Source organism: Phodopus roborovskii, unplaced genomic scaffold (assembly GCF_943737965.1).
Source record: "Phodopus roborovskii unplaced genomic scaffold, PHOROB, whole genome shotgun sequence".
Lineage (NCBI taxonomy): Eukaryota > Metazoa > Chordata > Mammalia > Rodentia > Cricetidae > Phodopus > Phodopus roborovskii.
This window is the reverse complement of record NW_026126448.1, coordinates 17,938,210-18,080,916: the sequence shown is the minus strand read 5'-3', so window position 1 is coordinate 18,080,916 and position 142,707 is coordinate 17,938,210. Positions and strand designations below refer to the sequence as shown.

Here is a 142,707-nt window from a genome sequence, read left to right as displayed (position 1 = left end):
GTAATCCAGGCTATCCTTGAACTCACAGAGATCCTCATTGCCTCGGCTTACAGAGTGCAGGGACTAAAGGTGTGCTCCACCATATCCAACCAGGCCCAGGTCTTTTCAACCCTCCTGCCTCAGCCACCTGAGTAGTTGAGCATAGCAGGCCTGGTTCAAATCTACTTTTTATCTCTAGTTCTATTTGCACATCTGTTAGATGAGATGACAGCATCTGTCTGGTGTGGCTTTGTTAAAGGAAACTCATTAACATCTGTGGGAATTCTCAGCCGTGGTCTGGCACTTAGCAGGGGAGATACTTGCTGCTTGCTGCTATTTTCATTATTGGGAGCCTTAGTGAGGACAGGGTGAGCAGGGGGTGGGGGTGGGTAGTAAGTGATGGGGAGGTTTGCTTTCTATCCAAAGTCTAAAGAACAAAAACAATTGAGGTTGGGTGAACAATGGACTCTTCAGAGGAGGAAGAGGCTGATCTGTCTCTCCATGGAGGTAGCAAACACATTTCTCAGCACTAAGTCAGGGGACCATGGAAAAATGGCTTGAGGGGGGTCTGTGAGCAGCACAGTGGATGCTGGATTTAGGAAGGAAGCAACTAAAAAGTCTCAACCTGCGAGGATGGGCTTCCCTCTAGGGTAGGTGGTATAGCTGTAGACCTGTGACCCCATCTTACCCAGTCAGAGCTATGACAGCCCTGGGATTCCCTACTTCCATTCCTGGAGGTGCTGAGTCAGTGGAAACCCTAAGTATGCTGCTGCTACGCCATGCCACGGAGGCGCCCATTGTGGTCCCTACACTGAGCCTGGGCCCAGATGTGTGGTGGCAGTGGTGTGGCCTGGGAAGCGCTGAGCTCAGCAGGCAGGAAGTGCAGGGGGTGGGGCCTTCAGAAGCTCTGTCAGAAGGGGTGGGCAGGCATAGTCAGATTGCTAATGGAGTCCTGCCCAGCTCTGGGGAAAGCAGGAAAAGGAAGGAACACTGTAGGTCAGGCTCTACCACAAGAACTCTACCTGTGCTAAATCCTGCAGTCTTTACAGCAACAAAGGGGGCAGTGTTCTACACCTAACTTCATCTTGCTGAAAGGAAACCCAGAGTACAAGAGCAATGAGTTGTCCAGCATCACATAATCCATTCATTGGTGGCAGAGTGGAGAGCAAGCCTAAACAGCAGAAGTGATCCCACTCTGTGCCATTCTGACCATACCCACGGTTCACTCACTAATGCCTCATCCCAGAGTCTCAGAGTTGAAGATGCAGCCCTGAGAAAGTGATGCCCAGAGACCATCCTATAGCACCCCAGGGGTGTTCATAAGAACAACCAAACCTAGGGAACACCCTCTGCCTGGACCCATCATCACAGTCGAAAGATTCATTCATGTCCCTGCTTTACCCTGACATGTGTGTTCACGGCCCCTGTGTGGGCTCAATCCACATGCACCTATAGGCATTTGTGTTCATACAGACAGGAGCACACCTCTTTGTAGAACGGATGTGACCCCCCCATAGAATTAAATTACTGGATATATCCAAAGAGAATACTTGTGGCATCAAGTGGGGTAGTATACACATGTGACCCCAGCTACCAAGGAGTGTGAGGCAGAAAGATTGCAAATGCAAGGTCAGGCCTGGTCTGGTCTCAAAGAGAAGTTTTTAAAGGGGATGTTGGGTCAGGGGAGGAGCAGGTTCATACACAAGACTAGACCCAGTCCCCTGTACTGACAACAACAAATTCTGTATAGATGAGTGTGCACACACAGGCATATGTATGTATATAGACATGTGTACATGTGTGCACACAGACAAACACATGAAAACGCAGATGTGTCCACTCTGCAAGCAGAGATACCTGCAGAATCTCGGCACACACAGATATGCACAGACTACCACATTTACACTCAGACGAGTGTGCCGCTATGCTCCCACATTTATATGCATGCAGCCCCAGGAAGCCCCACACATCAGCAAGTAGGGTATCCCAAGGGACTGGGCTCAGTGCCCTCGCCCCAGATGGCATCACCACAAGGTAATCAATGCTGCTAATCGCCACCAGATGCCCCGGAGCCTGCTTGCCGCTGCCGGGTGGGGCTACCAAAGCCTCCTGGGCCTGGGGTAATGTGCACAGATGTTGGCAAAGCTCAAGGGCCTTTCCATTACCCCAGCTTGCCACTGTGCCTCCCCATCTGGTAGGGGCAACCCTTGGGGCTGAAAGAGGCTTAAGAGCCAAGATGAGCCCTGGGAGGGTGGACCTGGGAGCCCCTTCATATCCAAGCAGAAGCGACCCAGATGTCGTAGGTTTGCTCTGGGATTCTGAACCACACACCTAGGTTTTGGCATAGATGAACTCAGATGTATACGCACCCTGAGACATATCACACCTGATGGATTGCTCATCAGTGATCGGCTTCTGCTTCTTCCTCCCAGTAAATGCCACCATAATTCATTCTGGTGCTCAGCCTGAAGATGACACTTGCCTCCTGCCTTCCATCCCCAGCCTCATGCCTGTCACCTCTACCCCCACAGTACAGGCCACATCCATCCACTTCCACGTTCCCCACCTTTGCCCAGGCCACCAGCACCTTTGACCAGAACCATTGTAAGAAGCTTTTGAGTGTGCTGCCTGCTGCTCACAGCCCACTAACCTCAGCCTGGACCCTAGTCCAGCAGGCAGGAAGCTGCTTCCCAACTTGTCAGCTGCTGTTCAGCTCTCGGTAGACCTAGAGTAAAACCCCAGTCTCGAGGGCTGGAGAGATGGCTCGGCAGTTGAAAGCACTGGCTGCCCTCCCAGAGGACCTGGGTTTAATTCCTGGCACCCACACAGTGGCTTGCAACAGTCAGTAATTATAATTCCAGGGGATCAAATGTCCTTTTCATGCCTCCATGAGAACCGGGCACACAGACATACAGACAGGCAAAACACTCTTACACATAAAATAATAAATAGTTTTAAAAATTAAAACCCCAATTTTTGTCCCTCAACCATACCAAGTCCTTCACAATCTAATGTCTACAGCTGGCCCTCACCTTATCCCACGAGCTTCTCTCCACCTCCTTTCTAAACCATGAACCACCACATTGGCTTGGCACAGGGACTTTGTACCTATTCCTTTCTCTTCCAGGAGGGTCTGCCCCTAGTCTTTGCAGGCTGGCATGTCTCTGCTGAGTGCTTTCCTGACTTCCCCGTGTGGAAGAGTCCCAGTGGGTCTTTGTCACATGGAAGTGGGAAGCTCTGCAAGGCTTTCATGTGTGTTTACATGTTATCTTTCTGGCAGGTCAGGTCCTGTCAGTCATTCCTAGGGTCCTGTGGCTGGACCTGACGTCTTGCCGGTATTCACTAGTGATTGAGTGAGTTATACTTGTATCCTGTCCAACCTTTACCCAGATAGACTGCAATTGCACTCTCAGAAGGCATCACACGCGCCCACACGCATGCATGCACGCACAGAGGGAGGGAGGGAGGGAGGGAGGGAGGGAGGGAGGGAGGGAGACCGTGTGTAGACACATGCACACATAGCTCCTGAATCTGGGAAAAGGCACTGTGAACCAGACAGGTTCCATGTCTGGTAGCTCATCTTGTGTCATCGTGTCTAATTGTCTCTTTCCTTCTTCTCTGTGACTTTGTCCCTGTCTCCCTTTCACTGTCACCTCTGTTTCAAACCCTCCCATGTCTCTCTGCCTTGAGATTTGTGTTTCTAAATCTGCTTTTCCGCCTTAGATCTCTAGTTTTGTCTCTGTCTTTTTCTCACGTTCCCTCCTCCTGTCCCAGTCACTTTCAGGCTAGTGTTTCTCTGCCTCTTGGTCTCTCTCTTCCTCCTGTCTCTGTCACTATGCATCTCTCTCTCTAGCTCCAATATGTCTGCCTACAGTGTTCTCCTCACCCCCACCCTCACCAAGGTCTTACTCTGTAGCCAAGGCTATCCTTGAACTTATGATCCTCCTGCCTCAATCAGCACCACCACGTGCAGCCATTGCTCTGTTTCTAAGTCTGGCTGTCTATCTTTGACTGTTCCTGTCTTTCATTCTCCACGCTCCTCCCTGTCCTGAGTCAGCAACAGCACACATCCCCACAGCTGCCTGAGTTGCTGTAGCAGGGAGACCTATCTTTTACTACTGGCTGTCAGATTTATGGCCCTGTTGGGAGGACCAGTGCTCCACTCTGCTAATGCCCACCTGTCCTGCAGAGCCACAGCAGACTAAAAATTAGCGATGGTCACCTGCCACCTAGGCTAGGCCAGGTTGCTCATGTTACCAAGCTTTTGCTCAATATGGCTACCTTGGATGTTCTAGAAAGGTGAGTCTAGATCCCAGGAGGCTAAGCTATACACATGGTGATGGCTAGAGTAAAATGGAGGCTGGGAGAGGAAGGTTTCCTGGCCCCAGCTCTGCTGGTCCTTTGGGCTCCCAATGTGAGTGAACCATGGAGAAATGGCAAGTGCAAAAATCTTACCTCTAATGGGCAGTGGTAGCACGTGCCTTTAATCCCACCCAGCACTTGGGAGGTAGAGACAGGTGGATCTATATGAGTTTGAGGTCAGCTTGATCTATAGAGCGAGTGCCAGGACAGGCTCCAAAGCCACAGAGAAACCCTGTCTCAAAAGAACAAACAAAAGAAAATCTCACCTCTACTTACTGTGCAACCCTAGTCCTCAGTTCCCATTATAACATAAGGTTAAACTGTCAATTCCAGCCTGACCCACCATGCCTGATGTAAAAGCAGCTAAAAGAACTTTGCCTAACTGCTCTAACCCTGTGGGTCTTGGCAGAGGGGCAATTTGCACCACCCTTTCAGACACACATGGACAATGTATGAAGGCATTGTCTTAATAGAAGAAGAAAGTGCCACTGGTATCCAGAGTGAGGGCCAGAGATGTTGCTAAACACCCTCCAGTGTCCAGGACATTCCTCCCAATAAAGGAGCAGCTGATCCCAGAGTCATGAGTGGAAAGCTAAGGAACCCTCCCTGTCTCCCAGAGACAGCACAGCTCTACAGAATTCCATGCCCTCCTTTAAACTCTGACCAGGGATGGGAGTCATTAGAAGACCCAAGACTCCAGAGTTTGACCCTACTCCTGCCTTTAATAACCTCTATAACATTTATTGAGCCCATATCAAGCACTGGCTGATACTGTCTATGGCAAATGCAATTTAGTCTCACCACACCATGGGAGGCCCCGGCACTGTTACCAGCTCTGTTCTCAGGGTGAGGAAGCAGGCACAGAGAAGAGGAATAAACAGCACAAGGTCTCTCAGAGGACACAGATGGAACATGGATTCGAACTGGTCATTTGGGGACAAGTCCAAAGGACAGAGCGCTATCCAAGAAAGAGCCCACATGAATGGATCCCAGCAAGTCCTTCCTTCCTTTAAGTCCTTTGTCAAAAGGGATGTGCTGCATCATTGGGCCCTGCAACAGTTCTAGGCAGTAAGGCTCTTCCACCGTATGGAGCTACCACTGCCGCTATGCCAGGACAGCAGGGACTCGGAGACTTAACTCTCACAGCAAGGGCTGGGAGCCCAGCTCTGCTCATGATTTCTGCTGGTCAGGCTATGGTGGCCCCCGTGAAGGAGGAGCCACTGTTATATGGGAAGGGCGTGGTACACAGCGTGTTGGGCTTCTAAATCCACGAAGTCCACCAAGTCCCCAGGTGACACTGACCCAGAGAACCACACTGAGAAGCCTGGGCAAGCATGGTGTCAGAGTCTGGGCCTGGGCTTCACACCCCGCTCTGGCTCATGCTGATGTAACTTGGGGCTATTGCTTATCTCTTCCTCTCAAAGCACTGCCTCATCCATCACTCAGAGTCATGAAAGGATTAAAGGAGATGGTAAGGCTGGGCCTGGATTCCCAGACACTCGGGAGGTGAAGTAAGTCACAAGTTCAAGGCTAGCTTGGGCTACAGTGAGACTATGTTAAAAAAAAAAAAAAAAAGTTTATCCAGGCAGGCAGTGATGGCCCATATCTTTAATCCCAGCACTTGGGAGGCAGAGACAGGCAGATCTCTGTGAGTTTGAGGTCAATCTGGTCTTCAGAGTAAGTTCCAGGACAAGACTTGAAAGCTACACAGAGAAACCCTGTATCAAAAAAAAAATCACCTATAAAAATCAAGCAAGAATCGTCCGTGGAGTAAATGGGGTTGAATCCCACCCTTACCACCTATTTGTATGGAGTTTTGACAAGTTGTTCCCCCTCATGAAGTGAGTGTCCTCTTTTTGTAGGTAAAATAGAATTGTCCATACTTCATAAGGAGGGTTGCTAACAGGGGCCCATAAATACTGAGCATAGTTCCTGGAACCCGATAAACATTAGCTATTCCAGACATACAATGAGTGTATGCAACCTCAGCACCACAGAACACACAAGCTCTTGGCGGCCTTCCCCCTTCCCTCCTCTGCTCTCCCCTCAGCATTAGCTTTAGACTGTTTTCCCTTCCTTCCTACTTGGGGATGGGGAAGGCAATTGGGACCAGTTTCCCAGATGGGTCTATCTGGGCAGAGGCTCAGAGGAGAGAGGAGAGAGATGCTTGGTAATCAGTAAACAGCAGCCACTTGATTGGTTAGGGCATCCGGTCCCCTTCTGGGCATCAGGCTTAGAAGGACCTAGTTTGGGTACCATTTTCCCAAAGCCAGTGGCAGAGCCTAAGTGGGTTTTTTTATTCTTTTCTTTCTTTCAATACAAAGTGTGAAGGAGGCATCTCACCTCCTTCTGAGGATCAGAGCCAGAGTCTGGTGAGGCATGAGAGGATGGGAGTAGCCAGAGACTCCTCCCACATTCTTTCTTCGCATGCAATAGCCTCAGACAGTTGGACTCATAGATTCACAAATTCATAGAACTTCTGAGTAGAGAGAAGCTGTGACTGATGCTGGCCTCACCTCCTTCACGGTGCCCACGGCGAGGCTGCGGAGGTCCTGACAACTTGACTAGCAAGATCAGCTGCAGCAGTGAGGCAGGCCTGCCACCAGCTTGTTCACCGAGATAGAAAATACAAGATCAGGGAGGGTTTGACCTCGTTCTGCAATTTCCTGGCTTTGTTTCCTTTGGTTAATTCATTCGGTTCTCTGAGCCACAGTCTCCATATCTGTTGAATGGGGTGGTTGTTGAAAGTATTAAATGAGACAACATATGAAATTAAGCCAAGTTCATAGGCAGCACTCAAGGATGCTAATTATCACAGTGGTCAACCTCATTATTGAGGGGTCTGGTAAGGTACTGAGGACTCTTGTCCTGTACCTCACAGCCCTTTGACATTTCCTGCAAGCCTTGCTTCTGCTCTATTTTATTATTTACCTACTGCCTTTATGTAGCTTGAAGAAGTCAATGGTATTTCTGACAGATATGATAGGGTGTTTTTGTGAAATGGCCAAAGTAACACATAAAGAAATAGAAACTGAATAGGATATGTCAGCCTTGACTGTCAGCAAGGCCTGACACCAGTATTTGGGGGAAAAGAAGACAGTGATTGAGGTGGAAGTGAGTGTTTGGGTTCAAAGTCTGCTTGGGTATATTTGGCTTTAGGTGCTCCAGGCCCTTTGGCTAAAAGGGAAGGCTGAACTTGGGGACTCTGAGCCTGTCCATCCCCCGAATCTGGAGCCTTGAGAGCCCAAACATGCCCACCCCTCAGGGTGAAAAATGGGCTGAGGAGCCAGACCCACATGAGACCCAGTGTGCAACCCCCCCTTCTAGTATCCGGGCCCCAGGATGCACCTAGTGTACCAATTGTGCCGAATCCATCCAAGGGCCCCACACCACTTTAGCCGAACTCCCTCAGGGACGAGAACCCCCACACCACACAGAGGAGGGCACAGATGTCTGGCTGAGCTGGGACTGAACCAAGTGCTGTTCCCAATCTGTCGCCGCTACTTAGCAATTTGTATTTATTGCTGTGTGTGATGAAGGAGGAGATGCACATACCACGGCACTCATATAGAGGTCACAGGACATCAGTGTCGATCAAGTCAGCTCTCCCACCTCGACATGGCACTGGGGATCGAACTTAGGTAGTCTGGCCTGTGCAGCAAGTGCTTTACTGGCTGAGCCATCATGCCATCCCCTACTGCTACTCCCCCCCCCCCCCGCGCGCAACAGCAGTTAAGTTTCATTGTTCTCGCTTTACAGGTGAGTAAGCCATGATTCTGGATCTCCTCAGTCTGAAGGTTTACTGGACAGGCCCTATAAGAAGCCAGGCAAGTGGCCAGCTAAGAGGCAGAACAGAGGTTTGAATATCAGGCTATCACACAGTCTGCGGGGTAATGGCCCCTTGTTGCACTTGTAACTCAATTTTCTCATCTGCAGAATGGGAATGTTTGTTCCAGAACCTCTAAAATCCCAGATGGGTCATTTCTAGTCCAAGTCCACACCCAGAAGCCCAGACCAGTCTAATGAACTTGGGTGGTAGGGGCAGGTGTAGACGTGACTGTCCAGCTAGGGGTGGGTGCAGCCGCCAGACACACAAAAACAACCAAATAAATCAGGCCAAGGAACTCCTAATCCTTCCCGGCTGTGGCTGCTACTGCTCACAGGGCCTGGAAGCAGGGCACCGCATGGCCAAGAGCTCGGTCTAGCCAAGAGACTTGGAGTGAAGCTGGGCCATCAAGACTGCCTCTGCTCCCGCAGGGGATGAGAGAAAAGGCCCTCCAACTGGTGACTCAGACCTCCCTGACCCCCTCCTGGGTGGGCACTTTCCAGGGCCTATGTCTATTTTTAGAACTGGCTCCAGGTCTGAGCACAGAATAGCAGGAAAGGGGGTGGAGGAAGCTTGAGACGCCAGAGCCTAAACAGCTCCTCCTCCAGGGCTCAAGCCTTGAGGCCCTCCAGCTGTCCACCTAGAAATGCACTAGGGCTGCACAAGCGTCATCACCTATGTAGGGGAAGCAGAGCAGGCACAGAGATGAGTCCCCTTCTCCCCTCCCACCAAGCCTGGCAGTTTCAAATAGCTGGGTGTGGTCTCTGTGGGGTAGGGCCTGGAGCCTCCAGCTGCTGAGGTGTCTGTCTATTGGACTGGAGGCCAGGGCTGGAGGGCCTCTGGTGACTGAACCAGGTAGGGAGCAGAGAGAGGTGCCAGGTTCACAAACCCCAGATCCCACCCAGCGGTTGGCCACGCCCCCCAGACTTACTTTAGCCACGCCCTTACGACCACGCCCCAAACCGCTTTTGTCCTCCCTATGGGAAGGCGAGTCTTCCTCTCCTGAACCTCACACTACTAGGTCCTGCCTCCAACTTGACCCTGCCTACCCTTGGTTAACTTTTCACCCTGTCCCAAGGGTTTAGAGAGCCTGGATGCCGGGGCTTGAGACATGTGTAAAGAATGAGTGGCCACCTTCAACCCCTGCCCCAGCCCCTCCGCCCTGGCATTAGCATCGGAGGGGGGGGGTAGGAAGTCAGCAGTGGCAAAGTCACTAGACACTTAAGGTAAAGGTCGTATCTGCTTGAGCCAGTCAGACTTAGAGACTGGAGGGGTTGAGACAGAGCTGAGCACAAGAACAAACTTGTATAGATAGACTCGGAGTGCCACAGAATGACTCTTAGGCAGAGAGAGGTCTATAGGCCAATACCCCACCACTAAACTGAGACCAAATTTCTGAGGGATGAAGGGAGTTAGACACACGTGGGACCTGGCTTTTGGTAGGTCCAAGTCGAGGGCCATATTTCTGGGGTGAGGGGCAGATGATGGGAGGCGGAGCCCGTTCTCCCGGCACCATCTAGTGGGAAGTTGAGGAATCGCGGAGGACAGATTGGGGGCGTGAAGCCTCCTCCCTCTCCCTCAGTGTTCTTCCAGGACTTTCATATCACCCTTCTGGGGGATATCCTCGTCAACAGGGTTTCCCTCACTGGAAACAGGAGCCATTCTCATGGGTGTCGTCCAGCTCCAAACTCTGTCTGTCTCTTATTGCTCAGGATCACTTCCAACCTGCTTTCTGTCTGTATATCCCAGCCACTGGTCCCTGAAGCACCTGCCAGCTGTTGCCTCTGCAACAGAAACCTAGCAATGTAACTCTCGGGATTAAAATATCTCTATGGTTTCCCAGGTCAGGATAAACACCACGCTTGGGACTTAGTGGCCTCTTGCCCATTAACCCCACCTTCTATGGACTTCACCCCTCTGATGGCTCCTTCTGTCTTCCCATCTGAACACTCCCTGAGATTGTCCTAGTCCTTGCTATTTGGGAGGGCCTGAGTTCCCATGCCCCCCCCAGCACACCTCTGCTTATAGAGCAGTCTCCACTTAGGACTCTGGCTACCCGTCATTCTGCAGGACAGCTTATGGATATATTAATTGCTTTGCTCTTCTGTCCCCCCTCCCACTTCCAAGCTGGTAGCCAAGGTCTTTGATTTTCCTAGCCGGGGGGAACTGTGCTGGGTAGCATGCAGTGACTGCTTGAAGTCTGATGGCTCCTGCCTAGTTTTGAAAAAGCTAACCTTCTGGAAGCATCTGTGCCAGGTGTTCTCAAGGGATGAGCAGAAGAGGACAAAGACAGAAGAGATTGGCAACTAGTTGCACAGGGAGCAGCAGCGTGTGTGTGGCAGGGCGGGTACTGTGAGTAGAGATAGATGTCCTTGATAGATGACAAGATCTGAGGGGTGGTGATGCGCCTGGGGAGACTGAGCCTGGCTATTGAGATACTGGCCTCCTTGCCAGCCCCTCCAACCCCAGCCCCCCAACCCCCATCCCCTACCCTCCCACCACCATGGGACAAGCTGGGTCAGCGAATCTCAAGAACACCCCCCCAAGAGCACATGCAGGGAACAGCACAGCAAGCCTCTCCATGGGGCTAAGGTGAGCCAGGACAGGAGGCAGCCCCTCCACGACACAGGCAGAAGCACCAGATCCCTGCACAAACCTATGGACGAAGAAGAAGGGGAGTCTAGTGGTGGTTGAAATGGAATTTTTTGCAAACTCGCAGGATCAAATTAGAGGAGGTTTTAAGAGAATACAGACACTGGGTGATTCTAGGGCCAAGATTCCTACCTGCTACACCTGCCTGTGTGTATCTCAGATACAGAGCTGAGACCATGTGTGTTTCATTCAGAATTGCTGCCTCAGGGTCCAGCGTGGGGTCTGGCTCATAGTAAGTGCTCAAAATGTTTTTTTTGTTGAATTCACTTTTTTTTTTTTTTAGTAAAGTAAAAAACTCAAGTCTGTTTCAATGGAGTACACAAGGGCACCCTATAATCCTGCAGTGGGGGTACATGAGGATATCCCCATAGCTCTGCAGTGCAATGCATGAGGGTATCCCTTCAGCACCGCAGTAGAATGCATGAGGGTACCCCTATAGCCCTGCAGTGGGGTACATGAATGCATCCCTATAGCCCTGCAAATTAGTTAATATGCAATGCCCTCTCAGAGCCCACCTCTCTCATAGCCTGTCTCTACAACCCGCCCTCCATGCAGACTCCTCTCCAGCCAAATGGTACTGTTTGTAATTCTCCAAACTTGCCAGGTTGTTTCATGCCTCCATGCCTCTGCTTATGCGGCATCTCCGCCTCTGGTGCCCTTTCCCCTCTCTCTGCCTGCTGAGCTTTCAATTAGTATAAGTTCAGCACAAGCCTTCCTTTTCCCGTCTTCTCTAACAACCCCCACCAAACCAGCAAGCTGGAGCAGACCCCGCCTGTTCTGGAACCGATTGTTCATACCCATGCCTGTCTCCTCCATAGGCTGTATACCGGGCTTCTCTGGTATAGCAAGTCCTCTGTGCCTAGCATGGTGACATGGCTTCCTGTCCCCTATGGACTATTGGTGTGACCTCAGCATTCCTTCTGGCCTCTAGTTCCCTCTCTCTGCACAATAGAGGGAATGGAACTCAGTGGTCCCTGGGTTCCCTCCTTCCCTCATTTGAGCTTGGCAGTGACAGCATGCAAAACCCAATTCACCTGCGTCCTTGCAGACCAACTGAAATCCATACATGCTCAGACATGCAGATGCACATAGCAAAGCACACAGCCACCTGGGAGCAAGCCCCCTGCTAAGCAGTTCCATGTGACTCACACAGAAAAATATGTGGTCCTCTGGATGCAAGTGCTTGCTTGGACCTCCCAACCCCCCATCCCCAGTCAGTCACTGGCCTTGACAGTGAAAAATTCAGAAGCAGTCAGGGCTGCCAGTCCAGCAGCAAGTTAATATTAGAGGAGTGAGCCTTCTGCAATAGGCATGCCCCAAGGCTGGTGTCCTGTGCCCCCCTCCTTTCTGAGACCTGCATAGACTTTGGCTTCCCACCCCACCCACCCACCCCAGCTATAGATCCAGACAGCCTGCCTGTAGTAGGTCAGCCACCAAGACTCAGACCCTTAGTTCCACTTGCTCTCTGGACACTTCCTTCCCAGCGTCTCCTCAGACCTTCACTCAGGATTGGCTCTCAAGCTCCTCTGGTGTGGTGGCAAACAGCATTCATGGCAGTGACTATGACCCCTTTCTTTACTCAGGAGCTCAAAGGCCAGTGGGGGAGACAAGAAGAACATACTACATATAATTTCATATCGAAAGAAACAGTACTAAGGAAAGAGTAAAATGTTGTGATTTAAAAAATAATAATAATAAATGATTCAGGACCAGTGGAATGGCTCAGTGGGTGAGGGCATTCGTTACCCAGCCTGACTTCCTGGTTCAATGCTGGAACCCATATTGTGGAAAGACAGGCCTGCTTCCAAAATTTGTTCTCTCATTTTCACGTGCACATAATGATATGTGCATGTCTACACACATGTGTGTGCACGCTCACACACACAATTATATATATATATATATAAGTGTTATTATTGTTTTTACTGATTCAAAGAGGGAAAGAGACAACCACAGCCCTTCTGGGGAACACTGTAGATGTCATCAAGTGTGTGTCAGGAACCAGAAATGGATTAGTGGTTAAGAATACTTATTCTTACAGAGAACCCTCCTGGTCTTGGTTCCTTGCACCTGCATGGTTCACAACCATCTGTAACTCCGGTTCCAGGGGATCCAGTGCCCTCTTCTGACCTCCATGGGTACTAGGAAGGCACGTAGTATGCATACATACACGCAGGGAAAACATTTGTACACGTAAAATAAATAAATCTTACTTCTTTACTAAATTTTTTCTGCACAATTTATTTTGATCACGTTTTCCCTCCCCCATTCCTCCCAGATCCCCCCACTTCCCTACCCACCCAACTTTATGTTCTTTTTTATTTCTCTTTCTTTAAAAATAAACAAAAGCAAAACAAAAATCAAGAAATACACCAATCCTACAGAAATGAAAATAAAAAATAAACAATAAGACAAAGAGATTCCCAAACAAAGCAAAATGACACAAAAAGTCTACAAAAGCACCATTGAGTTTGTTCTATGCTGGCCATTTACTCCGGGGAAAGGGGCCTGCCCTGAAGGGTGGTTAATCTACCCAGTGAAACTCCACTGGACAAAACCAACCTTTCCTTTACTACAGGAAGAAGCTTCTCTGATGAGAGCTGAGTGAGGCACTGATGTATGGGCGTAGCAGAATGCCATTAGCAGTCATTTTATTGTTGTGTTCCTTTAGCGGAATAGTAGTATTAGGTTTTACTTTAGGCCTATGACCTATCTAGTCTCAAGTTCTTGGACGCTTTAGCAGTGTCGGCTCTGTGTTCCATCGCATGGAGTGGCCTTAGCTCCAATCAGAGAGTGGTTGGTTACCCCTGCCCCCGCAACCTTTTTGCCCCTTTGCACCAGTATGTCTTCACAGGCAGGTCACAGTTACAGATTAGAGGGATTGTAGGTGGGGGACATTGATCACCTTCCTCCTCTGCGAGTGTGCAGAGTACCCTCCAGTACCATGAATACTGGTCAGTGGGGGTGAAGCTCCGGCTAGGCACAAGCTTGTCTTCTCTGCGGTCACTAACTTATGCAAGTGTTGTCTTCAGCAGTAGGGCTTTGCCATTGGGTTGCAGAGAGTAACTAATGGCCTTGGCAATAACCTGTGATGCTAGGAGTTTCCATGGAGTCCTTTCAGCCAATGGGTTACCAGATGTAACCCATTCCTGGCACTGGAAGTTTTACTTGGTGGCATAAGATGTCTAGTTGGGACATAATAACTCTCTTCTATTATTTTGTGGCTCCATTTAGATTCCTTTCATATATGTATATATTTTAGGATACTTCTACAGCAGTAGGTTTCTATAGTTTTTCAAATGCTCTTTAGTATTAGTTGTCCTCCCCATATTTCCTCATTTACCCTTTTTAACCATTTCCTTCCCTATTTTAATCCTATTCTAGTTTCTCTATGACAATGCTTTCTATTTCCCCTTACTTGAGAGATCCTCTCCTCCCTTCTAGTCCCTTACTAGGTAACTAACCTCTGTGGTTATTCAGTTTGGAAGGCTTGAAAGCTAACATCCACATATAAGAGAAAACAAATATTTGTCTTTTGGTGTCTGGATTACCTCACTCAGGATTTTTTTTCTCGCTCCATTCATTTACCTGAAAATTTCATAATTTCTTTTTTCTTAATAGTTGAATAATATTCCATTGTGTGAGTGTATCACATTCTCATTATCATTCATCAGTTGATGGACATCTAAGCGGTTTCCAGTTTACAGCAGCAATGAACATGATTGAATAAATGTCTCTGTCGTAGGATGTAGAGTTCTTTGGGTGTGTACCCAAGAGTGGCATAGCTGGATCTTGAGCTACACCAATTCCCAGCTTCCTAAAGAACCAAAGAACCAGCTCACTCATTTCCATAGTGGCTGTACCAGTTTGCACTCCCACCAGCAATAAGTAAGTGTTCCCCTTTCCCTGTATCCTTGCCAGCATGAGCTGTCATTTGTAGTAAATGTTTAAAAAAACCAAAGAGTGGCCTGAGCATGGTAACACACATCTGTAATTACAGAATTTGGGAGGCTGAGGCAGGAATATCACAATCAAGGCTAGCCAGGATTCCATAGTATGACCTGTCTCTGACACAACAAAATATCAGGAACCAGGGCAAAGGAAGAAGTAGGAAGTCTTTGGAGCAGAGGATATAGGAATTCAAAGGCCCTAGCAGGAGAAAAACCATGAAACAAGTTCCAGGAGCAGCAGAGGTAGCCACAGTTGAGTCTGAGAGGAGCAATAGACACACTGGTGAACAGTGGTGGGGACTGAACCCTGCTATGTCTCTTGGGCTATGAGAGACTTACATTCACTCAAGGAGCAATCTGAAGCCCCTGGAAAGGCTATGGTTTTCTCAAGCTTCTTCACCTTGGTATCCTTCTTAGATTTTTATGTTATTAACACCCCACTTGTGACCCTGAACAATGTTTACTGAATGGCCAAGTCATGTTCTCCTAGCCCAAAGCTTGACTCAAAGGCCCGCAGTAGATCATCTGAGTTACTGAAGAGTCCTTGGATAGCTCAGGATAGGGATCATCTGGACCAGATGAACACATGTAAATGTCCTATCCATTTAGAAGAGTCTGGCCTTTCCACTCAGGTCCATAATGGAAGCCATACTAGTTCATGAAGTGTAACATAACCACTTATCTGAAATAAAAATAACCTGTTTGGGATTTTCAATAGCAAAATTCTGGATATGTTCATCAAAGCATAATTTTAGACATTGTGGCTGCCTGACTGATATGTTTCAAGTTGGACATAGACTGCCCACCAAGTCACCCAGGGCTAGGTGTCAGGGCTTGCCGACAGTGTCCTCAGTGATATGGTATTGCTCTGAGAGGCACAACACACCATCTGATCCCCAGAACTGACAAGAGCAACGTGAAGGGGCTGAAAATGTAGTCCAGTAGCTAGAGTGTTTCTGCCACATGCAGGGAGCCCTGGGTTGAATCCCCAGCACCACATGGTAACTCATACCTACAATCTCACTGCAGAGGCATAGGCAGAAAGATCAGAAGTTCAAGGTCATCTTGTGCTACCAGGGATCAGACAGACATGGATATAAGCAACCAGTTCCAGAGCAGGAGGGGTCCATGTAGTAAAATCAAAGCCTGTCTGGGCTACATAAAAGCCTGCGTTGGTGTTGGGGGAAGACCAGCCCAGCCTTGAAGGAAGCCCTTGCTCCAGCCTCCTCTCCTTTCTTCTTTTTCCTTGTTTTTGTTTTGTTTTGTTGGGTTAGGTTTGGTAGTTTTTGCTGCTGGACTTGGTTCTGAGCCTCTGAGCTCAATACTCCCCCACACCACCTCCCCTCTAGGATCTAGAGAGAGACCCTCATCTCAGGGTCTTCATGTAAGTTCCACAGCATCATATGTTCTGTGCATGGACCCTAAGGGAATTAGACCCAAGATCCTAGCTAGGAGAAAAGCTGACATGCTCCTAAGCCCCTCCAACCTCAATGTCCTGTCAGGAAACTCAGAGCAGAGTGCTGATTCCCAGTGGGGATTCAAAGCAGAGTGTTTCAAAACAGCACCTCGCACAGGCCAGTCCCTCCCTGCCAACTCCAAACTGAGCAGAGCCTCCACTTCATTCTAGCATCCCACCCCAGAGCAGGCAGTGAGTAGGAAGAGACAGACAAGCCAGAGGAAGCGGGGTGGGAGGGGCTGCTGATCGATGGCATTAACATGGTGCCCAAATTAAATATTGACTTTCCTGGTTGACTCTAGGGACTCCTGGATTGATGGCTGGAGCTGTGCAGTGCCACCATGGCAGTAGGGGACAAACCAACCTGGAGTAGGCACTATGGGAAGCTGAGGCCTGTGGGGAGGACCCCCCCCCCCGCTCTTGCCTGTTTAAGAGGAGCAGAAGCAGGGGCTGCCGAGTGTTGAACTTGTTCCTCTTCTCCTGTCTAGGAGCTTCCTCGTGGAGCCCAGCATCCTCCTCCCACAAGTGGGGCTTTATCAATTGCCCCCACCCACAAGACTCCCTTCCTCCCCTCTCCAGGAACTGTGGCTGGCCTACAGCCCAACCAATGAGCTTAAATCGATCTCTGTGATGAGCCCCATTACTGGGTCTCAGGACCCTGCCTCAGCATGGTAGGGCTGGTTATTTCTCATTATGTAGGAACTTGGCAGGGAGTTGGGGGCGGGGGAACAACACCGTCTCCAGAGAATTCACCTTCAGAATCTACAGCAGGCCCTGAGTTTTCTCTCCCCTTTTCAAAGCTTTGCATCAAGAGCTGTCTACATCGCTTTCATTTCTTGCCCTCCTACTTGCTCAACAGCCCACTCCAAACAAGCTTCCTGCCATGTCACTCTCTCTAGCCCTCCTGAGTTCCAGCCCTGAGTGTCCAACGGCCCATTTCCTCCTGATGTCACCTCTTAAGTATGTTAAAGTTAGCATGTCCAAGGCCAAATTCACAATTGTCTTTCCCAAAGCAGGCATTTATTTATTTATTTATTTATTTATTTATTTATTTATTATGCATACAGTGTTTTATCTGCCTGTTTGCCTGCACGTGAGAAGAGGACATTATAGATGGTTGTGAGCCAACATGTGGTTTCTGGGAATTGAACTCATGACCTCTGGAAGAGCCATCTCTCTGAGCCAATGCTCCAGCCCCTGACACATGTCTTCTTGGGCTCCTAAGCCAGTGGCATGGCGGGTAAGGGAGAGACCTGAGAGCTGTCACTCCTTTCCTCAACCCATCCACAGGAAGGGGCATACACAAAGACCACCGTTTTCCTCAGTAGCAATCCCTATAGTCTCCTTCCTGTGAATGGCTTCCTTGCTGGTCCCTCTGCCTCACTCTTTTCCCACCCACCCAGAGAAGCCGGTTCATACACAAGTTTTGTCCTGTTGGACCTCTGTTCACATCCTCCTTGGCTCCCACTGGAGTCCCAAACCCTCAGCAGAGCTCTTCTTGCCCTATTGAGCACGTGTCTTCAGGGATTAAGAGGTTAGTGATTTTACTAGAGCAGGTGGTCTTAAGAGAGAGAGAGGGGAAGAATATGCGGGTACTAGTGATTGGCTTCAGAAAACCCCAACATGGCCCCCATGAGGTAGTCAGCATGGGCATGAGGAAGCCCAGGGAAAATGGAGCCCAGAGGCAGAAGTCTTCCCTCAGGCCACCTAATTTCCTTTTAATTGGTACCTAATGAAAGACAATTGAACCCAATTGAGTTTTAAAGTGTGTATTCAAACACCAGCCCTAACTTGTTTGCTTTCTTCCAGGACCCGGGGTTTCAGGTGAAAGGTAGGGTGAGGGATGGGAGGAAGGGTACCCTCCCCGCCCCCAAGGCAGTCAGATCCCAACCTGCACGTGTCCTGAGGACTGTCTCCCGCTTTCCCACATCACCTCGTAGGACTCTCCCTGGTCCCAGTGGGGACATGCCACAGTACGGTTCCTCCTTCTCAGAAGCTACCATATGGACTGCACCAAGTGATGGGCACCAGCCACATGTGGTTACTGAGTGAGGTGTGTATTATAGCATTGAGATGTGCAACTCATACACATAAGAATCCAAGAATGAAAAAGAATCCATGAGGTAGAGGGTTGTGAGTTCAAGGCCAGTCTGTGTTATATAGCAAGACCCTGATCCAACTATAAATAAATAAAGGCAAACTTTCTTGGTAATTTTTATATTGGCCTTTTGTTTAAAACAAAAGATGTTTAAGTAAGTTATAATGGCACATACCTGTAATTCTAGCACTTGGAAGATGAAGACAGAGGATCAAGAGTTCAAAGATAGCCTCAGCCTTTTAGCAATTTTGAGACCAGCCTGAGCTACCTGAGAGACTATGTCTTTAAAAAAAAATATTTTTAATATAGTGTGTTAAATATATAGTTACAGTTACTCTCAACTTTTAAAACATCATCTTTTCAGACAGTCACATTTTTTTTTAAGTCCAGGCTGCCCTGGAACTACATAGCCTAGGCAGGCCTCAAAGTCATGGTAATCTTGTACAGCCTCTTGTGGGGGGATTACAGGTGTGAGCCACCATGCCTGTCTTAACTTAAAAAAAAATCTTTAAATGGCTATCTGAACATTGTAAAGAGGATGTATCATTTCCAGGGCCTTCTCTTAGTGGAAGTAGGTGGCATGTCTGCCCTAGGAGCCCCACATCTGCAAGACAGAGCTCAGGGGGCATGGTCCTGCCTTATGTCTTGACCTAGGAAGTCCCTTCAGCACCATGGGCAGCACCCCACATTAGTGAAGATCTCTCAGAGGTTCAAGGACTCTGAAGGAGCACTTACTGCCTACAAAACATTCCCCCAAACTCCCTCCTCACTCCCACCTCCCACCAATCAACACTGGATCCCTGAGCCACACCCCAAGCTGCTTGGAATGCTTGCCTAGTATACACAGGATCTGGGTTTGATCCCTTTCAAAAACTGTAGGGTAGATGAGGAGCACACGACTCAGCAAGCTCTATGAATTCTGTCCTTTTTGTTTTGTTTGTCTGTGTAGTCCTGGCTGTCCTAGAATTCGCTCTGTAGATCAGGGCGGCCTCAAAGTCACAGAGATCCTCCTGCCTCTGCCTCCTGAGTGCTGGGATTAAAGACGTGAATTTCATCCCCTTAAAAGTTTACTTAGGTCTGTTTTCTGTTCCTTGACTGAGCACACGTGCCTGCACCAGATGGATGCACGGGGAAGCTATTCTGTGTGATCATGGCAACAGTAACAATGCACACAGGCAGTAGGGGCCCAATGAGTGGTGTTTGCTGAACCCAGGGGCTCAGGGACAGCATCACAGACAAGAATGGGGTTTGCTAATTCAGTAGGCAAGAGTATAAGTGGAAGGAAAGGCATGGAGGTGAGAGAAATATCAGGAGAGAGGGAGACAGCCATGTCCCTGAGGGCTGGCCTTCTAGGCTGATCCTCAGACCATACAAGGCTTTTGTACTGGGCAATGGACTGACAGATCTGTATTGCCATGAGTGTGAAGAATTGGAGAAGGAAGCACAAAACAAACAAACAAGCAAATAAACATGAGGATGATGAAGGTACATTCAAGCCCAGAAAAGAAATGCAGAGCTTTAAAAGTCAGTGCAAACAGACAGGCTATCAGGCCAAGGATGGGAGTGCAAGTCTGCCTGGGCAATTGGTTTGGTATGTTTAAAAGCTCTGGGTTCAATCTCCACCCTCGCCCTTCAAACCTAAGGAAATTCAATGTCTAGCCACCTGCCCCAGATCATAAGGCAGGCCAGTGCCTGTAGAAGCAGGGACTGGGGGTCAGGCAGGGGCACAGCCCCAACCTAGCAAAGCTCAGGCCCTGCCCACGGACCTGGTAGGTCTCAAAACTTCCAGGAGCCTCTGCTCACAGCTGTGGCTGAGGAGGGAGCAGAGTCAGCAAGGTGGACCCACTTTCAATGAGAAGAAAGCAAGTGTGGAGGGGGTTGCACCTCATAGATCAGCCCCAGGGAGCCCAGAGAGGGTGACAGCTGGTTCAGCCCAGGGCTGGAAAAGAAGGAATGGGAGCAGAGAGAAAGGCAATAAGAAATCCATTAGGTGGCAGGGGACAGCTGAGGAAGGACTGGCAAGGGAGTGATGGAGCTGGATTTGCTGGCACAGAGGCAGGCATTTGTTTGTGAAACCCAATCCCCCCTTCTAGGAACACGCATCCCCTCCTCCATTTTGAGACTAGTTTCCCTCACCAGGACTCCTAAAGAGGCTGCCAATCACAGTGCCCAGGACCAATCAATTTTTTTTTTCCTTCCTTGGATGTTTTCTAATTGGAATTCAAGAGAAAATTTTCTTCCCCTTTGGGGCCAAGGCAGAGCGATGGCAGGGGGAAGGCTTGTTTGGCCCAGGAGGTGAGAAAAACTGCCTAAAGGAGCCCACGGGCCAACCAGGGAGGGAATAGAGCCTCTGAGACTCGGCCCATCACCCACCGTCAGACTTGTACACCCACATCTGTCCTTGCCCTGTATGTGTATTCCTCAGTGAGCAAAGTTCCCGTTCCTAGCCGGCTGGTACCAGGTTCTACCTCCTCTCCACCACATCCCAATTAGTCACTCACAAGCTGTGAGAGATTGGTTTTCTCCTCCCTCCCCCATCTCCCTTGATGGCCAGGGAACAAACCCAGTGTCCCTGGGAAGCCAGAGGAGTTGTGTGTGTGTGTGGGCTGGGGGGGGGGGGGAGATTCTAACTCTCTGGTCCTTGATTTCCTCACCTGTAAAACAGGGAACTTAAACATCTGTCTGGAACTCACTCGGTGTCCCAGTGAACACTTTGCATAACTAAACACTGGGAGAAGGCAGGGTCTGGGCATAGGGCTAGGAGCACAGTCCTGGGAGGACTCTGTTCCCACACCTCCTCTGACCAGGACCTACTTCAGGCAGGATTCCAATGGGACTGAGAAGCCTGTAGAGTGGAAAAAGTGTGCCATGCCCTTCCTCCAGCCAGTCTGAGGCCATCAGCTGTGGTAACCCACTCCAGTGATCAGTCCTTTCTTCCTATATTCCCATCCAATTCCCACAGCAGATCACTCAGCTCCCCCCAGGGCCTGGATTTGTCTCAAGAGCCCCCTAAGGGTCCAGAGGTGGTCATGTTACTAAATGACCAGGTCAACAAGCAATGTCTGTGCCCATGCTGCATCTTTGGCTGTTGCCTGCATGGAAGAATAACAGCATGGACCATGAGATCTTCCACATCCTGATCCCATGCCTTCTTGTACTGGTACCCAGGAGCTAGGATGCATGAAGAGTACAGTCCAGCAGTGAGCCTCAGAGCCACACCCTCCAACACTAATTCAGCCTTGCTTTCTCGCCTGCAACCCCATACCACACCAGAGAATCCACCACCACAATCCAGCTCCTCACAGCTCCACCACAACCATGAAGGTCAAATTCAAAAAAGCTGAGCTGAAATGCTCCCTCCACCAGGTCTGGAGTGAACACAGGCTCTACCTTTTACCGTAGCCCTGAACACATCACTTTCAATCTTTTAACTCCATTTTGTAACCACAAATGTGCAAGCTTTCCAGCATGGATACTTCAAAGAACTGGGGACATGTGTGCACTGCTAACACTCACGTCAGATCCTGTCCCCTGACAATAACCCAATGCAAGCAGCCTGGGCCCTGCCCCAGTGACAGGCAGCCATGACAGGGACAATCACTGTCACAGGGTGGCCATCCCACATTGTCCCAATCAGGTAAGGAGTATGTACAAAAGGAGTCAGGGCCAAAGACAGGCTCAGCACAGAGCTAGCCCCTCTCAGTCATTGTGTAATGACTCCATTACATAACGAAGGAGACAGAGGGACAAAGTTGGGGTCCTAGGTCTGGGTTCTGCCTAGGGGCAGCAAACAATACAGCAGCCAAATCCACAGAGTGAAGTTTATTCCCAACAAAGTTTCCCTCCCCCCTCCCCAGCCCAGGACAGGGACAGACAGGCCGGGGCAAAGAAGAGGCTCCAATGGGCAGCTGAGGGACCTCTGAGAGCAGAGAGGGGCTCTGGCCCCAGGTCCTGCCAGTCTGGCTGCCCCCAGCCAGTCTGAGTCCTCTGCACCTCCTGCCCAGCCTCGGGAGGGGGAGGGGCGCTGGCTCCTGGTAGTTCCAAAGTGGAGTGTGAAAATAGATATATATTTCTGTGCAGTGGGCAGTCCGGTGTGGCACTCACACCTCTGTCTGGAAGTCGCCGTCTGGCGGTTCTGTAGGCTCCCAGGCTGCTGTCCGGTGCAGGGCCAGCCGTTCTCGGGGCTTGGGGGGCAATGAGCCCAGTGTCATGGATTTGAAGGTGCTCCAGCTCTGATGCCTCCTGTGCTGGGACAGGCCAGGGCGTTCCCCAGGACTGGGTTTCTCCTGTGGACAGAGCAGGGTGAGCCTGTGCTACCCTCGTATCCACTGTACAGAGAAAACCAAGGGTGTCCCAGGAGAGCTGAGACTGCCCGGTGTCACAGGGTGAGCAGGTATCAGGCTGGCTTCTGACCCTTAGACTGCTACTGCAGTGGTGTTTCTGGAATCATGCCTCCTGTCTGCACACCCTCCTTTTCCAAGTGTGGGGGATCCTGTTAGTGTTTGCTCTCCATGATACCTCCCCACCCCCATGCAACCCTAAAACTGCTGCTTCTGGCAGGCAGGCCCTTGGTAAGGCAAGCTGCAGTTACCCAGGCAAGTGAGGAGAGCAGGGCAGGAGCCCCTCAGAGCCTACTTCACCCCGCAGCCCGCTTTAGCAGGAGATGTACCACTCTTCCCAAGGACACACTGTCCCACATCTCCTTCTACCAACAGGGACTATGTGCCAGGGCCCCACCTCCGGGACCTTGCACTTAGTGCTGTGGGCAGGTGCAGCAACAGAGGGGCCCTCACCTTGGCTGAGGACTGACTGCGGTAGCGATCAAAAGTGTGGAACTTCTGGTTGAGTTCGTGGTAGAGTTCCGAGTGCCGCTTCCGGGTGTGCATCACCTTCTAGGGGTCACTTGGGCGTCAGAGGAGCTGCTTCTCTGAGGAGCTGCTTCTCTGGGCAGCACTGTAGACTCCCCTCAGGCCCCTCTGCCCTGGGCCTGCTGGCCCCTCTGGGGCAAGGCTAGTGTGTGTTCTCTTTCCCTCTCTCTCCTTGCTCTCCTCTATTCCTGCCCCCAGGGCAATGGGTGTGAGCAAGACAGTGGGGAGATCCCAGGGAATCCAGAGGCTTGGTGACCCAGGATTGGGCTCTGCAATGGGGCTTGGGGTACTTTAGGAATCAACCTTCTGGGGACACACCCCCTCCCAGCACCAGCACTCACCTCAAAGTCCAAGTCTGAATACCGAAGCTTCTTTCGCTATGGAGCAACAAGCAGGCCATGAGAAAGAGGAGCTTTGCACAGGGCCCCTTGGGCCCCAGGACTCTATGACACCTTCCCCCACCCAGACCCTAGAGTTGAGAATCTTATGAGCTAGCCCTTGGTCACAGCACAGCAACAGAGGTCTGCAATACACATCTGTGTTGAGATGTGCTGCTGGGAGCACACACATGGATGTAAATGCGGGTGAAAAGGCAGGGTCATATTTGTTCCGTGCCCTGGATCCTAGCCTTCTCTCCTGCCCCATCCTCCCTCCCCTCCCCTTGCAGTCCCACACTTGCCCTGCAAAGAGAACGCTGAGCTTGTCATGCCCAGCCTATCTGCGCCTACCTTGCCTTTTTTGACTCACCTGGCCAAGACCACCTTCAAGGCCCCCAACAAGCTTGGTGACATCCAGTGCCACTCAAGGAGACCTCAGAGTCTTAGAATGCTGGGATTGGGAAGCCTCATGAGACCCAGTGAGATGGGGAAACTGAGACCCAGGAAGGGAAAGAAAAGGGACTGGCCACTTGGCTCCAGACCCCCAGAAGTGATGTTAAGACCACGATATGAGTGTTCCTAAGATCCAACCTGATGAGCTAGACTGTGGTGGTGCACACCTTTAATCCCAGCGCTTAGGAGGCAGATGCAGGCAGATCTCTGTGAGTTTGAGGCCAGTTCCAGGACAGCCAGGGCTACACAGGGAAACTCTGTCTCAGAAAAAAAAAAAATCCAACCTGACTCCACTCTCTTCACTGGCCTCCACTATTCACCCTGCTTCTCCATCACTAAGCCCTGCCTATCCCCAGCCACATCTCTCTTTACAGGTAACAGCTCTCCTAGCCCTACCCACAGTGCTCCAGAGGCCAGACCCATGCCTGTACCTCCACTGGGCTCATACTATTCTGGACATCATCTCTGACCCTTCAAGCTTCTGCCACATTTATTACTACCTCCCACACAAGAAGCCTGGCACTGGCCCCTCCCCAGTGGTCCAGCCATGGGCAGGTGTCCACAGAGCAAAACCTACCCCAACGCTAAGCACACTGCCTCCCCATCTCTGATGTCGTCTTTCTTTTCTGTCTTTGTTAACGCCTTCCTGTTTGTTGCCATCTGTGGCAGGAGCAGGCACCAAATGTTCAAGGAACATTTTAGGCACAAAGCTAAACTTGTGACCCCTCTAGCTGCTAACTTAATTGTTTTTGTACAGAGGACAGAGTAACTTTTCCAGGCTAGTCACAAGCAGCTAATTGTGTATAAGCTGCAACTTCAACCTCTATCCTCATCCCTCCAATTAAGAGTTCTAGAATGTCCTAGAGTTCGACTTTGGGTTTCTACTAATCTGTGTATTCCCAGGGATGATCTGCAGGGGGCAGGCCAGAGAAAACAGAGGGCTTCCATTTTCTCATCAGAAGTCAAGGGCAGCACCCAGAGCCAATTTCTGACAACAGAATCTTCCAGCTTCCCAGCACTTGCTACTTATTCCACACAGGACTAAAAGGCTTGTATCATCCCATTCTCCAAACAATTCTACAGAGGTGTTGTCCCCACTTTACACGGAGGGAGACCGAGGCCCAGAGAGACATGCAATGTGCTCAACATCTCCTTGCCGGTCAGCAAGTCCAGACCACACTCATATCTGCATGCTGCAGAGGCCCAGGCTCAGCCTCTTCCTTACCAATTGGGCATCTGAGCCACAATTGCCTGAATAGAGGGTTCATCCTGCCCAGTCACCCCAGAGTGGGTAGCAGAGCACTAGTGAGTGAATTCATGAAGCTTCATCCATTTGAGGCATTCAGACACGCCAGAGTTTCCTTGGAGCTGGGCTCTGTGAGCCCCCTTTAGAAGGAGGGATGCACACGGTATAAGCTCCCAGTACTGCTCTGGGGGAGGATGACAGCTGTCCCTTCCTGGCTGCAGCCTATGACTTAGACATGGTCCCAGGCATACACGACTGGCAGACCCCCTCCCCACTCTCCACAGCCCCTCACCTCAAGGGAGCCCAGCTTCATGGTGGAGCCAGGCACTGTACGGGGCATGGTCCGGCTGCGTTCCCCTGGCTCAGGTACTTGGCGGGCGCTGGGTGTCGGTGGTGGTGGTTGGAAGGTCATCCCATATGGGTTCTGGAGAGACCCATAGGCAGGGCCCAGCCCTAGACCTGAGTGCTCCACAGACAGGAAGCTGGGGTAGCCTTCAGTGTGGGCCACTGTCTTGGCAGCCCGCCTGGGAGTCCCTTCGGGCCGGGCCCTTGGGGCCTCCTCACCCCCTGTGCCCCCACCACCAGGCTGCAGGCTCAAAGTCCGCCGAGGCAGCACCATGTAGTCCCCCTCGGAGCCTGGCTCGCTTGGCCGTAGCCATGTAAGGTCCAACTGCCGCAGACCACCCTCCCCGCACATGTACACAGGGTTGGTCTCTTGGGGTGGTGGTGGCTCCCCTAGACCTGGTGAGGCTGCCATGGGCACTAGGATGTTCCCAGGCAGCGGTGAGAAGCTGAGACCACCCTCAGGACCCACAAGACAGGACTTGGGCTCCTCATCCTCATCCAGGGATAGGCGGGACAGAGTGCCAGTGATGGTGGACGGGTTGCAAGTGTTGACCTCCTTGAACAGAACTGGGGACAGAAGTGGGAGGGACAGACAGCCTTAAGGAAAAGACCCTGGGATGCTCTTGCCCAGGTTTGGGTGGGTACTAAGCTTCTGAGCCTGGGCAGTGAAGGAAACTGCATTCTGGGGAGGTGGTTGGTACTCTCCTGAATACAAGAAGGACCAGCAAGACAAGTGGCTCAGGGGCCCAAGGGATGGAGGTAGGAGAGCCAAGGCGGAGTACCCACAAGGCCCCTGGATATGATCTAACTCTACTCCACAGCCCCAAGGCTGTCAACGGGCCTTGTTCTTCCCTGTTCCCCAGCAAGCATATACCTTAGAGAAAGTTCTAGAAAGAGATGCCAGGGAAAGCCACTGAAGGGATAGAAGAATGTAGCGGCCAACATATGCCATGGCCCGTACTGTAAAGTCGATGTCCCCTCATTCATATAGGTCCTAGGCCTTCCACCTGTCCCAGACAGTGCTATTTTCTCCTTTTATAAGTAAGTAGCTGGACTTAGAGAAGGGAGGCTTTTGCCCAGAGGCAAGTGGTAATTGGCCTTCCCAGATGTAAATCTAACCTGTCCCTGTCTAACATCAAAGCAGGGCACTGGCAGCCTGGTCCCTATCAGGGTTGCTATGACAGAGTGTGGGGCTCCTGTCTTAGCCATGCCTAAGGCTTTGTAGCTCAACCCGACAGACTCACCTGTCTGACAAGCCAGGTCCACATCCTTTTCAAAGTCTGACTATAAGTCGAGAGGGAGAGATCAGGTTGTCAGAGGGAGGAGAGACGAGTCAGGGTGGAAGAGGCTCAGCCCCCCAGCCCTGCCCCCAGCTCCTCAGTCCTCTGAATGAGGGAAGGGTTTGCCTAGTACCACCCTGCAGTCAACAGCAGAGCCGGAATTAAAACCAGGCTCCGCCCACCTCAGAGGGGATGTGAAAGGAAGGAGCTTATGGCAGGAGGGGTCTGCTCAGGCCTCCTCACTCACCAGGATCTGCAGCTGCCCGTTCTTGCATGAGTCAGGGGAGTCTTCACTCTCATCAGCCCGGCACACACCCATCTGGCACTTTACTACGTCCTGGACCTGGGAATGGGAAGAACCTGCTAGGCCTGAGACCTCCATGATATCTCCACCATAGTGGGCTGGGGCTCCCACCCTGGGTACCCAGAGTAGGAGGAGGAAGAGAGACAAGCATCAAGCCTAAAGGTGGAGCTCCCTGGACTGGGATACTGGGCAGGGGTTGAAGAAGGCCCAGGCCTTCAAGGCTGCCCAAACCAGAAGTGCCACACCAAGGGTCTGAAGCACCCTGGTCACCCTGTACCACACTGTGGGGGAAAGCCAGGGTCCAGCATGGGGCGGGCAAGCAAGAAAAGCCGAGGCACCTCTCGGCGTAGGAAGCAGTGCACAGCAGTGATGACAAAGCCTTGCGCGGAGTTGAAAACGGCAAAGAGTGCTTGGAAGAGGACGGAGCGGCGGTCCGTCATGGCCAGGACAGCAGACATCCAGGTAAGCGCCAGCAGAGGCAGTACCACACAGGAACTCCAGAGTGAGGCCCTGAGAGGGATAGCAGCAGAAAGTCTGTCAGAGTGACACTCTACAGGACAGGGTGGCAGGAGCTTGGGCTCCTCAGCTTGGGGACTGGCAAGACCCCAAACTCCAGGATCTTAGGAGTGTCTCCAAGCAGAGAGGAGGCAAGGAACTGGAGGAGAAACAGGACAAAGACAGACTACAGGGCCACAGCAGGAGCCAGGAGCGTAGGAGGGAAGGACACACAGACACAGTGGGACCGAGCAGGCGCAGAGGCAATACCGGGAAGCAGGGGTGAAGAAGGAAGAGACGGGAGGGAAGCGGGGCAGACAGAGGCAAACATGGGGAGCTTCAGGCCCAGCTTGCACGGAAGCACCTTGGAAGCTTTGGAAAAAGACACAGGTCAGAACCACAGTCCCAGAGATCCCAAGACAGTAGGCTGGGGAGAGAAGGAGAGGAAGAACAAAGAGAGATGACTGCCACACAAAAAGGAGTGAGACAGACAGACCCCCAGACAGAAGGCTGAACAGGTAGAGCATGTGGAGGACACCACAGCACAAATCCTAGCAGAGAAGATGGGGTCCATCCCAGCCAGGCTGAGGCCTGGAGGAACCTCTGGCTCCTGGTGGGTGCTCAGAACCCAGGGCTGGGGTCAGAACCAAGCCTATGTGTCCTGCACTCCTTGCAGAGACAAAAGGCCGACCGCCACGTGTGGCCAACAGCCTGGTCTCCATCCCCAACAACTGCTATGCCCATGAGAAACAGGAGCTGGAAGCCCACTCCGCCCCACCCCGGGCCCCAGTGGAGAGTCAGGCACAGCTCCAGACAGGGCAGGGGGCTAACCATTCTACAGAGACAGCCAGAGGCTAAGGCAGAAAGATGAGCAGGCAGGAGGCCAAGACCTGTCCTGTGAAGAGAGTTCAGGGCTGCTGAGCCAGGCAAGGTTGGGGTGGAGGCACAGTGTCTCTGAAACCCTGGAGGCGGAGCCAAGAGCCAGAGAGGCTCTAATCATCGTAATAAGAGCTGCCATTGATTAACCAGCAATTCTCTGCCAGGCCCTCCACCGAACACTTTACATAGATTATTTCAAATTGTGATCAAAACAACTCCAACAAACAGGCCTGGGGACTAGTGTCCCAATTGACAGATAAGGAGACTGGAGTGTGCCCAGCTGGACAGGGCGAGGGGAACTGGGACCCAAATCCAGCTTGGCCTACACTTTGATCTGCTGGTTCAGCAGACTGGGCACAGGAAGGTGGTGGCCCAGAGCAGAGGACACTCAATGTTTCCTTGAGCGTCATGGAGCCCTGCAATGATGGCACCTGCTGCCTCCACAGGTCCCCTGAGGTGTGTGATGAAGCTGTGCCCTCTCTGGTTAGGGTAACTCAGGTGAACTTCCGGCCCTGGTAGGAGGTTTGGGCCTGAGGCCTTTCTACTCTTGCAATAGCTGGGGTTTTAGGATTCTTAGCTGCAAGGTTGGGGTGTCGAGATAACTGTCTTCCTCCATGACTGTCTCTGACTGTGGGAGTCAAGGCCTCCAGAATGCAAGGCAGATTCTATGACACGTAAGAGTGTGCTTCCATCCTTCTCACACCCTCAAGTTTCTGGATGTTTATTCTAAGGTTCCATCATTCTAATGTGAAGGTTTTTAATAGCTCAAAAAGTCTAAGGGCCTAAGATTCTTAGGGCCTTCAGGTTGGTGGTGAGAGGAGGGGTCTGCAGCTGTGCCTGTGTAGAAAATGAAGCCAGGGCAAGGGCGGGGACCAGAGGGAAGGGCGAGCAGGGCACTGCAGCACCTTGTGGAGGGTGTCACTCCCAATGCCTTCAGCCACCTCAACCCTGACTCCAGAGAACATGTTAGGCGGGCGGGGGCAAGGCGAGCTCTCCAGGGCACTGGGCTGATATCCCTCCCCATCCCCACCATGGGCACTGCCCTCCCATTCCTTAGCCCCTGCCCACCCCACCGACCCCCAGGGGGCACGACTAACATGGCATTCCTGGCCGAGGCTGAGCTGAGCAGGGGGCTGGGGACCGCTCCACACGATGAGCAGGGAAGGAGCAGGCTGGCCCAGGGGCACCGCTCCGACCTCGGGGGGTGGCACAGACATGGGAGAAGGGGGAGACACATGGGAGGCCGGGAGATGGGGCAGAATGAGCCCCGAGAAGGGTGGGAGGGGAGGGCAGATGAGAAAGAGAGAGCTGGGTTAGGGTGGGCGAGGGGTTACAACTGAGCACTCGAGTGCCCACCTTGCCTACAACCCTTGATGCCCCAAGGTTGGGGAGCCTGGGTTGGCATCAGCAAGTCCTGAGTCTCCGAGGTGCACTCGGCTCCCCCTCCCTGAACATTTCCCCAGAAAGGCTAAGTTGCAGAGACCCTCCCCTTACCCGGCCCTCTGCTTCTTAGATTTGTCTGACACGCCATCTCGAGCCATGAGCTTGTTGAAGACGATGATTCCGATGAGCATGTTCACCTGGGGACCCGGTGGAGCCGAGTGGGGAAGACAGGATCACCAGGTGCCCGCAGGGCAAGGACACCCCCAGGTGGAAGCTGAAGGTCAGGGACAAGGCAGAAGGAGCCAATGACCCCCTGGGGCCATATCCCTCCCTGGAGATGCTGAACGGGGCACATACCAGGACAATGACTGCAGCTGGACCCACAAAGGCATAGAGCAGACCACCCTCTAGGGAAAGCCAGCAGCTGGTGTAGGAGAGAAAAGAGACAATCAGACACCCAGCAAGCCCTTCCTTCCTTCATCCACCGCCTCAGACCCTAGGCAGTCATGCCCACACCACCAGTCGATACTAAGCCTCTATCCAGTCAAGAAGAAACACAGCCATGTCTTGATGAGTCTGTTTCCTCTCCCACAAAGATTCCCATCAGGCTCCCATAGAAATAAAAAGAAGCTGACCCCTGAGTGCAATGGTGCTTAGAACTGACCCGACCCAACATGGCCTTTTACAGCCAGGGAAACTGAGGTTCAGAGATAAGGACGTTTACCCAAAGATCTGCAATAAGCACAGGTCGAGGCCTCAGCCTGGGAAGACCTAATGCCCAGTCCAATTCCTCCAACAGACCCACAGAACCCTCCGCCCCACCCCCACCACAGGAGGTACACGTACTAGCTGGATGTACCGTATCCTTTGGTGCGTGTAAAGCCAACAGACACAGCCACCACCAGGGCAGGCAGACCTGGGCATTGCAGGGTCACAGGTGAGAAGGTTGCAGGTGCTGGAGGGAACCTTCCCTATTATCCTCCAGCCCAGCTGACCTCCCATCCCCAGAGAGCTGGGCCAGTGTCCAGGTAGCACCTCCCTGTCTTCCCCTGCCACTCCAGGCCCAACATCAGAGTCCAGCACTGGCCTTCCTCACCCCAGCCCAGGCAGAGGAAGCGCTTGCGAACCAGGCGGGTGCGCATCCGCCCGATGACAGCCAGGTAGGATTGCCAGGCCTCTGTAAGCACCCAGCAAAAGGAGGACAGAAAGAAGAAGTGCAGGAAGGCAGCCGTCATGGTGCATACGCCCTGCAGGGAGAGGTAACAGGAGGGAGTGGCCCTGAGCAGCAGCCAGGGCGGGAGCTGCCAACCTCCCACACTGACTGCTGGGCCTAGGCTGCCTGGCCAGCCGCCTACCTGAGCCCCTCCCCCCCAGAGCCCTGCCAGGCACCCCCGCCTTCCTGCACCCACACACAGCACGACACAGGCCTGGTGACATGCACACAGCACTAGGCATCCGGGGAGGCGGGCAGGCAGGCCACCCACGCACAGACAGGAGCACTTGCCACGTCATGGCCGAGCAAAACCCCACACCTGGCTCTCTGTGCTGGCACTGTGCACAGAAGGCCAAGGAGGGTAGGAGGGACAGTCAGCATGGAGCATCCGCAGGCAGATGGCGAAGGAGGACTCATAGACGAGAGGGGGGGTCCAATGTCTCCCGCCCAACACACATGCACCCAGGCACTCATGCACACACACATTCACTGATGTATACAAACACTCATTATTGACTACACACACACCAACGCCTTCAAGTATGCCTGCACACTATTTCACACACACGCATACCCTCTCCAACATGGGGCTGAATACATCCATATCCACCCCTCAGGCCATCCATACAAATATCTACCCTCAGGGATAGAGATGGCTCAGTGGTTAAGAGCCCTGGCTGCTCTTCCAAAGGACCTGGTTCAATTCCCAGCACCCACATGGCAGCTCACAACTGTCTCTAACTGCAGTTCCAGGGGATCTGACAGCCTTGTACAGATATACATGGAGGCAAAACACCAATGCACATGAAATAAAAATAAATAAATCACTAAAGAGAAAACCCGCCCTCACTTGTAGGCACTCTCTACCTTCACCCCCTCCTTTGATGCCCCCCCACACCCCCAGGTGCCTGCACCTGCCTTGCTCAGCACCCGGGACTGGCCCACGAGGATCAAGATGTTGGAAGCCAGGATGGACAGGCAGAAGTTCAGCAAGATGATGGAGCGTTCTGATTTTATAAACCTGACAGGGCACAGTGGGCAGAGGCATTGGCTGCCTGCCGAACCCTGGATGGCTGGCCACCTCCCATCCTGCTCAACATCCAACTTACCTCCAGAAGGCTGCATAGATGGCAAGCAGTGTGAGCAGGGCCATGCAGGACACTGCACAGCCGATCACCAGGGGAACCGAGGGAGCTCCTGCCAGCTCCAGGGTCTGTGGGAGATGGGTTGCTGGGAGAGGGCAGAGGTAGGGCACCCAGTCTCCCCGTCTGATGCAAGCAGGCATGCGCCTCACATGCAGAAGGGCACATGTACACAGATGTATTTACACTCAGTCACCCACTCTCTCCCAGATACAAACCGATAAACACACATTCCCACATATACACATAGGCTCTCACTCACCCATGCCATGTACCCCTGTGCAGGCCTCATGACTGTGAACAACATCAGGCCCCCTTCCTCGTGCAATCCCAACAGTATATCTGTACAGAGCCACATCTGGACTCACTTGGATGCCTTGGCCAGCCCAGGCACCTGTCTCCTACTTACCAGGTCCTTGGGTGGCTGAGCCAGAACAGCAAAGGTGGACAAATGCTGACACTGGCAGCGGGTGTGGGCTGCCTGGGTCTCCAAGGTCTGGCAACTCTCAGTGTTCCAGTCCCCTGAGCTGGCATCTCTTGGATGAGGGAGAAGTGGCGTGAACCCAGGGCCCAGGTCTGTAGCCCCAAACCCAGTGTTGACTACTGCCCAGGCAGGTGAAGTCCAGGGCAAGGCTACATCTATGAGATGGCAGCAGAGAGCGCTAGACCCCTCAGACCAAGGATGGCACCAAGGAACCCTTTGGCCTTCTAGGTGGGAGACCATTTCTGATGATGACAGGGTCTAGGGTTGCCCCAACTCACGCTCTTGAGTAGTCCCAGCTGGCACAGTGGGGATCGGTGGTGCCCTGGAGAGCAGAAGATGTGCACAGTCTAGGGTGAGTAGGGCACTGGAGCTGGCTGTCATCTACCCTGCCACAGCAGCTCCCACACAGGTCAGGCCCATCATGCAGGCCATATGTGGCCAGATATCTGGGGTCCCCAACTCACATTGATGATATAGGAGAGCTCCACTGTGATGAGGGGCTCAGCTGGAGGCTGGGTGGGGGGACGCACGGTCACTGTCATCACCCTGGAGGTGACAGCAAGTGGAGGCCTAGGGGACAAGTAATGAGGTCAGCTCCTGCTTGCAGGTGTCCAGACTTAGAAACTTCAGTCTGTTATGGCTGGGGTCTGCCAGGGCCAAGGTCCAAGGGAGAGTACAGAACTCGGTGGGGCCCAGCACTTGGTCTGCGAAGTCCTGGACACCAGCACAGCCTCTGGGACGCGCATAGGTGTTTCAGGTGTTTTTATGTGGATCTGTATATGCCTATATCAGTGTACATGTGTATTCGTGAAGACAGCCTCAGGAGTTTTCCTTGGGCACTGTCCACCTTTCCTTTTTAAGGCAGGTCCTTTCACTGGCCTACAGCTTTTGAAGCAGGCTAGGCTGGCTGGCCTGCAAGCCCCAGGGACCTACCTCTATCTGCCCTCCCAGCACCGAAATTACAAATGCACTGGCAACATGCCAGGCAGTTTTATGTAGGTCAGTGGTTCTCCACGTGTAGGTCGTGACCCCCAAAGATCATGAAAAACATAGATATTTATATTCATAGCAGTAGCATATTTAGTTACGAAGTAGTAATGGAAATAATTTTATGGTTGCGAGGAACTGCATTAAAGGGTTGCAGCATTAGGAAGGCTGAGAACCACTGCCAGAGATCCTGGGGTCCTCAGGCTTGCAAGGCTAACTAAGATTTTAACTTAGGCTCTTTCTAGCCTTGGATGGCCACGTCCACAGCCAGGCAAGGGGCCCCTCCAGCTGCGAGGCTGCAGGTGGGCTCACCTGGGGGGTGGCAGGATGAGGCCGAGGGTGCGGTACAGCACAGCACCAATCACAAAGTAGGAGGACTCATCGGGGTCAGCTGGGAGAAGGCGCTGGTGGGCGTGGCCTGGGCCAGGGGGCACCGTTCCTGGGCCCCTCCCCCTGCCTGGACTGCCAGCTGTAGCTGCCCCAGGAGTGGCTGGCTTCCCTGGGGAGGACAGGCTGAGCACCTCCTTGGGTAGGAAGAGGCGATCCTCTGAGTGCCGCACCCAGTCCTTCATGCCCCTGCGGCCCCGCATGGGAAATGTGATGTCACTGGACACTGCTGAGATGGGCTCTCTCTGAATGCTGATCACTGCAGGGGAGGAAGGGTGGGCAGGACACACCAAAGACAGAGAGGTGGAGGGGGGGCATCCAGGGGAAGGGACAGACAGGAGGGAGACAACACAGAAGCGAGGTACATGATGACCACAGAGACAATGGAGGGGAGGAGGGGAGGGAAGACACAGAAGACAGAAACATGGGATTCCGTGGAAGGAAAACAAGACTAGTAAACAAAAGAGCAAAACAGAAGTGCCCCTCAACAGCACCCCTCACCCTGGGAAGTACCTAGCTATGGTACCTAGCACCCCCTCCCCCTCCCCGCCTGCAGCCTTGTACCCAGATTGTCCGTGACAATCAGAGAACTCTGGAACGCCTTGAGGGCATCGCCCACCAGGTGAATGAAGTCTTCCACAACACGCAGTAAGTGCACAGAGCCAGGAGACACCTGGGAACAGAAAGGCATGAGGGTCTGAGGCAGGGGTGGGTCAGGACAGGAGGAAGCTGAGCTGGAGGCTGAGCCGCTCACCTGCTGAGCATCATCCCACTTGTCCTTATTCTCAGAGTCCACCATGAAGCTCACCACCTGGAAGAAACGCTGGGGAAAGAGGGCGTGTCAGGAAGTGCACGCCACCTCGCCACCCCAGAGGGCCCTGCCACTGTGGAGCAGCACCTGCACATCATCAGCAGAGGGGACATAGGTGGCCCTCTTGAAGGTGTCAGTGACGTTCCTGAGGATGTCCACAGAGAAGAGCAGGTCCCCGCTGTAGTAAGTGCGCCGTGCCAGCAGCTCCTGCAGGCTTCTCACCACCTGTGACATGCCCTCACCTGCCAGCATGCGCTGCCCCTTAGCCAGGTGCTCCCGAAGCTGCAGGTGACATGTGTATACCCCTGTCATTGGAGCATCCGAGCCCGGGACCAGCCTTTGGCCTGTCCTCCTCCCATCTATCCACTAGGTGCGTCCAGGAAAAGAGAGAGCATACGGAATCAGAGAGAGGCTCCCAGGAGACAATCTGAGGAGGAGTCAGTGGTGATTTCGGAGGAACTCAGATGCGCAAATGTACAATGATAAGCTCTGGGGTGGGGGTTGAGCACCTGTCCCTAGGGGACCTTGAACATTCTGAAGCAACACACACACACACACACACACACACACACACACACACACACAGGCTCTCTCAAACACGAGTTCTCAATGCAAACATGCCACCACTACCCAATTTGGTCAGAAACATGTACACACACGGGCCACATTTGCTGACACCATCCTTACCCCTATGCAAGTCCTGGGCTAGGAGCTGGGGTCATGAAGGTAACTTCAACTCTATCCCTGCCTTCAAAGAGCTTCCAGTGTAGCAGAGCACACCTAAATGCATTCTTTGTTTGTGGTTTGTGTTCTTGAGTTAGGGTCTATCTATTTAACCCTGACAGTCCAGAGCGTGCTATGTAAACCAGGTTGGTCTCAACACAGAGATCCACCTGCCTCTGTCTCTCCAGTGCTAGGTTAAAGGCCTGTGACAACCTGCTCAGTTTCAATGCATTCTTACCTCTCCATGTCTAAGCTCAGAATGGGGAATTGTGGGTAGGACCCCAGATGCATGTACCAGGGATAGAGAAAGATACCTGAGAAGCCCTGACATATGAGTAGGAGTTTGCCAGACAGAGAAACACAGCACATACCAAGGTATGGAGGAATGAATGAGCCTTAAGCTCCTGCCACCCTCTACCAGGACTTGGGACACATCATATGGCTTCCCAACACAAGGAGGCACACTCACTGACAGGTACAGGTATCGGTATTCATGGGAGATGCAACGAGCAAAGCTGGGCAGTCCCCAGTACGCCACACCCTGTGCACTGAGGAGACAGCGGCGGCTAGCAGACCCTGCAGAGAGAGAAGACCAGAAGACGGGGATGGGCATTAAGGCTGAGCTCTCACCTACTCCCTGCCCATCTCAGGATGCAGACCCAGGGCTTGGGACAACTGCCCACCCTTACCCGAGGCATTGGGGGGACACTTGTTGTAAATGATCTCGCCGGCTGCTGCCTTTTTCCATGTCATCAGCATCACATATTCATCCCTGCACATCTCGTGGAAGGCTGTGGGGACAGCACAGGCAGTGGGGCTCAGCCGGGCTCACACACGTGGCTCAGCCCCAGGGTTGAGTCAGCCATACCTGGACATCTCTTCTCACTGCAGGGCTTCACCTCCTCTCCTGTGCCCTCACAAGGGTATCCCTGTGTGCCAGAAGCCTGACACATGCGGAAGCGGCGCTGCCAGCCTGTGTCACATGTCTTGGAGCACAGGCTCCATGCATTCCATGGCCCCCACTTGCCATCAGTGGCTATGAGAAAAGGGAAGTTTGAGAGGCCATAGGTGCCTCCAAGGCCAGGGCTACCACCTGCTACCCTCACACCAAGAACTCACCCGGGCATTCGAGATTGCTGCACTCACGAGTGTCTGTGAGGGCACCTGTGCATGTGGCCCAGGCTGGACCAGCCACACTGCACTTCCGGCTGCGCTGCTGGGTTCCGTTGGCACAAGATGAAGAGCATGGGCCCCAGGGACCCCATTCTAGCCACTGGCCTTCCACTGCATGGGGAGACACAAGCAGGGGTGGCCGTTGAGTAGAACGTGGCTGGGCTAGTAGGGATACAGTTCCACGGGGAGATGGCAGAGCCTGATGGCCACTCAGACCTGGGTCAAGCCAGACCATCTAAGCTGGGCATAGGAAAGAGTCTGGAGTGAGTGGGTGGTGACTGGGCCTTTTTCTACCTGCCTGTCACCAGCTCCAGGAATACATAACACCTCTCCGCAGCACCACGGGCAAGCCCCAGAGGTGTGTGTGTGTGTGTGTGTGTGTGTGTGTGTGTGTGTGTGTGCTGTAATGGTTGATCTTTGCCTACGCATAAGCCCAGCTTTGTGTCCATGGCGCCATGAACACCAAAATGCTATTTACAGCAAGAGTAGCTGATGGCATGGAGGAATGGGCCCTTGTGATGGGGTCACAGTGTGCCAATCCCAAGTCAAGGCTGGGTTTCACCACCCATTGGTTGCTAACTGATAAGCTTCTCCAGTCTCCCCATGCATGGTCATGCCCCCCTCCACCCCGGGACTGGGCACTGGACCTGACTGCCTCCCCTAGGTCTCCCGATCCCCCCACCCGGCTGGGCAGCGCCTGCCTAGAAGCCCCTTGGCGCTACTGACCCGGGCAGGCGGCCATACTGCAGAGTTTAGTCTGCAGCTCGGGACCCTCGCAGGCCTTGCCGCCGTGCTGGGGGGGCACGCAGGTCCGCATCCGGCTCCGGGACCCCCGCCCGCAGCTGCGGGAGCACAGGCTCCAGGACCCCCACTCCTCCCACACGCCGTGCACTGCAAGGAAGCACGTGGCCGGTGGCTGGGCGGCACCTTGGCTCCGCCCACAACCAGCGCCTGCCCATCCACCCACCAATCAGGAGTTCCGCAATTCTACGACCACTCCTTATTGGCTCCGCCCTGGGTTCTGATGCCAGGGTCAGCCGGCTTAGGGTCCCAGGATAACCGCCCTTTATAGGGATATGTGATCCCAAATCATACAGGACAGATTCTGTGGACACCCGGATAGGGTGAGCAGGACCAGCCCGAGGAACCAATGGCCTTCCTTTCCTGGGGGCACAGGAAAACCCAGGAAAGGATCCAAGACCCATCCTTCTCTTCCCTTCCCACCCCCAGACCCAGAGCCTGAATCCAACAGGGCAGGCCTGGGGCAACAGCAGTGGCCCCTCTCAGCCCCAATCGCATAGACACACAGACAGACATGAACCTCTACATAGACACTGACGACACAACAAGCTCACAAGCGGGAACACAGCTTTGTCCCGGGGCTCCGCAAGCCCCTGCTACACCCCCAAAACTGAGAGCCTTCCCCAATAAAGCCCTACTCTAAATCCACTGCCAGCGCTTCACCCCAGGGAAGCAGAGAGCAGAACCGGTTGACACTGCCCTGTCGCTGACACCAACTGACCCAGACAGACATGCATTTCCTCAGTACCTGCCTGAAGTACCGATTTAAGCCTAATGGTCTAGCGGGGAGGCACCCAAGGGAGTGGAAGGGGGACCCAGAGCAAAGTGGGAACCATCAGGGAGGGCTTCATTTTAAAAATAGAGTGGCATATATCTTAGATCTAAGGGTGGGCTGGATGCTTTGGCCAAGATGTGGGAGGGGCAGGGAAAGAATAAGCAAATGCAGAGAGCCGATGCTGCAAGAGGTGCTGGTGAGGGCAGGACTAAGAGAAAGTGGAGGAGGCAATGGGCAAAGAGCAGCCTTGACTACCAAGATGGAGGCATGAGGGAAGTGGTATGCCAAAAGCAACCCCTAGATGTGTTATGTGTTCTGATACTTCCATAACCCCAAGTGCTTCATGCCTGGTCATCATAGTGCCTGGGTATGACATGGTGTGTGTGTGTGTGTGTGTGTGTGTGTGTGTGTGTGTGTGTGTGTGTGTCAGGGGGCAGGCGAGTTTGTTGAAGGCAGGGAGAAGGTAACCAAACATTGGGGTAAGCTGTAGGTTGTATGTCCTGTCACAGACAGGGCCTGACTGCTGGCAGATGGAGCGGGGAGGAGGACGCCTACCTGGGCAGGTGGCTGAATTGTTGCAAGGCCGGGTCTCCCGAAGGGGCCCGCTGCACAGGGTCCCATAGGGGGAGGACACGCAGGAGCGGGTCCGCACCTGCAGACCCTGACCACACGTCAGGGAACACACGCTCCACGGGGACCACTCCTCAGCTGCCGGGTCGCCTACGAGAGAGGGACAGCGTCGGCGGCAAGGGACACCTCCCAGAGAGTTGCATGGGAGCATGGAAGATCAGAAAGATAGGGGTAGGCATCAAAGGGACCCTCCTACCCTAACCCCGAGTGGCAGGCTCTTTGGAAGGCAACCCATCCCTACCCACAGCCTTCACATGGCAACATAACTGAGCTCCAGGACATAGACACAGACAGGCACACGCCAGCACACATGCCACCAGACGCCACAGTCGGGCCCCCGCCACAGAAAAAGGGAGGCGGGCCCGAGTTACCTGTCTGCGCCATGTATAGCCCAGGCTCATCTGCAGACCTTGGCCACTGGGTTTTCACCTTCGGTTCCTCTTCCGGCTCCTCACCTGGAATACGGAGGTGGTGGCAAGGGGCTTAGCAAAAGCCAGCTCAGTGCTGCCACAGTGATACAGAGGGCAGCCTTGCTGGTCCTTGGCCCGAGGGCCTGGAACCAACTGTAGGCAATGCAGAGAGAGCATCACATTCTGCCCCCTGCCCCACCACCACCATTTTACAGATAAGGAAACTGAGGCTCAGAAGGCCACACGGGACTCATAACCACCTTGTCCACCTCTTGCCTCAACCGGATAGGATTGGAGGGCAGTGGTCAACATACTGAGTTCTGGTGAGGTGTCTGTGCTATCCCAAGCCATGCCCACACCTATCCCCTGGGAACATGTGACTGTCACTTCCATTGGGAGGTGAGAAACTAAGGACTAAAGCAATGGCTTGCTCAGAAGTCCACAACCCATTGAGCCTGCAGCTTGGCAATTTCTCCTCCTAGGACTGACTCTAAGTGAAGGACAAGCAGCCTGGCTCCTTCAGACCTGCTCTTGGGTCACAGTTTATATGGGACAAACCGTGGGCTTGGCATTCAACATAGAACAATAAAGACCCTAGCTCACCTGAGATCTGGGGTGGGACTGTATGCTCAGGCAGAAACCTATTCCCCACAGACCCTCCTCCCACTAGAGGACTGGCCTAAGCCTTGGCTACTGGGCCCGGAAGTTTGAGCCTGTCCCCCTACAGCAGTGTCCTCCAAAGGCCTATGTATTTAAGGGTTAGGCCTCAGTTAGGCACTACTGGGAGGTAGTGCTATTGGGCAGAAGAGGTCTTGTGGTTACTGGGGACAGGAAGGGATAAGTAGACCTTTGTCCCTTCTTTGTCTCCTTTTCATTCCTAGCCATGTGATTGATGGTGGCACGATACACATTCCCATACCAATGTGCTGGCCTACCACAGGCCCCCAAACAACAGGAAACAGACCGAAACCTCCAAGCTATGAGCCAAAATAACCTTTCCCACAAAGTAAGTAGATAACCTTTTCTCTTTACAAGCCAATCTCTCGGGCCTTTGTTACAGTAAAGGCAAAGCTAACTGGGTGAGCAGGTGAGGACAAGGGGAAGCGACACCCACAGTGTGGTCACTGGACAGATGAACTGGGAAAGCATGCAGGGATGGGGCTCAGCCCATAGTGTGTCCCTGATGAGAAGGACTTGCTCTCCTTTCCTAGATCTCGTTCTTCTGTTTCAGAAAAGCTGGGTCAGCACCAAGCAGGCCCCGGGACCTGAGAGTTACGCTCCTCCTGCCCCCTGCTGCTGGGTTAAGCCACTGCACCTGAGGGAAAGCTGACCAGGCCAGGAAAGTAGCCACCTCCAGAAAACCTACAGCCTGGGTTTGAACTGCCCCCCAGTACTACATCCAGGGTTTGATGTCTCCATCAGCCTCATGGCCTGACCTACTTCCTGTAACTTCTGCACCGTCGGAAGAGCGGACACCCCAAGCACATCCCTGGATCTCACCTGGAACATGGGCACTGGGAGCTGACATTAGTCAGCTACGAGGCTCTGAGCACTCCCTTCCTATCTCCAATCCTGACTTCCCTAAAGAGCAGTGCTGGTGGCATCCCAACTTCAGGACTCCTAGCTCTAAACCGCCCCTGCCCCAAGAAAGCACAGCTGAAACTACGCCAACTGTGGCATCGTCTTGCCTCCTGCCCCCTTCAGCCCCATGCTTCCTGGAGCCCTCTTACAGTCTCAGTCTATGCTGGTTAGTTTTTGTCAACTCGGCACAAACCTCCCAGACATATAAGAGGGAATCTTAATTGAGAAAATGCTTCCATCAGAGGGACCTGTAGGCAAGTCTGAAGTGCATTTTCTTGATTAATAATCGAAGTGGGAGGGCCTGGCCTACTGTGCGTGGCCACCTCTGAGCAAGGGGGTTGAATAAGAAAGTAGACTGCGCTGGACGTAGTGGCACATGCCTTTACTCCAGAGGCAGGAGGATCTCTATGAGTTCCAGGACAGCCAGGGATATTCAGATAGACCCTGTCTCAATAAATAAATAATATAAATAAGTAAGTACGAAAGCAGGATGAGCAAGCAATGAATAACAGCACACCAGTAAGCAGTGTCCCTCCATGGCCTCTGCACCAGCTCCTGCCTGAGTACCTACCCTGACTTCTCTAGATAATGGACAAGCTATGGGATGAAATAAACCCCGTATTCCTCAAGTTGATTTTGGCCATGATCTCTAACCACTGCAATAGAGACACTAAGACACCATCTCCTGCAGCCTTCAGAGGTGCTGGAGCCAGGCCAGCAGCTGTTCAGTCCCCTTAATCGAGCTCTTCTGTCATGCCTGCTCCGCCATCCCAGCCCAGAGCCTTGTGACAAGCCACTTTCTCCACGCCCACTCCCAGGCTGCTGAAGGCCCTAGAGGGAAGCCAGCTGGCCCTGTGACAGGTTTGGGGCTCTGCGTCTGCTAGACATCCAGGCTTCTCAGAGGCCCCTGTGGGTCTTATTCTTTCCTCCTTCCCCTCTGTGGTCCCACAGGTCCTTATCCACTCTCCTCCTCAAACCCACCTCACCTATCCTTTAGTCACAGACTCCTTCACAAGGAAGCTAGGATACAGAGCCCTGACTTGTGCCTACTCCTGTCCACCTTCCTAGAAGGCCCCATCCATTCCCTGTCCCTCTTGCGAGCACTCCCTCAGCAACCTCTCCTTGTAGCAAGTGACTGACCAAGGCCTTCTCTGTTCTAGGGGGCTCTCCCTGCCCCCACTTCCTCCTCTAGTTGCGGTTGCCCTTGGCTCCCATCCAATGCTGAGGGAGGTGGGGTGGTCTCCAGCTGACACTCCACTTTCTCACCTGCCGCTCACTTCCTGGCTGGAATGTCACCTCCCACGTTCATCCACTGCCGGCTAGCTGCTGCCCACATCTTGCTACTGAAACAGGTCTTGACAAAGTCATCAGCGTCCTCACTGCTGCCAAATCCTGGGGACACCACTTTGCAGGCCTCACCTCGCTTGACCCTCAACATCGTTGGCCCTGTTGACCCTTCCTGACCTCTGCCTCCTTCCTTACCTTTCTACAAGGGTTACTCTGCCAGTCTACCTGCCGGTTACTTCTCATAGCAGGCATCCACGCCCTGTTCTACCACTACCACAATCACCCTCAAAGCTTAATGAAGCCTTCTGAGCCAGCACAGCCATCATCCTGCCCAGACCCTGCCTGCTCACACTCCACAGCTAGGTGACCTAAACATTTCACATTAGATCCTATTGAATGCACCATCTCAAACCTCTCCACTCCGGTCCTTACCTCCTTTACTTAGAAAACTCCTACTCAACCTTCAAACCCCATCTCCAATAACCTCTCATCTCATAAGCCTTCCTTATTGGAAGCCACTCCTAGACAGTAGCTGTTTCCTTTCCTGTGTCCCTTTCATCATAGATGGTTCCATTCCCATCCTTTTAATTATTTATTTTTATGTGTATGGCTGTTTTGTCTGCATATATGTCTGTATGCCTGGAGGCCAGTAAAGGTTGTCGGGTCCCCTGGTACTGGACTTATAGAGAACCGTGAGTGGCCATGCAGTAAACCACAACTCAGGACATGTCAGAGACCATCTAACCTGTGTGTTGTGGGCTTGCCTTGCTCTCTCTGGACCCCACATCCCCCAACCAACTTATCAGCCAGCATGTGGTGGCCAGCCCCCTAGTATAACCAGAGGTGAGTTAGTGGCTTCAGGAGTCCATCCTATTTGAAATCAGATTTCCCAATCTCCTGAGCTGGGCCAGGTTGGTGAAGGAACAACCCACAGCTGCACAGCTGGGGACTATTCTTGAGCCTTTCCTTCCTTGCACCACCCCACCTCCCTCAGGAGTAACCAGCAATTCATCTCCCTGCTTGGGAAAGCCAGTTGTCCCTGAAGGGGACAAAGATAGATAAGACCAGCTGGCATTCACTGCCAGGAACATTTATTCACTTTGCATGTCCAGGCCCAGAACACGACAGGCTGAGGCAGGCAAATTCCAAGAAGGGAGTAAGTATTCTCATGATCCCCAATGTCCCACCTGTGTGATACATGTATGTGTGTGTATGTGTTGGCATGTGTGAGTGCAGGTTTGTGCATGCCACACACATGCATGGAAGTCAGAAGACAACCACAAGTGTAAGTCCACACCTTCCACCTTGCTTGAGATAGGATCTCTTGTTCACCACGGGATATGCCAGGCTAGCTGGCCAGCAAGCTTCTGGAGTCTTCTATACCACCTCCCACTTTGCTGCAAGATCACAGGGATTACAAATATGTACTACCATGCTTGGCTTTTTACACAGGTTCTTGGGACCCAAACTCAAGTCCCCTGGCTTGCAATGGCAAACACTTCACCCACCCAGCCATCTCCCCAGCCCTAAAATGGCATTTGTTAAATAGTTCCAGGTACCCATCACCATGCACTCCCCAGTACCTCGCTCGCTAATGAGGAATGAGGCTCCCATGAGAGAGAGACTGAGCGGTGCTCACTCCAGGCCTGCCCTGACAGGATGATGCTTAACCAGAACCTTCTTGGGTTTTCCTGCCTAACGCCTATGGAGCATCACCAAAAACCGCGGTCCTCACCTGCACATGCTAATGCCCTCCCTGCAACACTACTCCCGGCCACCATAAGGGCCTAGCTCTCCTCTGTAGCTTCCAATGACACTTTGGGATCCCACTCCAGTCACATGACTCCCCTCCTGAGGGGGCCTTCAGCAGCTCCCCACTAACAAGGCTGTGCTATGAACCTCTGGCTCCTGTTGGCCTGTCCAGCCCTGTTTTCACCAAATAGTCACCAAATAGTCCAGCACACAGCAAGACCGTCTGTACCACCGAGAATGACACTGATTCTGAAGCTGAACAGGTGTGAGTGTGACTTGCAGCTCTGTCACCATCTTGCTGTATGCTCTCAGCCAAGTAACCTGACCTCTCTGAGCTTCGAATTCTTCAGCTGAATGTTAAGGATAACGCCTACCATGCCTCCGTAGAGAAAATCAGAGCTGTGGACTGTCTAGCGCACAATAAAAATTGGCCACTGTACCCCTTCTCATCGTTCAGTCACACAAATACTTGATTCTCTCGACGCTTCTGTTTCCTCCTTGCAAAACGTCCTTCCCGCCATCTCAGTCTGCCAAGTCCATAGTAAATATGGCCTCTTCCAAGAAGCCCTTCCAGACTGGCCACACAGGAATTTGGGTGTGCTGACTCCCTTTCTGTGGCCTAGTTCTTAGATTATCATACACTAGCTGTCAATCTCCTGTACCCACAGCTCCCATGATACCACAGTCTCAGTCCTCAGTGCCCTCTGGCATGGAAGGTCTAGATCTAGGCAGCCAGGCACAAGGAAACCTGTAAGCACAGGTCCAATCATCATGGGGGTTTCTCTACCCCAACCACCATGGGCTTCCCTCAGCTCACCTTGACTCTCTAGGCAGGATCCACAGGCTCTCTGCCACTGAGCTACAACACAGCCTGCTATGCTGTACTCCCCAATTCCACATGGTTCGGTACACAAGACCTCTATGTTATGAGTGTGTTAAAAACAACCACAATAATCACCACTTCCTTGGAGAGATGGCTGTAACTTCCAAAGCAAATCCTTCCCTTCCTTACACTGGTCCCAGAGCCTTGGTGGCACCAGCTAGTCCCTGCCGTGTCCTTCATTGCCTTCCTGGCTCCAGGGGTGCAGAGAGAGAAGTGGCTTTTGAAAACCCCAGGATCTCCCCTGCAGCCCAATGTAACTGAGTCTCCCTTATGAAGCCAGGTACCTGCCAGGATGCCAGGCCCCCAAGGATCCTTCTTCCTATGAGCCTATGACCCAGCCTGCCACCTGAGCTGGATCTCTGCTACTTCCCCATGTGGTCATAGCCTCCTGGAAAGCCAGGACCACATCAGATTCAACCTGCCTCCTCCACAATGCCCTGCTTCTTGCTCCCTCCAAGCCACTAATCAACAGAACAAGGTCCCCAAGTAAGGCAAGACATGGGACAGCAGTCTGAGCCCTGGTCATGGCTCCCTCCACAGCCAGCAGCTCTGCGCCTTATAGCTCTTTCCTCCACGTGATGTTTCCCACTTCCGCCCTTGTGCAGGCTGCTCCCTCGGCTAACAAGGTCCTTCCAGGGGCTTCCACAAAGTGCCAGCAGGATGACCGTGCTTACTGGGGCCTTGAGGACAGGAGAAGTTGTCCTTTTCCCTCTAGGTCTCTTCTAGAACAATTTGCTGGTTTGTTGGAACAATCCCATTGGTGCCTGTTGTCTTCCTAAAAGGCGCAACTCCTCCTGGTAACATCAAATGCCCGTCCAGCTGCACTAAGGATAAAGTCTCATAAGCCCCAGACTTTTTCACACGGATCCACCCAGTGCTAATTTCTCTTTCTAACAAATGAAGAAGCAGGAGAGCAGAAGGCTAGAATTTAATACCGCCGCTTTGTTTTCACTGAGGTTGTTGCTTTTGTTATCTTCTCTTTCAGATAAGTGATAACTCTCTCCATTTATGATATGAAATCTCTTTTTAATATATTAAATTTAAAAGGCAATTCAATTTAAGAAGAAATTTCACAGGCTAGTGAGTTCCTATTCACTCCTCAAAACCCACCTTGGAGTCAACCTTGTTTACCTGACTTCCCACTCCTTCACAGCTTGATCCTCCGCCCCCCCCACTAAATTATGATAACACAGCAACTGTTTATTGACCTGCACTGTGTTTTAGTGTGAGTCCCAAGGGTTCATGTATAAAAATTTAGTCCCCATTGTGAGGTATTAAGAAGGTAGAAATTAGCTGGGCAGTGGTGGCACACACCTTTAATCCCAGCTCTCAGGAGGCGGAGGCAGGTGGATCTCTGGGAGTTCAGCCAGGACTACAGATCAAGTTTCAGGACAGGTTCCAAAGCTACAGAGAAACCCTGTCCAAAAATAAAAGTTTAGAGGTAGGCATGGTGACACAGGCCTGTAATCCCAGCGGTAGAGAAATGGAGGCTGGAGACCAGAAGTCCAAGGTCATCCTAGTTATATTGTGAGTTTGAGGCCAACCTGGACTACATGAGACCCTGTCTCAAAAACAAAACAAAAGGGGGAGGGGAGTAAGGGATGCACTCAATTGGTAGAGAAATTTCCTAGCGTGCACAAAGCCCTGTTCAGTCCCCAGCATTGCAAAAAACTGGGTATGGCAATCTCAAAGCTCAGGATGATTGCAGTTCAAGGTCCTGCTCAACTTCATACCAAGTCTGAGGCCAGCCTGGGCTACATGAGACCCTGTCTTAAAAAGAGTAGAAACTTAACTTGAATATAGTATTATGAGGAAGTTTTGGGAGATGTCACTGGGGCTAGTCCTGATGGCTTCATACAAATTGAGAGATGTCAGGTACAGTGGTGCACACCTTTAATCTCAGCTCTCAGGAGACAGGGGAAGGCAGACCTCTGTGAGTCTGAGGCCAGCCTGGTCTATATAGCAAGTTCAGGCCTGCCCAGTCTTTAAAATAGAAGAATGAATTAAGAGAGAGGAGAAACAGGCAAACATGGTCCCTCTCTAGGCATGTGACAGATACTGTATACCTCCTAAGGAATGTTGCCAGCAAGGAGCTCATCACCAAACACAGGCCCTTGACTCTGGAACAGAATTAGGAACCAAAATAAACCTCTTTTCTTTAGCACACGCCTAGTCTGTGGTATTGCAACACCAGTAGTAGGAAAAGAAGCTCAATGTAGCCGGTGCCACACTGAGCTCTCTCCCATCCTCACTTCGCAGATGATGAAATAGCAGTAAAGTCACTTGTCCAAGTCCGGACAGGGAGGCTTCAGCCTGTGGTCTCAGCTTTCACTGTATACCAGCAGCCACTCTTCAACACGAGAGTAGACAAAGTACACTCCCCTCTGATCTCACTCAGGGTTAGTCCCAGGTTTGGCAGGACAGATACAGGCAGTGATGAGGACTGGGTGGTGGCGGCACATTTCTTTAATCCATGCACTCAGGAGGCAGAAGCAAGCAGATCTCTGTGAGTTCAAGGACAGCCTGGTCTACAGAGCAAGTTTTAGGACAGCCAGGGCTGTTACACAGAGAAACCCTGTCTTGAAAATCCAAAAAAAAAAAAAAAAAAAAAAAAAAAGACACAGTGTGTGCACGAGGGATTAGCAGGCTGTGTTTAAAGGCCTGACAATTCCGGGATGCACTGACAGAACCCCAGGAAATGCTATGGGTTTGGTCTTTCCCACTGTGGAGAGAGAGGGCCTGACTCTGAGCACGGGAGCCTCAGGGAAGCTGGTGAGACTCCATTTCCTGCCACCAGAACAGGTTGGTGGCTGACTCAGAAGACCTGAACTTGAGCGGGAGCTTCCTCACTGTCAGGATTGGGTGGGGCAGCTTGGTGTCTTCTCCAACAGCTATGGGGTGCTGACACACACGTGTCTATGAGACTTAGTAGGAATGGAAGAGATCTGGTCACCAAGGGTGAAAAGTAACCCAGGGAGGGGACACTCAAGCAGAGGTAGGGAGGTAGAAAGCAGGGGATCTAAGGACAATGGGGAGGGGGGGGACCAGTGGGCAGGCAGAAAGGAGGTGGAAGGGGGCTGGAAAGAGGGATCAAACACCAGTGCTACCTGGGCAGAGCTGGGGGCTCAGGCACCATGTTGGTGCCAGCGATCGATCTGGGATTCCTGAGGCCGCCTAGGAGGAATAGTGACTTCTTCAAGCGTCTCACTGGCAAAGGCAGGACAGGGATCTGAGGCCACTCTTGCCTCCCAGGACTCCACAGCCTCCCCTGGCTCTGCCTCAGAAATGGGGTGCAGATGATAGGGAGGGTAAGCTGGGAACGGCTGGCCCTGGAGAGAAAGTGCCCTGAGGGGAGAGAGTTGTAGAGCAGAGGAGGGAGGAAGGTGCATGGGTGGGTGCGGGCTTTCCAGGTATCACTCGGCACAGCCATCCCTGTGCACAAGGGACCCCTGGCCCCGGAGGATTAGGGGGTGAGCGGGGACCCAGCAGCAACAGCTGGGCCCTGCAGTGGGCACCACTCCTGTGACTCACCGACCAGCTCTGGCCTCAGCCAGCCTCTATGCCAGCCTTCTGAGAGCTCCTTCCTGCCTGCCTTCTCTTTCTTCCTCTCCCCACACTTAACAGATTGCGGCAGCAAGATGGCACAAATTTATGGCTCAACTCACCAAAAATAACAAGAGATCTATCAAAGGCAGTTTGCGTGAAATTAACAGGCGCCTGTACCCTCTTGTCAAACACACTCAGCTCTGAGGCAGGCCAAGGCATCCCACTGCCCCTAACCTCCTTATCGTCTGGTGCCACCCTAGGTCCATCCTGCTTTGTCTTCTGCTGACTCCTCTCAAGGATGTCCCAAAGAGTCAGGTAAACCCAGTTTCCTTCCCTGCCCCATTCCTGGCAGAGGGTCTCTTCCTGTTCAGCATCCCACAAGCCTTGCTCTCTGTCTGGCAATTCCTTGTGCCAGCCTACCCTGAATTCTAGGGTGTGGCATAGAGAATGGTGTGGAGGAGGCCCAAGGTCTTGTTGAGAAGAGCAGTGTGTTCTGGGCCTGACGATGCCTCTGACCACTAGACACGCCCTGGCACGTGAAATGAACTGAGTCATGTACCCACCGTCCCTCAATCAGAAAGGTTGGGCAGGAGGGAGGAGGTGGCTGAGCGGAAGAGCCTCCTGCCTGCTTTGGGGAGAGGAATGGGCTGTGCCAGCCAGCTCTGGGTACCAGTACTGGAGTAAGTTCAGCTCATTTATGTCAGCTGATGCTACATCCCCCATGCCAGCTCCCCACAGGAGCCCTCCTTGCAGAGCAACTACCACCTGAACAGGTGCCAAATGGGGCAAGGGGCAGAACAGAGGCTAGTCCTGAAAACAGCTAGGACCTCCAGATCAGGGGTCTCTGCTCCAAGAGCCTCAAAAACAACCAGCCATCTGACCTCCAGCAGTCTCAAACTTGAGGGGCCTGGAAGGGGCTCTAATGACCGTACACTAGTCTAGTCACCAACCCTCTCTGACTCCTAAAGATACCCTCGCTACCAACCAGATTCTGCTTCCGGCTTCAACCAAGCCCAGCTGTCTGCTCCTGGCTCTGTGTGTGCCCCACATGGCAGCCTGCCCAGCCAGTGGCCATCTAGGAGGGCAAAGCCTTGCTCCGTCCACTCCAAACCACTGCGCTGATGGACCACAGGGAAAGCCAGACAAAAGAACTTGCCCTCAGCTGAACAGAATGGGGGAGGCCCTATAGAGTGACAGCAGTGGTGGCCATGCCGGAAGAGCCATAAACCTCCTGATATACGCTTGGCGCTCTCTGCTGATGTTCGACAAAAGAAGCAGAATTCAATTTCTTCCTGCAGGCACTAAATCCCAGGCCAGCCTCCAGGGCCCGGAACCTGCCCACAGCCTGGCTGTCACATGGATGGCTTCATCGACCGCTGTTAGAGGCCAAACTGGTCTGGGTGCTCACTGTGCCCACGTGGGGAAGGCCAAGAAGGTTCCCCCTGTAAAGAAAGCACTGGGAGAGGCCATTGTCATAACTCCCCTTCTAACTAATTCAGAGACACCTCCCAGTTTTACAAAGAAACCAGTGCCTTTGTTAATGATGCTAATGATGAAAGATAGCGTCAGCTCCTGGGCTCTACTCTCCAAAGCAGGGAAACCGTAAGGTTCTGTGCTCCACCAATCCCTCCAGTGACCTCACATGAGCCTCCTTCCTCCTGTATAAATACTCAGTGAGACCTAGATGCATCCTCCATCCTCTCCAGGGTAGGCCAGCATTCAGCATTCAAAGAAACTGGGGCCCAGAGAGGCAAAGGGCGTCCCAATACATGAACCACCCAGACCTACCTCTCTCCCACCCACCTAGCTTTGGTGCCTCTTCCCCGCTGACCCCTTGGCTCAGCACTGGTCACCAGGCATAGAAGGTCCAGCTGGCAGAGGGGAGCTGGGACTGGAAGCTGCAGGAAGCAGGGCAGTGGAAGGTGGCCATGGCTGTAAAGCTGGGGTGGATGTGGGAGCAGGCAGGCAAAAGGACTCAAGAGCTTTTGCCCAGTCAGCAGGAAGCACCAGCAGCTGGCAGCCTTGGTCCCAGAAGACATGGGCCCAGTGGGGGGAGATGGGACATTGGGAGTTGAGCCAGCCCAGCCCTCCGAGACATCTCAGAGCTCAGGCCTCTTCACCCAGGCACACTCTTCCTCACCTCCTTCTGCCCTGACCCTGGGGAACTGCCAAAAATCATTGACCTGTGTAGGCAGCAACACATTTCTGCTCCCTGCCTACTCCAGCCTCCAGGCAAATTTGTCAACTCACAGTGCCAGGGTCTGCCATGGCCACTCCAGCTTTGGGCTTCAGTGCACTCTGCTCCACCTCCCTGGGATGCCCTTTCCCCTCCTGTGGCCTGTGACCTCCCCACCTGTTCTACAGGTCGTACCCCTGCACCCTTCTCTTCAGGAAGCTCCCCTGGCAGATAGCTAGAGCATTCTGTACTCATTCATCTGCATCCCACTCAGGTAAAATCCGATTTTGATGACCTTTACATCTGGACAAGGCTGAGCACCGAGGTGACATCCATGAATGACTCTGCAAATGGCTGGGACTGGCCAGGATGGACACCAGCAGACACTGTCTGTCCTGTCGATGCCCCACCCAGCTCAGACCCTGCTCCGACTCACCATATCTCATCTCGGTGGTGAACAGGTCATTGCTGCTCCCCGAGTGCAAGTCAGCCTCAGCTGGTGGGGCCGGGCCCCCAGGCACGAGGGCATTGGATAAGGTGTGGGCAGCTGGAGGCCCCGGAGGTGTGGTGGTGGCAGGGCTGGCCCCAGCGTCCCCAGGACAGCTGCACCCTGGCTGAGCAAAGCCACAAGCCCTGCCCGCTGCCCGACCACACTCTTCACTCCAGCGGCAGAGCACGCCACAGGTGAACTGGCTGGAGTTGTTGTTGTTGATAAGCAAAACCTCCACAAAGCGGAAGGCTAGGGCAGCAGGCGCTAGCAGCCGTGGGGCCTCCGAGGGCTCAGCAGACAGGCACAGCTGCACAAAGTTCTTGTCGAAGTGCAGGAAGGTAAAGGGGCCGGAGCCACCACACAGCTCCAACCCCGAAGCTGCCTCCTCCTCTTCCTCTGGCCGCCCCACCTCTGATTCCGCCTGGGCTGCAGCTTCCTCGGGACTAGGCCGCAGGCAGGTAAAGTTGACCAGGTAGTGGTCCAGGGGCAGCAGGCGGGGAGCAAAGTGGGTGCACACCTGCTCCTGTCGGTTGAAACGCAGGTAGAGGGAGTACTTGGTGGGGTCAGGGTTCTCCAGGGTCCAAGAGCAGCCCGAGGCGATGGTAGGAAAGAGGTCCTGCAGTGAGAAGGCCCCGTAGAGCACACCCGAGGCCAGGGCAGAGCAGGCACTGGGGGCGGGGTCGAAGGCCGTGGCCAGGCGCAGGGACAGAATCACAGACAGTAAGAGGGGACAGGCTGGGGTCATCCTATGTCCCTTGCCCTGTGGAAGAAAAGAGAGATCAGCAGAGCCCCGGGTCAGTCAGCAAGTGCTCTGAGGTGACGGTGTCCAGTTGCAAGTAGTGGTCCAGTGGCTCTAACCATGCTCTTTTAAGTCACATGGGTCTGTCTGTGTGACCTCAGACCAGGCAGATGGCCTCTCTGTGCCTTGGTTTTCTTGCCTGTAAAATGGCTGTGCTTATCTCCCGGTATCCTACAAAATTACCTATCCCATCTATCCTACAAGGACAATATGAGATAACTTAGGGAAGAGTTCCAGGAGGAGGCTTAGAATCTTGTGGCTTAGTTCCTAAGAGCCTTGGTTATCATTCCCCCTATACAGCTCACCAACCAGAGTGGGCCTGGCAGCCACATACAGTGCCAGCCCTGCCACTCCTTTATCCTCCAGAGCTGCCGCTCTCAGTCTGTGAGTGTGTCGTGATCAGCTGTGAGGTGTGCCGTGTGTAACCCAGCAGTCAAAGTGGTGATGTTTGACAGCCATTTGCTGTTTTATAAATCAGCGCAATTCAAGGTTATTCCCGGAACAATGTTCTCACTCACTCCCTTCCCTGAACAAGAGAGGAAGAGTGGAGTTTCTGCCAGGTGCCAGTAACTGTGCCTAACCCAGCCATGCCCATGGAAGAATGGTTACTGCCACCAGTGCAGATGTCATGGGTACCGCTGCTGTGGGAATAAGGAGAGGCACCGGCCATTAGGCCGGCATAGTCCAGCTCAGCCAGCTACTTGCTGGCTGGGTGAGTCTCAGGAACCTCAGTTTCCTAATCTACAAAACGGGCACAATACTTCCCATCATAGGCCCCCTCTTCACACCTTCTCTGAAGGATTAGAGTCCAAGGCCTGGCAAAGGGCCTGCCACCCTCAATATGCTCTCCCTGAGGCTCCTCTCAAGGCCCTAAGAGTGAAGACTAGTTGGCTTCCTTCGCTCAAAGTGCTATGGTCAGCTGATCTCCTAGCAGGTGTGAATGCACTCTAGGCAGGCATAGGACACACAGGACCCAAGAGCCACTCTGCAGGGCACGGAGGCTAGAAGGCTGTAGCCACCTTCCCACCCATCAGACCAGAGCAGAACCACTGGCCACTCCCGCTCAGCTTCTACCCCAATTCCCAAAAAAGCAGACTGGTGCAAACCTAGATTAACCCCACTTCCAGCCAATTCTAGCTCAGCCACTCAACCTCCCTCCTCTTCGCTGCTGCCACACAGCTCACAGGCCAGCATGGACCCATTTAATTCAGATCTTCCATGTCAGAGAAAATATAAGGCCACCTGCTCAAGATCACATGAAGGTGGACTAGTTAGGAGCGGAATTCAGGACCTCAACTCCCCACCCCCACCCGGAGCTTCTGGTGCCTTCCCTTTGTTTATTGCTTGGGATTCAGGACAGGTGGACAAGTGATTCCTTCTGGGAACTCAAATCACAACCACAGGACAGCTCACAGGTATGGCCAGGTTTTCTAAGATACAGCTGTTCCCTGGGGACAAATTTCCCCAGGACTGTTCTAAATAGTTCCAAGAGCAGGGAACAGGGATTAGAAGCCGAGTGCTCCAACCCTGCTGCAGCATACACAGACCTTCCAACTCGACTTCCCCACATGGAGCAACTTTCCCGCATGGGGCACCTCCGAGCCAAGCCCAAGACCCAGTCACAGGCATGCACCTGCCCTTCCCCAACCATCCTGGAAAGGATGGAGGCATCACCAGTCTCATTCACTGAAGAGGAGTGGCCTCACCCTCCTCCAAAGACCAGCAGAAGCCAGAAGAGGCTGCTGTCTCTGCTCTACCCTCCTCTGCTGAGCTGAAAAAGGCATTGGAACCCTGGCCTTCCCCCCTGCAACCATGCCTGTCCCAAACTGTTCAGCCCACCCAGGCTGCTGCAGCAACCAGAGAAGCCAGCAGCTGATGATGAGTGACATCCAATCCCCCCCGCTGCCCCCAATTATTTTTAAGCAGGCTGCAAAATTCAGGCCATGGCTGCAGCTCAGCTGAGGGGAGGTGGGGGCTCATTATAACTGGCCTCCCTTCCCCCACTTAGAGCAAGGCAGGGAACCTCTTCCTGGCATATACCTCAACAGACCTAGGCTTCAACAGACTTGAGCCCAGAGACACACAAATACACAAAAGCATGCATGCACAGATGTGTGTGCAGACAAGCATTCACAGTGTTCTCCACACGAAGACACATATGCATGCAGGTCTGTGAAAAGCTCAACAATGACTTCATATGTACACAAGGATGCACACAGCACACACACGGTGAAGTCAGACAGACCACTGCATACATATCAGGGATGCATCTGTTCCCACAGTGGATACACAGGGTCTCGGTCCTGACATGGTATAAGACAGCTAAGTATTGGGCAGGACTGCCCATAGCCCCATCCCTGTGTTTTTAAAGCTGGGGCATCACAGAGCCCTGGTCCCATCTCCTGGACCTCTGCAGCTCCCAGTTCATCAAGAAACACTAAGTCTAAACTGGTCCCTGCCAAGGTCTGGCTTCTCCAGAAGGGAGCCACCTGTACACACTGGTCAATCCCCATGACCACTCTGTCTCCTTCAGACCCTTCTCAGGATTTTACCCTGCCCTCAGGGTATGGCTTCACTGCTCCATAACTCCTGCTTCAAAGTGGGATGGAGGATGAGGGTAAGTATTTTACTGTTCTACCCTTCATATTAAGGGCAAGACTCAACTGAAGCTGGTTCACAGCCATGGCCTTATTCAAGATCTGGAAGTATGTGGCTGGAGCCTGTGCTCCTATGGGCACTGACCCACAGCCTGCTCCCAGGGAGGGGTCTTGAAATGATCCCAGCCTCCCAGGCAGCCAAGTGCTTATTAGCCATGCATAACTACCTGGGCCTCAGTTTTCCCTCTCTGGGGAATAGCGTGTCACCACTAGCCTCAGAATGGCACATGGCTTCTTCTCCTTTAGCCCTTCCCAACACACAGCCTGCCCTAGGCTGAAGGGCTCTGTTCTAGGTCTCTTAGAGTCATGCTGATACTCCTCTCATGTAAGGGTCAAGTCCCTGCACCGGGGAATGCTCTTTGAGTTAAGCCAAGAGTGGCATTGTCACTTCAAAGCCCAGGAAGACCCCAGAACCTCCCAAGGTACAAGTGCTAGAAAGAAGAGGCCAAGGTCAGCTCTAAGGCAGAACTTCCGGGTCAGAAAAGGCTGGTGGAGAGGATCAAAAGGCTTCAGGACCTTTGAAACTGAGATGGGTGAGGAGCAGCCTGGAAGTTTCCGTCTCAGGGACCCACCCAGTCCTCAGCTACCCTCCCCCCAACGGATTCCCAGGAATTCCTCTCTGCCTAGGTTCAGGAAAGAATGGGGATCCCCGAAGGCCCTACAGACCTGCTCAGCCTCAGGGCTTATATTCTGCACCAAAAAAAGGACCCCAAGGCTTCCTCAGCAGCTGGAGTGAAATGTGAAGATGGGCGGGGGGTGGGGCACCTCCGGGACGGCTATCAGGGGATCCCTGGATCAGGGATCAGATCGACTCTTGTCTACCAGGGACCAGCTGTGAACTTGGACATTGGGTGGACAGTCGGGAGCCATGGCCCCTGGCAGGGGAGGAGCGACGAGCGTGGGGGGGGGTGCGGCGGCGGCGAGCACATCCGTCGCGTTTATCCACCTGGCAGCTCCAATTCGCGCACCAGTCACTCATCCTCAGTCTCACCGGTGCCTGTCACGGGGCCTCCGGGTCCCCCGCCCGTGCTCCGAGCTGGGGACAGGGAGCTCGAGGACCCCTCTCAAGAGCTCTGGCACCCAATGAGGCTCTCACCCTCCCTCCATCTAGCCTCTGGAGCTAGGGGGCGGGACCGAGGGAATGGGCAACCCGGGTGCGGCCCTCCCAGACCGATGGCAGAGAGGGTGCTCCGGAGGCCTGCTGCACACACCGAGGGAAAAGGCTAGCTGAGCAGACCCGGACGGAGGGCGGCCCCCGGGGGCGGGGGCGCGCGGGTGGCAGGGGAGGGGGCGGTGACTCAGCCGCCCTCCGCCCGCCTCCCCGGAACTTTGCAGCAGCTGGAGCGGTTGCTACAGGAACCGAAAGCTTTTGTTCCCCAATGTCAGGGCTACCCCGGCGGGAGGATAGCTCGGAGGTTGCCACTCCCGAATGGAACCTAGGTCCGACCACACCGCCAGAAGACGAGTAGCTGGCCAGAACACCACGGGTTCGTGTCTTTCCTCCTCCTGCTAGTCCTTCACTAAAGCACTCGCGTCAACGCTAGTCTTCTCCAAACTCCATGGCTCTCAGGCCAGGTTGCCTCTAACTCTGACCTGCAGCGCTAACTAACCTGGAAAGTTCCTGACAATGTCTGATCTCCAAGGGTTGGGGAGAGGGAAGAAAGGCTCTGTATCTCAGAGTGGTTGGTTTTCCATGCGGTCCACCTCTAACCGACTGCCCACCTTTGAGCACCTTGTCTCCTCGGTACTGATTCTACTTCCCTAACCTCTATACTTGAATCCAGACCTCAGAGCCCTTGGCTTGGCCTTCATTGCTGCCGCCTATGACCAGGGAGGATCCAGATGTTGAAAATCCCAAAAGGAAGAGGAGGAAACTAACAGTCACAAGCGTCCTGAACCCTTTGGGGGTTAGAGAGCTGATGGTATTTTCTGCCTTTGTTATTCTGAAGGTTAAGAGTAAAGGAACTGTTGTGTGTCCCTCCTTGGGATGAGCAGTAGCGAGGGACCTGACCTTGGCTTTGAAGTGAAACAGCACGAGACATCATTATTGAGTACTGATAGGTGCTCCATAGTACAATCTGATTTCCTTCCCCAGCAACTACATGGGCAGTGGTTGCTGACCCATTTTACAGAGGAGCAACTGAGGCTCAGAAGGTTATGGAGCTTGGCCAGATAACACAGGTTTTGAACCCAGATCACCCGATCAAAACCTGAGTCTCAGCTACTTACCTTCAATAGCTGGGGGCTGGGAGGGAGAGAGGAGAGGAGAAACTAACTAGAACCTCCTTTTGTGTTACAGAAATGCCCACCACTGACACACACCCTAAATGAGACCTGTCCGTTTCTGTAAAGAGTGGGGAGAGGACAGAATAAGGGAACGAGGAGGCAGAAGAGGAGAGAGGAAAATTGCGTCTGTCAGTCCTGGCCCACCGACATCATCAGGGCATACCCTGTGCGGTGTCCACGTCGACCCCACTCTCCAGGTGCCTGCTCTGTCCCTGGGTCAGGTGGATTTGCTCACCAGCCTTCTTCACGCCCAAGCTGGATAGAGTCCACCTTTGCCCCTATCTTGTGAGGAATGTGATAGGGGTAGACAGACAGAAGCTCCCTAGGGACACCTACTCAAGCCCAAGAAGCGATCAGATCATTCTGAACACCGGGGCTAGTCCAGCTGTGCCTGCTGCTCAAAGGGCTCCTGGCTTGCTGCTGGGATGAGCCCTCCATCCAACACCATCCCTCTCCATCCCCAAAGCACGTAGCCATACAACCAGCGTTTGGGCCCCTGGCCTCGCCCACCAACCTCATCTCCCCAGGGACTTCCCAGCGTCAGTCCCGCAGACACCTAACGCCTGGGTTGCGGAAACCCGGGTTGTCCGCGAGAGAAGGGGCGGTGGGTCCCGGGCTGCGGGCAGGGGGCGCCAGAGGACGCCCAGGGGCCGGGCAGGCAGCTGGCAAGGCGGGCAGGCGGGCGGCATCTCTCGGCCCGGGCGCCCCTCCCCCGCGCGGGCAACAGACTGGTCGCCGGTTCTGCACTAGCCGTGGCGCGGAGGATTTCCCGCGGCTGTGCCCTCGGACCAAGCCGACTGCAGGAGTAGCCACCAACTTCACATCCTACAGTCCCCCAAATCATGCCAGCCCCCAGGGTTGCAGAAGAGTGCGTCTGGTGCCTGGCTCTAAGACCGGCGGTGGTGGGAGGATAGGGATGGGGGGGCGGCCGGGTTCCGGCCAAAGACGAACGCGGGAGTCCTCTGAGGGTCCGATGGAGACCTCGGCCTGAGGAAAGGGGCTTGGAGGAGCAAAGGGGACACGGCCCCAATTCCAGGCTGAGGGGGAGGGGACTTGCAGCAGAGATTGGAAAGGGAAGGCGGGACTCTGGGCAGATATGGGGGAAGGGGCACTCGGGGCAGAAATAGAGGGGAAGCCTGGTCGCCGTGCAGGCTCGGGGGGAGGGCAGCAACAGACATGGTTGGGGACCGGAACGACTACGGGCAGAGTGGAAGAGAGGTCCAGAGTCCGGCGACCAGACTAGGAGGGGAGATGGGGGAGGGGGACAGTCAAGCTGCAGGTTGGAGAGGGGCTCGAATCAAGACCGGGGACGCACTGCCAGGATCTTGGCCGAGACAGGGCAAGACTCGCGAGGGCGATGTGGCAGTCTGGGTCAGGATTCTAAAGGTGGGGGACTTTGACATAGACGGCAAGGGGTCGGTCCAGGCTGGGGGAGGGGGCAGCAAAGGGGCTCGCGGGAGACTAAAGGGGCTTCCGCCCAGGGCTTGGGAGTCCCTTCTAAGACAGGGGTTGAGTGAGCGCTGGCCAGACTCAGTTCGGGCCGGAGAATTGAGCAGAGATGGGCAAGCGGAGCACCCCGAGTGCGGGCTGGTGCGGAAACTCGGGACCGCGCGCGAGGGCTCGGTGCGGGGCCGGCCGGGGTCTGGGGCCGAGCACTCACCTGGGCGCCGTCAGCAGCAGGAGCGGGGGCCGGCACTGGTGGGGGCGGCCGCGGGGCGCAAGTTTGCCATCCCTAAGGCGGGGGCCGGGCCGGGCGCAGGGCAGCTCGCCGCAGCCGCGCCGAGGCCCGAGGCTCCGGCTCCGCCGAGCGGCGGGTGCAAAGCAGGCGCCGCGGAGCTGCACGGGGCGGGCGGGCGGGCGCCGGGCCGGGCGCGGGCTCCTGCCGCCGCCGCCGCCTCCTCGCCGCGCCGCCCCCCGCTCCCCGCCCCGAGCACCGCCCGCGCCGCGCGCCGCCTCCTATTCGCGGGCGGCGGCCGCAACCCCAGGCTCTGATCGCCCGTGCCGCATCCTCCTCTCTGTCTCCTAGCACCGCCGCTGCCACCAAACCGGATTCCTCCGGCCGCTCCGGCCGCTGCCCGCAGCGCGCGCCGGGCCGAGTGACGGCCGAGGCGGGACGCGGCGCCTGCGCGGGCCGGGCCCGGGAGGGGGCGCGCGCCGGGCCGGGCGCGAGGAGCCGCGGGAGAAGGGGCGGGGGGCGGGGGCGACGCGCGCCGCCTCCTGTTAAAGGGGGAGCAGCGCCAGCCGAGCCAAGCGCGCCCTCCCCCTCCTCACCCTGGGCCCCAGGCGTCGGCGCGGGAGAAGCCCGGGGTAAGCCCCCGCCCTGCCTGCGGGTGACCGCCTGGACCGCAGAGTGAGCCTAACCGCGATACCCCTCCAGCGATACCCCAGGCCAGTGGCGTCTAGCGCAGCCAGGGTCTCCCGAGCTGTGGAGGCTAAAGCATTTTCTCCCCCTCCCCAATATGTAGTGTATATTGCGTGTCCCTGTGCATGCAGGTACCACTCGTGCACTGAACTTTGCATATGCATACAGGTGCCCTGTGTGTGCACTGCAATATCGCCTGGTCGGGTGCATGCACATATGCATAGTGCATTGACATGAGCTCAGGTCCTGAATGCATGCTCCTTTTTCCCTGTGCCTTAAGAATACTGTATGTGTAGAAGCTCACAGGTGCCATGTGTGTGCAGAACGCTGAGGGTAATTCGTATGTAGAAATAACACATGTACCCCGCAGCGTGGCATGATTACTGCATACTCTGGTGTTAATCGCTGTGATGTTGCATGTCCCTAGGCACGGGGATGCTACACGTGTGCAGCATGTTACATGTTTTCCCAAGTCTCTTCTCCCACAAGTGCCTTTCTCTGTGCCAGGGGCGCCCCCATGTTGCATCTGTTTATGTAGAAGCCACAGAGATGCACAGACCCACCCCGTCTTGGCCATGTGCCCAGGAACAGTTGGGTGGGGCCTAAGCCCACATGGCTCAGGCGGTACCCAGAGTGATGCCCATGGCTCAGGGCTCTAGTCAGGAGGCTTGTAGCCTGGGCGTATTGCCACCAGGAAGGTGGGCCGACTGGGGACACACCACAGCAGCCAAAACAAGTAGGTTAATCCGATGACTCTGGGCAGAGAAGCCAGCAGGGGGCAGCTTTGCAACGAGGGTGGAATGATTTTGGGACATACTTTGGAAGGTTCACACACATGGAGGGGCCAGTCCTGTAAGGACAAGGTGGTCCTGGGCCCATCCATTGCTAACTTCATCTTTTCCCCTGATAACTCGAGTTTTGCCACCTAAAGATTGGCAAAATTAGAAAAGCGCACCGCTTCCCAGAGGAGTTACCATAAAGAGGCAGAGAACTTCCCCTGTACCTTCCCTCTGTCTCTCCCCCCTGAAGCAGTCCTGGTGACATTTGTTGTGAGTGATTGGGAGACATTATCGACTTTAATGGAAGGAGGTAATAAGGGGTGATGAAGGAATCTCACCAGTCACCTTAAGGGAATTTATGAGGCTGTGTGAAGCAGGGTGGGGGTCTGGGCTTACACGTTCCCTTTCCCTGTGGGAGCCCTGGGAAGGCCTGGCACTGGCAGGCAGAGCTCCCAGATTCTTGCTAGGCACCCTCAAACATACCCTGGCATAGTTAGAAGGCTCAGTTGCCACTGTGAAAGCTGAAGCAGGCAGTCCTTGCCATCTGCAAAGCTTTGACAGCCATCAGATTCGGTGGGAAATCCTGGGCTCCTTCCTTATTCCACTCCTGGGAGAGGCAATAGAATTGCTGGGAGCCTTGAGGAAGTGGACAAACGTGGGGAAAGTGATCAAGACATGGACTGCCCATAAGGATGCAAGGACCAATCCTTAGAAGTCTCTACATTCCTGCCCTCCAGAGCAGCAGCCCCTTCCTCTCCTACACTAAGCCCGCCTTCCTCTTTATGAATATTCATGATCATTTGCATGCTAGAGACCTAGCACCAAGAGAAACACAGGCAGGTCTCTTACAGATGTGAAGCAGCTGGATCTCTAAAGCTGGCCTCTTCCTCTGCTCTCAGAGATCCAGCTGGGTAAGGGGTGATGGGAGGGGCCACCTCCGGAGAGATAGGGATGTTATTTATCTGTTTCTCTGTTACTTGATAGTCTTTTGGTTTCTTGATCTCATGAACTAGGGAAAGCGTGGTGGGGTGTGATGAGGGACTGTTAAGTCGTTGATATTCTATACCCCAGGTACTCACAGGGCAGACTCACAGGAAGAAGCTAGGTAAACTGAGTAAAGGCAGCAGGACTTGACAGCGGGTGTGCAGAAGCTGATTGCACTAGGACAGATGTTGGGAAGGCTCTCCCTGTGTCAGGGCTTCTGCCACCTGCTTTCCCAGGAGTCCCTGCCCTTCCAGACTCACTCTGGTGATAATGCCACCCGCCTGCCTGCCCGCCCAGGAGGACTTGGAGTAATTACAAATTGTTTCCATATTCAAATCCAGCTGGTTGAAGAGAAATTACTTCTCTGAACAGCCCAGGCGGGGGTGAGATGAACACATCTTAGCCCCAGGAGGGACCTCCCCTCCCCCAGGGAGCCTGAGGCTGAGACAGCCTGGGAAGAGACATCATGCCGATCTCAGTCACTCTGCTTGGGCAGAGTGCAGGGCCAACCCCTGTATTCTTACCCCAGCTCTTGTGTCCCATGAGGGTCTGTTCTTGAACCTGTAACGAGATGAAGGGGATCAAGCACACCCACACGTGGACAGTAGGGGGCCAGGCTTCCTACCCTGATCTACTGCTATGCTGGGTGACTTTGGGGAAATCCCTTCAGCTTTCTGGGCCTCTGTCTTCTCATCTGTGGAGTGGTGTATAAAGCATAAACCATTTCAGCCTAGCATCCAGGAAGGCCCAAAGTATGGATTAGCAAGTAGTAGGCCCTGAGGAGAGAACTTGTATGATAATAATCTTATTTGCAATTAGTATTTTTGTTAAGAATAGCCACCACCAATACCCCAGCTGGGAGTCAGCACGCAGTTAAAGCCAAGGCCATCAGGGCAGCTCATGAGAGGATGAGGGGCAAGCAAGGGAGCTTCCTGACCTCACCCGCCTGGCCTCAGCCTCGCCTCCCACTGGGCCGGAGCTGCTATGCTTCGTTGCCCTTTAAACAGATGAGAAAATGTTCTTCTTCCCTTCCCAATGATTTATTTGGCCCAGAGCCTAGGCAGGTTTCCTTCCAGCCGATGAGACCTAGAGTGCCCCTCACTCAGCCCCTGCTTGCCCTTTGCCACTCAGCCAGGCATTCCAGGGCCACCCGTGTCCAGGGTACCAAAGCCTTCTTCCAATTCCACAACCACCTGAGACACCTTTAAGGAGCTCACATATCCCCCAAAATACCCAAAACCCTTCAACAATCTCGTCCCCAAGGTCTGCCCCAACACTCACATGCATAACAGCCTCATGCTGTGTGTGTTTGAGTGTGTGTGTGGGGGGGGTATAGGTCCTGGAGGGCTATGCTCTGAAAGGCAGACTGTGTCCATGCTTGCAGGAAGTCTTGTGTGTCTAACTAAACGGGTTTAGGTTCTTGGGTCATCTGGACTGGATGGATGTTTGTCATTTTCTTGGTGTTGGAGATTGGGGAGAGAAGGGGAGAATTAGATACTCCCTCACCAAATCCTCGAAGAGGATCAATGCCCGGTGGTGTGCAGTACATTTGAATGGTTTGCGCATTCTCCAGTCCCAGGAGTAGAAGTCCTTTCAGGTCCTCCGTGATCATCATGTGTCTCAGACTAGAGGGCACCAGTAAGAGATTGTAAACCCTGGTGCTAAGAAGGCTTCTTTTTTAAATTACTCATCCAGTGTGTTTGGTCTCTTCTAGGCACAGGGACCCAGCCTATCAGCAAGTTCATGTCTTCCTCTACCTCCAAAAATATCCCCAGTGTACCCACTCTTCACAGTATCTCTGCCCACATCAGAGTCCAAGTGTGTGGATTCTCAGACCACACCCCTGGGTTCCTACTCCTACCTCTCTCATGCCAGGACACCCTCTTGGGCCCACTGAACCATCTCTTCAATGTAAACACAAATGCCTCTCCTTATAGTCCCAAGCTATGCATGTCCTTGTCCCTGTCAGCCTCTCTAGACAACCCCTCCTCTCATTCCACATAATGCCCTGAGCCCCAACCAGTCCCATGACCTTCTCCATGTTTATGGAAACCTCCATACTATTCCCTAATAGTCCCCACGGCTCACCCCCTCTGGTCAACTTTCATGTTACTTTCCTGACTACCCCTCTAAAATCACCCCTACCCCATTGTTCATATCATGATGCCTGAGTTGAACTTTCTTGGTAGCATTCATCACCCTGAAATGTGCCTTTTCTTTGTACATACATGCCCTGTCTCCGTCCCCATCAACTGTAAACTGTGAATCCCATGAAGTCAGGACATTGTCTATTCAAAGCTGGGTCCCCTGGCACCCAGCAACACAACAGGCACAGGTGGGTGCTCAGTAAATACCTGCTGAATGGCTGAATGATAAAACAGCCAAGACAACTGGCTCCACCAGAGCTTTGGAGCTATGACCTGGACCCATGCTCCCACACATACATCTTCATTTCTCGCGGGATGAAATAGAAACTTCCATCTGTCACTAACTGTGTGATCCTAGACAGTTCACTTAAGTCACCCAAGGCTCATTTTTTTTTTCTTCTGTAAAATAGAAATAATGACTTGGACTTACCAGAGCCATAGTGATGACAAGGACAAGGTGCCTAGCATGGTGCTGTGCCCAGGTGGGCTCATCTGTGTGACTGTAGGTTCCTTTCAGATTTACTCAAGGCCCCTGGCTGGCCTAGGTTCTGAGGACATAGAAATGACTCAGAATTTGGGTCCTAAATGTAACCCCTTCCCAGTGCCCTCCACATTAGAAAGACTTAGCAGCTGGACCCATAGAGAGAAGGGTTCAGTGAAGCCTAAGTATGAGATGCCACGTGGGAGCTACCAGCATGGTTGTGTTCCTCTCTCTCTCTCTCTCTCTCTCTCTCGTGTGTGTGTGTGTGTGTGTGTGTGTGTGTGTGTGTGTGTGTGTTCTAAGTCTGTGTGCTCTTCCCTGAAGACTCCCCTTCATCCTCTCCCCCTCCAGGTTTGTGTTGACACACATGCATGTGACTCAAATGCAGGCAACCCTCCTGCACACACTGCCACGGTCAAGGATTCACAACTGTATATGCAACTACACATGCCTCTCCAGGGTACAATCCCCCAATCTCGTTTTTTCTGGTCTAGAGGACACCCATCTTCTTATGTCCTCACCCTTTGCTCTAGGCTGGGGTCAGTGATCACACACAGTTCCTCACAGGAGGCAGCTGAAACATTCTGAGTCTAATCCCACAATTCCCTACTTCAGGCCTTAAGGACGGGCCCTAGTAACCATTCCAGACATGTGCTGGATGCAAGGAAATACCACGTCCACCTGCACACAGCCCCAGTTACACACAAACCCTTCTCTGTCCACACAAATCACATTCACCCAGACTCTGAGTAGACATACAAACCCCAGAATTGTACACATGTGTTTTCTACACCACATATACAACACAAACAGGAAAAAGAAATGCATGGGAATACCGGCCACCCTGCAAATACAACACGCGCAAAGAGACACACAGCAGCAGATCTCAGAGCAAGAGGCAGCTTGTGATGTACAAGGCAAAGGCAGACACACACAAAGATTGCACCCAGGCTCACCATACACACACAGATTCTCCCCCTACACATTGACGCACACAAGCACCCACTCGTGTACCCGAAGCCCCACTCCCCACTCCCGCCCACAGTGATATGCAGAACGCTGGATTAGCCAGGCACTCTTAGCCCCACCCCCTCTGACCACAACCTTCAGGAACCTCTTTCCCCTCCTCATTCTTTCCATAGGCCTTACTCCCCCCCAGCTCCCCCCATGTCTGGAGCATGGGATACTAGGGATGATGGTGAAACAGAAGGCCCACTCCTTCACGCAGCAGTGACAGCAATACTCCAAGGGATGGATGTCCTCCTGGGGTATGTGGGTGGGGCGTGTGGTCTGGCTTGCCAGGGAAGTGTGGGCTTTAGTGGTCCTGTACCTTGTTCTCAGTAACCCTCACCAGGTCTGATCACCTGTCCTCACATCTGGTGGCCAGCTTCTTCATGCAGGGTCCAGAGCCAGGAGTCAAGCCCTCCAAGGCTGTCACCCGGAGGGAGCAGGTCTTCTTGGGAAGATCAACTCTAATCCAGAAATAAATCATTTCCCACAGCTGGTGCTTGGTCTCTCCTCTGGGGGAGGTGGCAAGGAGGATGAGGACGGGGCAGGGCTGAGACGAGGTCTTGCACAGTCTCTCGTCTGTGAAATGGGGTAGGCATGGAGACTTCAGGGTGGGCTTGGAGGTTCTTTTAAGGTAAATGAAAAGTGTCTGCCCCAAAGGGGCTCAGCAGCATGAGCTGGTGCCCTGACTCCCTAGGTGATCCCACCCTCCCTCTCTGCCCATTGTGTCCTGCTTGGCACAAGCCCATTTGGCAGGATCCAGATGGTACAGAGCCCAGGGGAGAGGACTCAGGGCAGCCAAGATGGATAGATGGATCAGTTCCCCAGGCCTGCCTAGAGTCCCCGTCCTTCTGGAGGGAGTCTCCTGTCCCTCCCTGAACCAGAGTCTGGGAGCTGCTTCATAGACACCTCCATCCATCCCCTTGATGCTCACACCCCTTCCCTCTGTCTCTGTCTCTGTCTCTGTCTCTGTCTCTGTCTCTGCCTCTGCCTCTGCGTGTGTGTGTGTGTGTGTGCGCGCGCGCGCGCGCGCACACGCAAAGTGTTATCAAGTGTTATCAGGTCTTTGCATGTTTGGCCTTTGGTAAGTCAGGGTGTGGCAGAGATCTGATATATCCAATGGGTTCAGTATACATCTTTGCCAGGCTCACTGTGTGTAGTTCAAGATACAAGCAAATCTCCAGCTTCCAGTGGCGTCTGCATATGGCACATTTGGTATGTGCCTAGGGCGCCTAGGTCTGGGACATGAGTACATGCATGATGTGTGTCTGCAGACCTGTGATTCAGGGACCTGTGAAACAATTCTCTGGGAAGCGCCCTCCCCCTGGAGCTGAAACCTCAGCCTTGACTTGCCAGCCAGCATGGTTAGCTCTGCACTTGCCTTCCCCAGAGGTCCCTTTTCTGTGGGAACTCTGAGGCAACTGGCCACCAGATTGGTTCAAGGTCATACATTGGAGAAGACCAACTCCTCCTCTAGTGTCCCCCACCTCTTCCTGCTCAAAAAGGGGCCCACCCCTGAGGCTGCCCGCACCCCATGCTGTGCTGGATCTCCCCTGGAATGAATTTTAATTTCCACTCTTCAGGGCAGGCAGACTCAGTGAACTCTGAGCTTGCTAGCTGGGTTAGCAGCAGGAGTGCTGAGGCTGACAGCAAGGCCACGGGGTGGAGGAAGGGAGTGAGGGCTTGAATTCCAAAGGCAGCATGGGCTCCAGGTGAGGCAGTGTGTACATGTGTACCCATCCACTGGTCTATCCACAGATGTGCATCTGCAAATGTGGTATGTGTCTGGATGAAAGCTTGCTTTGTGTTTGCCCCTCCGTGACCCTGTGTCAGCGTTTGTGTGGGGCAATGTGTCAGTGCACTGAGACCGATAGTTTGTGACTTGCCAAATCAATGTTCCTGAAAGCCTGTTGCATGCCAGCGGTGATTCTGGGCATTTGGTCTATATGAGTGTGTCAGTGTCTTTATGTGTTCCTATTTAATAGAGTCCTGAGTTCATGCTGGCACATATCTGTAAACATGGGTGTGCATCAATGTGTCCCTAATCCAGTGTGTTTGGTCTCTGTGTCACTGAGTATATCTTCAAGTGTTTGTGCCAGTGAGCGTGTGAGTGTGTGGGTGTGTGAGTGTGTGGGTGTGTGAGTGTGTGGGTGTGTGAGTATGTGTGAGTGGGTGGGTGTGTGAGTGTGTGAGTATGTAAGTGAGTGTGAGTGTGTGAGTGAGTGTGTGGGTGTATGAGTGTGTGGGTGTGTGAGTGTGAGTGTGTGAGTGTGTGAGTGAGTGTGTGGGTGTGTGAGTGAGTGTGTGGGTGTATGAGTGTGTGGGTGTGTGAGTGTGAGTGTGTGAGTGTGTGGGTGTGTGAGTGTGAGTGTGTGAGTGAGTGTGTGGGTGTGTGGGTGTGAGTGTGTATGGGTGTGAGTGTGTGTGGGTGTGTAAATGTGAGTGTGTGAGTGAGTGGGTGGGTGTGTGAGTATGTGAGTGTGAGTGAGTGTGTGGGTGTGTGGGTGTGTAGGTGTGTGAGTATGTAAATGAGTGTGAGTGTGTGAGTGAGTGAGTGTGAGTGAGTGTGTGGGTGTGTGAGTATGTGAGTGTGAGTGAGTGTGTGGGTGTGTGGGTGTGTAGGTGAGTGTGGGTGTGTGAGTATGTGAGTGTGTGTGTTGTGTGGCTGTGTGAGTGTGTGGGTTCGTGGGTGTATGAGTGTGAGTGTGTGTGAGTGTATGTGGGTGTGTAAGTGTGTGAGTGTGTTGTGTGTGAGTGAGTAAGTGTGAGTGTGTGAGTGTTGTGTGACTGTGTGGGTTTGTAGGTGTGTGTGGGAGTGTATGTAAGTGTGTGAGTGTGTAAGTGTGTGTTGTGAGTGTGTGTGGGGGTTGAAGTGCATGGAAGTACTGGAACAAGTACAAGAAACAGGCAGCACCACACTCATCACTGCCCTCTCTGGGCACTGAATGGATGTCAGCCCTGGGCACACCCCTCCTCCAGGGGCTGGGAACTGACCCATGAGTACTCAATGGGCTCTGGGGAGGCAACAGCGGAAGAGGATTGGCTGTTAGTGGGAGGGACCCTGGGCAGGGCACTCGTTTCTCCACCTTGCTAGCTGAGGGCATGGGGGCAGCTCATCTGTTTTAGGCAATGGGCTGTGAGATCTATGCTGGCTATGACTATGCTAGAGATTGCACAGACAACAGGAAGGACCACTTGGGCTGTGTACATGTGCCCAGAGAGCACACAGCATTCCCAAGTGATGCTGAAAAACGGCCCAAGAGTGCACACACACACACACACACACACACACACACACACACACACACCAGAACACTCGGGCCACTCTATGGACACACTTCAGTCATTTGATACCCATTCCACCCCGTCCCAAGGTCTGACGCCAAAAAAGAGGTCCAAGGCTCAAAGTCCCAGCAAACAGGGCAGCCTTGAGTCACTCAATGGCCCCTCCCCTCAGTCATGCTCTATCCTGTGCCTTGGAGACCCAGACAAGGGATGGAAGCAAGGACAGACCCAAATCCAACCTTTTCTATAGGGTATCAATCTACAGTTAGACACAGGCTAACTGGCTGGACCCACCGAAGGGACATTAGTATGACCAGGGACGAGAAGGGGGGCCCTAGAGAGAGAACAATAGCTTCAAGTCTCCTTCCCTGACAGATGGGCAGCATTTGGAGAGGAGGGAGAGAGTCATTGCTTCCAGGAGGGCTCAGCACAGGGATGGCCCCAAGATTCTCTGCTCTAGAAACATTGCTTAAAAAATTCTCAACATGTGGATCATGACCCCTTTAGTAAGTCTCTGTCTCAAAAAAAAAAAAAAAAATATATATATATATATATTAATTATATATATATGTGGTTCATTACAGTAACAAAATTACAGTTATGAAATAACAACAAAAGTAATTTTATGGTTGGGGGGTCACCACAACATGAACTATAGCAAAGGGCCATAGCATTAGGAAGGCCTAAATGAAGGAAAGACACGAAAATTCAGGGCCAAAGAAATAAAGGAGCACTAAACAAATGACAGAAATAGTACACTCAGCTCTGAATGCTGAATATGTGAGAGTGTGCACGTGTGTGTGCGCGCACGCGCACGTGTGTGTGTGTGTGTTCACACGTGTGCCTGTGCGCATGCATTTGGAGGAGTCTATAGGAAGCAAGGTTCAGCAGGAAACACATGGAGGGCCTTGTAAGATGGGTTTTTATCTTGAAAGCAAAGGAGAACTACAAATGGTTTTGGATGGGACAAGATCACAGTCAAATTTGCTTACAAGATGGCTCAGTAGACAAAGCACTTGCAAATGTGAGGATTAGAACTCAGATCCACAGCACCCAGGTAAATACTGAGTGAGCATGGGAACCTGCCTGTAATTGCAGCACCAGGGAAGACAGAGCCAGGCTCCTGGAGTAAGCTGGCTAACCAGACTAGCCCTCAGTGAGCTCTGGGTTTACTTGAGAGACCTTGCTTCAATTAATGACGAGTGGGACAGTGACAGAGCAAGACTCCTACTGTCAGCCTCAGGCGGCTCCACACACACAGATCCACAGGCACGAACAGACACAGAGGCGCAAGAAAAAAAAGGAAAACGAAAATTTGTTAGGAAACAAGTAGGGGCTGGGTGTGGTTGCACCCCTTTTAATCCCAGTGCTTAGAAGAAAGAGATAGATGGATCTCTTGGAGTTCCATGCCAGCCTGGTCTACACAGAAAGTTCTAGGCCACACAGAGCAACATAGTGAGATCTGTCTCAAAACCAAAAGAGGGGGTTGGAAAGTTGTCGCAGTAGAGTTGGCTCACAAACGGAACCTGTGTGATAAGGACAAAGGAAAAGAAAGATGTGGGTGAGGGGTGGGAGTGCCTGGGGAAAGTTCTGAGAAGGTGACATCTAAGCCGACACCTAAGGGAGGAGAGGGAGGGAGAGCTGTCCAAGTGCGGGGAAGGCAGGCAAAGGCCCTGGGGAGGAGCCATTTACTCAGATGGGGAAAGCCTGTGGGAAGTCCATCTTTCTATTTTGGACTTGCTGCATGGAGGCATCTTCAGGACATCCAAGGGACAGTGACCAGGAAATGGCCGAGATAGGAAGGTTAGGACGTAAAGAGAAAGGACTCCTGGGCACGGGTGCAGAGGAGAACTTTGGGGACATGAGTGACCGGAGGCACAAGAGTCAGTTATGAGGAGATGGGTTGCTCGGGTGGGGACAATATAAATGACAGGACCAGCTCAGCCTCTTCCAGTGCCACTCAGTGTGCTTAGAGAGAGAGACAGACAGAGGCAGAGAGATAGAGAGAGAGATACAGAGAGAGACAGAGGGAAAGGGAGAGACTGAGAAAGAGACAGAGAGAGAAAAGGGGAGTGAGAGGGAGAGACAGAGAGAGAGGGGAGAGAGATGCAAGCCAGGTTGTTGACAGTAGACTCTTTCTAGATGGCCTCCAAGGGGCCTGCTGCTCTCCTCCCCCCCCCCGTCATCAGAGCCAGTCCACCCACCAGCTTAAGCAGAATCTCATAGAATCCCTGCTTTAGTTTGACAGCAAGTCAAACCCTGGAGTGAGAGTTAAGAGGTCTGGCCAGACTCCCCAAGTGGCCTCTAAGCCTGCTTCCCCTGCTGTTGGTATTTGGGGTTGATACCTAAGCTTGACCTTCCAGCCAGAGTGTGTTCAGGACCTCGTGTTCAGATGGGTCCTGTAGGACACTCGTACCTGTCCAGGGACAACATAGACAGCTGGGGAGCTCTGTTCTGTAGCATTGCCAGTTCTCATGGTGTCAATGCTCACAGGATAAACAATTTAACCTACCAATGGGAAGCCAATTGCCTGCACAGCTCCAGAAAAGCTGGACAGCAGTAGTGCCAGGCCCAGAGGCATCCGCCCTGCCCCAGCTCCTTCTCCAAGACCCTTTCCAGAGAGATGGGGAGAGGTGGGGAGCCTGGTGTTTAGGCAGGGAATCTACCAGTTGGCAGGGAAAGGAGGAAAAGCCAGGCCCCTGGCCTCAACTTCTCTCTCACCCCAGGGAGAAATTCCCTGAACCTCGTGGGCCCAATTGTTCCTCCAGCTCTAACTACTTAGCATCTCTGCCAAGCTCTGTGCCCAGCACATTAGTGGGAGTGGGCCCACTTCCCCTGCCTTTGGAAACAGAGGCCAGGAAGCCAAGGGTCTTACCATCCTGCACCCAGCTATGGTTGCTGTAGACTAATGACCTGGACATCAGACCCAGCTCTGCCACTACTTCCCAGGAGGTTCCTTACCCTCAGTTTCCCTATCTGTGAGATGGGCAGCAAGTGCTGGCCTCCCCAAAGCCTATGAGATTCTGCCATTTCCATCACTCTTTGCCTCAGCCCTGATGGCAGCTCAGGGACTCCTCTCTCAAACATGTCCCCAGCCTCTTAGACCCTCCATGCTGTAGCGGCCCCCCACTGCCTCTGGCTCCCCAGGCTCCCCGATAAGGGGCCCAACTAATTACATTAGGATTTCATGCCAATTAGCAAACAATTACACGGGCAAATTGGTGCCTAATTTGGAGCAATAACAACAGCTCCAATGGCTAGGGAGAGAGCTGCAGATGAGACTGTTCACCCTACCCTGGCCCCGAGGACCCCAGGAGGATGGAACTTTCCATACCATTCTAACAAGGACTGGGCTCTTCTTTTAGGGGCGCTTAAACAACTGTTGGCAATGTCCACCCAGGCCTGTGCTAAGAGAGGAAACTGAACAGACAGGGCAGGCTTCATGGAGGAGGTGGGGGGACAGGAGGGTGGGGTGGGGGAGGGGACAACAATGAGCGTGAGCAGAAGCCTGGATGCTGAAGTGAGTCAAATACATTCAACATTAATGGGGAACACAGTTGGCCAGAGTACAGGATGGAGGGGGCCAGACTTCAGAGGTCTAGAGGAACAGCTGGAGACCACTGTTACAGGACATTTTCTTAGAGGTCTATGGGAGCCACTGAGGGTTCAAAGGAGGAGGAAGGGGCTGTGCAGACTCATCTTGGATCACCAGCAATCACATAGCCCATCTTCAGACAGATTCATGGAGCACGGTCTAGTCTCCCACCTTACCATCCCCACAGCTTATCACTCCTGTTCCAACCTCTAGAGACTATAGCTGTGCTTCCCTACTACACACACTGGAGTGTGTGTGTGAGAGAGAGAAAGTGTGTGTGTATGAGAGAAAGTGTGTGAGTATATGTGTGTGAGAGTGTGAGTGAGTATGTGTGAGAGAGAGAGCATGTGTGTAGAGAGGTGTGTGAGAGAGTGTGTGTGAGAGAGAGTGTGTGTATATGTGTGTGAGAGAGAGTATGTGAGTGAGATAGAGTGTGTGTATGAGTGTGTGAGTGAGTGTGTGTGTGTGCGCGCGCGCGAGTGGGTGAGAAAGAGTGTGAGTATATGTGTGTGTAAGAGAGTATGTGAGTGTGTGTGAGAATGTGTGTGAGTGAGTGTGTGTGAAAGATTGTGTGTGAGAGAAAGTGTGTGAGTATGTGTGTGTGTGAGAGAGAGTATGTGAGTGTGTGTGAGTGTGAGTGTGTGTGAGTGTGAGAGAGTATGTGTGAGAGAGTGTGTGTGTGTGAGTGTGAGAGAGTGTGTGAGAGATTGTGTGTGTGAGTGTGAGTGTGTGAGTGTGTGTGTGTGTGTCTTGCCACCGTGTGCATGTGGCATGTGGAGGGCAGAGGGCAGCTTTGAAAAGCCGATTCTCACCCTTCCACCTCACTGAGGCGTCTCTCTCACAGACATCTCAGCCTGTGCCGGGTCCTCCAGGCTAGCTGACCAGTGAGCTTCCAGGACATTCTCCTGTCTCCACTTCTCATTTACCCATTAGAGTGCTGGGATTACAAGTGCAGACTACGGCATCAGGTTTTATATAGGTTCTGGTAATCCAAACTCAGGTTGTCAGGCTTGCACGGCAAGCACTTTTACCCACTAAGCCATTGCCCTGCCCCCCTGCCCATCCCACCCCACCTCCACACTGATTCTTACCCATGTCACTTTGGGACCAAACCCAGCTGTATTCTTCTTTGGCTTAAATCCCCCATGGCTCCCTGGTGCTGTCAGAATAAAGTTCAAGTCTTCGCCCTCTGCATGGCTGATTTCCACCATCTGACCCCTGGGGACTTCCAGCCTTCTCTTCCCACCTCCCTTGTGCTCCAGGAAGGATGCCATGTACAAATGGGGCCAGGCTCCTGCTCCCCTCCAAGCCCTTGCTGCCCCCCATACCAGGCCGTCTGCCAATAGCCCTTCCTTGCCAGCAAGTGCAGCTTCCTCTAGCTACGTGCCTTCTCCCCGGGGTCCACCGGACCCCCACCACTGTGCAGCTGAGGTGTGTGCACTTGGCTCCAAGACCCTGGAGCTGAGCTGTTTAGGGGCAAAGTGTGGAGCTGATATTATTACCTCTGATTCACCCAGCATCGAGGACAGCAAGTGATTAAAGAAGACAACACTGGATGAATCTCAGCGTGTCCTCCTGAGGACCACGGGGACACTGAGGCAGAACTCCAGAGAAAATGTCATCGTCAAGTTTCTCTTAGAAAAGCCAGGGTAGCTCTCAGCCCTCTGCCCACTCCTGCCCCCAGCCCCTCCAGGGTTATTCCTGAACACAAGCACGCAGGGGCCACTCCCACTCAGTCCCACCCAGGCCTTTCACCTCGGCCATCAGTAAATACAGAAGGAAAAAAATCCCTACAGGGCCTGGGGAGATGGCTCAGTAGGCAAAGCACCTTCTGTGGAAGTGTGGAGCCCTGAGTTCAGATCCCCAGTGCATGTAAGAAATTTGAGTGGGTGTGGTGGACCCCCCCCCCACACACACACAGGATCTCTACAGATGAGGATCCAATTCCCCTGGGGTGGTGGCAGAATGTGAGCTGCAGCAATAAGAGCGGTAGGCAGCCTCAAGGAAGAAACTCTTGTCTATCTTAGTGCTTAGTGGTTCTTGGAGGAATAGCCAACAACCAGGAAGGGGGTGGGGAGGGCGGGGAGAGGGCGCTGCTCCGCTAGAACACAGACCTTCCTTGAGGCAGGGGGATGACCCAGATGACTTTCCTGAGATCTTGGTTCTCTCACTTGGGGGCTACTGCTCCATCTCAGGACCCATCACTCACGTTAATTACCGAGAAAAAGCCGATTTCTCCTCATTCCCAGACTCAAAACGACAGTATCATTAGGCTGGTAATGTGCAGAGAAATTGTGCGTGTCTGTCTTGGAACATGTCTTGAGCCAAAATGGGTGAGGGCACCCCGGCCCAGGTTTGTCTCCAAGATGTTCCCTGTGGCAGAGGGCCAACTCCTGAAGAGATGCTGTGCCACCCAGGGAGAGGTACTCTCCTTCTCTGTTCCGTGAGCACCAAAGATAGTAATTAAATCCTTCCAGCCAAAAGCATAGGAAACACACACACACACACACACACACAGCTTGTTGATTTGAACAGAGCTGCGCCTGGATTTACACAAAGACACAGACCTCTTTGTCTCAGCTAAACTTGAAGTGAGGCCTGATTACTGCCACAGCCTTTCCAAGTCATGCCTGCACGTTTTGTCAACACTCCTGACCACCACAGAACCAAGAGGCATTCGAGAAACTTCTGACCTCTGGAAGGGAAGAACTGGCTATTCTTACACCTTGCTTCCTTACTGGGGAGGCCTGGATCTGTGAATACGAACACAAGCAGCCATTCCCTGCAACACTAGCTGCTGATCACACCTATTCCTACACATTCAAACCTGCTCAACACGTGAGGAAACCCAGGCCCACACAGGTGAAGGGAGCCATCCATGTTTAAGCCCCATAGCTAAGCTAGGCTGAAGCCCAGATTGATGACAGAATCTCAACCATCTCTGTCCACCAGGTAATCCAGGAACATGGTCCCCCATCCTGCTCCAGTTCCTCGAGCTGAGGAGGGCGTGGCTGAGGCCAGGAGTACAGATATAATTACAGCTCCTATGATGCTTGCCTACTAGGGAGGAGTACAAAGGGCTTGTCTCACCAGGAGCCAAAGAAATGCAAATCAGAACACAGTACAATACCTGTTTCCATCGACTGAAATTAATACAGGTTTTGTCTTTGCTTTGTTTTGTTTTCTTAAAGACAGCTGCAGTGTTGATGAGACTGGAAAGCCAGGCACTTACATTCTGTGGATGAAGGGGATTTAGAACAACTTCCCTGGAAGGCCACCGGGCAGTTAGTATCAAGAGCTTTAAAAACCTATAGATCTCTTCACCCCATTAGTCTACTTTTTGGGATCTAAGAATTAACCAGAGATATTTAAAAAATAAATAAGAGAGAGCTAAGCACAAGGAAATTCAGTGCTGTTATTTATAACTGTGAAAAATTATAGCTGACAAAAATGTCTAGTGGTGGAGGGTTGGTTAAATAAATTATGATCCATCCATATAGAAGAATATTATGCAAACATTAAAAGTCATGTTTGAAGAATCTCTAACCACCTGAGGTGGGGAAGGCTTGCTGTATAGGAGAAACGAAGCAAGAAACAAAACAACACAAAGGGGAGGGTACGGGTTGCACATAGAAAATAAGTAATCAGTGGACGAAAACACTAAGAAATAAACTCGGTCGGTCTGAAAGGATTAAGGGCAATTTCTTTGTTCCAACTTACACTTTCATCTTTCCTCCAAATCTTCTACAGGTGTTCAGTAGAAATGTAATTAGAAATACATGCAGGCCAGGGAGATGGTGGCCATAAGTGCTTGCTGTACAAGCACGAAGGTCTGAGTTCGAGTCCCAGGAACGTACTGTAAAAAGCTTGGTACAGTACTGGGGCATGCCTGTAGTCTCAAAAGAAAGGAAGCAGAGACCAGAGAATGCCTGGAGCTTGCTGGTCAGGCATGTTGCCAAGTCAGGAGAGACTCTGTCTCAAAAAAAGAAGGTAGAAAAATAAAATAAAATAAGAAGAAAAAAAATAAGATAGACATTTAAAAATACACCTAATGTCACTTCTGGCCTATGTACACACAAACATGTAAGGCTGTGCAAGCGCGAGCGCCCACACACACACACACACACACACACACACACTTGACTGGGCCTAGAATCTCAGCTGCTCAGGAAGCTGAATTTGGAGGATTCAAAATGCAAGCCCTGCCTAGGTTACAGGGGGATTTTAAGACTACTTAGTAAAACTGTGTCTCAATTAAAAAAAAAAAAAAAAAAGGATGGGAGATGCTTGGTGATAGAATGCACAAGGCCCTAGTTTCAATCCCCAAGGAGACGGGCCCAGACATTGTGTACTGAGAGGAAACCAGTCTGTCAGGAACCACAAGTCACCACCTTGGGAACAGGTGCCACCAACCCTGAGTTCCAAACTGAGTAATTTTGACCAGCACAGGAAGGTTCAGTATTCTAGGCAAGAAGGTCTTGAGCAAAGAAAGGTACAGAGACAAGAGGTGTCCTGACAACTTGTGGAAGCCCTCAGTAGCTCAAGTGACAAGAAGCTGGGAGAAGAATCTAGAGTGGGGAGGCCTAAAGGCCAGGCTGAACAGGTGCATTTGGCCTTGACAGAAAGTCAAGTGTGGATGGGCCTTGCAGGGAGGTGAAAGAATGCAGACGGGACAGGGATGTGAGAGATGGCGTGTGACAACCAACCGGCCTCTAAACCAGCTGGCTATCCCCAAGAGACTGTGAGAGTGAGGTGGACTCGGTCTGGCCGTGGTGGCTGAGAGGAAAATGGGAAAGGCCTCTGGGACACTAATTACAGCAGCTTTGACAGGATTGATTGGAGAGGGGAGGTGGGCTGGGGGAGGAACCGGGCCTCTGATGAACTGTAGCACACACTTGCACACAGACACATGCACCCAGCATGTACACATTCACTCCTAGGTTTAGTTTGTACACGCGGGGTACTCCCCCTCTATTGCTTCCATTGGGGAAGACTCGAGTTTATGTGGTATTCGATCGCAGGTCCTGCCAACCTCTGGCTTACTCTAGGCACCGCTGTACAACTGACTCTTCTCTCCTTCCAGACTACAACCCCTGAAGGTGAGGGGCAGGGTAGGGACACTCACAGGAAGCCATGGCCACCAGTTCCCTTCCTCAGCATGTGCGTGTGAGTGCGCACACGTGTACACGCGTACACACACGCGCGCGCGCGCACACACACACACACTGTTATACATGGGTGCAGAGCCACAGAGACAAAACAGTCATCCATAGGGACTCTGACAGTCCAGGCATAGGCTTTGATATACATCCAGGGAAAAGTCCAACAGAGGCCATCACACAGTCACACACACCACTGTCACAGCTCCACACGAGCAAATCCAGCCTAGGTCTCACACACAGGCCATTGTGCTCTGTCAGAGTTCCCAAGGTCCTCCCGCCTGCTCCACCCCCGCCCCACACCTGCTCCCCCCACCAAGGAAGATAGGACAGAGGACTGGCTGACAGAGGGGCCAGCACAGGGGGACTGGCATTGAGACCTGCAGCCAAACGGGGCAGCCCAGCCAGGAGGGAGGCCTCTGAGAAGGGTTGCCACGGCAACAGGCTCCCACAGAACCAACCGGAGGCTTCAATCCTCGGCTCTTATTTTTAGAAGTTGGGCCTGGACTGGTTGGGCCTGCCAGGGGCCAGGTTCCCACAGGCACAGACACCAGTCAGAACCTCCAAGGGCTCAGTAGACACTGCCACATTGGGCTGTTTCTCCAGGGTCATGCCCAGGGGAGGGGGTTCTTGCTTACCTGTCTTCACCTTCACTAGAGGCTTCTATCAGGAATACCTTTCACCCTCTAGTCCCAGAGAGGGGACTCAGCCTAATGACCCACTGCACTGCAGCCTGTGGGTGACTGTGGCTTAATTTATAGTGTCAGGGGAAGGAAGGACAGGGGACTTGGGCTGATTTATATAGTAAAATGGGCAAGGCTGTGTGTGTAATTGGGTCTGAATGAGTGTATTTATGTGTAGTTAGCAAGGATTCTTCTACCGTGTGTGTGTGTGTGTGTGTGTGTGTGTGTGTGTGTGTGTGTGTGTGTGAGAGAGAGAGAGAGAGAGAGAGAGAGAGAGAGAGAGAGAGAGAGAATTCCCTCCTCCACAAGAAACAAAATTTGGAAACGCCACTAACTGGCACTCCTGGCATGATCTGGTAAATGTGGGAGAGAGGCTGGAAGGGTGGAAGCCTTTCAGTCCCTCTTGCCCAGACCCTTCCTATGTCCGAGCAGACAGCTTTTGAAGTAGTGGTTCTTAACCTATGGGTCGTGACCCTTTCACAGGGATGGCCTAAGACCATCTAAACACATAGATGTTTACTTACAATTCATAACAGTAACAAAATTACAGGTATGAAAATAATTTTATGACGGGGGGGGGGTCACCACATGAGGAACTGCATTAAAGGATCACAGCACTTGAAAGGTTGAAAGCCACTGCTGTGGAGTGGAGATGGATAGAAGGATGGTTGCCCTGGCTGATCCAGGTGGATGAAGCCTGATGGGGGGTGGGGGGTAATAGGGAAGCTAGAGCAAGCTGACTTTGCGGTGACTCCTCCAGCTGCTGGGGATTTCTCTGTTAATCTGGGACTGCTCTGTTTGCATCTCATTTGCCTACATTTGCATAACAAGGGCCGGGCTGGCACCAGGGATCGAAATTCCTGGCCTGGGTAATTGTGTGGAAAAAGCCTCTGGAGACCGGTCAGGAATCCTGGAGCCCTAGATGTAGAGGGCCAAGATAGATGTAGAGTTTTGCCCGTGGGCAGAGGGTCTCCAGCTGATCCACCCTGGGAACCCCAATTCCTCCCTAACCCGGGGCAGAAAGGGTAAGGGATGAAGTGGCAGAGGTGACAAGATTAGCAATTAAGTCATTCTTGAGAGATCCACCATGGCTTGCGGCATGGATCAGGACTTGAAGTATTTTCCCTGGGTACTACTTGCAAGGTCTGGGCTGAGATGAGAGAGCTGGCACTCTGGCCACTTTTACCCCCTCCACCCACTCCTGCAGAGTGATTGATTCTTTGGTTACATTCTGAACCAATCACTTTCGACCTACCTATAGAACCAACAGACATCTCTTCCACGAGTCTCCTACTTTCGATGACTCCACTTTAACCCTTTTCTGCCAGCGCTAGAATTCATAGGTCACCATGACCAAAGCCAAAGGGCAGTGTGACCCAGGACTCCAGGCTGTTACAGCCTGCACCTCAACCCAGGACCCCAGAATTCCCTACTCAAACAGCCAGAAGCCAATTACTAGAGCTTGTGGGGTCATCTCTCCTCCTCAAGGAGTGGCTATTTGCCAGGAACAGGAACCAGGCAACAAGCTGGAGTACTGAGGTGTCCATGGCATACATAAATCCCTGGAGTTTCAGGGCAGGGGAGGGGCTGGAGGGCTAGCTGCCTTCTTTGGAAAGTCTTAAACACTTGGGGTGGTTTTGACAAGCTGTTTGACCTTGGCCAAGTTATTTAACCTCCGTGTGACCACAAATGGGATTAATAATAGTAGCTGCCTCTGCCGGTTGTTGTGGGGATGTACTGAGCTAATTCGTGTAAAGCACTTAGAACGGTGCCTGGAGGCATACTAAGGCATGTCAGCTATTACCCATCACCCTGGGAGTTGATGCTTTTCCCTCCAGCTGAGGAAGCAGCATCTCCTCTTTCGTTTCAAGAAACTGAGGAAGAAGCAGGGTCTGGGATATCCCTGCACTCCAGACAGCCTCTGCTCCTCACCCTCTCTGTATGCCCAGCATCCAGAAAGGCAGGGGCACTAAATGTCATGGTCTCTTTATTGGATGAATAAATGAGAAGACAAACTAATGAAAACATGAGACTAAGTTGAGTCAAAGAAAGAGCACGCTGGAAGGACTGACAGGCAGGTATTTGGGGGTAGATTTGTGGGGCCCCCAGATCAATTTCCCTCAACTATCACTTTCTGTTGACTTTGATTAGATGGTGGTCAGCAGGGAAGCAGGGGGCCACTGTGATCTCTGCAAGCCGGTCCTGGCTTTGGGAGGTGGAACTTCCCTGTGGGAGTTAGTGTCCACCTTTGCCCTGGGCCCTTTTGTGTCTGAGAGATCCTACAGAGGCCTAAGTGTGGCACTGAGCCAACTCACTGTCCATCTTGGTGTGGGGCAGGGATGCTGGAGGAGATGCTGGTGGGCCTTGTTACCGCCTTATTTACACTCTACCCCTTCAGCACAGCCAAGCCTCAGTGCACCTGCCTGTCAGGAGGCAAGCTAGCAGTGATAAACAGCCCTCTTGGGACCTGCCAGCTTCCACCATCTGGCCAGTCTGAGGTTCAGGAAGGTGTGGGGGGCCTGTAAAAGGATACCCTCTTCTCTCTTGGGCCTAGCCTTAGGCTCCCTTCAGATGGTGTGAAGGCCTATGGGAATGATATTTTGTGTGCCTATGCATGATGGTAAGGTTGTGGTGCTCCTGTAAGAAGATTCCATATGTCTATACATGACTTTCTATGTTAACATGTTGACCTGTGTCCTTTTACAGTAGGATTTTGGGGTATGATAGCATGTGTCCCAGACTGGAGACTTTGTTTCTCAGAAACTATTCACTTAGTTATAGCTTTTGTTTCTCTGTTTTGAAACAATGCAGGGTCTCTCACTGGAATATGGAACTTGCAGACTATGTGAGGTTAGCCGGCCAGTGAGGCCAGGGATCTTCCTGCCCCTGCCTCTCCCACACTGGAATTACAAGCATGTGTCATGTGGCTTCTGAAGGCTGACCTCATCACTGGCACAGCAAGTATTTGACTAATTGAACTATCTTCCCAACCTTGGATATTGGTTTTGTTTGTATAATTTTGGCCTGGAACTTACTCTGTAACCTATGTGGCCTCAAAGTTGCCATCTGTGATGGCTAGTTTTATGTCAACTTGACACAAATTAGAGTTATCTGGAAGAAGGGAACCTCAATTGAGAAAATTTCTCTATAAGATCCAGCAATTTCTCTATAAGATCCAGCTGAAGGTCATTTTTTAAATTGATGGTTGGGGTGGAGGGGTCAAGGGCCCAGTCCATTCCTTAGTTCTGTAATAAATCAGGCTGAGCAAGCTAGAGGGAGCAAGACAGTGAGCATCACCCCTCTATGCCTCTCCATCAGATCCTGTCTCCAGGTACCTGCCTGGTTTGAGTTCCTATCCTGACTTCTTTCAGTGATGGACTATGATGTGGAAGTGTGAGCCCAATAAACCCTTTCCTCTCCAACATGCTTTCCATCACGAGGTGTCATCACAGCACTGGACACCCTAAGACACCATCCTTCTGCCCCAGATTCCCAGTCAGGGGGTTCCATGGGGACCTCTCTCAGGTGAGGAGAAACTTAACCTTCAGGTCCCTTTCTCTCTCTCTCTCTTTCCCTCCCTCCCTCCCTCTCTCTCTCTTTCTTTCTTTCTTTTCCAAGACAGGGATTCTCTGTGGTTTTGGAGCCTGTCTGGAACTAGCTCTTGTAGACTAGGCTGGACTCAAACTCATAGAGATCCACCTGCCTCTGCCTCCCAAATGCTGGGACTAAAGGGGTGCGCCACCACCGCCCAGCTTCAGGTCCATTTCTTTAGAGTGTCTGGAAGATCCTATGAGGCACCCTAACTCTCCTGAGCCTCACTTCCTGGAGATGGGCTCTAGCTTCATGGATCCATGGAACACCAGAGTTCCTGAGTTCTTTAAGGCACCCTCTTCTCCCCCCTCCATACACAGAAACAGGTCACGTGTAAATCCCCTCTATGTACAGTGGTGTATTATGCAGAACTAAGAATGAATCAAACACATACACAGAGTCCCAGACACATCAGACCCAAGCATATCATGAGTACATAATCATGTTTATATCATGACACACCAATATAGCTCAATATAAATGTAAACTTAGAGGTGCAAGCGTGTTTACATGTTGGAACATATCTACAAACGAATAACATGCATACATACACACACAATGTGAATGCTTAGAACCATAAGTGTGCATCATTGTTGCATATGTGTTCGTGTACATTCTGCCCTTTCATGTCCCTTCCTACCCTCACTCCACTTCTCATATGCTTTAGCTCTCACCAAGATGACCCCCATGCAAAGTAGACATCAGAAGATGGCAGGCATGGTACCCAAATATGACCCGTGTGTATGAAGCTGTGTTTATGTCTGTACAGACCATTATACGTCTCATAATCTGTGTAGTTCTAGCTCTGTATGACATGTGAGTGTCTCTTTGTGACACTGGCTGTTTTTCTGCATGTCTGCGTTTATTTTTGGAAGACCTTAATGTGTCTATCCATCTGTGTGAATAGTGAGCTTTATGGTCAGGGTGTGTCTGTGTAACTATGTCCTATTGGCCATCTCTCTGTGTGCCTGGATGTAAACGCCTATGTGTACATATCTGGGCATGCCCCATGTGTCCAAGCTCTATAGGCTAACTCAAGTGTCTCCAGTGCCAGCAGAGGCTATGGCTGGGGTGGGGCCAGGTGAGACTGGACTGAATTCCCCAGCGGTTGACAGTCGTATTTACAGAGCTCCAAGTAGGACATAATTGCTTCTATTAATCTTTCTCCGGTTGTTAATTGCTCACTTATCGGGTTGTGTATTATGCCGACTGTTGCTCTTAATTCGCCTCCATAGCTGCAGGTGTTTGCTGCCTTATTAACTGTTAATCGGCGCGGCTAGGGATAGAGGCTTAATTGGCCCCTAGAGTGGGACACAGGCGGGCCAGCCGGGCACTGCCAGGCTCTCAGCCTGTCCCTGGAACTCTCACCTGTGGAGCACAGGTGGCTACAGGGAAAGGGCTGGCCTACTGCCAGCAGAGTAGTCCTATATACAGCAGTCAGAATGACAACTACAAAGTGTCATCCCTAAATAGTCCTTCCTCCTCCCAGAAGCCAACTGACCAATCAGAGCCAAGCTCCTATGCCTTTCTTCATCACCAGCAACCATATTCTATCCCAAACAAGGAGCAATCCCATTCGCTTTAATTAAGCCTAATGAGAGTTATCCCCAGCACAGAATGGAACTGGGTTTTGCCCTTTAATGCCTCTTCTGCCTCCTTGTGGCTCTAGCAGTCAAGGCTGTTAAAGTTAGATGGACACTGTGAGAAAGGCAAGAAAGAGAGCCTCTACCAGAACATGAAGGGCAGAAACAGAAGGGGAACAACTCCCCACCTTCCAAGGAGGCGGCTTCCAGGAGTTTCTGTTCCATTCCAGCCACAGTTCTGCTTGCACAGTCCCAAGGGTGGGGAACTCACTCCCTGTACTGCTGGTGCAGCGGCAAACGGCTCTTCATCCCTCCCCTGTCTCTCTCTACCCACCCCCACACTCCCCACCCCCCCACCCCCGTTGTAGGCGAGACTCCCAAGTGTCCTCAGTAGGGAAACTGAAGTCGGAGAAGGGCAAGGGAGTTGCCCCAGAGCTCCTCCTTCCTCTCTGGTGAAAGCTCAGACATGCAACTCTCTGAGCAAAGTTCCTGCTCTCTTTTCTTCACAAGCACCTTCGCCTGGCCGCCCAATCAGCTGCTGCTGCAGCCACCTTACACTCCAGTGCCTGGATAGGAGTACACACGGGTTGCTGACACAGTGAACTCCTTGAGAGCAATAGTGGAGTGGGAGGACAGGGTCCATGGTACACCAACCTGGCTTGGCCAATGCCTGGAATCTAATCTACCCTAACATATGGAAGTTCTTCCTGCCATGTCTGGAGCCGCAAAGGAAGTTCATTTGCTCTAGCTGGGTTTTCAGTGGATTTCTAAGGAGGGAGGCAGGGAACAACCATATACTGCCTACTGCCTACTGCTCACCAGAACATCAACGAGTATGTGCCCAAGTGGCATCCCATGAACCCTCACATAACCTAGTCATTTAGAGATTAGTACACCTATGTACAGCGTAGGAAACTGAGTCACAGAGAAGGGCACCAACCAGAAAAGGCAGAACTGGGTTCCAGCAAGTCTCGGTGTTGCTTAGGGAACAACACTAAGGATGTTTCTGTAAGGGTGTGAGTGGACCAGAGCTGATGGCCACTGTGAGAGGTCTTCCACCCACCTCAAATCCGAGAACACCGAGACGCAAAACACTCACGCATGCGCAGTCCAGGTGGCCATCGGACGGGATGAAAGCAAAGCAAGGGGAACTGTCCAGGGATAGTTGCCCAAACAAGTTCCGGCTCCGCCTCTATGTTAATGACATGCAGATATATGTAAATTTACACACGCAACTGCTTAAACCTTTGGGAGCAATAGGGTGACACAAGAGCAGTTGCTATGGAAATTCAAAAGAGACATTCTCCCTCCACCCCCCCCCCCGCACCAGCAGGCGCAGACACGTGTATAAAGACCCAGGGTTCCTCGCTCTGGAGCCCAGAGGATCACGGAGTAACAGAGGGTGTGAACCGGAAGGAGCCCGGGAGAGTGCGCCCAGCCTGGAGTTGCCGACGCGGGTCTCGGTTGGGGGCGGGTGGTGTCTGCTAAAACCCTTTGGGCAGCCGGCGACTCCTCGGCCTAGCAACCGGGGCCCCGCCCGGCGTTGCATAGCAACAACCCTAGAGCCTAGCAACCGCCGATCACACCCCCTAGCAACGTCATGCCAAGCTGCGTTCCTGGCCCCTATCAAGAGATAAGCAATGGGCTTGTGAACTAGGAGCAGAAGGTGGATGGGGGTCATATGTCCAGCCCCCACCCCGAGACAGATTCAGGATTGCGGAATCCATATATATATACCCCGCCTCCCAGGGGCGAGTTGTCAGAAGGCGGCGTTTGCACCGCAACCTAGAGAAGGGTGAACTGAAACTCTATAGGCAGGCCTCGGCGGTGGGCAGAGGCTAGCTCTTCTCCAATGCCTCTTCTGTCTCCCCAGGAGAAAGCTGCGGCCAGTGGAGGTGTGCGCCGCGGTGTCCCCAACCCCGCCGCGGCAGGAAAACCACCCAAGTTGCAGGCTCCAAGAGAAGGTGCAGGTTTGCATAGTAATTTACAAAATTTGCATTCAGCGCTGAGGCTGCGGCATTCCCGTGCCCTCTGAGCCACAGGATTTCCCTCAAGAGCCCCGTTCTTTTCCCTGGTTCATCTATCCAGAACCTTCTCTATGCTCCCACTTACAACCCACCCTCGCCCACCACCCCCGCTTCCAACCCCTCCCACTTTCTCTCACCCGCCCCCAGCTCAGCCTCGGTCCTGCCAGCCTCGACCTCCATCCCAAGGCAGAGGGCCCCCTCTGCTGTCGGCTGGGGGTAGGGCAGCCGCAGAGCTCTTGGGGTAGAAAGAAAGAGGGATTCCTCTTATTGATCATCTCCTCTCCAGAATGAGACATGCTTCCCAGGGAAGCAGGTAGAGCTGGGTGAATCCGTCTGGGACAGCTGGCTCACAAGTCAGTCCCCAGACTCACAGCTGCTATGAGAAGCTCATTCCATATCCAAGGCAAGGCAGCCACATACAACCTCACCAGGCTTGAATGTCTTCTCAGGCCTAGACCCTGGCTGTCTCTGGAAGTTGATAACCTGCAGAAAGCAATCACCTTCAACAGAGACCCACACACATACCTGAAATCAAATGCATATACTGAGAAGTCCTCACAGATGTACACGGTCACAGACACCTAGGGAACACTGGTATTAGGTGCCCCAGCTTTTATCCGAAAGACAAATTATTGACTTCAGAAATTTAAAATCACTCCTGGAGCAGGAGAGAAGGTCCAAATGGTGAAGAACCTATTCACACCAGGATTAGAGGGAGGCAGGTAGCAACTAGCTAATTTGCAAAGCTCTCTGGCTAACCAGCCAGCCTAGCCAAAATGGTGAGCTTCTGGCTCACCCTATCTCAAAGCAGTAAAGTGGACGGTGATAGAGGAAGACACCAAAGCTCTGCTCTGACCTACCTGACTCACAAGAACGCTTGCACGCCATAACTAAATGAACAAAGACAAAGCCACACATTTCACTTTCCTAACACCTATACCTCCTTGTGCCCTTTGTCCATTTCTCAGTCTGTCTTCTCTCCCACCACTGAGTCTTTCCCTAATTCAGATTTTTTTTTTTTGAGACAGTAAAGATTCAGGCATTATATGCTGGCCAAGGCCTGTCCCAGTCATCTGGCAGAATGCACTCAGGACTACCCTGGTCAGTCCAGGGCTCCAGGACTACTAATCTGCACGCAGGTGCAAAGGACCACTTTATAAAAAAGACCCCCACCCACTTACATTCTCTTTCCTGCTGTTCCCCTGGGGCAGACAGGACTTTTCCTGTGTTCCTCTTCTCTTCTGTCCTCTCTCTGTCTCTGTGTCTCTTTACCTCTCTTCTCTTTCCTCCCCCCTCACCCCCCATAAAACTTCTTACTTAAGCTCTGACTGCCTGGCATGTTTGTTTCATGCCTTGGTCACCCTGGCCTGCCATGGAATCCACCAAGGTTCCCCTCATACTTTATCATAACACCTACTAGCAAGAACAAACAGGCAAGAGAGCGAGCTTCCTTCTTCCATGTTGAAGTTGGTAACTGCTGCACGGCACCAGATTCACAGGATTGGTTCCCCCTCCACAGGGGTGTGGTCAGTGCCACAAATGCCTCTGGGTAGACCTCTCACTACCTCAAGTCCTTTATCTAGGCTACCAGCAGAAGGTGTGGCCAGTTTAAAGGTGGCTCTTCCCACATCAAAAGACCTAGATTAGAAGTGGGCCTTCCCACTTCAAAGGATTTAATTAAGAAAAAAACCAAAACTCCTCAAGGTGTGCCCAGCCATTTGGATTTTAGTTAATTCCAGATACAGCCATCATGGGCTGAGCAGTGGTGGTGGCACATGTCTTTAATCCTAGCACTCGGGAGGCAGAGTCAGGCGGATCTCTGAGTTCAAGACCAACCTGGCCTACAGAGCAAGTTCCTAGACAGGGTTACACAGAGAAGCCTTGTCTCCAAAAACAAAACAAGTGAACAAACAAAAAAAAAGGTAAATAAATGAAATAAATAAGTTTATTAGCCGTTACATATAGGATTTCACTGTGTAACACTGGCTAGTCTGGACCTCGGTATATGGAACAATCTGGACTCAAACTCAAGAGATCTATCTGCCTTTGTCTCCAGACTCTGGGATTAAATTCATACATGCCCACACCCAACTCAGAGTACTTTTAAAAATAACTCCAGAAGCCACATAGCAAAACCCTTGTCCTGGGAACAAAATGATGGTTCAGGACCCGAGGTCATGCATTTGTGGAAAAAGAAATTCCAAGACACTTCAAGCCACACTTGGATGGGACTAGAGACACTCCTACATAGCCATCAGATGCAATTCTTATTTTGCTAAACTTTTATTGAACCGAAAACCAACATCAAACAGGTCACAGAACGGATACAAACTGGCGGAGAGCTGACTTGTCTTCCCTCTCTTTCAGCATCAGTAAGGGGATGAACACTCCTGTTCTTTTTTGTTGTTGTTTTTCGAGACAGGGTTTCTCTGTAGCTTTGGAACCTGTCCTGGCACTCACTCTGTAGACCAGGCTGGCCTCAAACTCACAGAGATCCGCCTGCCTCTGCCTCCCCAGCACTGGGATTAAAGGTGTGCACCACTACCCCCTGTCGAGCACTCCTGTTCTGGTGGGTCCAAAGGGTCATGCCTCTCTGGCAAAGGACACTCAGAGCCACCTCCATCTATGGAGCCCAGAGAAGGGTCTAGGACTGGTCCAGGGGGATCTGCAACTGCAGATTCTGCAGAGAATGGGAGGAGGGGCTCCTGACCTGGGGGCCACAGCGAGGCCTGGAACTGGCGACTCATGGTCACTAAGACCTTGAGATGCTGGAGTAGGTCTTGATGGAAACAGGAAGCCCTATGCAGGTGCTGCCCATGGCCAATGCCAGGGAAAAGTGATCCACTTGAATTGGGATGTTGGGGGTAGCTTGCTTCTGGGAACTGCCGTCCCCACCCATGTTCCTGCCTCCCCCTGCCTCTGGGGAGACTCTGCCAAGCACAAACACTTGGAGTCAGGCTGCCCTTGGCCAAGCTCTGCTTTGGGGCCTCCTCATGGCAAGGTGATTCTCTCAGAGTGGCCTCTGACACCCTGTCCTCTGGCTGGTAGCATCTTCTCTCCACTTTTTTGTTGAAGGAGACAGTCTTTGGAACCTTGTTCCACAGAGGGCTGGACATGGCTGTGTCTGGAAGCCCATCCTTAGGGAACAACACCGCTAATAACAGGCTTGTGTGATTGGTTTCAAGACCTGAGGAGAGAAGAAGGAAGGGTCCCAAGACCTGGAGGAAGTCAACGTGGATTTCCCCAAAGCTGCAATGGGTCTAGAAGTTTGATCATGAGAACTTCCTGGCTGTGAGGTTGGAGAAAAACAAGCAGATAAGTGAGCCTGCTTGGTCCTAGATGATCCAGGATTATCTGGCAGAGGGTAGAGCATGTTGGCTTGACCTCAAGGCTTAATGCTTAATGGTAACAGTCTACACCATCCCAGGGGTCGGTGTATCATCTGCCCTTGTATCTACCACAGAGTGAGGCAATGATTTACTATAGAGTGAATGAATGAGAGGCCAAGGGCTGTGGGCTGGGTAGTATCATTGAGGGAGTCCTTGTGGACAAAGAAGGTGTACCTGGACTAGCTGGCAGCTATGTCCCAAGACAAGCTGGGCTTCTGCCCAGAACTGCCTGATGGAGGACATGTCCCTCTGCCTCCAATCCTGGGAACTGCAGCTCAGAAAGGGCTTACAGCTGCTCTTGAGTTCCTAAAGTCCTCGTCCAGATGTGCTTCCCCAGGCCATGCTTAGACTGTCCCAGGCCATTTGTAGACCGTCCTAGGCCACACCTAGACCCTTGCCCTGAGGCCAGGTCTGTCTAAAGCAGCTGCAGATTCACACCTATTCCTCCTGGCTGATGGCTTTTTCAGCCATCTGTCTGCATCTGCCTCTGCCCTGTGACACTTGGGTCCAATGTGGCTCCTCTATTCCAGTGTATGTTTGGTTCTCACCTGGGCCTCCCAGAGGGCGCAGTCTGGCTGGCAGCGGCTGGAAGGCGGGCAGGGGCAGCAGGACCATCTTCATGCTCCGCACAGTCGCTAGACAGTGGCGCTGCCTGTTGTTGAGGTAGGAGTAGAGCAGGCGGTAGTTCTGGATGTCCCGAGACCCATGGGGACACAGTCTGACCACGCAGATGTCCTGGGATGCAGAATGAAGGGGCAAAGGAGCCGTCACCCTCTTGCCCTACAGGAAGGACCACTCAAGATTCAACAGACCTCTGTGAACCCATTTCCTGAAGGACAGTGGTTCCCAACCTTCCTAATGCTGTGACCCTTTAATACAGCTCCTCATGTTGTGGTGACCCCAAACTGTAAAATTATTTTTGTTGCTACTTCATAACTACAATTCTTGCAGTTATGCTATGAATCATAACGCAGAACATAGGATGTGACCCTTTGAAAGGTCATTTGACCTCATGTGGGGGTGGGAGATGCGGAGGGTGGTTGTGACCCACAGGTTGAGGACTACTGTTCTAGGACGTCAAAGAGGGGAGAACTTACCAGGGTCACTGGTGAGCCTGGGAACTAGGTGGGGAGGAAAGGAGCTGAGAAGGAGAGACAAGAAGAGAGTGCCCAAAGAGCAGGCAGTTTACCTTGGCTCTGGCTGGGCACAGGCTATCTAGAAGATCCCAGAGGTCATTTGGAGGGAGGCAGCCTGCTGAGCGAATGACTTCCGGCAGGGCCTAGGGGCAGGCAATTGGTCAGCACCCAGTTTCCCAGCCTTTTAGGGTTGTTTCATTTCCCATTACCTCAGGCCAAAGCCTGAGAAGGGCAGACAGTGTTCCCGACCCTCAGGGACTCCTCAGAGAGCTCTAACTGCCCCTAAAGTTCTACAGGTTGTCCTGGCCAAAGTCTCAAGGGCCCTCGCTCAGTCCCCACCTAAAAGTTTAGCTTATCCATCAGTTATGCAACCATTATTCCTAACCCCTCCTGTGAGCTGAGAGGCCCTAGGATGTTTTCCCAGAGCCTTATGCCTTGAGGAAGAGAGAGCTGTTGTGCTCAGTGTGTCTCAGAAACAGGCTAGTGTGTCATCTGCCCTTGCATGCGCGTAGTTAGTGCAAGGCTCGCTGGTAATTTGTGGAACCTATGGGTGAATTACCAACTGGGCTGAGAAGTATGTGAGGGAGTCCTTGGGAGCAGAAGTGGAGTACCTGGGCAAGCTGACACCTGTCTCCCGAGATCAGCTGGGCCTTGGCCCGGAATTGCTTGATGGAGAACATATCTAGTGAGCCCTCCCATGGCAGAGGGCTGGGCGGGACATTTTTGGACCCAGCAGGCATCTGGAGCCTAGAAGGAGGGACAGGGCAGGGCCAGGCAGAGTTATTCACTAGGGTGTCCCCATCATACCCTTCAGTACCCATTCTCACTGCAGAGATCTGAGCACGGATCCAAGCATGGTCTTGTGCAGGAGGGAACCAGGAAGCTGCAGAAGTTCCATTTCACAGATAGAAAAACAGAGGCTCACAGATATGGGAAAACTTAAGGTCATAAAGGAAGGAGGTTCCTGCAGTGTGCATATGTTATAGCTCCAGCTGGTGGCCTCTCTCACCCATGCTGCTGTCACCTGTCCCTAGCACAGAGCCCTGAAGGTTCCCAGTCCCATACCTGTCCTGTGGTTCCTTGGAAGGTGTCTCCCCAGTCTTGAGCATCTCTGGAGAGTATATAGGAGCTGGACTTGGGGCTTTCTGAATGACATTTTCCTCTTCATTCACAATGGCTCTGGAGAAGCCTGGCAGTTTAGTTGAGGATTTCCAATCTACAAAGAGCAGAAGCAAGGACTGAAATGAGCAGGCAGAGACAGAAGCCAGCGCACAGCCTGATGGCCAAGCCTTGAACCAGCTTCGTTCCAAGGTGATCCGGGGCACAGGCTCGCCCATTCTGCCTCCTTTGAACTGAGCTACCCACCCATGTTGTGACTGATGGCCACACGTGGTTCCAGCCCCCTACTCCTGACGCCCTTCCTGCCTTCCTTGCCACCCTTGCATGTGTGGCAGTTTGAGTCCCAAAAGTGATGCTGGTGCTGGTCTGTGGTGTCCTCCAGGGGGGATGTCAGGGCCTGTGGGCTGTATTCTCGGGGTACCATGGGTTCCTGGAAAGCACGGGGGCAGAGAAGGACAGACAGTAATGTGGCAGGGTAGATCAGGAGTCCTCTATGGGAAGAGGGCTTCAAGAATGTGGTTTAGTTTCTTAAATATGCTTTTTCAATATCCCAAAACCTGGAAATTTGTAAAGAAAACTTGGGAAACAAAAAGATTGAGAAATTATGCCAGGTGGTGGTGATGCACCCACAACTCGGGAGGCAGAGGCAGGTAGATCTTTGTGAGTTCGAAGCCACTGGTCTACAGAACTAATTACTGGACAACTAAGGCTGTTACACAGAGAAACTCTATCTTGAACAAAAAATAAATAAAACTGAAAAATTGTTAATGGAAGAAAAAAAAGTTCAGACAACAGTTGAGACACTGGGTACTCTTTATCATAGTTTTTTTTTTTTTCCTATGCAGACAGTCCAGGGGTCCTTTCTATAATAGCTTCAGTCAAATGGTCTTTGTACCCTCATTTTGCCCACTAATTGCAGTAGAGACATTTCCCTCTTCTCTAGACCCTGTGGGCAGACTATGGGGCAGACTGTCACCTCTGTTGCTAGACGTTTTCCAGTCACCTCTGATGTCACTAGCAGGGAGCCCTGAAGGTATCCTCATGTATGAAGTGTTTTCCTAAATTGTTACAACCTTTCCTTAGGTCAAGTTCTCAGAAGCAGACGGCAGAAGAACAAACCTTTTAATCACCTTTCCCCTCATAATAGAAATCCCTTTCAGTACAGATACAGGCTGCATTCGGAGGGTTTGGAGGGCTCCTCAAAACACTCCTGCCCACTACACTAAGCTGAGTCAATGGTTCGGGTTGCAGAAAGGCATGGAGTGTGTCAGCAATTGCTGTGTTCAGATGAGGTGCTGCTTGTAAAAGGAGCACATGGCAGGTACTCAATGTGGCAAAGACTGCTCTTCTCCTTTGCCATCCCCTCCCTTCCCTTCTCCTGATGCTGTTTGCCATGTTTCCAGTCCCTCTCCAGTGCTGACATTCACCCTCTTGAGGGAATGTTGTGGCTGGAGTGGGCTGGGGAGCAGCTGTGCCCCCCCGAGGGCTCCTCTCTGCACAGGCACTGATTCTTCTTGGCTTGGATATGGAGTCTGGGGTGCGGGGTGAGGCAGGGAGCCTGGAGTTTGTCTTGTCACACCCGCTGTCATTTCCCCCAGAAGGGGTACAACAAATCTGTACCGAGGGAATGCACATAAGCTAAGGGACTTGCTTGCCTTCCACCCATCCGATCAGAAACACACACAACCAGGTGATGACTGACCCATGGAGATCCCAACCAAGCCAGAGCAGCTTTCTGAGAGTGGTGGATGTAGGGCAAGGGGATGGTCCTGCTGACCACAGGACACTAAGATGCCTGTTAACCAAGCAGGGGCAGGACAGCCACTATACTAATCAGGCTCTGGGCAAGATGGAGGCGCCCCAATGCAGGACGGTACAGGATATACCAGGGCATGGAGCTGACCCATCAATGAGAGGCTTAGATATTGGGCCTCCTCCAGGTACAAGGACAAGGCCGGGAGGCCCTCTGGCTGGACTGCCCAGGGTGTGGGGTCATTCCCTGCCTGTGACAACTTCAAGCAAATAAACCCACTAGAAAAGCTGCCTGAAGCCAGAACAGCTAGAGCTGGGGTGACTGAAATGACAAAGCCTTAGTGCCACTCATGTGAATGTTCTAGAGTTGAGCAAGAAGGGAGACCAGCCCTAGGCTGATCACCACCACCTGATCTCATGCCTCAACACAAACAGATGAGATCACAGTTCCTGCTAAAAGTTGAACAGGAGCCTGTAGAGCAGGCAGTGGCCTTGCTCAGGGCCCCACAGGAACGGGGTACCTGTGCCTAGGTCAGGTTGTCCCTTACCATCAGGTCCTCCAGGGTCAGCATCTGGTCCGAGTCCCGTGGGATCTCTACCTCGCCCTTGTGAGTCAGTTTGGAGGTGGGAAGTCTATACAGCTCCTTCTGTTGTTGCTCAATGGTGTCCAGGCCCTGCAGAGACAGGGCACACTCAGGCCATCGAGCACACCCCGCCCCAGGGTCCCTCCCTTGGTGGCTACTCTGCTCACTTAAAAACCCAGCTCCCCCAGCCCCACCCCCAGGTTCCACTCACTGAAGCCCCACTAGGAAGGGCTCCTGGACTTGGCCTTCACCCAGTCAATTATGCCTCTGGCTGCCCCACCCGACTCCGCTCCGGGGAGGCTGTGGTGTCTGTGACAAGTGTACAGGCTGAGTCCCAGATGGGCCATTAATAAAGATTTAAGGATTAGTTTGACTTTGGGCCGCCATTTAGTTGCCCTAAGCCTCAGTTTATCTATTCCCTGGGGATTAAGAACACAGTATTAAACAGCACAAGGAGAAGGCCTAACCTAGCCCAAGATTTCATAGCAACCCCTAGCTAGCTGTCCTTCTCCTGGAAGCCTGTCTCTCCTTTTCGATTGGTGCAAGAAGATAGGGGCCCTGCACCCCCACACCCAGGCAAGTGGGCTCCATGAAGAGGGCATGAATACTGGGCCTTGTACTCAAAAAGGCCCATACTTGGTTCAGGTTCTGTGTTCATTACCTTGAAATTCTTCACATGTGGGCATGCATGTTAGTGGGTGGCTGGATGTATGTGCACATGTGTACAAGTGTTCATGGAAGCCAGAGGTTAATCTTTGATGCCCTTTCTTCTTCAGGAGCTATCCACTTTACTCTTTGAGATAACATCTCTCACTAGTCCAGGCTTGCCAGCAAGCCCCAGGGGTCTGCCCACCTCCACCTCCACAGCCAGCACTAGGGATACATGCTAGACTTTTACATGGATGCTGGAGCTTGAACTTGAGGCTTCATGTGTGTGCAGCAAGCTCCCTACTGGCTGAGCTCCCTTCCCAGCTCCCCCCCCCCCATCCTCAGGAATTCCTAATGGCTTTGCACAGCGGCTGTACCAGCCTCCAAACTACACCGCTGGACACCTCGGGTGCTGGACAGAAACTTAGCTGAGAAAATGGAGTCACTGGCTGGATTGCGCTATTAGCTCTCCTGGAAGAGTGCTTACTACCCTCTCCTCATTCTGGACCGACTGTCCACCAGGCATTAGGCCAGCTCCCAGAAGCCAGCTCCATGCCACCCCTGCAGGGCAGGGTCCATGAGCAGGGCAGGGTACCGGAGGGTGGGGGAGCTGTGGGACTCCCCCTCCCCCAGCCTGAGGTCGGGATAGGAAGAACACTGGTGACTTCCTAACGGGATCCGCCCACTCACACACAGCCCAACTCCAGAGAAAGAGGGGTGTGGCCTCTCTTCCTACCTTTGTCCTGGGTGACTCCCCCTCTGGCCTGCTTTCTGTTTTCTCCAGCTCCTTCTCAGTCCTGACTGTCCATCTGTCCTGCTTCCTCTGCTCCCATCTTTCACTGCAGGGCCATGCCCTACCCACGCCCTCCTACCTCTTATGACTTCTCTATGCAGCTCACCCTTTTTTTTTTTTTTTTTCAAGACAGAGGTCTCACTTTGTAGACCAGCCTGGCCTCAACCTCACAGAGATCCTCCTGCCTCTGCCTCCCTGAGTGCTGGGATTAAAGGCGTGTGCCACCGCGGCCCAGCACAGCTCACCCTTCTTTCCTCCTGGTCCCGCCAGCGGGACAGCTCCTTAGGGGCCAGCTGGATTGAGCTCATCTGCACCAGGTCCTGAGGGCTGACGTCACAGTGAGCCACTTTGAGAAACAGGTCCTGTGGGGAAAGAGAATGCACCATTTCACCCAGAGAGCACCCACTGCAACCTGCTGTCTTCTCCTGGTGACCTATGGGAGGGCTTGGCAGGCTGAGCATGCCCAGCTCACGGAGTTTCGGGGATCTTTCAGGTTGAAGAGCAGGCTGCGGTATTTAGTCTTGTAGCGGGTGTTGGTGTCCTGGGTCAGGTGGAAAAGGGCCGCTTCGATGTCCTCTGCAATGCTGGCTACCTCTTCCTCCCTCAGCAGCAGGTCCGGAAGCTCCTGGACACTATGGGGATAAGCAAGCCCTGAGCAGGGAAGCTGTCCACTCACTTAATCCCAGGAAGAAATGCAGGGGCAAGGGACCTTCGTTCTACTGTGAATGTCTCCCCATGGACCTGGTGACTAGTACCCCAGCTCTGTGCAGAAACTGTGTATCTTCCAATTACACAGGGAGAGTTAGGAGTTCAGGGCTCACCCTAAGGCTGCACCACGGACCAGTGGCAATACAAGTGTCAGGCCAGGCTCTGGGTCTGGCTAGAGGAGCTGGGTCTTTGTGGAAAGGATCAAGCCTGAGGTTGGGAGTTAAGGAATCAAACAGAGCAAAGAACCAGGCTTGGGTGGGGGCGGTGAAATGTCAACCAAGGGAAGGGCAGACATAATCCTAATCTACTAGTGACTTGCTGTGTGGCCTTTGCCAACTCCTGACTTTTCTGAGCTTGATCTCACCATCTGTAAGTGAGAACCTTGGGCTCAGCCCAGACCCTCACTGCAACTGAAACCATATATTACACACAGCCAGGTTTGACCTCACTGTACCAAATGTGTTCACACACACACACACACACACACACACCCTGGTCCAGAGCTACACGGGATAGCTGTCAGCACATCTGGGAGGTAGGGAACAAAACCTTACCGAGTCCATAGCACCTCCTGCATAGTTCGGACCACAGTGGATCGCACTCCAACATCCAGAGACATAGTGTCTTGCTCACCTAGGGTAGGGGGACTGTGTCATGCCATCCCAGGGGACTTTAAGGAGCATGAGGAGAGGCAGATTGGATCCCCTCAAAGACTTAGGACTCCAGGTCCTTTAGAGGAGAACTTTGGGCTGGTGGTGACTGAAGAAAAGGATCCTATCCACCCCCTCTTCCCCCCAGGCTCTGTGGACCATCACCTGGGCCCTCAGTCCTCTGCTGAAGAGGCTCCTCATTCTCAGTTTCCATGAGGTCACACTGTGGAGAGAGATGAGCATGGCAGAGAGGCCCACTCCATCCAAAACTGCCTTGTGCCAGGAGGGGCTCCCTTTACCCATGGCTATTCAGCCTCTGTGGAGAAATTCCTAAGGAGTGAAGGAGGCTCCTAAGAGCGCTCCATGGTCCCATATCCAATAGGTGCCTGGGAACCCTGGTGCAGCAGGACATGTGGGTCAGCCAAGATCACAGCAGAACCTTTCCAAACACAGCGGAGGCCCAGCGCCCCGACACCCCCAAACTCCCACAACTAGTAAGAAGAGCATCCAAAGAGACCAGGCCAGCAGTGAAGTGGAGCTAACCTACCCACAAACACCAGCAGGTCACCCCATCCTGCACCTCAGTGACATCATGTAGGAGGTACCCATGGAGTCAATATTAATCACTAGCCCCTAGGCACGGAAGCCAGCTGTGTACCTGGCGACTGGCAGAGGGAGAAGTCATGGGCCGTCTCTGCCTCCTGGCTGAACTGGTCTTCATCAAGTCCTCCAGAGTTTCAAGCTGTCCTCCCGGCTGGCTGTTGCTGAAGGCTCCCAGGAGCTGGAGCACTGGTCCAGAGCAGACCTGCAAGGATAGAGCATGTCAATTAGTAACCGCCTTTGCTTCAACTATATAATGTCTCCAGCCTCCACCAGCCAGTGACCTCCATAAAAACAGGGTCAGTACTATACCCCCAGTGTCCACAAAGACCTGACACATAGTAGGGTTCACTAAGCAACTACTGCCTGGCCAGCCTCTGTCCCGTGAAACAAAGCCACCTGTCTCTGTACTCCCCTCTTTACTTCCCCTGTGACCTCCCAGGCTCCACACTAAGACCCTGGTCCCCTGCTCCTGCCCTCCATTAGGAAGGACACACCTGCCCTGACTCCACTTCCCTCCTCCTCACGCCTCTTTCAGGGACTATCTGTGAAGCCAAAGCAACCACCACAATGGACTGTCCCTGAGAGAATTTCCTTCATGGCTATTTAAAAGTGATGCGTAGTTTCAACATGTCTGACCTATTGCTCCCTTTTTACCACCACTGACAGGAAACTCAGTCTTTCTTTGGAGCTTAGAAGGTGTCCCTTTTCAGGACTGGTAGGGGAGGGGTGAGGGCGTTGTTGTACACGATATCCTTGTCTTGTTTCCTTTGGACTTTTCTCTCTCTTCATAAAGTGCATTTTACATCTTTTCAGTGTGTTACCAATCACAGGAACTGTGTTGTGTGTGCATGCGTGCGTGTGTGTTGGGCTGAACTGTTTGAGAGAAACCGAAGTCTAAGCTTCAGCATCCCTCAGGTAAGTGGGGGGGCAGCCCACCCACATCCCAGAATAGAGGAGGATGAAGGCCAGTGATGAAGAAAGAACACCTACGTAGTACACGAGCTTCACTCCACAGGGCACTCTCCCCTCCTCCTTGGAGAAAAAATAAAGAGGGCACAGAGATTAGCATCCAGAGGGCCCAGTAACCCACCCCACCTGCAGAGAATTCACAAGAATGGTGTGCTAGCTAGGCTGGCGTTTGTAACAAAGACCACTAATCGGGGCATTGATAACACATTATGACACACCCAGACTACAAATTCTATGTGATTATTAAGCAGGGGAGGGAGTTATTTAAAAATTACTTGCTCCTGGGGTCCTGGAGGATGACACCCTGCTTGAACAAACTGCTAGAAGATGAGGAGGTCTACACTATGTTACCACTTGACAGACAAGGGAACTGGGGTTGTGATCGGCAACCGGCTGTAAAAAGTCCTATGATACTGAGCTGTGCAGTTAATGTTGGAACTTAATTCTCCCTGATTCCACAACCCCAGCCCTGCACTGTGCTGCTATGTGGAGCTGTGGAAAGATCCATGGGAGGACGTCGTGATGTGTTATTGGGAGAAAAGGGGGAAAAATAGGTTAGAAAACAGTGTCTGTTGCATAAGCCCATTTATGTAAATATATATTTATAGATGCAAAATAGATGTTATCTCTAGGGAATGAATTCCAGAGAGACTTTTCACTTTCTACATGTGTACACTTGGGAATTGATGTTATTCAAAATGAGCATGTATTTCTTTCATAACCAGAAACATTTTTATTAAAAAGCAAGTGCAGAACAATATATGTAGCATGCTACCATTTGTGTTATAGAGACAATGAATTTTTAAATGTGTATTTGCTTGACTACACATAAAATATATCTGGGAATCTCTGCAAATCCTAATAGTCCTAGCTGGAGATGGGAAAGGCACTGGGTGCTGGGAGAGATGCTCTGCCCTTGGTTTCCTTTTCAAACCATGGGATGAATTAGCCTTAAAAAAAAAAAAAAGTAATTGAGAATGAGGGAGAAAAAAAGGGAGACGGGACATGGGGTTGGGGAAGCCGGAGAGGTGCTAGTCCAGGATTTCCGCCACACTGACAGCCTTTGGCTGGCTCTGGACTCAGGGGTCCTTCCATGAGGCTCAGTCTTTGACACAGCAGCCAGAACACAGAACAGGACGAACGTGTAACACAGTCAAAGGGAGAGAAGAGTGGAAGGGAAAAGATGAAGACAATCACCGTTAGTTGGAGCCCAGCACAATTTCTGGAAATGAAAACATAATTAAAATAAAAAACTCAGTGTATAGGTTTAATAGCCATATTAGACACAGCTGAAGCCAATTAATGAGCTGGGAGATAGATTTCAAGAAATTACTGAGAATAGTCATAGCACAGAGACTGCGGAGCAAAGTCAAGAAGATGCGAAGGATAGGAGCGAACGGGACTAATTAATCCAGCTAATTGGAAGAGAGGAAAGGAAATTTGGTGGAAGCAACACTTGAAGAGTACACAGCTAAGAATTTTCCCAGAACTGATAAAAGATAGCAATTCACAGTTTTAAAAAGTTCTGGAGTTCAAACAGGAAAATTAAAGGCATCTCACACCTACCCCATCAGTCCCCAGTAATAAGGGAATTCAAAAGCATGAAGACAGGGGCCAGGGAGGTGGTTCCAGAGCTTTTCCAGAGGACCCATGTCTAATGGCTCCCAACTCCAGCTCCACAGACAGTCAATGCCCTCTCCTGACCTCCAAATGTTCTCAAGCATAAATGCACACACACACACACAGACACACACACACACACACACACACACACACACTTTAAAGGGGGAGGGGAGTGTGCTAGTCAGATGGCTCAGGGGTTAAGAGTACTTAGTGCTCTTGCAGAGACTTGGGTTCAGTTCCCAGTACCCACATTAAGCAACTTGCCAACCACCTGTAACTCCAATTCCAGGGGACCTGACACCCTTTCTGGCTCCACAGTTAGTAGACACATACAGTGCACATACAGACACATAAGTCTTTTTTAAAAATTAAACACATAATTTTAAAAATCAAAAAGAAAAAATAATGGCAAGAACATTAAAAAGGTCCGCTACTGCAGAGAATGGTGTGGGTGCCCTGCACCCCCTCCTCCATCCTCAGGTGGGCACTGATACAGTTATCAACACGTCGGACACAAGAGGAAACTGAGGCACAAAAGGCAATTAGCTAGCAAACCAAAGATCTGACATTTAAACCTTAAACACGGCCAGTCTGATGCTAGAAGTCACTACCTTCACCCACTGTGCTACGACATTCACTAAATGACACTGTGCCTATGAAGGGAACAGGCAGTTAGCCAAACAGCTGGCTCCCCAGTGTCAATAAGGAGAAGGGGAAGACAGCATGATATTATTTTCAAATAACGCAATCATCCATAGTCCACTGTAGACCAAGGCAAATCCTTTTTGAGCATAAAATGAGAAGAGGCACCATAGAGAAAAACAGAAGTTGCTTTTCTGGATAATTGTATGTTACTCAGAAAATGAAATGTGCTTAAGGCAAAATGAACCAAAAAGACCAAAACTTTTTAAATGCTAAAGGCTGGACCTGAGTTGGAAGGAAAGACAAATTATCCCACATAGGAAAGACAAGCTGCAGTGAGAAACTTTGAGCCAAGAAAAAGAAAAGTATTGTGTTGAACCTAAACATTGTCTAGAATTACAATGATGGTGTGTAATTTTGGGGATTAAAAGCGTAAGAAAGGACCAATTTACCGGATAACAATAGCACACAAACTGGGAAGGTGCGTGTTTGGAATTAAAGCATCCCCAGGCCTTCCTACCATTCATGGGAAGATGTATCCTTTGGTAAGTAAATTCTTAGTGTTGAGATTCCCAAGAGGGCCACTGAAAAGGTACAAGCAGGGCACAGTAAGATGGGCAGAACTGTAGTGAGGTAGTCCTTCTGTAGCACTGACCACGCCCATTTGGGGGTGGAGCGATGGGCGGAGGTGACCTGAGGAAGGAGGTCGGAGGGGGCCAGGAAGGCGCTCTCTCTTGCTGGCGTGACTCGGACAGGAGAGGATCGGGTTGAATTTCCTGGTGTTCATCTGTCTAGGTTGTAAGTTATTTCTCCCTGAATAAACATCTATTCGGCCTATTTGTTTATCCTGATCCTTATTTACCGCAATACAGAACAGATGCAGATAAACCAGCAGTTGCAAGAAGGCACTCAGGTATGGTAGCAAATGCCTGCCATCTCAGACGCTGAGGCAAGAGGACCATAAGATAGAGGCCAGATTAGGCTATATAAAATCATGTCTCAAATGAAAAAAAGTAATACAAGCCCAGCTGTGGTGACACACTCCTTTAGTCCCAGCACTCGGGAAGCAGAGGCAGGCGGATTTCTATGAGTTCGAGAAAGACCAGCTTGATCTACAAGAGCTAGTTCCAGGACAGGCTCCAAAGCCACAGAGAAACCCTGTCTTGGAAAACAAACAAACAAACAAAGTAATACAAAGGTGAATTAATATTTCAGATAGTTACAAAAATTATCAAATTTTTATTTTAGTTATTTATTCACTTATTAGAAAAGATATTTATTTGCTCCATTGCAAGGAGTGCAGCAGGTAGGGCAGAAGAAAGAACATCCAGCCCTATGATGGTGGTGCATGCTTTTAATCCCAGCACTGGGGAGGCAGGCAGATCTCTGCAAGTTCGAACCCAACCTGGTCTACAGAGTGAGTTCAGGACAGCCCAGGAAAGAAACACTGTCTCAAAAAGTGAAAGAAAGAGAGAGAGGGAGAGAGAGGGAGAGAGGAAGGAAGGAAGGAAGGAGGAAAGTCAGTCTAGTTATGAAGTAAAAGTGCTATTTCTAAAATATAATGATGAAAAAAAAAGCTGAGACAAAAATGGGATAACATGCGAGCAGGCATATGCAAGGCACAGAATACTGGAGCAATATTAACAGCCAATGAGAGACTTCAGAGCCAGAATAACATAAACCAACATCTTCATAACTCATGGATAAGCACAGAACTACAGCTTGAAACTTAAAAGCATCAAATAACATAATCTCAGAGGCTAGGAAGCGAAGGCTGACAGAACCACAGGGAAAAGACAAATTCCCCAAGATAACAAACACGTATTGCTGAACCAAGCTGACCAAAAAAAAAAAAAAAACTACCGACTGCTTTAACCTACATAGATAATATTGCCCCTAACAACTACAGGGCATGAGGGCACGCACTCTTCAAATATAATATACATGTAACATACTGAATATACTGTACAGCTGGGCCAAAAACCAAAGTGTAGCAAATTTAAAAACACTGGTATTGTTTATTTAATGAATGTTTGCCTGCATTACAATGAATCATGTGTGTGCCTACTGCTTCAGATGGTCAGAAGATGGCACTGGATCTCCTGGAACTGGAGTTAACAGGTAGCTGTAAACCCCGACTCGGGTGCTAGGAACCAACCTTGGATCCTCTATAAGAGCAGCTAGTACTCTTAACACTAAACTATCCTCGGTGGTTTGAATGAGAATGACCCCACAGGGCCATGTGTTTGAATGCCTGGTCGCTAATTGGTTTGGGAAGGATTAGAAGGTGTGGCCTCGTTGGAGGAGGGGGGGACAGCTTTGAGGTTTCAAAAGACTGGGATTCTGTGTGTCTCTGCCTCCTGGTTGCAGACCAAGCCGTGAACTCTCAACTGTTCTTTTGTTTTATTTTTTGAGGCAGGGGTTCTCTGTGTAACAGCTCTGGCTGTCCTGGAACTCACTCTGTAGACCAAGCTGGCTTTGAACTCAGAGATACTCCTGCCATTGCCTCCCAGGAATTGGGATTAAAGGGGTATGCCGCCACCTGGCCCCATCATAGAATCTGAAGTCTCTGAAATCATTAACCAAACATAACACTTTATTTTATAAATTGCCTTGACCATATTGTTTTCTCATAGCAACGGAAAAGTAATTAAGGGCTGGAGAAGGCTTGGTACTTAAGAGCATCTTCAGCTCTTGCAGAGGTCCCAGCACCCACACGACGCCTCACAACTGTCTATAACACTTATTCTAATGTTTCACGCCCTCTTCTAGCCTCTGAAGGCACTGCACACAGATGGTCGCCTACAAATAACACAGGCAAAACATACACACAAAACAGACATACATTTTAAAAAAAGAAGATGAGGGAAAGGGAGAATACGGGAGAACTGGGACTTGACTTCAAATGACACAAAGGCAATTTTAATAAAGTTATAAAATATTGAGGCTGATGTTTAAAAGCTAAAATCTGTGGGTACTGCAAAAGTCATATTTAAAAAGGTTCATTTAGAGCTTTAAGTGACTATTGGGAAAAACGGAAATTGTGAAGTGCCATTTTAAGGTGCTATGAAATAATACGGTACTAAGGAAAGACAACATTGGAAACACAGAACAGACCAACAAAAACAAACATGGACGCTGAAGAAAACAGTTCCCTGGCCAGGATGGTTACAGAAGAGGGCGAACACAGCTGGACAGAGCTGGAATGAGTAATTATGAACACACAGCAATTAAAAGGCAGGATGCCACTGTGAAATACTCATGTCAATATGCCAATGAATCTGTAAACGCAGATAACATGGACACAGAGCTAGAAAAATATAACTCAACAAAAGTGGCTCAGAGCACAATCAATACACTGGAGACACTCGAGAGACTGACTCACTCTTCCTAAAGCACTGGATGGTGGTAAGCAATGTTAGGTACTGTTAAAATCTGTCTGAGTTAGGGACGAGTTGGGGGAGTTAATTCTATTACATCTGTTTATTAAGGGGGGCAGGCTGTGGAGGTGATGGCAACTTGAGTGTGTTATCCCCTTCTACCATCTGGATGTTGGGGATCAAACTGAGGTCCCTCAGGCTTGGTGGCAAGCACCTTGACTAACTAAGCCATCTCACTGGCCCCATCTCTTACAAGTTTGTACTAAGTTCCTTTTCTGAAGTTCATTTTTCTATTATCAAGAGGCTGGAGATGAGGTGACCTGATGTCCTAGTTAACAGCCGCTGGACTCTTGCTTGCTGCCTTGAGCAAACAGATGTCAGTACTAGAAGACTCCACGAATATCTTTTTTTTAAACAGGATGGATGCGGGGGGGGGGGGGGAGACACGACACTCAGCACTCAGGAGGCAGAGGCAGGCAGATCTCTGGGAATTTGAGGACACCCTGGTCTAAAGAGTAAGTTCCTGGACAGCCAAGGTTACACAGACAAACTCTGTCTCGAAAAGTCAAAAACAAACAAAACCCTACAGGATGGTCTGGAGAGAGATCAAAGACAAGAGCACCAAATGCTCTTCCAGAGGACATGGGGGTTTGATTTCAAGCACCCACATGGTGGCTTGTGACCACCTGTAACTTCAGTTCCAGGGATCTCATGTTCTCGTCCAGCCTCTATGAGCATCATGCATGCACATGGTGCACATACATATATGCAAGAAAGTGCCACACACATAATCTTTAAAACAAACAAACCACACAGGCTATAGCAGATCACTGCTTAGGCCTTGAAAACACAGCCTCTATCAGATGCTAGCACACACCCCAGTGAGCTCTAGACTACCCTGCAACTATTTCCAGAAGGGAGCAATCTTCCCAGGGTGTTATCAGAAAGAGGGTTGTGACTGGTGCTAAGAAAGGCTGGGATTGGCCCAAATAAATGGCTATGATTGGTCCAAAACAAACATCTGCGATTGGCTCTCCTAAAAGTTGTAATGATTGTGATTGGTGTTAAGAGCCTCAACTATGAGCATCCCCCAAAAATAATTGCTTGTGACTGGTCCAAAACGAACAGCTGTGATTATTTCAAATACCCTCTCTCAGGCTATAGATTCTAGATTCACAGCCCTCAGAGAAATGGCTGGGAGACACTACCCTGTGCTGCCTCTCTGATGCTGTAACGTTAGACATAATAAAGGCATCTCTTAGATGATCTTTTCGTGTCTACCTTCAGGTGATGGGAGATGTCATTCTGTAAATATGTTTCTCGTATTGGTTAATGAATTAAAATACTGTTGGCCAATAGGAAAGCAAGATAGGCGGGACTAGGAGACAAGGAGGATTCGAGGAAGTAGCAGGGAGGAGTCAGCATGTAGAGAGTGGAGACAACAGAGGTCCGGACCCTCTCTCTGGTAAGATGAGACTATGTGGAAATACTTAGATTAATAGAAATGGGTTAATAATTAAGACAGAGCTAGCTGATATGAAACTAGTACCTGGCCATCAGCATTTATATCTAATACAGTGTCTCTGTGTATTATTTGGAGCTGGCGTGGTGGTGGGACCAGGCGGCTGGCAGGAAAAACTACTCATAACATTCAGGAGCATGGGCCACGCTGAGAACACAATGGAAGCTCCAGTAGCAACAGCAGCAGTCAGCATGCCAGGCTGCCTGAACTACAGCAGCAGCCTGAACAATTCAAGACCAAACTAGTCCTGAAAAAACAGGACAATGGAGGCAGAGACACAAAAGAGGGTTGAGAGCAAAGGCTGAAGGAGGATAAAAGACTAAAAAGGCCCTGAGAAGACTAGCTACAGGCCCTGGTTGCCAGAAGAATTCCATGAAGCTGTCAAACCAAGCCTTAGGACCTCGGGCTTCAGGCCCAAGGCTGGGAGCTCTAACACTGGATGCTGGTAGTGTTGATGTCTAAGGGATCCTGCCTTCCTAGGGTTACAGAAGGGCCATGTGTATGTATGCATGACTAATAAAAACCCAGAGCCAGACATCAGGGTTAAAGCTGAAGATCAGAGAAGCAAAGCGGCCAGCCACTAGAGAGTTCTCACCTCTACCAATGGTCAGACCAAAGGGGGTTCCTATCCTCAGACTGCATCTCCAAACTGCACTGCTCCTCAATGCACTCAGCTCCTGTCTCCTCCTGCCTTATATTCCTCTCTAGTGCTGGGATTAAAGGTGTGGGGTCCCAAGTGCTGAGAGCACCTTTGTGTGAGTTCTATTTCTCTTTTAGACTCGATCAATTTCTTGTAGCTCAGCATGGCCTTGAACTAACAGAGATCCATCTGCCTTTGTCTCCTGAATGCTGGGATTAAAGGTGTATACCGCCACTGCCTGGCCTCCATGGCTGTGGTTAGCTCTGCACTCTGATCTTCAGGCAAGCTTTATTTGTTAGATCATAAACAAACTATCACCACAGCTGTAAACCTGGCTGCTGCCAAAGGCTGAGGAATCTCAACACTTAGGCCTGTCTAGGAATTGCAAAAGAATTCCAACATCTTCGGCCCACCATCCAGGATCCATTGCCTTATAGGATGAAAGAGTTCAATACCTGAGGCCTTCAGGAGAACCCCAAGGCAGAAGGTGCCACCTGCTGTGGCTCCAGGGACCAGCACCTGTCCCACCATTTTTTCCCAGTTTTTCAAGAGACCTTCCATTTCTAGGAAAAAAAAAAAAAAAAAAAAAAAACAGCCAGGGAGCTGACTGGGAACACAACTACAACCACAGGACACGTTGGATCTACAGGGAGGAAGCACTTCTCCTGAAGAAAATGCCATTATCAGGGTTGGCTTTTGGTTATTTTTAATATTTTTATTTAAATTTATTTTATTGGTAAGAAGATGTTGAATCCCCTGGAACTGGAGTACAGACAGTTGTGAGTTGCCCTGTGGGTGTTGGGAACTGAATCCAGGTCCTCTGCAAGAGCAGCCAGTGCTCTTAACTCCTGAGCCATCTCTCCAGCTTGTTTGTTTTAAACCAATGCTCTGTTCCCACAGTGTTCAAAAACCGAATGATTCCAACCTCATAGATATGATTCCAGAAGACCACACAATCCACAGATCAGTCATTTCAGGACAGTTAACTCATCAACTGAAGTACAAAAAATTACAAGCAAATTATTAATAAGAACTCAGAAAATAGGAAACACACACACACAAATACCCACCAGGACATTATCAAGCTGTGTTTGTTTCAGTAAGGCAAGATAAGGCTTAACATTTAAAAACTCATTAACTCTCCTACATTAATAAATTAGGGGTAAAAGTCATATGATTATCTCCCCAAATGCACTGTGAATCCAGAATAATTAGCAATCCGGGAGCAGAAGAAAGCTTCCCCAGCCAGCCTGCCAAAGAGCATCAGTAGGGAACCATGAACAATTTCATTAAGACTCAGAACAAACCGAAGTCCCTGCAACCAGCTTTACCCAGGGTTATATTAGTGTAGCAGGTGAGGAAGGGGAAAGGATGGTACAAAGGGGACACCACTGCCACCTGTCCACACGGAACCATCTCTATAGAACACAGAAACAGCCAAACAGATAAACTATATGAATTAGTAAGAGTTCAGCAAGATTCCTACATACAAAATCAATACACAAAAAATCAATCGTGTGTGCGGATATTTTTATGCTAGCTATAGCCACACACTGCAATTTTTAAAGTTACAAACATAAGAAAAGCATCAGAAGTCTAAAGGAGTACAAGCAGATACTGTGGGCCCCTCTGATGGAAAGCGCACACCATCACCTGGGAAGTGACACAAGCCCCGGATGGCATCTAATTATACCTGAACTTCTGATTCAGACACCATTGTGTGAGAACTACCAGAATGGAAGAGAGGGAGTTAGTTAGTCACTGCAGCAGGACTGAACTGAAACACTGGGACAATGTGCAGAGCACATTTCTGAGAGGCCTGTGAGGGGTCTCCTGGAGAAGATGATCTAATGTGGGAGGACCAACCTAAATGTGAGCAGCAGCAATCTCATTGGCTGAGAGCCTAGATGGAACAAAAGAGTAAGGAAGTCTGCAGCAAGGGTGATCCTGCCACATCCTGGAGGGACCCACCTTGATCCTCCCTGACCTCCCAGCCATGGTGGACGGAAACCTCTGAAATCACATGCCAAAATAAATCCTCCCTCCGGTGGTTCTTCTCCAATATTTTTCACAGCTATAGAAAAACACACGCAAGCACCATGCTTAACTATGGAACAGGAATGCAATAAATTATAGAATAAACAACCTCATTTCTTCAGCTTGCTAGGGGAAAAAAAAAAAAAAAAGAACAAGAGACAGGGAGAGCCTGTGGATTAAAGGAAACTTGAAAGACTTATCAACCACTTAAAATGTGCAGACTTCGTTTGGATCCAACATTAAAAGGCAAACTACAAAAATAAAGCAGGAGCCAGGCTTGGTGGTGATGCACACCTTTATCTTAGCACTTAGGAGGCAAAGTCGGGTGGAGTATGAGTTTGAGGCCTGCCTGGTCCACACAGGGAGACCCTATCTCAAAAATTATGTAAGATTTAGGAGCTGGGGATGTAGCTCAGTGGGTAGAACACTCACCTAGCATGCACAAAGCCCTGGGTTCAATCCTCAGCACCACATAAGCTGGGTACAGGGATGCACACACAGAATCATAGCAGGAGGGAGGACGAGGACCCAAGTTCAAGGTCAGACTGGGGATGTAGCCCAGCTGAAAGGTGCTTGCCTAGCACTCATCAAGCCCTGGGTTCAATCCGAAGCACCACAGAAACCAGGCCCAGTGGTGCACTCCTGTAATCCCCACATGTACCCCACATGTAGGAGCTTCAAGAGTTCAATGTCATCCTCACCAGTCTGGACTACAGAAGACCCTTGTCTCAAAATGTCCCACCTCATTGGCTCAATAACAAGTTCAAGGCCAACCTGGGATACATAAAACCTTGTCTGAAATTAACAGTAATTAATTAATTAATTGAATAGAATAAGTGACCATCTACTGGAAGTCTGGTACTGAATGAGTATTCGGTAGTTAATAGTATTACAGAATTGTTGCCAGCTTAAAGGTAAAGTGACATTTGGTAGCTATAGTTGGGTGAGAGCACAAAGGAGTCAGAAATCATTTTCTGTCAAGGGCTACAGAGAAAATATGACCATTGACAAGTATTGAGTCCCCTTGACCAAAGTCCATCCAGATCCCTTCGAGCGCTCTTCTAAACGAGGTCTCAAAGGTATGTCTATAAGGACTTAAAAGCTCAAGACTACAGCCGTAAGATGGCTCTAGACATAAGTCCCCTGCCTGAGGAAACCCATAAGGGACCCTCAAGTTCACTGCTTGTCCCTGCTAACATCTGAAGGGCCCGGCTCCTACACTTGATATCTGTCGTCTAGAAGAAAAATTACTCTGCTGACATTTATACCAAAAAACACTTTGGGATTTTCACTCTCCTGTCTAAGTCCCTGCCTGTCCAGTCTCTGTTTCTCATTCTTTAAAATGCACAAGTGTTTCTGTACAGAAAGGGGCTCAGCTTAGTGTACACTGTACACTTCCCTCAACTGAACTAGCCGTCACTGACAAAAGTCTGTCCTGACCACCTAACCAGCACCAGATTAAAACAACAACAACAAAAACCCTTTGATGTTGGCTACAGGGTCTCTATCAAAAGGACTCTGACACAATTTGTAAACATATAGCCATGTTTGCTTACATGCCAGGTGGCATAGCCAATTCATGAGCCAAAACACACCAGTCACAACTAACAACCTATGTTTATAGTTATTGAGAGCAGCTGGAGAGATGGCTCAGCAGTTAAGAGCACTGGCTGCTCTTCCAGAGGACCTGGGTTCAATTCCCAGCACCCACATGGCAGCTCATGCATCACTGTGTGTAACTCCAGTTCCAGGGTATCTGACACCTCCATACCAAAGTGCATAAAATAAATTTTTAAAGTCTTTATATGTATTGAGAATTTCCTATAATAAAAGGTGAGCTATAATATTTCATTTAGGTATAAATCCAGGGGGGGAAAAGGACGTAAAAGATTTTTGAAAAGGCCTGGTGATTCTGGCACACACCTTTAGTCTCAGCACTTGGGAGGCAGAGGCAGGTGGATCACTGTGAGTTTGAGGCCAGCCTGGTCTACAGAGTGAGTTCCAGGACAGCCAGGACTGCTACAGCGAAACTCTGTCTCAAAAATATTAATTAATTAATTAATTAAATTGTGCCAAAAGACAGGCCAGAAAATTCTAATAAGCACAAAGATATAGTGTGTTCAAGGATCAAAGACTTGGTACTACAGAGATATTATCCCTATTCAAGCTGACAGTTCAATACAGCACCAACTGAAGTCCTACGAGGTAAATGGACAAACTAATTCTAATATGTATAAGAAAGAGCAAACATGCTATAATATAGGCAGGGGCAGCATGGTAAAACCGGAACTCCAATCCCGCACACATATAGCAGTGTGTAAGCAAGGAAAGACAGAATCGGTCAACAGTGGTGTTAGCACAGTTGCATTTCCATACAAAGGATTTACCTAGTTCTCTGCAGTCAAAACTCACTTTCAGATAATTATCACTACTAAACAAAGTGAAGTACATACACACAGCAGTGTGTTATTCCTGTATGTTCTGCAAAGAGAAGCTGGTCAATCTCCAAAGAACAACGAGGTGTCTACTGTAGTCAAAGAACTCAGGAGGCAGAGGCAGGTTTCTCTGTGTAGTTCTGGCTGTCCTGGAACTCACTCTATAGACCAGGCTGGCCTTGAATTCAAAAAGATCCATCTACCTGCCTCTGCCTCCTGAGTTCTGGGATTAAAGGTGTGCACCACCACCACTTGGCAGTTGTGTGTATTTTACACGCACACACACACACACACAAAGTTAAGAATTTCTTTCACCAACAGATACTATAAGAAAAGCAAAAGTGTGGACTGGAGAGACCTTGGCTCAGTGGTTACGAGAGTTTGCTATTCTCATAGAGGACCTGAGTTCAGTTCCCAGTACCCACATGAGTCACATCTTACTGTAACTCTAGCTCCTGGGCATAATGCCCTCTTCTGGCTTCCAAGGACAAACCCACACACAGATACACACACATCCACAAAATAACAAATAAAATAAACCTTTCTCTTGAAGTGAAATCATTAGGTTTCACTCTAGGAGAATGTATTTGTAAAACATAACTGAAAAGTAATGGTATCCAGCTGGGTGGTGGCACATGCATGCCTTTAATCCCAGCACTCAGGAGACAGAGGCAGGCAGATCTCCGTGAGTTTGAGGCCAGCCTGGTGTACAGAGCTAGTACAGGACAGGCTCCAAAACAAAACAGAGAAACCCTGTCTCAAAACCACCCCTCCCAAAAAAGAAAAGTAATGGTATCCAGAATATATAAATAATTCCTACAAGTTCATAAGAAGTTAACTAACACCAAACACAAACAAACAAAAATCATAATTTTTGAACAAAGTTTTAACAGGGATGGCCAAAACAGATGAAAAGTTTCTTGTATTAGGGATTAACAAGAAGACAGAATCAAGACCACAGAGAGAGGCTATCTATCTCTACTTTGGCAAAAACCAAAGGCTGGTCACATCAAGTGTCAGTAAAAACGTGAAGTGACTGGAACATGTCTACACTGCCGGTAGGGGTGCACACTGCCTCAATCACTCCTTGGTCACAGCACCCTGAACACACCTGACCTCAGTCACTTTGGGGAGTGCCTGGCACTGAAGATGTGTATGCTCTATAGCCTAGAAATCCGACTCCAGAGACCATGCCCTCTGAAGATATTCTTTCTCTCTCTCTCTCTTTCTTTCTTCCTTCCTTCCTTTCTTTCTTTTTTTCTTTCTTTCTTCCTCTCTCTCTCTTGTTTTGGTTTTTCAAAACAGGGTTTCTCTGTATTGCTTTGGAGCCTGTCCTGGAACTTGCTCTGTAGACCAGGCTGGCTTCAAACTCATGGAGATCTGCCTGCCTCTGCCTCTGAGTGCTGGGATTAAAGACGTGTGCCACCAATGCCCTGCTCATCTGAAAATATTCTTGACCAACATGTGCTACACTGTGCACAGCATCTCCATGTGCAATAGGGAGAAAAAAAAAAGAACCACTGCAAAGTCCCAAATGCTGTAAATATATTGTGGCACATGCGTGCACGGAGGGCCTGCTGCCAGCATTTAGGATCTGTGCCATCTTGACAAAGCTGCTCAGTTTTTCTGTGCCTCAGTTTCCCCATCAGCAAAATGGGAACAATACCAGCATCTACCTCAGAATGTTGATGCAAGGATCATGATGCTGTAGGTTCCTTGATTCCTGCGATGGAAGGATTCCCTCCTGGCATGCGCCTCTATACTTCCTGCAAACAACGGCATCTCTGCAGATCCAGGTCTTTCTCATCCTCCCCGACCCCACCTACCACTCTACCCTGTAACACTCCCAGCTGTACCGTCTCAGTGCTTCTGCACAGGCACTGTCTTCTTCTTGGCATATCCTTCCTACCTCCCCCGTGTGCTAAGCATCTATTTCCCTTGTCCAGACCCAGCTCTGACAGGCTGGTCCTCTGACCTACTCCACCCTCTGGCTATCCATGATCTTCTGAACTTCAACTTTCTGAACACCCTGTCCACGCCTTCCGCTAGACTTCAAGATCCAGGTAGGAACACAACCACCCCCACTCTGCTCCAATCATTCCACAAATAACAGTAACATCCCTTATACCTCCAAACCCTTCATCCAGGCCTTTGGCAGCCTCTGAACTTGCACAGGCTCCAGTCCTTGTGGCTGTGTAAGCTTGAGTGAGTCAATAACCTCCAAAAGCCACTTTTCGTCCATCGGTTGAATGGAAATATTAACGTTTGCTTTTCGTGCTCTTGTGAGGATTAAATGAGACGATGTGTTTGAAGCTCTGATAGAGCAAATAAATTCCTCAGTAAAAGAGCCAGGGGCTAGGGTGTAGCTTAGCCTGTAGAGTGTTTGCCCAGCTTCCACGAAGTCTTGGGTTTAGTCCCCAGCACCTCACAAACCAGACTCGGTATGCATGCCTATAATCCTAGCATGTAGGAAGTAGAAGCAGGAGGATCAGAAGGTCAAAGTCATCCTTGGCCCACAGTGTATCTGAGGCCATCCTAGGATACATGAGACTCTGTATCACAAACACATACCAAAAAAAAGATGAATTGAGGAGGGAAGAGAAAAATCGTTTGGTTGGTTGGTTAGTTGCAGAGCTGGGAATTGAACCCAGGGTCTTATACATGCTAGACAAGTCCTGAGCTATATTCCCAGATAAACAAGCTATTCTTAGGTCACACACTGGGAACACTCTCTCCTCCCTCCCTGCCTCCTGACACTTGGCAGCTTTGGAATGCACCTTGTGCCAGGGTGTCAGGGTCAGGCCAGGGGAGCTATGGTGAGCAATCCAAGGGAAGAGGCCAAACAGCCGGGCCGCCCTCCCCATTCCTCCTTCTACCCCACCTCCAGAGCAGCTCCTGAACTCTCTGGATACTGCAGAACTCCAGACAGAGAGGAAAATGGCACCCTGACACCCTCCTCCCTGTCCCACCCCCTCAAGAGTCTCAGTCTCAAGGCAGAATACAGCATGGCCATGATTTCCTGTCATAGCTCAGTGGTCCTCGGGCTCAGTAGTTGCTCCCTATCTCACATAGAAGGGAACTGCAACTCAGAAAAATCTGTACCTGGAGTTTCTGTGTACTAAGAGCCTGACCTTGAACTCTTCAGCCTGCCAGGCAACCTCCAGGCAAAAGTTCTGAGTCTCTTGAAGGGCTCTGGTAGATGACTAGCTCGGTCCTGTGCCCATGCTTGTCCTTAACCACCCACTGCCTGTCCCTGTCACAACCCAGCCCCAATTCTTTTCCTGAAACTGGCACCAGTTTCCATGGAAACGGGTTGTTTGGGCAGCTGTGGGATGATAGGCTATGCTGCAGTATCAAGGATTGTGCTTGGAGTCGCACACGGTTATGGGCTGCATCCAGCCAGGCAGGAAACCTGGTTATGGCGCTGCACTCCAATAAGCCCCCCGAGATTTCTGCGGCCCTAGTAATTCCAATACTGGTATCCAATGCAAGTAAGTTGCCTGAAGTGGGGAGAAGCCAAGTGTACCAGGAACCTCACCTCAGTATCCCTCACAGCACAACAAAGCTGCGTATTTCAGGAACATCCTGGAGCAGCTCTCTTGTCACAAGCATCGAGTTAAATGCCAAATGTGTCATCACACTGACTCCTCACCACCACCCCACAAGGTAAGTATTATTAATACCCACGTTCTCCAAATAAAAGAATGACATCCAGGAAGGCAAAAGAACTTGCGTAGGTCATCAGGCAAAGCGAGGCCGAGTGGCAGCGCTCAGTGCCCTCCAGCAGCTGGGAATGAGAAAAGGAAGTCCCTGCCCATCCTCTCAGCTCAGTGCCCATGGCCATGACAAATACAGCTACAGACAGCTCTGACGCAGGTCAGGAAAGCAGAACAGTGTGCCCCAACCTGGAAGGGCTCGGGTTCAGATAGTACAGAGTCTAAAAACAACCACACTGCACAGCCTGAGCTCCCATTCACACACAAAAAGGTCAAGACCAAATGTCCACGTTTACAACACTCACGAAAAGTAACCCGAAGGGCACAAGCCTCAAACAGTTGCCATTCCCGATGCTGGTGGTTAGTCTCGGAGGCATCCAAAGAAACTTCTTACTCTACTACAACATTAAGCATGAATTTTGTGTGTAGTGTATGCACCGGTGTGTGTGCAGGGGTGAGCATCTGTACAAGCACAGAGACCAGAGGATGATACAGAATGCCCCCCTCTGCCACCACTCCCTCTCCACCTCATCCCTGAGACAAGCACTCTCACTGAACCTGGAGGTAAGGCTGGGTCTGCAGCAAGCCCCAGTGAGCCTCCTGCCCATCCCCCACAGCACTCGGTGACACAGGCATACAAGTCCATACTCGGCTTCTTACTCAGTCCTCAAGCTTGAACAGCAAATGCTGAGCCATTTCTCCAGCTCTGGGTTTTGTTTCGTTTTGTTTGAGACAAGGTCTCTCACATTTCCCAGGATGGCTTCCAACTGACCCTAAAGCCAAGGAAAACCTTCAACTCCCGATCCTCCCTCTACCTCCCAAATACTGCAATTACAAGTGTACCCCATTATACCCTATTTATGCAGTGCTCCCCAGTGGTGAACCTAGGGCTTTGTGCATGGTAAACAAGCACTCTGCCAACTGATCTAAGTCTCGCCCTAATTGTGAAACGTTTTAAGTATCAAAAATAAAAATAAGACACAAGCGTAGAAAAAAGATGCATGGAAGGCCTGCTCCAAATGTCTATAGGCAACTGTGCTGGACATTGCAACATGCAAGGTTTCCATCTCCTCTTTCTTTCTTTCCTGGAACTCGCTCTGTAGACCAGGCTGGCCTCAAACTCACAGAGATTCACCAGCTTCTGCACCCCCACCAAGTGCTGGGATTAAAGAAGCCACCACTGCCAGGCTCCTCTTTATTGTCTATGACCCATTCATATTACTTTTGAAATTAAAGATGAATGATTTGAAGCCTGGAGAGATGCTCAGAGGTTAAGTATGCTTGCTGTTCTTCCAGAGGTCCTGAGTTCAGTTCCCAGCACCCATTTCAAGGTTCACAACCACCTTTGACTCCAGCTCAAGAATCCAATGGCCTCTTCTGGCCTCCTCTGGCTCCTGCACTCATGTACAAACACCCACACACAACACATACGCAAAGTAAATGATAAAATAAGTCTAAACAATAACAAAACAGATCAGTGGTTTTGAGTCAGGTATACATGCCTACAATCCCACCACTCAGGAGGTGAAGGTTAGAGGTCAGGAACTCAGGCCACCCTTAGCTACATAGGGAATTTGAAGCTAGCCTGGGCTGCCTAAGACCTTGACCTACCACTTCAAATACCACAATATAGATGCTTGCAAGAACAATGCCATAGTGTTGGGATGCAATCACCCTACAAGTAGGGATAAACATACAGGCAGCTCATTGCCTCCTGTCTCAATCTTAGGAATGAGTTGTTTGACTCAGATCAGTCATTTGATCTCTTAAGGCCTCCGAGACCACATCGTGCAATGGGCATGTTGTCAGTGTCTGCCTCTAAGGTTGTTACAAACATTGCAGATCCGGTCGGAATGTTACCACTCAAAGTGCAGGAGCAGGCAGCGCTACAAGGTCACAGGACAAACTACCTGGGTTTCTGACCCACTCGTCATCTCTTTCCCTCTCTATAATTTACCAAAAACACTCAGCACACAAAACACATACAATAAATCAACTACGTGGGAAAAAAACAATTGTTTATAGACAGTAGAAATGATTAGTATCATAATTAAACAGACAATGAATGCAAAGAGAAACAGTGGCTAAAAGGACATGGTTAAGTACTGTCCATCACGGTGTGAGCCTCAGTTTCCCCGTCTGGTAAAGTGGGGCTAATTCCTATCTTGAATGAGCCCCAAAGGGAGTGGCACTATTAGGTGTGGCCTCGTTGGAGGAGGTGTGTCATTGTGTGGGCAGACTTTGAGGTCTCTTTTGCTCAAGCTTCCCTCAGTGTAACAGTCAGTTGACTTCCTGTTGTCTGCAAGATGTCGGCCTCTCAGCTCTAGCACCATGTCTGCCTGCATGCTGCCATGCTCCCCGCCATGATCATAATGGACTGAACCCCTGAAACTGTAAGTGAGCTATCCCACTTGAATGTTTTCTTTATGAGTTGCCATGGTTACCAATAGGTGGTGGCACATGCCTTTAATCCCAGTACTCATAAGGCACAGGTCGGCAGATCTCTGTGAGTTTGAGGCCAATCTGGTCTACAGAGTGAGTTCCAGGACAGCCTAGACTGTTTCACAGAGAAACCCTGCCTCAGAAAAAAAGTTACTGTGGTCATGGTGTCTCTTCACAGCAATAATAAATCCTAATTAAGATAACCACCTCACCCAGGTTATCATGTTTCCTGTTTTTAAATGAAGGAAGTTTTATTAAAAATAGTGGAAAGTGATTCCTTCAGGAAGTAAGCTGAAGCAAGACTTGAACCCAGGACTTGCTGCCTCCAAAAGATAATGGCCCTCACAGGAGCTCAGTAATATAGCTTACTCTTCCTCTCCTGACTCTGGAATTTCAATGTGCATCATCTGGGAAGCTGGTGCAAGCAGCACACACCTGTATCCCCAGCACCTGAGCAACTGAAGCATTAGCATCAAAAGTTCAAAGCTAGCAGAGGCTACAGTGAGTTCAAACTCAGCCTAGACAACTTAGTGAGACCCTCTATCAAACTGAAATGTAAAAAGGGAGTTGGGATTATAGCTTAGTTGTAGTAAAGTGTCTGCCTAGTGTGCATGAGGCCCTGGGTTCAATCCCAAGCAAAACAAATAGCACAGGGATGAGGGGGGAAAGCCTTGCTAAGAAACAATGATGTTTACCTCTGCTAAGTGTTGTGGCCTAGAAGAGTAGGAGCTTTCCTATTGTAAACGATCAGGCTCAACTTACCACTCCAGGGCAACCTCTTTGAAAGACTTCTTCCGGGTGGTCCTGGCTGGAGTTGTCTGTTCGCTGTTGTGGGGCACAGGGCACCGGACCTGTCCATCGCCACCGCTTTTTCACTTCCTTGGATCTCCTCCGCCCCAGGGATGTGCCACTGAGGCCACCCAAGGGCTCAGCTGGAGCAGCAAGTCCTTGTTCCAGCCCTACCCTAGACACTGGCTGGGCCTTGACCTCTGGCACCTCCGGGTCAGGTGGAGTGCCAGAGCTGCCAAACAGGGGCTGTGTTTCCTGCTGCTCTGTAGAGCCCTCAGTCAGCACCCCTGGGTACAGTGCTGCACTCTGGAGAGGGTCCTGTGTGGCCAGGTTAAGGGATTCATCTCCAAAGAGCCCCGAGAGTCCAAAAAGGTGATCAAGGCTGCCTGGCTGAGCCACATTCTTAGAAAAGAGCATGCGTTCAAACTCGGTCTCTGGGGCCCAGTCTGCCCAGCTTCCACCTGGATCTCCAGGACCTGTGTCCTTAGAGGAAATAAGGCTCTGAGGGCCTGCAGATGACTCTGGAGACGCACTCTTGGGAGAGCCTTCTGTAGGCCAGCAGTCACCATCAAGGCTCTGACGAAGCCTCAAGAAAAACCCTGCCTCCTCCTCATCCTGGGGACAGATCCCACACTTCTTGGATTTCTTCCGTACCCTCTGAGGGTGCCGGGCTGGAAAGACTGACAGAACCTTTCCACTGAGTCCCTCCTTGGTAAGTGTAGGAACTGTTCCATCATCTGGAGAACAAACTCCCTCAACCATGGTACCTTGTCCAGACCCAGGGCTGCTGGCCCCTTCCATTTCTGCTGGGCTCTCTGTGCAGACCAGCACTCTATCTGGAAAGTCCAGTGATCGCAAAGATTTCTGAAGCTTCCTGTAGCCAAGAAGTCAGGCAGAGAGTCCTGGAGCCTGAATAGGATCCTCTGCGATAGTTCAATGGTCCTGCTAGCAACCTCACCTCTTAGAAGGGCCCCACCTCGCGCCCTGCAAGAATGAAGCGATCAAGGGTGGAGAAGACAGCCCTCAGATAGAGCCAGTTCCCACATCTGCTTAAAAAGAATAGGGTAAAAATCACTACTTATCAATGACACTGTTTAGTATCTCACATCATCCTAGCTAATTCAGAGATTGCCCAAAAGCACACAGAGAGCAGAAAAAGAGGGAATTCTTGAAATGCAAAGCCTAGCTCTAAACCCTACATGGAGCAAAAAGCCATCGCCTCTACACCCCACTCCTATAGACCTCATTCTGAATCAAGAATCCCAGGCCTAAAACTCCAAAGGCTCAAGCCTGGGATGCTACAGCTCCCTCTCCTCCCACTCCTGGGGGGGCGGGGGTGGTGGTGAAGTAGGAGCACGTGATGCGGGGGAGAGGGTCCTAGATCCTGAGGTGGGGTGGGGGCGGGGCCTGGTGGTTCGCTACAGTGGCTAGCTGGGGGGGGGTGCCGGCACTCTTTTCCAGCAGGGGGCGCTCGCTCCCTGCCGAGGGCTTCTGGGAGGAGGTGCCAATCACTCTGGCTCACAGCAAGGAGCGAGTGCGTGGGCAAAGGAGTCCCAGGCCCCCTGGATCTTGAAAGCTGCCTGAGAGCATAAACAGAGTGGGGGAGGTGTCGGAGACCCTAGGGGGTTGTTAGACTCAAATCTGGTGTTTTTCCTAGTTATTTTTATATTGTCTGGAATACAATATATGTGGATTCACGTGTGCATTCCAGCCCCATAGAATGTCTAGAAATAGAAAGATTTAAACTTCCTCTCATTTCTCAGCCTTCCACTCTGGGGAACTTTGGGGTTTTTCTTTGTGGTCTATTTAGTTTGCCTAATTTCACAACTGTAGGTAACATTCTCATAACCATATCACTTGGTTTTTAAATTTTAATAGCATTTCTTTTCCACGTGTGCCGGGTTCATTTACCATTTTTCCCCCTTTCCTATGTTTTTTTTTTAATTTTTAAAAATTGCATTTATTGGACGTGATGACACACACTTTCAATCCCAGCACTCAGGAGGCAGAGACAGGCAGATCTCTGTGGCTTCGAGGCCAGCCTGGCTACATAGTAGGCTCCAGGACAGCTAAAGCTATGTGGTGAGGCCTGTCTCAAAGAGTTTTTAAAAAAGAAAAGAAAAGTGAAGGTAGCACAGGAACCCTTCCATTTCAGAAGCCAACCTGGATGTATGAGACCTTGACCTGAATTAAGTAGGTATGAATAAATAAAATACCAGTTGCAAGGGACTCACTCCGGAAGCCATTTCTGCCTCCCATCTTCTGAAGAGAGGGGGAAGGTACACTGGAGTAGGAGAATGGAAGCAGGATTTGAAAATATTCTTCACCTAATCAATCTATCAATTTCTCTCTGGTAGTGTTTTTGGTTGTGTTTGTTTGTTTGTTTGTTTGTTTTGCTTTAAACAAGGCCTCATGAATCTCAGGCTGGCCTAGACATCATCGAGGAGCCAAGGGTAACATTAAGCTTCTAACCTCCACAAAGCTGGGACCCCAGGTCTGGGTTTATCCAGCACTAGGTTCAGGCACGCCAAGCAAGCACTGTCCCTGGGCCCTCAGTGGAGTTATTTTTAAATACCAGTCATGGGTTAAAAATACCCTGTGTTAATGGGGGTTATTTTTAAATCTCACGTTACAATTGTGGATTGATGTTGGTAAATTCCTGCTTTAGATATTTCAGAACCATTTTTTAGAAGCATACAGAACTATACTGTTTTTTAAAACGTGGAACCCAAGGCTAATGTTTGTCCTAAAAGCTTATTCATTTCGGCATAATTTCCAGCTTGGAAAAAAAAAAGGTGCAAATGTATATATTTCCAGACGCTCCATGCATGCCTTGCCTGTTCCCCTGCTTATGTGCACTGGGTGCTATCAGGGAACATTGCCACAGCTAAGCAGACAGCCACAGTGGAGGGCTATCTGCTAAACCCTGAACCCCCTCTGTCCTTTGGGTGCCAGGCTCCAGCTCAAGGCAACAGGGTGCACTAAATCCTCTCTCCTGTTGTGAAGTGTCCCAGTCATTCCTTGTTTCTCATGATTGTGACAGTTTTTGACAGGGTACCCCTGCCCAGTGCTTGTTCCTCTAATGGCTTCCTCCTGATTAAGATGATGTTAGGCATTTTCAGAGTGCCACAGGGGGGAGGTGCCTTCTGCCCCGTCCTCCTGGGGCATGTGACAGCTACCAGTGACATTATCCCTTCACCACTGCTAGAGAGTTTGCCAGACTTGGTCACAGCCAAGTTACTATTTTAAGAGTATTAAGTTGGAGAGGGGTCGGACTTTCAAAGGCTGTTAAAAGTGACACTGTGATGTCAAACAGGAAAACAACAGAAGCCATGTCTGGATGGATGGCTCCATGCGGCCTGGCTCTTCCTAAGATTCTGTTTTTGCTGTCTGTATTTTCTATTGTTCCACAGTTAACATATATGATGTGAAATTTTTTAAAATTTATTTTTGACTGATTGAAACCAATTCATTTATTTATTTTGAGGCAGAATGTCTCTACATAGCCCTGGCTGTCCTAGAACTCACCATGTAAAACAGGCTATTCTCAGACTCACATAGCTCTGCCTAACTACTTCCTGAGTGCTGGGATTAAAGGCACATGCCCCCTAATGCCACTGGCTCAGAGGTTAAGAGCACTGACTGCCCTTCCAGAGGTCCTGAGTTCTATTCCCAGCAACCACATGGTGTCTCACAACCATCTGTAATGAGATCTGATGCCCTTTTCTGGCCTGCAGGCATATATGCAGTCAGAACACTGTATACATAATAAAAATACTTTATTTTCAAATGCATGTATTCACGTCTCTGTGTTTGTGCATGCCCTGTGTGTTTGTGCATGCCGTGTGTGTGTGTGTGTGTGTGTGTGTGTGTGTGTGTGTGTGTGTGTGCGTGTGTGTATGTCTGCAGAAGCCATAGAGTGTCGGACCCCCTAGAGCTGGAGTTAGAGATGAGTGACTGGCAGATGTGGGTTTTGGGAATCTAATTCAGATCCTCTGAAAGGACAGCACATGTTCTTAACTGTTTAAACTTGAGGGCAGCTGAGGGAAGCCAACACTGGCACCAGAAGCAACTGCAAATTGGCAATGATGAATAGTCAGCTTTACTAAAGACAGACTCTGCTCTCAAATGGCTGTGCCATTTTGCACTCTATCAGCAGTGAGTCCCTGCCCTCTGTACCCCGGGTACTCCAGGCTCAAACAGCCTCTGGCATATGCAGTGTGTTCTTTCTCTCTCCTTCCACCAAAACCGCTCTTTCTCTTTCTCTCCTACCTCCTTCTCTGATGCCATAAATACATCTCATTTTTTTTCTTTTAAATTTAGAAGTACAAATTTAAAAAAAAAAAGTTTTAAGACAGAGTCTCACTATGTAGATCTAACTATTCTGGAACTCACTTTGTAGACCCGGCTGGCCTCTAACTCACAGAGAACCACCAGCCTCTGCCTTCTGAGTGGTGGGACTAAAGGTGAGCACCACCATGCCCGGCTTACAGAAGTAGAAATAAAGTTTATGCTTCCAACTAGTTTCTATTAAATAACAATGGTTATTAAGATCCTGGAAGTAAAGACTAAGAAAGGACTCATCCCGATGCTCTGGGCTGTTGGTGACTGTAGGAGATGTAGCTGGGCAGAACAGGAAGGCTGGAACATCAGAAAATTGAGGGGGAGCATGTGAAACAGGGGTGCAATAAATGGTAGCAAGATAAAGGCATGGTAGAGAAAGGAATGAGAGGGTCACAAAGAGGTCACTTTCAGAAAACAGGACAGAATTGACACCCAAAGGGAAACTGTCTTAGTCACAGTTCTATTGCTGTGAAGAGACATCATGGCCAATGCAACGGTATAAAAGAAAGCATTTAAATGGGGGCTCGCTTACATTGTCAGAGGTTAGTCCGTTATCATCATGACGGGAAGCATGGCAGCACCCATGGTGCCGTAGCGGTAGCTGAGCGCTATACCTTGATCCACAGAGAGAGAGAGAGAAGTGCAGACAGACATATACAAATTGATTGAGCTCTGGCCAAGGTGTGCGCCTTTGAAACCAGCCCACCCCCAATGACATACTTCCTTCAAAAAGGCCACACCTATATGTGCCTATGGGGGTCATTCTTATTCAAACCACCACATTCCACTCTCTGGCCCCCATGGGCTTGTAGCTGTATCATAATGCAAAAAACGCATTCAGTCCTGCTTCAGAAGTGCCCATAGTATTCAGTCTCAAGACTGCTTCAAGGTACAAAGTCTCTTCTGCGACTCAAAAAAATTCCTTAACCGTGACCACCTGTAAATCAAAATAAAAAAAGCAAATCACAGTCTTCCAATATACAATAGCACAGAATACACATTACCATTCCAACAGGAAGGATGGTGAGGAAATACTGGACCAAAGCTAGTCTGGAACCTAGCAGGGCAAACTCCAAACTCTGCACTTGCTTGTCTGATGTCAAAGTGCTCTTCAGATCTTCAACACCTTTCAGCTTGGTCGACTGCAACACACTTCTCTCCTGGGCTGGTTCCACACCCACTCTGCAGCTCTCCTTGGCAGGTGTCCTGTGACTCTGACAACTCAAGCATCTTGGGATCTCTAAGACAATCGAGGCTTCACCTTCACAGTCTCATGTGGTGGACATCCCTGACCTCCATAAAGGGACATACACACATACACACACACATACAACACAGACCTCCCTGGGCCTCCATAAAGGGACACACACACACCCAACACAGACCTGCCTCTAACAACTTTTCTTTGCCATGGAGGAAGATTCCACCGCCCCTTTCTTGTATTGCTGACTCTAAAGCAATGGCTGAAGCTGCTTGATAGGGCTGGAACTTGGCCCCTCCTTCAAAACATTTGCACCAGCTTTCTGTTTTGATGGTGTCCTTCACTGCTTAAGCTTTCTCTTAATTCCTTTTCACGGGTTGCAACCGTAGCTGGGTGGGGTCTTGCCCTGAGGTCACCTCCTTTTTGTCCATTTAACTTCAAGTTTTCTTCAAACTTTCTACCTCCCTAACCACAGGACTCAGCTCCAACATTACACTTCCTGGAGCTCTTTTTCTCCTCAGACTGCACATTTTGCATTTTTCTTTGTCCAGCTTGCTTCTTTTCATTATAAATCTGCATAAGTGAGATACTAATAACCACATGGCAGAATCAATACTAAAGTGTCTTGAAATCTCCTCTTCTAATGCCATTAATCAAAAACTCTTCAATTTAGCTTCAGGCAGATTTTTAGGACAAGGGCAGAATGCAGCCACACTCTTAGCCAAACTATCACAAGAAAGATCTCTAGACCACTTCTAATAGTCTCCTTTAAAACTTCGTGAGCTAGGCCGTAAATAACCCATGTTGCTTGCTTTCAGCACCAGTGTCTCCCATGTTTCTACTATGGCCAATTATGCCCACTTAAAGTGTTCAACTGCTTTCCTACGCCAAAGTCCATATTTTAACAATAAACAGCACAGTTAGGCCTGTCACAGCAATACTCCACCCCTGGTACCAACTTCTGTCTTAGTGCCTGTCCTATTGCTGTGAAGAGGCACCATGACCAAGGCAACTCTTACAAAGGAAAGCATTTGTGGAGGACTGGCTTACAGTTTCAGAGGCTTAGTCCATTATCATCACAGCAGCAGGCATGGCACTGGAGCAGTAGCTGAGGGCCACATCCTGAGCTGCAGGCAGAGAGAGAGACTAAGTCTGGGTCTAAGCCAAGGCCTGGGCCTGAAGGTGAGCTTTTGAAGCCTCAAAGTCCACCCCCAATAGCATACTTCCTCCAACAAGTTCACACATCTGTGTGGGGGAGAGGCAGCATTCTTATTCACCACAGGAAGCAACCCCAGATGAGAGTGAGATGGGCCATACTCCCAGACTCCCTGACTTGCTGAAGGATGTGTTCACAGTAGCTGAACTCATGAACTAGAAAGCCACAGACAGACCCTGGAAGCCCCTCTCCAGATATTCTGTATCCTGAGGCTCAGCTCCCACCTACAATCAGACATAACGCACCACAGGAACTTCTGAGGTTAACAAGGGGCACTGTCCTTCTGGCCCCTTGGGAACTCTTCTAGACACAGTTGGTCCTTTGCACTGAGGGTCACGCCTGCTGCAACCGGACACCGCAAATCCATAACTACAAATCACTGGGGGATGCTGCCCTCTTAACAGGGCCCTCTGGAGATGCCACACACATGGCTGAGCCTGAGTCCTGGGCAGCAGTGAAGGGACTGGACTCTTTGTGCCTCTGGGTTTATAGCAGCTGAGGACACAGCCAGGGACTTGGGGTCCTCATCCTGCAAGGACGTTGACAATTATGGCCAGCAGAAGCTGCTGCAAGTAACTATGTGTGTGCACAGGACAGGTGGCCCTTTTCCAAGATGGCCAGGTGTGGCTGGCACCCTAGCCAAGGCTGACAGAGGACACATGTGACATCTATAGGACATCACTCTTGATGCTGTCCTGGATCGCCTGGACGAGGTGGAATCACCTTGTCAGCCTTCTCCACTGAACAGGTGGCCCTTCTCCTACCCCTTCCTGCTATGAACTGTGATGAGGAAGCCATCATGCAAGACCACAGCCTTCCACAATGGAAATCTGTGTCCCACCTCCCCACAGGTGCAGAAGTTACATATACCATTTGGAATTCCATAGGCAAGCTCTATCCCGAGTCTTTGATGACATCATTCAGTGATATATAAGAGCTTGGAGCAAACCTAGGATATGTGAGATCCTAAAAGAAAAGGAAGAGAAGGAAGGTAGGTAGAATTGGTAGAATTGGCGTCTTGATTCCCTCTGAAGCCTGCTTTGCTGTCCCCATTCCTGGATGTCAAGTACACATCCTTTCCCTTGAGGACATCTGTCACATACTTGACAGAGTAGCATCTCTGGAGTCACCTGAACTAGAATTCCACCGTGGCCATCAGAGCACCACTTGCAATCTCAAGGCCTCAGTTTCCTCATTGGTCAAAGATGGATAACAATGGCCTCCAAGTGGCTCATGTTGGTTGAGAACCTGCTTTGGGAGCTGGGTGATAACTTCTGGAAGGCTCCTAACATGACAGACACAACACAGGGTACACAGCAGGTAGTTAGCAAACTGCTGTTGTTTTCATTCCCATACATCCCAGCTTCTCTCCAGACTTTCCCTCAAATCCCTCCTCTACAGATAGATACTCCACATAAGGAACAGACAGGACTACTGCCTTGTGTTCAAGATCTTCTGTGTACAGGTGTGTGTGTGTGTGTGTGTGTGTGTGTGTGTGTGTGTGTTTGTGTGTTTGTGTGTGTACATGTGTGCTCCTTGCTATAGAGGAGTTAGGTGCCTTCCTTGATCACTCTCCATCATATTCTTTGAGACAGGGTCTCTCACTGACCCAGGAGCTCCCCAATTCTGCTCCATTCTCTGATAAGTGAGCTCCAGGTATCTTCCTATCTCTGCCTCCCAGCCCTGGGATTACAGGTGCACACTGCCTCACTTGGCTTTTTCACAGGTGCTGGAGATCTGAACTCAGCTCCTCGTGCCTGTATAGCAAGCACTTTACCAGCAGCTGTCTCCTCAGGTCTGTCCTTAAGATCTCTCTCAATCTTGTTTCCCCCAATCTCACCGGTGTTGCACAAATAAATAAAAGACCCAGAGATTGATACTGGGGTTCAAACTTCAAACAAAGCAGCCGGCTACTAGCTCACACCTCTAGCTCAGTCTGAAAGGGCTAAACCACACATGAGCTCTTCACCGAGCCTCAAACTGCTGCCTCTCCTCAGCGTGGCTGAAGCATATATGCCTTCCTGTCCTCCATGTGGCCAGAGAATGAATGCCAGCTCTGAGACCCCATTCCTGACTTATATACTTCCCCAATGCTGAGGTTAAAGGTGTGTGTGATCCCAGCTGTTGAGGTCATCTTTGTGTGAGCCTTGGACTCACAGAGATCCATCTTCCTCTCAATCCTGAGTCCTTGGATTAAAGGTATGTACCACCACCTCCTAGCTTCTGGCTGCTTGGATTAAAGGTGTATGCCTGGCTTCTGTGGCTTGTGGCTGACTTTACTTTCTGAATCCTCAGGAAAGCTTTAATAAATCATAAATATGACTACACACTAACTGTTCCCTATTACTGATACGTGTTACCATTCATCTTTGCCTTTACTGTATCCTCCTGCCTCATACCACCAGGCTCCCTCTGTCTGGGGACTCCAAGGTTCAGGTCAGCTGGAAACCTTTCCTAACCAGCTGATGCCTCCTCCTGTGTGACAGGACCATCTAAGAATTATGACTCTTCACTGTCCAGGCTGCCACTAGCCAGGGCCTATGTCATTGGAGCATTAATGAGGGCCATGGGACATGAACTCAGAGCCCTGAGTATGATCTGCATTTGGATTTCGGCTCAGTGTATAAGGCACACAGTCTCCGGCAACTTCCTCAACTCTTTGAGCTTCATGTTACTTATGTGTACAGAATGATGGGGGTTTATCATGGCAATGTTGTGCAGAGGGAAGCTGACAGTCCACGAGACACCACATGATGTCCCACAGGGGTAGCACTTAATAAATGATCCCCTCCCTCTTCTTGGTATCAGGCAGCCAGGAGTCACTGGCTCCACCAGGCTCCATTTATTGATGGATTTGAGGCTAAAAATAGAGCTGCTGCCTGGGGATCAGGTCCTTGTGAAGCCGGGAATCGACACCTTCCACATCCCTGGTGCTGCAGCCAGAAGAGCCTCCTCCTTTCTCCAGAGACTTCTAGGATATCTCCAGATTGTCCCCCACTGTGCCCCCAGTCTGAGTGCAGAGGCCAGATGGGCCAGAGGACAAGCTTTCCGGGAAAGGGTACAGCAACCCACATGCTGGCTTCTGCCCAGCTCTGCCATGCTCTGGCTGTGTGACCTTGAACAGAGAGAGAGCTTCCCTTCCCAGGTGATAGGTGTAACTTCCAACTACAGAACTGACATTGTTCAGAACAATTGACATCCACAGAGGCCTTGAGGCCAATAGAGCAGGTGCAGGGACCTCCTCTCTTAGCCTCAGTCTCTGTGTCTTTGAAATAGGCACTGGTGCCCTGACCTGCAAAGCATTGCGGTGATCCAGTGTGCCAACCTGAGGGCAGCCGTAGCCTGAGTTTTCCAGTAGTCCATCCCTCCATCCGAGGGCATGGGGAGCAGAGACAGAAATTTGTTTTGGTTGTTTGTAGCTATTGATCCACCAGCCTTGGGAAATGCAGAGAAGTATATCTGACAGAAAAAGCCTTGCATCTCAGGCTGCTAACAGGCTGTGGACCAGTGGATAAACCCGTCCGTGCAATTGACTTCCCTAACACTCTGCTGTTTGTTTTATCCCCCAGGACATGAATCTGATTTCATTAAAACAGATCCAGTATGGTGGGCAGGGCCCCTGTTCCACCTCTCCACAGCTGAGAAGCACAGTGATGTCAAGGGCACACGTCTGGCTCCCAGGGTCACTGAGCCAGTCTTTGGCAAGACATGCTGTAACCGACAACCTCAGCTCAGGGCCGCAGCCTTGAATTGACTCTGCTTGTCCTTTCTTCCTGGGACAGGTCCATCATGCTTCAAACCCTAGCCCCTCGTTCATTTATGGTCCTTGACCTGGATACAGGATCATATGACTACACACACTGAGCAGCAGTCCCTGCAGCAGCCTGTGTACCTCACCAGGGAAGAGGGAAGCCTCGTTCTGTCCATCATCCATGATGGGCATCAAAGAAGGGAGGTCCAATGGTCAAACACTTAGAGTGGGAGAGCAGGACTGGACCAGGAGACTGGACCAAGCAGCCCACCAGGGAGTGTGCAGCTGGCAGCACCAAGGTGGGAGCACCTGTAAGCATCTAGTGAGTCGGGGTTCGGTGGGCAGGACCAGGCCCTAGCTCTCAGCCCCTCCTTTCCCCTGAGTATCTGAATAGATGCTTTCTTTCTTACCACATTTATTACTCCTGCTTGCGGGAAGCTGGTTTAAATGACTGCTTGGGGAACGTTAGAGTAACAGGGTCTACATGCAACTTTGGAGAATCTGTCCAAGTTCAGCACTGCTGGGACTCAAGGCAGAGCCACTGCTGATGCCACAGCTGAGACGCCAGCGTACCATCCACGGCCAAAACATCTTAGGTGGGTGGTACAACTGGAGAAGTCTAGGTCACAAGCCTGCATGCAGCTGCAGGAGAGGCTTGCTTGGGCTTTGGTAAGAAGGAATTCAAGTTTCCAAGAATAATTCAAAATACAGAAAGAAGAAATCTTTTTTTAAAAAAATTTTAAGGGCAGTGGTGGTGCACACCTTTGATTGCAGCTCTCGGGAGGCAGAGGCTGGCAGATCTCTGGGAGTTTGAGGCCAGCCTGATCTTCAGAGCAAATTTCAGGACAGACTCCAAAGCTACACAGAGAAACCCTGTTTCAAAAGAACAAAAACAAAATGTTTTAATTTTTAAAATTTCATGTGTGATGGGTGTTCTGCCTGCAAGTATATCTGTGCTCCGTGTACATATAAGTGCCTGCAGGTGTGGCCTGAGTCTGTTGTGAACTGTTGTGCTGGGGCTGGGAATCAGGCTCACTCAGGTCCTCTGGAAGAGTATCCAGCGGTCCTAACTGCTAAGCCACGTCGCCAGCCCCAGGAAAGAATCTTAGAGTTTGTTGAGCATTGGTCAATGGAAAAGTATTCTAAACATCTTCCTTCTTCCCTCTTCCAAAACTGGCCGGTGAACCCCATGCTGGCAGGGACTTTGAGTGTCTCGCTCACCTCCATATCACTAGTATCTCACACAGAACCTGTGGTGAAGAGACCCGTAACTGAAATGTGGACAAAGACAGCTGATGGGACTCCAAGTCCTCAGGCCACTCAGGGTCCCACAGGAAGGCCCGCCATGCCTTCGGGTGCCACTCATGCTTTGTGTAACACCATTCTTCCCTGCGCCCTTGCGTGCTCCTGAAGTTCTCTTTTCCAGTTCTCAGAACCAGAGCTCCCCATTCCGTGAAGGTTTTCCCACTCAGCAGCTCCAATGTCCTTGCTGGTGAGCTGGTAAAGAAGGCAAGCTCTGAAGTCCCCCTACTTGATTTCAAATGCTATTGGCTTAGTTGTGGCTTGCTTTTGGAGCTTGGGGAAACCATGTAACCATTCTCCTCATCTACAAAAATGGGGTAAATAAAAATGGCTTTTCAGTCACAGGACTTCTGTGAGGTTTTGGGGGCGCTAGCTCATGCAAGTTCTTAAGAGTGAGGCTGGAAGAGTCCCATGACCCTCTGCCGCTGCTCCTACAGATCTGCTAATCAGGCCACACTACATTAGTTTCCATGGCTGCACCCCTGCCCTAGCCTTCAGCAAATCAGAACCTGCCCTGTCTGTCACCTCATCCCTCTTCATGCACCTGCCACACAGAACAGAAGTCTGTACAATGTCAGTTGGATGAACTCAATAAAAGGAACTATAAGCTAGGCCTGGGGGCGTAGCTCAGTAGAGTGTTCATCTTTCAAGTACAGAGCACTGGGCTGAGCCCCCAGCCCTGCACGAACCAGGTGTGGTGGTGCATCCATCCTCTGAGCTCTTGGGAGATAGAGGTGAGAGGATCAGAAGTTCAAGGTCACCTTCAGCCACATAGCAAGTTTGAAGCCAGCATGTGATCAATAAGACCCAGAAGGAAAGAGAGGAGAGGAGTGGGAAAGGGAGAAGGAGAGAGAGGGAGACAGGAGGAAGGGTGTGGTAGATAGAGCCCACCTTTAATCCTGGCATCCAGGAGGCAGAGGCAGGCAGATCTCTGTGAGGCCAGCCTGATCTACAGATTATTTGAGATTGGGTAGCATTTAAAGAACAGATATGGCCGGGCAGTGGTGTTGCATTCCTTTAACCCCAGCCCTTGAGATGCAGAAGCAGGTAGATCTCTGAGTTCAAGGCCAATCTGGTCTACAGAGCGAGTTCCAGGACAGCCAGGACTACAGAGAAACCCTCTTTTAAAAAACAAAAACAAACAAAGCCCTAAAATGGAAATTCACCTGAGCATTACACAACGATTCTATACACGAGGAAGAGAGAGAGAGGTCTGAGTTGCTAAGAGATGTACATCCCAAGGCCATGAGCAGACAGTTTCAGAAAGGAGACAGAATCAGCAACTAGGAATGGCAGAATAGTTCGGCTTCAACAGAAGAGGTACAAACAATATAAGCGGAAAGCATCACAAACACAGAGTGTGGAATTCAGCACAGAATGATTTATAACTCCAGGAAAGTCCAAGAGTGGAAGAATGGATACATAAATAAGGATGGATCGATCCAGTGGCTTGGTGTTCCACCACGAAATAATTATGAAAATGTCGAAGCTGTTGCCTTGGTATAAGCAAGGATAACTGCAAAGTTAAATTTAAAGCATGGCCACATTTTGCAAAATGTTCACCTGGACTTACCGAAATATGGCAGGAAATATGAGAAAAATGAAAACAGTAGCCTTGATAAAAAAGAAACAGTACCGGGAACCCACCCTTGGCCGAACTCTCAGTTAATTCCCCAGCTCCCTTCATATTCCTACCAGACAGGGAGACAACAAGGCACAGAGATGGGCAGTAAAGTCTGCCAGAGGTAGCCAGGCAGGAATTGACAGTCTTGGTACTGGACTCCAGGTCTAAGGCTCTTCCTGACACATCAGATGCAGAAGATAGACAGGCCAGCGGCTTCTCCTGCCTCTGCATGTATGTCTGTCTGTATGAGGGTGTCAGATCCCCTGGAGCTGGAGTTACAGACAGCTGTGAACTATCATGTGAGTGCTGGGAATTGAACCCCAGCCCTTTGGAAGAACAACCAGTGTTCTTAAGCACTTGAGCCATCTCTCCAGCTCCCCCCTTTCCTGCTTCTTAAACACAGCTTTTTGCTGCCTGAATGATATTTGCACAACGAAAACACAATTTTAAAAAAAGAAGAAGAAAAATGCTGTCTTATGACTGGCCTTTCCCTCTGTTCCCTCAGAGACCTCCTAGGGCTACAGCCATGGTTAGGCTGGAACTATACTGTGAGGCAGCCCTGTGTCCCTCCTCATTGGTGAATAGCCCTCAGGAAACAGGGAGGCTGAGGTAGAGAGAGCATGAGTTCAAAGCCAGCCTGGGCTACATTTTAAGACCCTGTCCTAAAAAAGAAACAAAGGATAGAAGCTAAAGCCTGTGGGAAACCAATCAGTATTTTCATGTGCTCACTCATCTACTCAGTAGCAATCTCTGCTGTCACAAGCTGCCCGTGGGAACCCAAGGCTACTCTCAGTGGACACTGGCCGGAACACCACACTCCTTAGGTGAACGCAGAGCCCTGGTTTCCTCACGCTGTGTAGCTAGCCCTGGGTGGGACATTGGCAGGTGGCTGAGTCTTGCTGGGTGTCTCTGTCTCCTGCCCCTACCCCCACCCCGCCATGTTCTGAGTCAATCAGTCAGACAAAGCAGGGAAGAGGTAGTGGGTAAAGCTGAGTCAGGAAGTGAGAAGAAGGGTGTCAGTCAGTGTAGACAGAGTGCAGCCCATAGACAATGAGGCCAGAGAGGTCAACGGAGTGTGGAGTTATGTATCCCCAAGGAAGACAATGGGAAGCCACTGAAGGAAGCAGGGTGGTGGGGAATTCCCTTCTCAGAGCAGGATGGGAGGGGATGCACAAAGTGGAGGCCCACCTGGGATATGGGGGCTTCCCAGGACCCGCCCGGTTTCCATCGGAGAAACTATAGCTGAATTTGGAACCTTTCACATTCTGGGCATGATAGCACACACCTGTAATCCCAGCACTGAGAAGTCTGAGGCAAAAAGATTGTAGTAAACTCAAGAACAACCTGAGCTATACAGAAAATTCCGGGTCAGCCTCGCCGACAGAGTAAAATGCTGTCTCAAAAAGCAAAACAGGGCCAGTAAAATGGCTCAGTGGTACATGGGGTGATGCCGGGCACTGGTGGTGCACACCTTTAATCCCAGCACTTGGGAGGCAGAGGCAGGTGGCTCTCTGTGAGCTCCAGGCCAGCCTGGTCTACAGATCGAGTTCTGACACAGCCAGGGCTACACAGAGAAACCCTGTTTCAAAGAACCAAAAACTCACACCCAGGCAACTGAGGCATGGGGAGGAGAGAGGTTTCAACCGCAAGCAGTCGTGGTCTGTGGGAAAGCAAAGGCTCAGAATTCACCCAGAAAAGGAAAATTATCCTAGCCTGAAATAGCCCTGGTCCCTCCCCACCACGACCTCCTGCCAGTGTTTGCCTAGAGAATGTTCACATCACACAAATATTAACAATCAACAGCGAACCACCTCCAGATCTGAACTCAGATACAAGAGCCAAGGAGGACAAAGACAAGCAAGGAGATGAAAAGAGGAACCAACCAACCAAATAAACACGGGACACCATCGCAGAAACAAAACAGAAGCCTAGATTGAAGCGCTTGATAGGAGAGCTCACCAAGATAATAACAAGATAACAAAGGGGCTCAGGAAAAGGTGGAAGGAAGATGACAGAGACTGCAGAATGGAAGTCAGCTTAAAAGTAGCACGAAATAAAACTGCCAAAACACAAGCGCGTAGGAGATGGGAACAACAGGAAAGCCAGGAGGAAGTGGTCAGGAAGCAGAGTGCAGCGGCAAAGGGCTTGCATAGCATGGGTGAGGCTCTGAGTTCAATCCCAGCCCTGAGGGGAAGGGGGAGGAAGTTGAACAGTTGTAAGTTTAATTGATAAGAGAGAAAATGACTGTGGTTGGGGGTCTCTGAGTATGTTGCACACCTGCTGGGACCTGGCCTCCGCTATAACACACTGTTCCCTGCCATGGGGCTTAGTGGATGGCAATGGGTTGTGGAGGACAGGACTCAGAGGATAGTGTTTACAAATGATTGACTTCTGAGCAAAGGCTAGCAACTGCAGCTTCCTCTTCCCATGTTTACAGCCCAAGACTGCTCGGCTACAAAGGCCACTGAGGTTCTGAGGTAACAGATGCCCTGGCAGGAGAACTGCACCTGATTTTGTCTTTACTCTGTGTGTGTGTGTGTGTGTGTGTGTGTATGTGTGTGTGTGTGTGTGTGTGTGTGCGCGCCACCTGATCTTGTCTTTACTCTGTATGTGTGTGTGATGTGTTTGTGTGGTGTGTGTCTCTGTATGTGTGTGTGTGTATTTATGTGTGTGTGTGTCTGTGTGTGTCTGTGTGTGTCTGTGTGTGTGTATGTGTTTCTGTCCTTTCTTCATTCCATCCATGGCTCTAGTCAAGGTTCTGGGACACAAACTGCACAGGTGCTTGGCTACAGAAGGCCACCCTGCAACAGAAATGTCATCTACCATCAAGTCTTCACCCAGAGCCCGCAGAAACCAGTGCCATGCTCTTGGCTCTTTAGAACATGAGCTAAAACAACTTCTTTTCTTTATAAAGTGCCCATATTTGTATATTTTGTTACAGAAGCACAGGACAAAGATAGTAACAGGGACCATGAACTCCTAAGCCACAGTATAGCAGGTGACTAGCATTAAGAAGGTGAAATTCAGTCTATGTGTTTAGAGATGGGGGCCTGTAGCAAGTGATTTGACTAGGTCACCTGTGTGAAATTCACAAGAAGAAGGGGAGAGGTGACACAGAAGCAGAGATCTATCATTGTTTCTCTCGTGATGTATGTGATTGTTACAGTGGCAAAGACTTAAGTTGGATCATATGTGCATAAGAAGTCTTTGAAGAAGTCTGCTGAGATAACATAAAATAAATATTCTAAGACACAAAAAAATGCTTTAGAGAAAAGGGAGGTATATCAAAAAGTTAATGAGACCCAGAAAATTGGTTGTAATAAAGTTATGAGGTTGTAAAGCAAAGAAATAATCCTTTGGTCACCTAAATGAGAAGGAACAAGTGGGGGCTGGTAAGATGGCTCAGAGGTTAAGAGCACTGGCTGCTCTTCCAGAGGTCCTGAGTTCAATTCCCAGCAACCACATGGTGGTTCATAACCATCTGTAATGAGATCTGGTGCCCTCTCTTCTGGCCTGCAGGGATACATGCAGACAGAACACTGTATACATAATAAATAAATAAATAAATTTCTAATAAAATAAAACTTATTAAAAAAAAAAAAAAAAAAGAAAAAGAAAAGGAACAGTGACAGGCAAATCCATAGGTTGGCCTCTGACTCCTTCATGGTAGCATCTGGTGTTAGAAAACAATAGACTAAAACCTACAAAGGTGTGTGTGTGTGTGTGTGTGTGTGTGTGTGTGTGTGTGTGTGTGTGTGGTGTGAACTGTTGTTTGAGTGTAAAAGCAAAGGCAAAAACGTTTGAAGGTGTGCAGGAAGCCTGGAGCCTGGGAACGCACAGTAATGAAAGAACGTGGCTTCTTCCTTACGTGATCGGCTTCTTCCTTACAGTGATCTGGTGTTTTAGTCTGAGGTCCATCCCTGGGTCTCTGTAATAGATGCGAGTACATTCTGGGCCCCATGCCCTTCTCTAAGTGTTATGAAGGGGAGAGGTGAGCTGACTTGTGACCTGGCCAGGCCAGGGAGAGATGTCTGTCTGACAAAGGGAGGGAAGAAGGCATCAGACAGGCGCTTCTTTGGTGTACATAAAATTTATTTATGTATGTATATATTTAGTGGGTGTGGGTGTGGGTGTGGGTGTGGGTGGGTGCCTGCACATGTAATGTTTTTTAGAAGTTATCCAGCTTGGTTTTTCAGTCATGATCTCTCACGGGGACTGGAGCTCACTAATCAGGCTTGTCCTGTCTCTGCCTGCCCAGTCTGGGATTACATGTGTGCACCACCGTGCCCAGATTTCCTACTTCCCTTTTGTTTGTTTATTTGAGACAGTGTCTCTCTAAATAGCCCTGACTACCCTGGAGCTCACTATGTAGACCAGGCTTGCCTTGAACTCACAGATACTTGCTTTTGCCTCCCCAGGGAGAGGATTAAACATGTACCCCACCATGGACCTGGCCTTCTTTCTACTTCCCACACAGCCTCCCTCCATGGATCCTCTTTCTGGACATGCCCCTGAACTGTTCAAAGCTTTCTTAACCCAGCTGGACTCCCTCCTCATCTAAGAGGTACACCCCACGGATGCTTCCATGTCTCCTGGAAGTAGGAGCGCCCATCCTATCAGGCCATTGATGTCCCCACTCCTGCACAGGTCTCATACATCACTGGCCTCTGCAGAAATACATGATTTAGGAGACTTGGAGAGATGGCTCAGTGGCTGAGAGCACTGGCTGCTCTTCCAGAGAGGGTTCAATTCCCAACACCTACATGTCAGCTCACACTTGTCTGTAACTCTAGTTCCAGGGCTTCTGATGCTCTCACACAGACAAAAATGCAGGCAGAACACCAATGCACATAGAATAAAAATAAATTTAATAAGATACATGAAGTGGCTCATTCTGTAGAGTGCGTGTCTAGCATGCTTGAATTCCTGGGCTTGGTCGCCACCACCACAGAAACTAGAAGGCTCAAAAACTCAAAGCCATCCTTGGCTATGTGGTTAGTGAATGAAAAAATAAATATATAGATAAAGGAAAGGACATGACTGGTCCTGGGTATGGTGGGGAAGAAAGTTTATTGTAAATAAAAGTGAGAGAATAACCAGAGTCAGAGATTTCTGGAACATTACCAGACAGACCGACTGAGCTGGGCCATGTGAGGAGAGGGGAACGTAGGAGGGTAACCAAAATGGCTGGGTTACATAGAGAAGGGCAGCTGGGGGAAGGGCAGCCCAGCCCCTGGGCTGGAGAAGTTTGGGGTAGGGGACTGGGTGTGCTGGCCAGGAGGGCCCTTAACAGGTAGGGAGTGAGCTACACTAACCACTGAACTCTTCGCTGTCTGCTTTGATATGTTAAATAGGCGCTTGAGTCATTTGTCCCAGGTTTGAGACCTAACTGAGTTAGAGTGTCTCCTGGCTACATGAGGCCCCTTATAAAAAGAAAAAAGGATGGAAATAGACAAAATGAGACACTTGGAAGATTACTTTGGAGCACAAGTTAGGAGCCATCAGAGGGGGGAAAAGATCATTCGTGTCTCCAAAGCCCCACATCTAGTCATCTTTCTTGCACACTGCCTACACACCATCCTGTGCTCAGCATGGGGTGCACACACTGTGTACTAGGTACCTAGCCCAAGAGTAAGTAGGGATACAATACCAGCCCTGTCATTCGCCAGACTGGGGACTCAGAGCCATCTCTGTCCACTGGGGATCAGCAGGAACCCTGCACAGGAATGAACCCAATTCACACAGTCCACCACATACTGTGACAGCCCAGTGGAATCAGTAAAATCTACCCTTAGAACTCACCCTTATTTGCTGGTGAGGTCAATAGGTTTCTGAGAAACCAAGAAATTTAGTGCACGAGTGAGGTGATATATTGTTTATGATCTAATAAAGCCATTGAAGATCAGAATACAAAGCTAACCACAGCCATAGAAGCTGGGCAGTAGTGGCCACACCTTTAATCCCAGGACTCAGGAGACAGAGGCAGATGAATCTCTGTGAGTTCAAGGCCACCCAGGGCTCTATGAGAGTGAATCAGTCTAAAAGAGAAACAGAGCTCACGCCTTTACTCCCAGCACTAGAGAGGTTTATAAGATAGGAGCCAGGCATTCACTATTCAGTATTCTGGCAATTAGTCTCCAGCCACTTTTAAGACAGGACCTTGCTAGCGGAAAGAGCTCTCTGGTGGCTTGGCTGCTTTGCTTCTCTGATCTTCAGCTTGAATCCCAATATCTGTCTCTGGGTTTTTACTATCCGTGCTACACATGACAGGACCTCTTGGCTCGGAGGCCAAGAGGCTCTTCGGCTTGAGAGGAATCTAGTCCACATCTTCGTTAGCATCAAGCAACATCTCCCTTCTCCAGCGCCTCAATCCCATTCTCTTCATGATGAGCATTCAGGTTCCTCTGACCTATGCCATCCTTCTAGAAGGCTTTCCTCTGAACCTTGCCAGCTCCTTCAGCTGAGCCTGACCCTCCTTTTGTTATGACATTTTGCACAGACCCACCTACTGCTGTCATGGAGGCCCTGTGAAATGACTCCAGTGAGCTTCCTGCCCAAGTGCTGGCAGAGTCAGCCATGCATCCCCAGGCTGGGCCAGAGTCACTGGAGCAAGTGCCCCTGTGCTGTACCCAAGATTCTAATCACAGAGGCCACTAAAACTGTCACATAGCTAAGAACATGCTGATAGGAATAAAATGACACAATTGTACTGAAGGGCATAAAGAGAAATCCCAGTCAGTGGGGAGACACTTCACCTAGGGGAAGGGTTAGGGCCATAAAAATGTCAGCTCTCCCCAAAGCAATCTATAAACTTGATGTAATTGCAGTAAAAATATCAGAGGGACTTTTAATAGAGTGGGACAAGCTGATTTTCAAGTAAATCTGGAAAGGGGGGGAAAGTACAAAGTTGATTACACAAAAATAAAACACGCCAGAAAAATATATAGTGTTCTGTTATAGGAAAATACACATAACATTCACCATTTAACCTTTTTAATTGTGTGAATTGGTGGCATTCAGCATATTCCAAACATCTTGTAATTATCAGGACCATAGTCTCTGGAACCAAATGAAAACTCTGTGCCTGTTAAACACTGACTCCCATTCCACACTCCTCCTGCAAGAAAGAGAAAAAAAGTATTTGTGTGTGTGTGTGTGTGTGTGTGTGTGTGCATGTGCGTGTGCTTTTTTATTTATTTTTGTGTGTCTAATGTATGTCTGTGTGCTTGCATGCACTTTTGGATGTGAGTGAGGTACACATGGAGGTTAGAGGATGACCTCATCGTCTACCTTGTTCACCTGTTGTTTTGTGACTGTGCACACTGGCTAGCTGACCTTGCACATCTCCGTCTTGTTGTAGGAGTGTGTTACACGCTCCAGATGGTGTGATGGCTAGTTACACCAACTTGACACGAACTAGGGTCACTTGGGAAAGGGAACTGAAATTGAAGAATTACATCCATCGGCTTGTCCCGTAGGCGTGTCTGTGGGGCATTTTTCTGATTACTGATTGATGTGGGATGGGCCAGCCCACTGTGGACAGCACCGCTCCTGGGCAGGTAGACCTGAGTTCTCTAAGAAAGCAGGCTGAGCAAGCCATGGGAGCAAGCCAGTAAGCAGCACCCTCCAGGACCTCTGCTTCAGTTCCTGCCTCCAAGTTCCTGCCTTGAGTTCCTGTCTTAGCTTCCCTCAATGATGGATAGTGACAGGTACCTGTGGGTCAAATAAACTCATTCCTCCCATGATGCTTTTGGCCATGGGGTTTATCACAGCAACAGAAGACAACAGGTGGCATGGGTTCTGAGGATTCGAACTCAGATTCTCACAGAAGTGCGTTTACCCACCGAGCTATCACCCCAACCAAACCCATTTTTGTGTTTTGACACAGGGTTTGCTATGTAGTCCAGACTGGCCTCAAAGTCACCATGTTGTCCTCAGTATATAAGCCTAACACAAATTTTAACACCTCTTACTCCAGCTTCCAGAGCGGTAGGATTGCAGGCATGTGCCACCATAACCAACCTAGGTGAAGCACTCGGGAGGCAGAGACTCTCAGAGGCTCTCTGTGAGTTCCAGGCTAGCCTGGTCTACATAGTAAGCTCTGGGTAATGCAGGGCTATGAGTGAAAATGAGTTGGAGATGGAGAAATGTGCCAGTAGTGGGTAAGAGTGCTTGTTGTAAAAGCCTGAAGTCTGGATCTCAAGCACACACTCGGGAAGTGGAGTGGCCATGTGTGCCTGTAACCCCAGTGGCAGGAGTGTCAGAGACAGGAGCATAACTGGGAGTAGCTGTCCAGCTGACCTAGATGGAAATAAAGGTGAGTGTTAGCCTCAGGGAGACACTCTCAAAGAAATGTGACAGACTGTGTCAGGGAAACAAAGAAATAAGGCAGAGAGCTATAGAGGACATTGAGCTCCTCCTCTAGCTCACCCGCCACACACACACACACACACACAGAGAGAGAGAGAGAGAGAGAGAGAGAGAGAGAGAGAGAGAGAGAGAGAAAGAAATGAGGGGCTAGTCAAGCCATAAATAAAAATATTTTATAAAAACAAGATGAACTCCATCAATCCATCTGTGTGCAGCAAGTAAAGGATTTCAACTCCTCTGTGTAGATATTATTTAATAAACATGAGGATAAATGGCCTTACAATTCGAAAAGTACAAAATCTGAACTCCACCTCATGCACGACACCCATACAGAGTCCCTTTGATATAAAGAACCAAACGTACGAAACAAAACCCCAGAAAAAGCATTAGGAGAAAAATAAGAAACACATCTAGACTTGACTACTTAAAAACAGTTAACTTGCAAATGACAGAAGAATCTGTGAATAAAGTTAAAAGATGACAAACACTGGGAACACAAACCTGCCACAGACATTCGGGAATGCTGTGAGAACACAACTTGAAATAATAATTTGGCTTTCATTTGCTCCGTTTCCTCACGTCAATCAGGGTACTCCACTTTACCTCGAGGAGAATTAGAGCATTTACAGCAAGGAGATAAAGAGAGAAACAGCCAGAGTTCCCATGTCATTGTTTCTGTAACTTCCCAGCCATTCCACTGAAGCCCACATCAGAAACCGCGCTTTAGAAAGGCTAAGCCTTTGATTCAGAAGGGCTGCTTCAGCAGAGGGGGAAAAAAAAAAAAAAATGTTCTTGAAATCAAAAGGGAAGGTCCTGAGGAAAGCTGGAGATAAATGTATGCCTTAACTAGAGATCGGACATGACTTGAGAAGACCCGGGCTGTGTGTCCCTGGGGAAGTGCATGGGCACTGGGCAGGGAGACAGAAGGGAAGTAGGAGAGAGCAGCGACCTTCGCAGAGGTCGTGGGATGTGGGAGGAAAGAGTCACGCAGCAGGACTTTCAAGGTGGGGCTATCGGTGCTCAGAGGTCGCTAAACCCCCTCTATGGGCATCTGAACTTCTGGGATCCAGGCCATCGCCCCCCCCTCCCACTTCTGGCTTACCCGCTGTGGTTTCTCTATGTCTGCAACAGGCCACCTTGGCTGGAGAGCCACACTAACCACTGAGTCCTTCACTTTCTGTGGAGTGATACCGACTCAGGAGCCCATTGCATATAAACACTCATCAGTCTCCCTTACCAGAGAGCAGAATTGTTGATATCCACAGAAGCCATAGTATAGAAGTGAAAAATCTCCCTGCAACCTGTACCTAGGTACAACAGGGTAGATCACGGTAAAATCTATCCTGGCTAAATAGCTCTACAATTCAGAAAAAGTCCTCACTACTCAATGATAAGATCTTCAACCCAATATAAAAATGAGCAGAAGATATGAAAGGAGAACTTGATATTAAAAGAAAAAATATATAAGCATCAATTAAAAGCCAGTAGTGATGGCCCACACCTTTAATCCCAACACTCCAAGAGGCAGAGGCAGGTGGATCTCTGTGAGTTCAAGGCCAGCCTGGTCTCAGAGCAAATTTCAGGGCAGCCAGGGCTACATAGAAAAACCCTTTTAAAAAAAAAAATTAAAAATTAAATGCTTGTGCTTATGAGGGCCTGAAGTGTCCTGGGGGGGGGGGGTAGGGGCTGTACCTGGCTTCAATAGCCGAATTTCAAGCCTGTGTGAGGATCTGTCAAGACACTGCAGATGCTGGGAAACCATTGCTTGCCCTTGCCTGAGCTGCATTCTGACCAAACCCTGCAGCTCCCCTTGGCTGGCTTTTCTGTATCAGGGCTTAACTGGGAAGCCACTCAACCCTGACTGGGCAGGCACAGCTTGGAAACCAGGAAGTAGAGGCCTGGCCTGGAGTCCTGGAGGGGTGCCTCAGCTTTCTGACCTTGTGAAGGCTTTGCCTTGCACTCTTCAGAGAGGTCCCATTGGGATCGAGTCTAGTTGCTCACGGTGGGAACCAGCTCAGAGAATATCCTGTTGGAGGATCCTGTGTCCTCTAGGATGTCCCCATCAAAATGCATCTTTATGCTTCACTTTATTCCTCCCTGCTCCATATTGCCAGTAACTAGAGGTCACCTAAGGTTCGGCCCTGCAACAGGGTCCCATAGTAGTGATGGCATTGCCTGGCCATACATCCTTGGTCAGACCCGGAGGTCATTAATAGACTCTCCCTGTGTATTCTGGATCTGCTACTCCAGGGAATTCTGGTCCTGAGAAATAGTGGGAGGTTAACATTCCTGGAGGACACTTACATAAGGACAGAGTGGGAACCAGAGGCTAAACCCCAGCCTGGGAAGCTTCTGGAATGTTCTGTAGTCGAAGCTCCAGTTGCCTGAGTGTAACCCACTTAATAATTTTTTTTAACTTTTTTTGTGTATGTTTCCAAGTTTATGTGCATGTGTATTTGTGTGTGTGTATATGTGTGTGTGTGTGTGTGTGTACATATGAGTGTGTGTAGAACCAGAGGTCAATGTTGGATGCCTTCCTCATTTCTTCTCCACCTAATTTTTTTTTTTTTTTTTTTTTTTTTTTTTTTTTTGAGACAGTCTCTCCTTGAGCTTGCCTGTGTAGCTAGGCTGACTGAGGATGAGGTCCTGGGTTCCCCTGTCTTTGTCTCCACTGTGGTGTGATTACAGGCACATCCCATTGTGCCAGGCTTTACATATGATCTGAACTCAGAGCAGCAAGCCCTCTAAGACTGAACTATCCCAGCCCTGATAATTGTTTTTGTTGGCTTTCCTTCTCCCCAACATCACCTCCCCTCTCCTTTAGCCCTGAAGATCATCTCTCAAATTACTTGGACCCAGACCCTTTCTCTAGGGTCTCTTGTTTGGGAAACACTTCACAGGAGGGACATTGTGTGTCATAGCACCTCGAGGGACACACAAAGTTCTCAGATGTCCGTGTGAGCAGAAGTAACGACCTCTTCGATTAATCGGCCCATCCATCAACAATTATTACCTGAATCAATTATTTTATCAAGGGATATAAAAAAGTGGTTTTCTAATCCTATCAATCCTTCTGCTTTTATTAGCTGGGATTTTTTTTTTTTATAAAGAACTTCCCATCATAAGCCAGGACTTTCACGTTGAGATGAAATAATAGAGGAACGACAGGCTACAGGCCTGATTTTTTCCTTCCTTGTTGCTAATTCTCAGGATGAGAACCATGCCCTAGTTACTTCTGATGGCATTTGCAATGACATTTGACGGGCAGGAGGCTCCCCCTTGTATTTCTGTCAGTATTGTTCTGACTTGAATCTGTTATGTTCCCAAGGCTCCTGTGCTGAGTGCTTGCTTCCTGGCTGGTGGCTCAACATTGGTAGGCCCCAGAGTCTTTAGAAGGAAAGGCCTAGCTGATAGAAATAGGTCACTAGAGGCCTAGGAAGATGGCTCAGCCTGTAAAATGCTTGTCTTACAAGCACAAGGGCCCAAGTTCAGTCCCCAGAACCCATGTACAAAAGTCTGGAACTGTGACACACAGTTGTAAGCCCAGTGCCGGGGAGGCAGAGACAGTTGGCCACCACTTGCCAACCAAGCTAGAATAATCTGAAAGCTACAGGTTGGTGAGAAAACTTGTCTTAAAAATCAAGCTGGTCCAAAAAGAAAAGGCTGGATGGTGGTGTTGCATACGCTTGATCCTAGCTAGCACTTGAGAGGCAGAGGCAGGTAGATCTCTGTGAGTTGGAGGCCAGCTTGGTCTACAAGAGCTAGATCCAGGACAGGCTCCAAAGCTACAGGAAGAAATACTGTCTCAAAAAACAAAAAACAAAACAAAAAAACAAAATCAAGCTGGATGGCTCCTAAGCAATGACATTTGGCTTCACACACACTTGCCCACACATCATGTGTACCACCCCCCATCACATATGAACTCACAAAAAGAGGAAAAGAAGCTGGCGAGATAGCTCACTTTATAGAGCATTAGCCAGGCAAATCTGACAACTCAAGTTCAATCCCCGGGAGCCAGTACCCCAGTTTGCTTTCTGTTGCTGAGGCAAACAACATGATCAAAAGCAACTTGGAGAGGAAAGGGTTAATTTGGCTTCCATGCCTCAATCACAGCTGATCACTGATGGAAGTCAGTGCAGGAACCATGGAGGAAATGATGCTTACTGGCCTGCTCTCCATAGCTTGCTCAGCCTGCTTTCTGGTAACAACCCAAGACCACCTGCCCAGGTGTGGCACCACCCACAGCGGTGAGCCGAGGCCTCCCACATCAATCATCAATCAAGAACCATGTCCCACAGACCTCTCTAAGGACCCTTCTGATAGAGACAATTCAGTGGAGGTTCCCTCTTCTCACATGACTTTAGTTTGTGAAGCTGACAAGGTAACCAATACACCAAGTGCAGGGGAAAACTGATCCCACAGAATTGTCCTCTGACTTTCACACGTACGCACAGACAGACACGTCACACGCACAATGGTAATAATAAGGATAATAATAACAAACATTTAGAAAGAGGGGAAGGAGGTCACCAGGACCAGGCCTTTGAAGGCTGGAGTCCAACCTTGGCTCTGATCCGCTCTGTTTCTGGGTCAGCGGTAATGTGAACAGGCACTACACAGGTTCCCGCCACCACAGGGGCGCAGACATTCCACCATGACTTTTTTGTTATGATGAACTGTAACCCTTCT

General features: G+C 50.6%; 2 protein-coding genes across 2 annotated transcripts; both read right to left on the bottom strand.

Annotated features, from left to right (window-relative positions):
* Positions 1 to 22,130: 22,130 nt before the first annotated feature.
* Adgrb2 (adhesion G protein-coupled receptor B2) lies at positions 22,131 to 83,784 on the bottom strand. The gene is made up of 30 exons (XM_051188918.1): positions 83,667 to 83,784; positions 51,151 to 51,964; positions 39,451 to 39,534; positions 39,005 to 39,169; positions 37,600 to 37,764; positions 36,820 to 36,984; positions 36,569 to 36,736; positions 36,390 to 36,491; positions 36,170 to 36,276; positions 35,065 to 35,259; positions 34,921 to 34,989; positions 34,731 to 34,839; positions 34,092 to 34,425; positions 33,257 to 33,362; positions 33,071 to 33,114; positions 32,718 to 32,844; positions 32,276 to 32,379; positions 32,085 to 32,187; positions 31,050 to 31,200; positions 30,800 to 30,869; positions 30,311 to 30,377; positions 30,065 to 30,150; positions 29,668 to 29,766; positions 27,535 to 27,706; positions 27,140 to 27,235; positions 26,857 to 26,896; positions 25,560 to 26,179; positions 23,533 to 23,568; positions 23,117 to 23,212; positions 22,131 to 22,609 (listed from the first exon to the last, which is right to left on the bottom strand). The coding sequence occupies exons 2-30, from the start codon at positions 51,947 to 51,949 to the stop codon at positions 22,424 to 22,426; spliced, it is 4,665 nt and encodes a 1,554-aa protein (XP_051044875.1). The 5' UTR covers positions 51,950 to 51,964; positions 83,667 to 83,784; the 3' UTR covers positions 22,131 to 22,423.
* A 3,371-nt stretch (positions 83,785 to 87,155) lies between these two features.
* Positions 87,156 to 116,969, bottom strand: Spocd1 (SPOC domain containing 1). The gene is made up of 13 exons (XM_051188351.1): positions 116,181 to 116,969; positions 96,068 to 96,214; positions 95,575 to 95,632; positions 95,314 to 95,392; positions 94,524 to 94,683; positions 94,297 to 94,413; positions 92,575 to 92,700; positions 90,593 to 90,704; positions 90,221 to 90,371; positions 89,767 to 89,902; positions 89,209 to 89,298; positions 88,568 to 88,754; positions 87,156 to 87,817 (listed from the first exon to the last, which is right to left on the bottom strand). Exons 1-13 carry the CDS (start codon positions 116,967 to 116,969, stop codon positions 87,156 to 87,158), a joined length of 2,814 nt encoding a protein of 937 aa, XP_051044308.1.
* Between the last annotated feature and the right edge of the window lie 25,738 nt (positions 116,970 to 142,707).

Bases quoted from the DNA above. Each gene is read 5' to 3' on its own strand.
- Adgrb2 (XM_051188918.1), bottom strand. From the start codon at position 51,949: ATGACCCCAGCCTGTCCCCTCTTACTGTCTGTGATTCTGTCCCTGCGC. The intron at 33,115-33,256 runs GTGAGTTGGGGA...TCTGCTCTCCAG, and splicing joins AGCTCTCCTATATCATCAAT to GGCACCACCGATCCCCACTG. The intron at 22,610-23,116 runs GTGAGGGCCCCT...CTCTGTCCACAG, and splicing joins GCAGTCAGTCCTCAGCCAAG to GAGAAACCCAGTCCTGGGGA.
- Spocd1 (XM_051188351.1), bottom strand. From the start codon at position 116,969: ATGGTTGAGGGAGTTTGTTCTCCAGATGATGGAACAGTTCCTACACTT. The intron at 94,414-94,523 runs GTGAGCTGGGCA...CTTTCCCCACAG, and splicing joins TGAAAGATCCCCGAAACTCC to GACCTGTTTCTCAAAGTGGC. The intron at 92,701-94,296 runs GTGAGCTGTGCT...CTGTCTCTGCAG, and splicing joins GGGACCAGGAGGAAAGAAGG to GGCCTGGACACCATTGAGCA.